The following is a 140,690-nucleotide window of genomic DNA, read 5'->3' as shown; positions in this document are numbered from 1 at the left end:
CACTGTGACTAACAATTGCTTCCTTCCAGAGCTGTAAGGAAAGAACAGGTAATTTAGGTCAAACGTTTCATCCATGGTCTACTGTGTTCTATGGGCTTTTTATACAGAGCCTTGATTTTTAGCTTTGCTTTCTGAGGGCAGGGTTATCTCACTGGCCCCCAGCACGCAGCACCTCTGTGCTGCATGGTGCCTGTTCCTGAGCTAAGCTGAGAAACCCCTCTCTGTTGTCCAACTCCTATCAGCCCTCCCAGAGGCTCTCCCTATGACATAGGGGACCTGGTGATAGGTGTGCGTTTGCTCCCGACTTCATGGCCCAGAGCCTCCACATTGTGTGGTGGGCACTGGAACAATATTCCTTCTGGCTCTTATCTCAGCCCTGCAAAGGACTCTGGTTCTCTTTTTCTGGGCTCCACTTGGCTTCCTGGAGGGTGCTTGCCTGACTCCATCTATGTCATACCTGTAGAAGGCTCACAAGTGGGAAGACTCCAACTTTGGACCCAGAAGCCCCTACGTCAAACTAGCCATAGTAGTTAGGAGGTGGGACATTGAGAGCTGTTAACTTAGGACTTCATCATGCTAAATGCTTAACAAGCTCTAGGAAAACAGGGTAAGGCAGGATGGGTTTCTCTCTCTCTCTCTCTCTCTCTCTCTCTCTCTCTCTCTCTCTCTCTCTCTCTCTCTCTCTCTCTCCTATCCTTTTTGTTGTTTTGTTTTTTTGTTTTTCAAGACAGGGTTTCTCTTGTAGCCTTGACTGTCCTAGACTCACTTTGTAGACCAGGCTGGCCTCAAACTCACAGTGATCCTCCTGCCTCTGCCTCCCGAGTGCTGGGATTAAAGGCGTGCACCACCACGCCTGGCCTCCATACCCATCTTTTACCCTAGAACTTTGCACTACAGCCCCAGATTGGCTTGGAGCTTGCTATGAACTACTGCTGCCTCAAACCTGCAGCACTCTTCTCGCCTCAGCCTCCCAGGTGCTGGAATTACAGATGTGTGCCACCACATCTGGCAGGATCTTTATTTCTACACTGATTGGTTAGAACTGCCAGGAGCCAGAGGCTTAAGCCTATGGATAATCATCTCAGGATGGACAGTTATGCCGAAGGTATCTGAAAATGATGGAGAGGAAGATGGGAGGCGGAGGAGGAGGCTGAAGAAATCATGTGAGCTCAATGGGGACCCCATAATAAATACACCGCCCTTGAAAGACGTCATGTAGGGTACTAAAGCGCTTTGTGGCAAGCAGGTGTTTCCCCACAAGGTTCTTTGTGTCATGAGATGCTCTTAGCCAGGAGATTCCTGAAGCCAGGTGCTGGGTCTTCTGACCCAAGCACAGCGCCTGGTCCCTCTACACACTAGTGTGTCCTTAACACACGTGCCTCTGAATATGGCTTCTTCCACATATGCTACTAAACAGCGGGTTCCCCAGGGCTTTCCCAGCCCTCTATTTTTTTTTTTTTTTCCCAGCCTGCACTGCCCCTGGAGTGGTCTGCTTTCTCATATATATAGATACTGCCTTGTAAACACTGCTACTAGCCAGTATTTATGGACACTCCCAGGCAGACTTCTCCCTGGACTTCTAGGCTCTTGAGTCTACTGCCTACTCAACATCTGCTGTGACAGCCTTGCTGGCTGTTTGTCCAACCCCAGCTTGGGCAAATGAGCTCGTGCTCTCCCTGAGCCTGGGCCAGTTTTTGCTCACAGTGTGAAGTGGCATCCCTAGACAGCTAGGGGCACGTGGGACACCTTTTTCTTGCTCATACCGTGTCATCAGCCCTTGCCAAGCCCTGCTTGGTTTCCCCTCTCAAGTCCTAGGGGCCTGTCTGTGCCTCACTTCCTTCTGTGATGCCTCTCTGTGTTGACTCTGTTTCTTAGCAATTAAACTTTATTATACAACCCAACTAGCTTATACAAGAAGGAAAAAGGTTAAAGGGACAAAAGAGTGAACCTTCCAGTAGCCGTTCCACGGCACGGGTCCTTAGGTGTCTCTCTGGCCCGCTTGCTGGTCCAGCTGTCCGCTGCTCTACAAGTCTCTCACGGCTCTCCCCGCCCCAGGCTGACTTTGTTGTTCTCTCTTCCCCAACTCCCAGAGTCACATGGGAAGGGCCGTCTCCTTCTCCTGGTGAGGGTCAATTAGAAAGACAATAGTTCAGGTGGGGTTCCCAGGTCTGCTTCCTGAATTCCAGACCCAGGATGGCTCCACTCAGTCTGTCACAAGGTATTCATGGGGTACCCCAAAGGTAAAGCCCACCAAGACTGCTCCCACCTGTGACAAGGTTTATTCTTTCCCACATCTCTGATCTGGGGTGTCAGCAGCGATGTGCTCTGGATGTCTCTAGAAGTCTACTGGCTGCTCTTTCTGTTGCTCCATAAGGCAGGAGCTTACCCTCTGCTGTGGGGGTCCCAAAACAAGTGTTTCTTCCAGCTTGGGCTCTTAGCATGTACTCTGACTCACATACTTTGCCTAGCGGTTGGGTACGCGCTTCCTCTGGTCCAGTGAATGCCACTCTCTCCGGCTCTACCTCCACTCACTGCCTTGTGTGCCTGGCCTCTAGTCATTTTCCAGTCTCTGTTTCATGGAGGAGCAGCCTCCAACAGCTCTGCTTATAACTGCTCCTCATCAGTCTTGTTTTTCTGGATCGTGGCCCCTCGACTGTTGCCTCCAAATCATCACATCCTGATTTCTGCTCTTCTGTTGCTCTGTTTATGCATTTTGGGATACCCTACCCTTGTGATTGGGAACCTTCAGTTCCCTGAAGGAATGGACTGAATCTCTCTTTGCCATCCTATGTAGGCAGTAGATATTGGATACACAGCCATATTCTAGATAAGGACACAGCCTCCCAGTGGGAATGGCTCCTGCCTCCACATGGTTAGGATTCAGAGTCTGTGATAGCAGCGGGGAGATGGGTACCAGAGGCAGATGGCTACACATCAATCATTGAACTCTTCTATGCTCTTGCTGCTGCTTTCCAAGAAGAGGCTCATCACAGGCTCGCCCCTCATGGTACTTGCTCTGGTCACTATCCATCCCGCATCCCTAGAGGCCTTGCAGAGACTGAAATCTTCAAAGCTCTGGCTTCCCTCAGCCAAATTAAGGTTACGGGATGAACATACCCTGAGGTCTCCTTCCATGTGCCTGGTGGGAACTGGGACTGCTTTCTTCCCCAGTCCCTGGCCCTCAGCCTCTAAGTGGCCCAGCGTCTCAGCATTTGTTAAAGCAATTAACAGGGCGGTCCAGACCTAGAGGCTGGGGCCAAAGTCTGACTCACACCTTCCCTTCCTCCCCTCCAGCCGCCAAACGGTAGAGGGCCCACTTGGCTTGCCAGACAGCGTCTGCTGAGAATGTGCAAGGGGCCAAAAATGGCATCTTTCTCTCATTAGAGGCTTTTATGTGAATACAACTGCTATTTTGGAGCCCAGCGCTTGGTGAGACTCTGGGCTCCAGTGCTGTTTGCAGCAGTCCTGAGAGAAGTGGCCCAGCACAGCTGTGGTGTGAGCAGCGGCAAGGCCCCAAAGTCTGGGGCCCTGACTTCTCTATAGCCTGGAAGCTCAGGCCCAAGCTTCTGGCTGGTCATCCTCTTCTTGTGGAGCTTAGGTGGAAAGGATGAGTCCACAGAGGGTTCTGAGTGTGTGGTCCAGAGGTTCTTAGGGTCTCTGACTTAGGACCAAGGTGTTATCACCCCCATAAACACATTCCAAAGGTGAGGTGCCCCAGGAGGGCCTGGGGCAAGTGTTATGGATGGTTGGAAACTATCAGATCTGTAAAGACTTCAGGATGAGAAAGAGCTCAACAGCATAAAGGACAGGTTGTAGTGTCCATGGAGGAAAAGCAAAGAGCTGGGTTGGGTTGAGGTGGGGTGTGTGTGTGTGTGTGTGTGTATGTATGTATGTATGTATGTGTGTGTGTGTATGAGAGAGAGAGAGACAGACAGACACACACACACACACACATACATAGACAGAGAGACAGAGACACAGAGAGAGAGAGAGAGAGCATTATCTTAAAGCCAGTGTCTCACCTCACAGGTTATAGAGAGGAAAGGAAAGCATCTCTGGGATCCAGAAGAAAAAAGTGGTGACAAAAACTTATCTGGGGAGGTGGGAGTATAAAGAAGGGGTTGTCTGTACTGTTGTACTTGTGTCTGTCTGCACATTAGCCTAGGCCTGGCTACTGGGACCAGGCCGTGGCTAAGAAGTTCAAAAGCCATCTTTGCCCCAACCCATTGCCGTTTCTTAGCTTTGTGTGTTGTCAGAAAATACTAGAAAGTTTGCGATGATGGAAATGTTCTATATTTGGCTGTCCAATGTGGTCACCATAAGCCACACGTGACTAGTAAACACTCGAAATGTGGGTAATGAGAATGAGAAACTGAGTTTTAAATTTTATTACATCTTAAATTCAACCCATTTACACTTAAATAACCACATACAACTCACAGCTACAGCACTGGATTAGGTTGAACAGGTTTTTGTTGTTGTTGTTTTTGTTTTGTTTTTTCAAGACAGGATTTCTCTGTGTAGCCCTGGCTGTCTTGGATTTGATTTGTAGACTAGGCTGGCCTCAAACTCACAGTGATCCGCCTGCCTCTGCTTCCCGAGTGCTAAGATTAAAGGTGTGCGCCACCATGCCTGGCTGGACAGGTACTTTTAGAGCGTACAGAAGGTGTCCTCTTCTGGGATCTGCAGAGAGGAGAATTAACAGCATGTTTCCTGAGCAAGGCTGAGTCTCAGAGAAGCGAGAAGTAGCCAAGGTCACACAGTCAGGGGTGGCTGAACTGGCTCAGACCATCTCTTTCCCACCCTCAACTTCCTGACATTTCCACTAACAAATAGCTGATTGCCAGGGATCTGAGCAGGGCAACATCAGTTTACACCATGAGAGCTGTTTCTAGAATCTTCCCCCAGGTCTGCCCATTCTGAGTTTGGTCTCCTCCTAAAAGTAGGTGTTTCGTGTGGAAAGTTGGAGTTTATCTTTGCCCAGCGTTTGGAGCAGAGCGGAGGTATCCGGGGCACAGCCAGGAAGGCGAGGGTGTCCAGGACAATGTTTCCAGCCCTTTCCTGCTTTCAAAGCAATTTCCAGGAGTTTTTGTTTCTTTCCCTCTTTTGGCATCCTGCTAACTCTGTAGGGCTGAACTCTCCACATTTCTAATGTTGAGTGAAGAAGGGAGTGCCAGGAGAGAGTGGAAAAGGCAGAGTTCCAGAAGACTCCAAATTATGAATGGCTGGAGAAGGCACAGCCTCTGGCTACACCAGGGTGCTGCCCTCCAGTGAGGAGAGGCTATGTGTACTCCTTCCAGTGAGTCAACCTCCTGAGGCCTGAAGGAGACACTGCGGCACTGAGCTGATAATTTTCCATCAGTAATTAACCAAAGAGCTGTAAGAGTCTTAGAACTCCCGTTGGATTAGTTTTCTCAAACGCAGAATGTAATCTCTCCTCACAAAAGAAAAATAAGATGTTTGAGGTGGGTATAAAAGTCTACCACCAGATGGTGGTGGAGCACGCCTTTAATCCCAGAAATCGGGAGGCAGAGGCAGGAAGGTCTTTGAGTTTGAGGCCAGCCTGGTCTACACAGTGAGTTCCAGGACACCCAGGGCTACACAGTGAAGCCCTGTCTCAAAAAACAAAAACGTCCACCAAGGTTGGCGCTTTCTCTCTTCAGATGTCATAGCCATGCCTGGGACTGCCTGTCTTCGGGTGCTTAACATTTTGCTTTTTGCTACTTGTAAAAAGCCCCCAAATCCCCAACCCTCTGTAAGAAATTCTGAGATGGCCAGTTTAGTTTTGATGCATTTTGAAATCTGTGCTTATCTGTTTTCCATCAGTCTCCTTTAAACAGCCGTTCTTGCCCCTGCCTCTCACAGCATCACTAAATTTTATACATCAGTACAATACCAAAAAGACACCTGCAAGATGGCTCAGCTGCTAAAGGCACTTGCCACACAACCTCCATGGCCTGAGTTTGACCTTCAGTATCCAAGTAAAGATAGGGGAGAACTGACTCTGCAAACCTGTCCTTTGACCTCCACACTTGCACCCCTGCCATACCATATACAGTAGACACTGAACATAAATAAAACTAAAGACAAAAGAGCCAATGTGTAGTGACCAGATTTTCATTTTTCCAAGTGGAAGGAATTAGGGGAGTTAAAAAGCAACTGCCATATGCCACCACCTTTACTTAAAAAACCATTTTGAGGGCTGGGGCAATGACTTGAGGATAAAGTGTTTGCTATGTATGTAATCCGAGGACCAGAGTTCAGTCCTCAGCACCCACATAAAGTGCAGATGGTTGTGACAGCCTGTACATAATTCCATGAGTCAGACACATGGGATTTCTGGAACAAGCTGGCTAGTTAGCCTAGCCAAATGGTGAACGACAGATTTTAGTGAAAAAACCCTGCTTCATTCTAAGGTGGACTGTTATCAAGAAAGACACACATTGTTAACCTCTGGCCTCCACATACACATGCACACATATGCATAGTACCAGTACATACATGTGCACCCACCCATATGGGAAAACATGTGTACATGCCAAAAGAAAAATTTAAAAATCATTTAACACTAGAAGAATCAGTAAAACAATCAAACAAACAAAAAACCCTCAAATTGTCATGATGTTTCTTTTCTTGGACAGGCTGTTGGAGTTACCATTGTGGGCCATTTAGGGATGCCTTTGTAGGGAGAAAAGAGGAGTTCATGATCCAGTCTCATAATACATGTGATTGGCTCAGAGCAAACTGGATACACTAGTGTGTTGACATGCCAACACTTATGGAACCCATACAAGACAGGCTGCCGGGAAGCTGGTGAGAGCTGGTTCAAAACCTTAAACATGGAGTCTGCCTCAGCCGACTGGGGAAGGTCACCTTCCCAGGAGAGTGTTTATCAATCAACACAGCTGGCTGGGCTGGAAGTCTTAAGAACTTTATTTATTTATGATGATATAATAGACAGAGAAAATAATATACCCAGTTTCCCTCCTGATCCCTCATTCCCCACAAGCCATTCATTGGACCAAATTCCTCCAGGAGAATGAGATTCCTGGTTGAGAAAGAATCTTCCAGAAGCGTCAGGACCCCCACAAAGGTAGGGCTTCCTCTGTGTGTAGCCTGCTTTCCCTTATCTCTGTGTCCTCAGTGCTGGTCAAGAGAGAGTGTTCGCTGAAGCTGGCAGCCAGCCTTGGCAAAGGAGGCAGAACAAGAACTGAGTGGCAGAAAGAGGCCCAGGGGCTTAGCCTGTAGGCCTAGGCGGCTCAAATTTCTAGAAAGTGAAAGGTGTTATTGTTTACATCAAGGGTGGGTCACCTTTGGGACTCAGGGGGGCGGTCGGTACAGCCTAGACCATCTTATATCAAAAGCCACCTTTGAGGCAAGGACCACTTGCTCAGAGGTGGGAACTGCATGGCTCTCCTCGAATGTGTGCCAGGCTTTGGGTCTCTGCTGGAGGAGAGGGGGGGGAGGAGTAGGGGGAAGTGGGGTGGAATGGGGGTGGGAAGGGTGGGGGAGGTCCACATGGCTTCTCCATTCCTAAATGAAGACCAGGCTCAAGATGCACCCAGGGCATATGTGTCTTCCTCAGTGTTTGCCTGCTGAGCTGTCGCTGGCAGACAGTGTATATGGCTGCGAATGGTGGTGACAGGGGCCTGGGCAAAAGCTCAGGTGGTAGCTAGTTATAGTTGTGCCAGATGGAACGATGGCTAGGGATTGACCAAAACCTTGTGGCAGCAGTTGGTGTTAGGGAAAGGTTTGACTTACGATGCTCTGGAATTATCTGCTTACATGGAGCCCAGGGACCAAATGGAAAGGGACATTGAGGCATCAAAGAAGATACTGTTGCCTAAAGATCAAGCTCATGGTCCTTCAGTTGACTCCCTGTTATTCCCCCTTACTACTGACCAGGCCCCCTGGCCTTTGGATGCCCCTGCTAGGCAGGATTTCCAATCTCATCTCATCATTTGAACTGATGCCCACCATCACTTCCTTCAGGAAATTTCCCCTAACAATCACCTGAACAGCCGGAGTTAATAGGCTCTGGCCAACATAACACTTGCCCTGTGGCCCTGTGTGTTCTTTCTGTGTAAGTGTAGAGAGACTTTCTCTGTCACGTCTCGGACCTTGTGAGCACTTTAAGAATATTTATCAAAGCCGGTGTGTGAGTTAGAACGCACCTTCTTTTATCATTTGAAATTTATCATGTGGCTTTAGAAGGGCAAACGGGGCTGGATCCTCCATTACGCACCAGGGCCAACCTGGGATCTGTAGCATCCTCAGGGCTGGGCTTCCAATGGTCCCTTTGGTGCATAATTTGAAGCCAGCAGATTCTTTTTGGTCTCATCATCAGCTCCAAGCCAGGGCTCAGAGGTGGTAGGAAAAAGAGCAATGCAAGTCATGCTGGGAGTTTGTGGGGAAGAGTAAAGATGGGCTGTTTAGTCAAAGATTTGAATGCTAGCCCCATTATCTAGCTAGGTGACCTTAGGCAAGTCCCTTAACCTCCCTGACTTTCAGAAGTATTATGGGTAAGACAGGAACCATAAGCATACCTGCCTTGAGGGTTTGTAGAGAGGATTAAGGTGGGATTGTGTATGCAAGGCACATTGTTGTCAGCACCCACTAGAGAGTAGCTGAAGATAATGGCTGTGCTATATTGTGTGCTAGAGGCTAAATTGGCTGCACCCCTAAGGGCTGACTGCATAAATGGGGGACACCAAGACACAACACAGAAAAACCCATCTACCGGATGAGCTCAGTCAGTGGTATGCTCAGCAGGTGCTTTCACTTTTGTTCAAAAGAGGAGGCAGCCACCAAAAGATGGGACATTAGGGGTGGGACAGTGACTTAAGGAAGAGTGACACTTAGGCACGTGGCCAGGCTAGGAAGCCAGAAAGCGAGTTTAGCCAGAGTGGGTTGGCTTAGAGGGTTGTTGGAGAGGTCAGAGGTCTTTGGTGCTAGTGTGTGCTTGTGTTCTAAAGACACTGAAGGTCCCCAACAGGGGGATGGCATGGACTAGAATTTTGGAGAGTGTATTGGCCAGAGTTCTTTAGAGCAACATTTTTTTTCCTTCTTTTCTTTCTTTTTTTTTTTTTTTTTTTTTTTTTTTTTTTTTTTTTGTTTTTTGTTTTTCGAGACAAGGTTTCTCTACGTTATCTCGGTTATCCTGGACTTGCTTTGTAGACCAGGCTGGCCTCGAACTCACAGTGATCCGCCTGCCTCTGCCTCCCGAGTGCTGGGATTAAAGGCGTGTGCCACCACGCCCGGCTAGAGCAACGGTTCTTAACTTGAGGCCCAAGACCCCATTGGGGGCCAGAAATTAGATATTTTGCATATCAGATACTTACATTATGATTTATAACAGTAGAAAAATTACAGTTATGAAGTAGCAACAAAACAATTTTATGGTTGGGAGTCACCACAGTATTAAGAACTGTATTAAACAGTCACAACACTAGGAAGGTTGATAACCACTGCCTTAGAAGAACAGACTCAATAGAATGAATATATATATATATAGTTTATTAAATTAGTCCAACAATGACTAGAGAGATTAACAGACCAGGAACTGCTCAGTCCATGAGACTGAGCACCTCACTGGTCCCCATCTGGCAGTGAGGGCTGGAGGATTCCTGGAGAACCACTGGTTTTCAGTCCACACTGGGTTCTGCTGTGGAAGCACCAGTGGAGTACAAGGGTTAAGACAGAAGCAGCGTAGACAAACCTGCCAGCAAGGAGAGACAGCAGGAAGGCAAGCAGGCAAGAGCCAAAACTAATGCCCTTGACCTCCTTATAGCCAGGTGCCACCGGAAGTTGCCACCCATTTTTAGGCTCCTCCCACTTCGAATAACTCCTCCAAGAAAATACCTTACAAATATAAGCCCAGGAGCTTATCTCCCTCTAACCCCAAGAGCAGACCCAGCAGGCAGCGCTGGACCTTCTTAGAGCTGGCCAGATCTAGTTAAGCTGACAACCAAGATTAACCATCGCAGAGTTTCATCTAAACTGGCCTGTGCTTACAATAGGTGATTCCTCTCAGAAAGATGTCTCACGAGCCCCTCCCGCCAGGCCTGTGGTCTGAGGCGGCGTGTGTGCGCGTGTCTGATGGTTTCAATATGTACTTAGAACGACTGAGGCAACCAGGTGTCTGTTTCCTCCATAGCCTTGAATGACCTTGCTTACTTCCTTATGGTCCACCAGCCAGAAGCCTCGATGGATCTCTCGTGCTCCCCTACTCCCAGCATGTCACATTCCTTCTAGCCTCCAGGACTCTGTGCTTGCCTCTAGAAGTCTGCTCAGATCTGTCCAGTCCACTCCCTCTAGACTACTCTCTTTCCAACAATGTGCTGGACTGCTTCATGGAGCACAGTGTCACCTACCCGTCTGCTTGATGCCATGCCATGCTTTCCCTCTCTTGCCTTCTGCTTGTGTCCCTCACGGCAGCGCAAACCTTGGGAGAGAGACGACTTAGTCTTCATGGCGGAGTCCTCGGGAGGGCTCAGCAACTACTTCCGGAGTGAATGAGAGGCGGGTGGGCCAGAGGGTCAGAACTTGTTTTAGAATGCCCAGAATGACCTAGACCACGGGTTCATACTGGTTCTCTGGGGACGTCCTGGGAAATAGAGACCTGGCTTTGCATCCAAACGTGGGCCTCTAAGGGCACTCTGGGTGGCTGCAGATTGCTGGGTTTGAGATTGTCTCTGGACTTTGTAAAGTGGTAAAGGCCAGTGAAGAGAGAAGTCATGTCCTTGGGGGCTGGTGGCTGCTCACAGTGAAGGCTTACAGCAGTGGTCCTCAGCCTTCCTACTGCTGCGACCCTTTTCTACAGTTCCTCATGTTGTGCGGATCCCCCCAACCATAAAACTGTTTCTGTTGCTACTTCATAACTGTAATTTTGCTTCTGTTATGAACTGTAATGTAGACATCTGTGTTTTCCAATGGTCTTAGGTGACCCCTGTGAAAGGGTTGTGTGTCCCCCGAGGGGTCGGGACCCACTGGTTGAGAACCCACTTAGAGGAAGCCAGCCAGTTTCTGCCTCCATCCTGTCTCCAGGCTGGATTAGGATCCAGTGCCCCAGCAGAATTCTGCCTTGCTGAACCAGGGTTAAGAGCGAGGGCTACCAGAGGATAAAGATGTGGGGTAGCATCCTGAGAGGCCTTTAGATTCTCCCAGCCTCCTCAGCCACCCTCATGACGCACCAAAAATAGGTCTAGGCTGAATAGTTCATGAGAGACAACAACAACAACAAAAAACTGGCTTTTAGGCTAATGTTGAACTTTTCCCACAAAATTCATTCATTCATTCATTCATTCATTCATTCATTCAATATTTATTGATAGTCTGCTCAATAACAATATTTATTTTAAATTCTGAAGCTACCTGAGGACATGAACTAAAATGTCTGTAATTGGTGTCTCTACAGCCCAATAGGAGCAGCCATTGAGGCATAGATAGGATGCCACATGGGCCCTTCTCCATTCAGACTGTCCTGGTGCTGTGGTAAGAGCCCACTCTACTAGTCGGACATGGTGGCCCACGCCTTTAATCCCAGCACTCAGGAGGCAGAGGCAGGTGGATTGCTGTGAGTTCGAGGCCAGCCTGGTCTACAAAGTGAGTCCAGGACAGCCAAGGCTACACAGAGGAACCCTGTCTTGAAACACCAAAAAAATAAAAATAAATAAAAATAAAAAAGCCCACTCCACAACTCTTGTTCAGAACTCAAAGGCATACTCACCCTGGAGATCTGTGGGTAGCAGGGAGAGAAATGGTCCAAGAAGTCTCCTAAGATGAGGTATTAGGTTTCCCATGGCCATGAGGGGTTTTGGCAAGGTCCTCTCCCTGGGGCAGAAGCCCCTAGGATGTAAGATTGGTGGGTGGCCTTATGGCCTCATGGTTCCTGGCCCCGCTGTCACCCTCTCTTCCTGTCTCCTCAGCTGTGTGCCAGCCTCCCTGTCAGAACCGGGGCTCCTGCAGCAGGCCCCAGCTCTGCATCTGCCGCTCTGGCTTCCGTGGGGCGCATTGTGAGGAGGTCATCCCCGAGGAGGAATTTGACCCCCAGAATGCCAAGCCTGTTCTCAGATGGTCAGCGGAGGGGGCACCCAGCCCTCACAGGAGCAGCGAGGCCAGAGGAAGTCTCATGACCAGAATACCGCCGGTGGCACCACCACTACCACCACCATCCAGGTAAGTCTCCTCTTGTAGGGGACTGTGGGACAATTGCTCATCAGTAGGGAGGCAAGAAAGCTAACACCTATGTCATGGGTCTGTGAGGATTACAGCACTGAGCGCATGCATCGGTTCTTTACAAATTTTCCCTTTCCCTCTTTATCCTTATCCATAGTTTGGGTGGACCCTTGCTCTGCCCTAACATCTGCAAACCTTGACCATAGATGCTTACTGGGTTGTGACTTTGGGCCTCCCTAAGCCTCAATCTGAGCTCAAGTATCCTCTCTCCCATATCCGGCTACCCTCAGAAAGCAATTTCAGACTCGTGGGGCAGCTGCCACCTTTGCTTCCTCCTCTTCCTGTTACTCAGCAGGTCTCTCTCAATCTTTCCTGCTGAGGACCTGACCTCAATGCCAGCCTTCCCCACCCTCTGGTTCCCTTCACTCAGAAAGGTTGCAACATTTCAGAGAGAATTCCCTATGTAGATGCAAATGGAAAAAAAACAAAACAAAACAAAACGTAAAAGTCTCAGAGGAGGCAGCCTCCTAGAAAGGGACCAGTTTACAAAGTTTAAATTTTCCCATCCTAATGTAGCAAAAGGTCTAGGCAGATTTGGGGTGCAGGGGTGAGGTGGGCCCCCTATGTAGATGCAAATGGAAAAAAACAAAACGTAAAAGTCTCAGAGGAGGCAGCCTCCTAGAAAGGGACCAGTTTACAAAGTTTAAATTTTCCCATCCTAATGTAGCGAAAGGTCTAGGCAGATTTGGGGTGCAGGGGTGGGGTGGGCCAGCAGAGCAGGGATTGCTGCTCGCAACTCCTGTTGCTCGTTTTAGTCTATTCACTTTTACCACACGTACACCTCCTCTTCGCTCTAGGAAGAGAAGCTTGGTGGTGAGTGGACAGAATGGGGTCTCGGGGGTGTGTGTGTGTCTGTGTGAAGGAACATATCAACACCCCAGAGAACACTGGGAAGGAAGGGAGACTGAGAGGCGGAGGAGGTGTGTTGGGATAAGGATAAAGGAAAGAGGAGATTAGCAAGGTTCCGGGGCCATGAACCCCCAGATGTGTGCTTTCCAAGGGCAGCCAGAAACGGGAGAAAGGATAGAAGCTGAGGCCTAGCGAGCTCCAAGATCAAAACCCAGTAAGCATCTATGGCGGAGGTTTGCTGATGTTAGGGCAGAACCAAGGGTCTGGCTGGAGGATACAGAGAGCCTGCGATTGGCTGTGAGCTGATGGGTGGGGCCTGACCCTTGCACTGATTGTTATAGGCTGTGAATTGCAAGCAGACAGGCCTAAGTGAAGGCATATGCTAGATGCCAGCTTGAGGACCCTGTTTCCCTCTAGAGAGCTTTTCACACTTCTCCAGATAGGCACTCATTGTCCTGGAACCAGGAACACTCTGAGAGTAAGGACCCTGCCCTGCCTATTGATGACTATACTCTGCCCTAACACTAACACCATGTGTGACACACTGTAGGTGCTCAATCAATCTGTGCATGAACGGCGAGGAGTCTAAGTTGGGAGTGTTTTGTATCCTAGGGATATTGTCCTTGACGCAGGAGCTGTCAGACACCAAGGTCCAGGGTGAGGTCTTTGGCCCACAGTGGGGACATCCTCCTTGACTTTCCCAGGCTTTCAGTGCAGAGGCTACTGTGATGTCCTTAATGTACTCCAGTCTCTAGGCCTGTCCCATCACTTTCTGCCCTGAGGCCTCAAGGCATGAAATCTGGGAAAGTCTAAGCACCCCACTGCCGGCTGCTGTCCACCCAGCTGTGTTTTGCTTTGAGAGGCCAAATCCTGCATGCCTGGTAGTGCTAAACATTTCCTGTGAGACTGGCCAGGTTTCCCAAGCAGCTGCTGGCCTCTGTCCTGATAGCAGTTTGGACAGGCCATGCCTGTCCAGACAGAGGAGTGACATGACACAGAGGACATTCTAGGAGTGGAAAAGAGGGTGAGATGTCTGGGGAGGGACAGCACTGCAGGAATCGTGATGGCATGGCCAAAGCCCTTTCAGAAGAGCACTAGGCGGAGGGTCAGAAGTGTGAACCAGAGGTAGATGGGAGGGAGGGGTGTGGGAAGACACAGCAGCAGGCAGAACGCTTATGGAGCCCAACATGCCTTGCTGCCCCAGTGGCAAGGCCTGGAGAACACCTACAGAGCAACTGGGCGAGGGCTTCGGGAGACACGGCTGGTTACAGGAGACAAGTGGGCTATGGGAAACTGCTTTCGACAAGGATCTAACCTTGAAACCAGTTTCTGGGAACTTGCCTATGCACAGCGTTTGATCCCACAGTCTGGAGTGAGCATCTCCTCTGTGGTCCCAGGTGATGTTAGTGACGTGTCTGGCCTATGGACAACAATTCAGTACCACTGCTTAGCGCCTGGGTTTTGGATTCAGTAAGCCTTGGCTCTCGTTGTGAGTTTACACTCAGCATCTGTGTGGCATTAGCACGCATCCTAATCTCCCGGAGCCAGTAGCCTCTATCTGATGGGATTACCAGAAGGATGTTGAGATCTGCTGAATGGAGAGCTTTGTGCAGCATCTGATTCTAGTGTTTAGTATTAGCCATCAGGGAGCAGGGTCTTTTTGCCACGAGGACTTGGGTAGAGAACACAAAAATGTGTGTGTGTGTGTGTGTGTGTGTGTGTGTGTGTGTGTGTGTGTGTGGTGTGCGCAAGCCCATAAGAGAGAGAGTGGGGTGGATTCACATAGGCTTGTTTTAGAAGGGCTCAGGTTCGGCCCAAGCGGGTGTGGCAAGCAGATCCACTAGGGATAGCTGTAGCTTACTTGGGGGTGTGGTTATTACACCGGGGTCATTGTCACCAATCGGTGGAAAGGTTTTGTTTCCATGGGGACAACTACTTACTGCTCTGGAGGAAATCTCTCTCTCCTCTTCCCCCCTTCCTTGTTGTTTGCCCGGGGCAGTTCTGGAAGTGTAGAAAGGCCACCTGAAGATTTAGAGAGATTCCTTTGCCCCCCCCCCCCCCCCCACCCCCCCCCCCGCCTCCCTTCACTCCCGCCTTAGCACATCTCTAGCCAACGCAGATACCTAGAGTGACTGGGCAGAGTTGTACAGCCTGGGGCCTACTGCAGCTGATGTGTGAGTCTAGATGTGGCTTCTTCCAGGGAGAGGTGAGAAGGGAAGATGTTGTCTCCCATGTCCCATACAGAGCACGCTGCTTCAAGGTCATCTTCTCCAGCTGGGCTTGACCACTGAGTTTCTCTCTAGGTTCCAGGAAAGTGGGTAGGATATCTGGGCCTTTCTAGGGTTGGTATCTATGCAACCAACAGAGTCATCTGAGACTTAGAGTTCAGGCTCTGGGCAGGGTAGGGCTGGCCTTGGGGCGCACTTGTATAAATTATAAAAGGACTGAGATTGTCAGGCGGCCCACACCTTTAAACCCAACACTAGAGAGGCAAAGACAGGTGGATCTCTGTGCGTTTCAGGCCAGCTTGGTCCACATAGGATGCTCCTGAACAGTGAGAACTACACAGAGAAACACAGATGTAGCCAGATGTAGCATGTAATCCAGCATTGAGCCTAGGGCTAGGGGTTCAGGGAGCGGTTCTGAGGAAGGTGGAGGCCAGTGTGTCTTCCCTCTCCTATGTGGCAGACTGCATGAATCTCCTCCGTCTGCTATGCTTGGCCCAAAGCAGACATGTCTGGGTTGCTGAGGCAAGCCTCAGCTTGCTCAGAAGAACACGGGCTGGGTCCCCTCAGAATCCCTCTGCTCCCTCCAGGGAGCAACCGGTCAGATTATATGTCCCATAATCCCCTCTTCCTTTCTCCACCTGTAAATCTGAGTGAAGCCCCTATATCTCTGATGAGATCTGGCTGTTTCTCTTTTCTAAAGACCTCTCAGAGCTGTGGCTGATCAGGCCTCAGCCATAGCTTTCGTTTTAGAACAGAGCTATTTTAGTTTTCTATCACTATAACAAAATAACTGAGGTGCTTAACTCATAAGAAGAAATGGTTTCTTTTTGACTCATAGTTTTGTAAGCTGTAGTCCAAGACTGAGCAGCCCCACTGCTTCAGACCTCTGGTTGCCATGCCAGAGAGAGAGAGTGTGTGTGTAGTGAAGTAAGATGCCCACTTAAAAAACAAACAAACAAACAACTCAACCGAGGCATGGTGGCGCACCCCTTTAATCCTAGCACTTGGGAGGCAGAGGCAGGTGGATCGCTGTGAGTTTGAGGCCAGCCTGGTCTACAAAGCAATTCCAGTATAGCCAAGGCTACACAGAGAAACCCTGTCTTGAAAAACCAAAAATGCTCACTTCATGGCTAGAGATGAAGAAGAAGATACCAGGGTCCCAAATCCCCTTTGAGGCTACAGCTTTTCCCACCTGTGACCAAAGGACATCCCCCTAGCTTCCTTGCCTCATCCCTTCCTAAAAATTCCACCAACCCCAAATAGCACCACCCTGGGAGTCAAGGCCATTGACAGGAGACGACAGTCCAACAAGGATGTTTGCAGCCCAGCCCCAGTGCTTTACAAATGCTAAGAGTTGAGCTATTGGCCTCCTACCTGCCCATAACCACCTACAGCTCAGTGGTGAAGGCTACAGATTACTACCATCACCACCACCACCACCACTACCACCATCACCACCACCACCATCACCACCACCTCCACCACCATCACCACCACTACTACCACCATCACCACCACCTCCACCACCATCACCATCACCACCACCATCATCATTACCACCACCATCACCACACCACCATCACCACCACCATCACCACCACCACCACCACCACCACCAAGACTCCCTGCCCCCTACCATGTTTCATGCATGGCGCTAGTTGACTCTCCTTGTGACCCCTACGTGAATGTCTCCAGCTTGATGATAAGTTGGAAATGGATGTTGTACAAATGTCTCTTGGTCAATCAAGCCCTTGCAGTATAAATGTGAACAAGGCAGGCGACTCCTAGTAGCAAAAAGTAGGGAAGGTCCCCAGAGCTCCTTGCACTTTAATCGTGGGTCTGTATTTCTGGTGATAGTGGTGGTGGATGTTCAGGATAAGCTTGGGAGGACCAGGGCTGTGGCTAGGGTGATGTTATTTCAGCTTAACAGTGGTGTGGCGGTTACAGTGAGCTTGGCATTATGTCTTCAGTGTGGCGTTAGGATAAGGGTTGAACCTTAGGTTTGTGGTAAAGCAGGATTTAGACTGTGGGTCTTCTGAATGTGGTGTGGCTGTTGTTTTAACCTACCCTTTGATGGAGTCTTAATGAGGAAGCTGGTTTCTTTATGGGCTCTACCTACCCCAATACTGGGGATGAGAAGACGTGGGGTTTGAGAATGAGGCTCATAAGGCAGGCAGACCACAGTTTCATAGGTTTCTGCTCACCAGCTGTGGGATGTGGTGGGGATTTTTTTTTTCCCTCCCAGAGGCTCAGTGTAATATATGGCTCCCACTACCGCTTGACCGCACAGGACGATGGGTTGACAGATGGCCGACCCAGGAGAAAATGCTGAGTCACACGGTTCCGCAAGGAGCAGAGTGTTTCTGGTTTGGATCTGAGGTCCAGCGGGAAAGCGGAGGGAGCTCTGTGGGGACAGTTTAATAAAAAAAAAATCTTTACAAGGTGTGGGCAGGGGAGGGGAAAATGAGAGTGGGTGAAAAACAGAAGCAATATCAAGTCTCCATTTAAGGGGCAAGAGGCAGTTGCTAGGATCCACAGTAGCATAGCTGCAGGACCAGGCCACCTTCTAGGCCAGCCTACCATGCTTCTCTTGAGGCCATGAGAGAATTCAGCCTGCATTCATTTTCCTCCTGCCTTCTGATCTCTTCCTGGGACTCCCCATTGGGTAGTATCCAGGGTGATAAAGCCTCCCGGGCCTACTATGATGTGAGAGGGATGTCAGCAGGCCATCAGGCAGGTAGAAGAGCCTCCAGCCCAGGAACAGCCTCACAGTGTCTTGTGAACAGGCTGTCTGACACTCCACAAGGAGGAAACTCAAAACACACTTGCACTTGGTGGACTTAAGTCCTCTACAATTTTCATTTGGAAGGAAGAGGTTAAGAAGCAAGGAGACAAGAGAAAAGGAAAGATGACCAAAGCCCTAGGGGTGTGCCTGTGACCAGGGCCTGGGTGGAGAGCAGCAGGGAGCTGGTGGAGGTTTCCCAGGCTCCTTTTGAGCTCACGGCTTTCACATCTATATCGGGTTTCATGCCTTGCCAGGCGTGTGGAGGAAGTTTCTGATTTATGGGCTCTGTAGTTTTTCCAGTTACTCAATCTGTAAATCTGCCATCAGTTAGTTCACTGGGCACTGCCAGAAAAGCCAACAAGAGCTTCCCAGGTGAAAATTGCTTCAGCAAAGTCCAGTGGTGTTAGGATAACACACACACACACAGAGGATTCTAAAATATACACTTGTTTCCATGTATAGTACTCATGGGTGGAATCAGTACTCTTTCCAGCTGACCCAACCACAGTACGCGCGCGCGCACACGCGCGCACGCACACACACACACACACACACACTCCACCTCAAGGGAATGCCTAAGACAAAGACCTAAACTGAGCAGGATAATTTCCTAGAAATGGATTGGAGAGAAGGGGCGGTATGCAAATCTTACTGTAAGACGCCTACGTTCAGGGCCTAGAGGCATGTCTGTGTGTATGTGTGTGTGTGTGTGTGTGTCCACCTGTCTGTCTGTCTGCAAATGACAGTGACGATTGCTAAATGATTCCCAGTGATGAACTATGAAAGTGCACAGTTCCCCCATGAGCCACAGAGCTGTGGTTTTGTGTTCGTGATTCATGGTGGAAGTGAGTAGCCGAGGCAAGCATTTGAGCATTTGGGGGAGGCTTTTCTTTTCATTTCTCCTAAGAAAATATTTGTGAAAGGTCTAAAATTCAAGGAAGTTGAGTGCTTCTTGAAGGGAAAAATCCCTGAGCCTTGCAAAACAAAGATTATAAATCAAAGCCCTTGGAGCCCTCAGCCGATTGCCCACACAACGCTTTCCTGCTGGCGCCTCAGCTCTGACCACTGCCTCACTTGTCCACCCATGTGCGCTGGGATTACATCACAGCTACTTGTAGGAATCTGGATCCCAGGGTGAGGTGGTGTCCTCTGGGTTGCCAGTGAGGCTGCACTCTTCCAAGGCCCCTTCCTTGGGGGAAAGATGGCGCTGTAATTTACAGTCTGAGACGTGACAGCAAAAACAGTGCTAATATTTTTCTCCTCTTTGTAATCTCATGGATAGATGTTTTTGTAGATCTTACCAACTTCAGCAAATACTTTATTTTCTCATTAAATCAAGAATGTTCACCTTTCACACAGTGGCAGCTATGGTTTCTCTTTTTCATATTTTTGTATATGTGGGGGGGGGGACGCGTACACGTGTTGTTGTTTCTGTGGAAGCCAGAGGACAGTCATGCCTGTGACATCCCAAAAGCTATCCTCTTTGTTTTGGAGGACACAGTCTCCCACTGGGACACAGGGCTCACCCCTTTGATCAGGCTGGCTGCCCAGTAAGCCCCAGGGATCTTCCTGTCTCTGCATCTTCAGTATTGGGGTTACAAGCGCCACACCTCACTTACCTGGCTCTTTTTTTTTTTTTTTTTTAACATGGGCTCTAGGGATTAAACTCAGGTGGCAAGCACTTCCTAGACTAAGCTATCTCCCTGTCCTTATGGCTTCTCTTTGGTACGTATGAGTTACCAGCACACACTCTTACAGTCCATGGCCAGGATTAAGAAAAAAGAAGGGAGGGAGTCATTTAAACACAAACACTGTGGTGCTGGGATGAGTAACCTGACAACCAAAACAGCTGTTAAATGGCTTCCTGGAAGGTAGCGTATGCAGTGTGTATACGCTGGACAGAAGGACAGCTCAAGTGTAGAACAGGCGGTAAGAGATTCATCATGTTCCTTGGAATGGTACACGATTTAAAAGTTATGAATTATTTCTGGAATTTTCCTCTTCATAGTTTCAGACTAGGGTTGCAGCTGACGGTCAGTGAAACTGCAGAAATCAAAGCTGCGTTAAAGGAAAATGACTGTATTTGATCAGGATGGATTCTGTAGGGAGAATGGTGGAGGCTCTCAGAGAGTACCACCTCACCTCGGGCCACCCAGCCTGGGAGAGCAGATGGCCAGAGAAAGAGATGCTCTCAGATGAATCTCATTATAGCCGGATCTCAGCTGGCTTCCTGTCCTGGGATCTGAGAGCAGTGACTTTCCTTAATAGTAAGCAAATGTCCTGTTCCAGTAGCCGAGGGAGACTCAGGCCTTGTCCAGGTCTCCAGCAACATGTCTGCCTATACCTTTGATCCTTGAGTCCCGTGTTTACACTTGTCCGCCCTACAACAACTGTCTTAAAAGGGAGTTGCTGTGTGTTGCTCCCACGTTTCACCTCCCAAAAGATAGCACCAACTAAATAAGCTCTAGTGTGAACTCGCTCTCTCTAGTCACCCCTCTGCCATGCATTCTGTGTGTCCTGAGTGGATTTTTCAAGCCATTTGGAGGAGAGGATGCTAAAAGCGGGAGGTGGTGAGCTTTGAGCAGAAACTGGCGAGGATCTTGTTCAGGCATAGCCTGCTTGCCTTCTGTCCTACCCTTCATCCTTCTGTTTCTCCTTTCTTTCTTTCTTTCTTTCTTTCTTTCTTTCTTTCTTTCTTTCTTTCTTTCTTTCTTTCTTTCTTTTTTCTTTTCTTTCTTTCTTTCTTCGTTTCTTTTCTTTCTTTCTTCTTTCTTTCTTTCTTTCTTTCTTTCTTTCTTTCTTTCTTTCTTTCTTTCTTTCTTTCTTTCTTTCTTTCTTTCTTGTAACAAGGAGTGCTGGATGGCTTGGACTCGTGCCTCTGTTCTAAGAGCTCCCAGCAACCTGGAAGCAGCCGGAGGGAAGAGGACAAGGAGGGAGCATCCTTGTGTAGTGTGAGTGACAGGGGCGCTCAGGGAAGCTTCTCATGACTATCTCCCTCTGAGACCGTCTTTAACCTTATTAGTTCCCGGAGTCGGGGAGTGTGTAGCATAACACTTCTTCAAGCTTTCTGTTTATACTGAGTTTTATAAGATGAGGTCCAGACAAGGTCTTTTACAGCTCAGACCCAAAGTAGGCTCACATAGCATTACATGTCCAGGAATCTGGATCCCAGGAGGATTCTCTGCTCCTCATTGGCTGTTGTGACCTTAGACGAGTCGCCTGGCTTCTCATGCCAGATCTGCAAACTAGACAGAAGATCTATGTCCTAACTTTAATGATGACTAAATGAATTAATATATGGGAAGTGCTTAGCCCAGCCTGGCAGAGCCCAGAAGGAGGCCAATGGTTCTTGGAGGGCTTCCCTGTACCAAGTAGAAGGACAGGCCTCTGGCTGGCTATTTGCATGGCTCCTCAAGTTTCCTCCCCTCCGGGTAGTTCCTGTTCCCCACTGAGCATCACCAGCTACAGCACAGTCTGCATTCGTCCCTGCACGTTCATTGTTTTCTCGGCCCTTCCCGTTCCCCATTCCCACTACATCCCACAGTTCTGGAAATCTGTCTCCAGCCTCAGGATCATGCCTGCTTAGGAAGCCTGGGACGTTTGGGTTGGACAACTTACTTGGCCGTGAGTTTCCTGGTCCCTGTCGCCTGTCCCCTGTGACATCCTGTTTTTCCTCTCTTGGGTCCCTCTGAAAGGCTCACATGTAGGACTGTGTCCCTTGGCTACTGTCTGGAGGTATTTTCTGTTGTTCACGGCACCAAAAGTTCTCGTTATGGGATGAGCAGGGCTAAAATCTAGCCTGCAGTCTGGTCGCCATATCCCAATGCAGTGCTATGGCCTAGTTGACTAGGTCTCCTGCCCCCTGCCTCCTCGTCTGGATTGTAAATTCTCAGTAGACAAGGCGTCCTTTCCATAGTAACTGATGGGACTGTGCACCTTTCAAGGGCATCCTAATTACACCTTGGGCAGGATGGATTATGAATTCATGAAATCTAGGTTCCCTCTAAGCTGACAAGTCTTCCAGATGACACGGGTCTTGGCTGGGAAACAGGGCCCTTCCAGGGATGACGAGATGGCTTCAGTGGAGAGAGAGCTGGAGGAACCAGGAAGAAGTTTGAACGTAATCAATGTAATAAATATCTGGGGGCAGCAACTGGGTGCCCAGTAGTGTGTTATGTCTGTATAGAACATAAAGGGTAAATCAGTCTCTTCTTTTCTGGGTAGTCTGTGTCCCTGGCTCAGCTCTGGGGTGGTTCTGCTGGGCCCAGAAGAAAGCTGAAAGCTCTTGGAGGGCCTTTCCTTGGGGGGGGGGTGTGTGATAGAATGCCTATTTCTCAAAAAGTTTGTCACTTGGACATGCTGGATAGAAAGGGAGGGACGTTTCCTGTGTGCTAATATAAGACAGTCCCTTGGCCTACCTTCTCCACCCAACTCTGCTCTGAAGCACCCCAAGAGTAAACCTGGTTTCCAGGCAGCAGACGAGAACAAAGGTGGTCAGCATTCTGAGGGCCTGACCTACAAGATGGACTGCAGTCAGTAGGGGGTGTGGAGGCCAGAGCAGGGGTCTGAGGCTCTCCAGCATCTCTGGAGCCCTCTGAAACGGAGGAGGCAGCACCTGCTTCAGGGATGTCCCTGGGGTAGGGATGTGGCCTCAGCCAGGGATTGGGTGTCCCCTTCCCCAATATTTCATAGGACACACAGAGCTGCCACCTCCCCTTAGCACTTATATACCTTCCTGGAGATGCTGTATTTTCCCCCAGCTGCCTGGGAAGCAAACCAGGGATGGTTCTAACCAGGAAAGCACCCTTAACCCAAATCTTGGCAATGGCAGCCCCTAGGGTCCGTATGCCAGACCTACAGTCCTTTTGGACTTAGGTGTGGCCATAAAAATAATTAGGGGCCCAGGACCTCAGAGCAGGGAGTGTGTCTCACAGGCAGCCATGTTGACTGAGTAGGGCTGACCAGTGAGTGGGGCTAACGGCTTGGGTGAATGGATGCGTCACGCAGCAACATGAGTGATCTTGAGACACCCTGGGGGTCACCTATGAAGGACAGGCTCTCAGTCTTTCAGGAGAGGTGACAGAAATGTATACCATGCAATAACAGGTGTTCGTTCCCACCCAGGGCCTGCCCACTGAGAAAACTGTCCCTGCGTGCCTATCATAGGTTTCAGGAGGCACGGCAAGGGGCCATCTGATCCTGGTGTGGGTGTGAGGCCTGCCTGGTCAGCCAGGAGACAGGGCAGTGATCTGCCAGACATCCCCTTTGGGCCTTGTGAGTACTCAGATCCTCTGGAAGCCGGAGTCACTGGGGAGGCTCCAGGGCGTGCTGACGTGCCAGGAACTGGGCCTGCAGTCGTGGAACGGAAGAATACTGTAACCATCTCCTCCCTGCGGCTTTCTCCTTGTCCCCTTCTCTGGCTGTCACCTCCTGGCCACCTGCATAGCCTCTTCTACACCTGATTTGCCTCTAAGCTAGGTCTTTGCTTTTTCTCTCCTCACTCTTACATTTCTCAACATGTTTAGGTGTCAGAGCACGTGGAAGTCTCAAGAAGTACCAGGGGCCATCAATACAGCTAATCTCGTGACTGGAATTAGCTGGAAACAGTTTTATTAGCAGAAACTATGACTATTGCCTGTGTGTCAGTGGGGGGTAGGGGGAGGGGCTGCCAAAAGAATCTCAAACCCACTCAGCTATAGGCACACACACACACACACACACACACACACACGAAAAAAACGAACTGTTGAGTGAAGTTTGACACTTCTCTTGCCACATTTTTCCATTAATATTAGCTTATTGCTTGTTCATTTGTTCAGTCGTGCACTGGCAGACAAGTGGTAGCAGGCGCCAATGGCTGGAGGATTTATGGAATGCAACTTCAACCTGAGACTGTCCTGTTCATGAGCAGATTCCCCCCCTTAAGTCAGGAGGTGTTAGAAGAGCTGTGCCTGAGCTCAGGAGCACCCCCAGCCCCCCTTCACCCCCACCTCCTGGTCTACATCCTCTTTCCTGGTGAGATCCGGCTCTCCCCCACCACCTCTTTTCCTAGGATGTGTTTCTACCATGCCTACAACACTGGCCTGTGTCTGGCCTCTTAGGCTCCTGTCTTGAGCTCCAGTTTAAGGCACTAAACACACATCTCATTGCAAAAATGGAGCCCCCTACCGGTTTCTCCTGTGTTGCAGTCTGGACCCTTAGTCTGTAATCCCAGCCATGTGAGAGCCGGAGACTGGAGAATCAGAAGTTCAAGATCATCCTCAGCAGCATAACACGTTCAAGGCCGGCCTAGGACGCATGCGTCTCTGCTTCAAAAGCAGAACAACAGAGGAAATCTGGGCTCCTGGACACTTCTATCCCAGACACCCATCTGCCCAGGCCTTTGTTGAGGGCTTTCTGTAGCTCCACTTCTGAACTATCTCTGGAATCCATACCTCCTTCTCAGTCCCATCCTTGGTCACTCCTAGCCAAAGCCTTCTACCTGGCCTCCAGCCCTCCCCTCTCCTATACTCCTACTAGTGCCTCCAGACTAAGGTTGACCCCTCCTGGGCCTCCTCATCTTTGCTACGTGCTGGTCACTTTGCCAGAAAGTGTTTGTCCCCTTGGGACCCAGTACGCAACTAGTAACAGACATACGTAAGTGCTTCTTTGAAAAAGGGGGTGGGAGCAGGAGCTGGAGAGATGACTCAGCGCTTAAGAGCACTGTCTGCTCTTCCAGAGGTTGTGAGTTCAATTCCCAGCAACCACGTGGTGGCTTACGACCATCTATAATGTGATCTGATGCCCTCTTCTGGCCTGCAGGTGTACATGCAGATGGAGCACTCATATACATAAAATAAATAAACAAATCTTTAAGAAGATTAGCTTGTATGTATATGTGGGCGTGTCTGTGTGTGGGTGAGACTGACTGGGTGTGTATATATGCACGTGTATGCGGGTGCCCAAGGAGGCCAGAAGAGTGTGTGGGATTTCCTGGAGCTGGAGTTGCGTGTGGGTGTGATCCGCCTGGTAAAGCTATTAGGACAGAGTGGGTCCTCTGGAAGAGCAGCACAGGCTTTTAATTACTGAGACATCGCGCCAACTCCATAAGTGCTTCCTGAATGCATAAAGGTAGTTGGCCGTGAGAGGCCCCCAGGATACGGGTTAGCCTCAGCGTCCTCATCTGTGAAATAGCAATTAGCAAAGGAGAGGACATTTAGGATGAAGCGAACCTGGCTTCTGTGCATCGAGAGTTCCGTAACCTTCTGCACGGTGCAGACTCTCCATACCTTCTGGTTTGTTTGTTTTCAGTTAAAGATAGGGATCATGTGTATAAATTGGGGATCAGGCCTGCATGAGAGGTTACATACTTTGTGTATTACAGAGTAAAGTGTTCATCAAACCTTCATACCAGGGGACCTGAGTTCCTGCTTCCTACTCCCTGCCCCTCCCCCACCAGCCACTGTCAGCATTTCCCTAAGTTTCCTTCCAATGTTGCTTTATGAATATGTACAACATGCATATGTATTTTCAGTAGTTTTACAACTTTGCGTGCCCTTTACACTAGGAGACAGCAAACTTCTTCCATAAAAGGTTACGTGGTAAATATTTTCAGCCTCCTGTGACATAAGACTTCTGCAACTACTCAGCTGAGCCGCCGAAGAGCAAAACCAGCCACAGACAGTGAGTGGCTATGCTCCAGGGAGGGCTTTATTTATGGAAACTTACATTTGAATTTTATATCATTTTCTCATGTCAAGAAACAGCCTTTTAACTATTTTTCCAGCCGTTAAAAAATGTAAAGACCATTGTTAGGTTACAGCTTGTATAAAAACAGCCAGGAGGTTGGATTCCGGCTGTTGTGTTTCCACATTTCAATAGGTCTTGGAGAGGGTTCCTTCCTGATACAGAAGAGCTGTGGGGACACCTGACTCCATCCTGCCGCCATCTCTGGTTTGTTTAACCACTCCTCTAACCGGAGGCCCACTCAGTTGCTTCTATTCTGCACGACATGTTTTGCTAATTCAAAACAGTGCTGCGTCAGTTTGGACAGGAACACATTTTGGGGCGCGGGGTGGGGGGTGGGGTGGGAGGACAGGTCCTTGAGAGGTGAAGAGGAGCTCCAAGGAGAGAGGAAAGCAGAGCAGAACAATAAAGGCCGCCAAGCAAGGACAGAGTCCTCAGAGAACTAAGCTTTAAGGCTGATCTAGAATGGAGTGTTCGCCAGGATGGAGGGGTGGGGTGGGGTGGGGTGGCGGTGGTGGTACATACCTTTAACCCCAACACTTGGGAGGCAAAGACAGGCGGATCTCTTTGAGTTCGAGGCCAGCCTGGTCTGCAAAGTGAGTCCAGGACAGTCAAGACTATACCACACAGAAACCCTGTTTCAAAAACAAAACTACAAAACTAAGGATGGAGAGTTCAAAATTGCCCTACCTTGAGAGAAGAGGGCTGCCTGTGGCCTTCCTCTGGGCATAGTCATCAGCTGTGTAGTCGCAGCAATGATGAGATCCTCTCGAGTAGTTCTCATTGGCCAAAAACAGGGCTCAGGAAGTCACAGGTTTAAGTGATTGACCACCACTTTTACACCTAAAGGGAAGCCTCTGCCCCCACAGGGGCAGGAGAGCAGCGGTGCCCCCAAAGCAGGTTTAGTTGCAGACCAGTCTCAGGGGTGGATCCTGCAGAGTGCAGAGAGCCAGCATCACCAGGTCGCTCTTTGGGAGTTCTGTCAGCTCAGCTCCCGCCAGCAACAGCTGAGAGGGACTGCTTCCGCAGTCTCAACAATACGTGTGCTATTAAACTGAGAGTTTTGCTAGTCTGGTGGACTAAAACACACTGCCGCAGGGTCAGTTTTCATTTGTGCATCTTCTAAGCATAAAGGCTGTGTGCTCTTGGACTTCTTGCTCCTCCTCTGAGCTTTTTATTTGTCTCTTTTTGCAGGGTTGTTCCTTCCTTTCTTTTTCCTTCCTTCCTTTCTTCTTTCCTTCTTTCAGAGCTGCGGGCCTGTCCTTTCTTTAGATGCTGCGATAATTTTTCCCTTTTGTCTGTGATATGATTGCACACATATGCCCTGTTTGCTCACCTGTCTTCTTACTTTGTTTAAGGTGGTGTGGGCCAGGCTGAGAGTTTTGATCACAGAGTTGTTTGATTGACTATGTGATAAATAGTGTTAAACACTTAGCGTGATGCCTGCCACATGCTAGGCACTAAATGACCTTTACTTCCTTTCCTCTTGTCTTCTCCGTTCTGTGCTTTTCACAACTGTTCTTCTTAACCATGACAGCCTGTGCGTTCCACCTCCAAGCATTTCTTACATTAGTTTTTCTAATCAGGAATTCAAGGCAGGAGCCTGGTGGTGGTGGCGGGAATGGAACCTGGCTGGCTTGCTGTCTGTGGTTTGCTCAGCCTGCTCATTCACCCCGGGACCCCAGGGGTGGCAGGCACCACCTACAGAGAAGCCAGGCCCTCTCCTACCAATCATTAATCAAGGAAAGGGCCACAGACTTGTCTAGAGGCCAGTCTGATGCAGGCATTTTCTCAATTGAGATTTCCTTTTCCCAGATGACTCTAGCTTGGGTCAAGCTGTCAAAAACAAAAACAAGGGAAAGATGGCTCAGAGGTTAAGAGCACTGGCTGCTCTTCCAGAGGTCCTGAGTTCAATTCCCAGCAACCGCATGGTGGCTCACAACCATCTATAATGAGATCTGGTGTCCTCTTCTGGCGGGCAGTCACACATGCAGACAGAACATTGTATACATAATAAATAAATAAATCTTTAAAAAAAAGAAAACAAAAACAAACAAACAAACAGCAGGAGTCCTGGCACGTAAATCATTATTCTTTGATCTTATTCAGCCTAGCGTTTCCTTTCCCTGTCGTTGCCCTCTGTCTCTCCTGCTTCCTTGTAGTGCCTTTGTGTTTTCACCCTCCCCATCCCTTTACACCTCCTCCTCTCCTCCCCTGGTTTTTCCACGTTCATGAAATCCTATGCCTTCTTCCTTCCTCTTGGCAATAAGTTCAAATATTACTCCCTCACCCCTGAGACTTTGGGGGCTCTTTTTACAAGATAAGGCCTTTTTTTTGCATCTGAACCCCTGTGACTCTGTCATCATCACAGTCTATTTTGGATTCTAGACATTTCCATACATTTACCACACCTTCGCTGAGCCTTGATTGGCCCATTTATAAAGTAGAGTTTCTGAAAAGAATAAGGATTTAGTTTTATTTAGAATATAATATGTATTTTATTAAAATATCGAATAAAATTATTTTTAAAAAATATATATATTTTAATCATTGTTACATACACACAGGTACTCGTATGACCACTGCTACAGATCCTTCCAGACCATCAGGGAGAAGTTTGCTTTTGTTTTTGAAATAGGGTCTTACTATGTAGACCAGGCTGGCCTAGAACTCACAGAGATCCACTGGCTCTGCACCTCCACCTCCCTCCACCCCCCAATGCTGGGATTAAAGGTATGCCTAATGAGAGCTTATTCTCACTGGACGCATAATACCCATGTTATTCTGCAATTTACTGTCCTCATTCTAAAATAGCAAGGCTAGGGCAAGGTCCATAAAGCACTTGGCTCAGGGCTGGGTGCACAGCATTAGCAACCACAGCTAGTCTGGGTGGCACGTGTTGATATTTAAATGGTTTCCTTTCGCAGCAAAGACTCTTTTCAAACAAAGCGGTAGCCAGAAGCCCAAAGTACTGCTATGCATAAGAACTAGATAGAGGAGAGTGAATGTGGGTGGGGTGGAACGTGGGCTGCTAACCGACCTCCACATCCTTGTTTGAAAGCCTTAGTGTCGGGGGCAGGGTGTGGAGACAGCCTGCACATTTAGCCGAATGGCTTCATGATAAGCCTGCAGGCGCCAGCTCTCTGATATGGGAACTTTTCTCTTTCTAAACTTGTTGAAAGAGTGCTGGTATGAGAAGTCAGCGGTTTCTCTCTCTGCGGATCCAGTGGTTCCCCCAGTCCCGGCCTGTGACAGACTTTTCATGGCCTGTGAAATGATAATGAAAATAAAGTATATGTGGTGAGATTTCCGTCAAGTTAAGCCTGTTCAAGTACTTATTTTTGGAATTGAAGGTCTTTTCTTTATGAAGCCATGGTAGTAATGATTAATACACGTTCATTCACGTGTGCGTTAGCATCGTATCCATCCACGTCAGCTGATTTTTGTTGTTGCTGTTACAAAATACTGGACAGAAGCAACATATAGGAGGAGCTGTTTATTTTGACTCACAGTTTCAGAGACTCGTCCTCCGTCACTGGTCTTTCTGCACTAGGTACTGGGCAGGGCATTATGTAGCAGGGGGGCTTGTATGTAGCTTCTTTTTGATGGACAGGAAGCAGAGGGAAAAGATTTAAGGGAAACGAGCCATGGCAAGATACAGCCCATGGGGATATCTCCCCACTGGCTTACTTCCCCTAACCAGCCTCCTGCCCCCCACCTTTCACCGCCTCCCAGAATGCTATCAGAACACTTACAGTCTAACCCTCTCTGGAGACGCCCTCACGGACACGCTCCGAGACCTGTGTCATTGATCCTCGAGGTGTTCTTAATCTAGTCAGGTGGACAGTAGAGACTAACCATCCCTGAGGCTAGAGGGAGATTACCCAGATGCTAAGAACACTTACTGATTTTGCAGAAGATCCAGGTTCAATTCCTGGGACCCACGTTAGGCTCACAGCTACCTATAACTCCAGTTCCAGGTGATCTAGTGACCTCAGGCCTTTGCAGGCAGGCACCTGAACACATGTGGTTCACATAAACTCACATAGGCTCACGTACCTACACATAAATTAAAAAAAAAAAATTATAGCCCAGCATTGTGGCACACACCTTTAATCCCAGCACTCAGGAGGCAGAGGCAGGTGGATCACCGTGAGTTCGAGGCCAGCCTGGTCTACAAAGTGAGTCCAGGACAGCGAAGGCTACATAGAGAAACCCTGTCTTGAAAAACAAACAAACAAACAACAACAACAACAAAACACCAAACAATATACATGTCAGTCACTACATCACTTAAATTTAAAACATTGGAAACTTTATGTGGGTCTCCCAAATTCATTCAAACTTCAGCCAACCCATGAAACCCTGAAGTCTGGAGATAGTTGTTTTGGTTCATTGTAGCAGCATTACAATTACTTCCTTGGCATGACCACCAGGAGATAGCAAATGTCGTCCTTGTGTCTAGGAAGTTTAGAAACTGTGGTCCTCGGCTGACACAGAGGCCATTCTTGTAAGGGTTAGCAGATCCCTTTTCCCCAGGGGCTGTTCTCTGTGTCACCTTCTTTTTTTTTTTTTTTTTTTTTTTGGTTTTTCGAGACAAGGTTTCTCTGTGATAGCTTTGGCTGTCCTAGATTCACTTTGTAGACCAGGCTGGCCTCGAGAGTCACCTTCTTAAAGAGGCTCTGCTTGCCTTTGTAGACACCATTCAGGTGTCCTTGAGGGTGACACTGGATCCAACATGGTGCCCGGCCTTGCCATAATGTCTCATATGCTGAGGTGAAGGGAAGGCACACCACCAGGACTCAAGCATAAACACATAGATAGCAAGGCTGGGGGACTGGGACAAATTCCCAGCTCCCAATCTCCATCTCTGCCCAGGTGCCTACGGTAATGGGAGCAGCACCTAAAAGGCCACGGGTGAGCCAAGAGGCTGCCCCCTCCATGCTGTCTCCTCTCCCGGCAACCGCTGAGGACCAGATAGTACAGGAGGGCACAGCAGCTCTCCTTGTCGAACGGCGTGGGTGGGTGGGTGGGGTTCGCCATTTACTTTGTAAGCCTCTCAGTAAGCAAGCCTTTTGAATTTTTGTCATTTAACGCCCCCTATCACATCAGTGGATGACAATGAATTGGGTTCAGGAGAGGGTCTTCGTTAAAAAGAAAAAAGTTACAAGAGATCAGGCACTTGGCCCATGAGGATGCTTGGACAATATGTGTTTTTCTCCTTCTTCCTTTTAGATGGAGAAGAATTGTAAATAACTCAGTCATATTCTCTCCTTGCACTGGGGGTGAGGGTGGAGGTGGAGCTGGGGTTTGGGGGTGGAGCTGGAGGTGCTATTTAACCCAAACTGTAGCTAATCCTGTTTCTGGCCCTTTGTTCTTGCTCTTTGGAAATCCTGACATACTCTTTGTCTTGTGAGCACTCACTTGTATTAGTAAGAATAGTTGCTCGGTCTCCCTGTTCTCTCCGTCCCCTCAACAGCCCAGTGGAGTAGACATTCCTAACCCTGTTTTGCTGGTGAGGACAATGGGGCTCAGAGGAGGTAGGCGGTATCTCACAGCTACGCTGCTGGACAGAGGCAAAAAATCAGTACCCTTCTGTTCAAAACCCCTTCCTTTCCCCTCTAAGCAGCCAGGTCCTCTTTACAACTGGGGGAGGCAGGCTTGCCTGCCCAGTGTTCTTCTCTGAGAAGGAATTTAACTGGCCCGGAAGGTATTTGAAGCTTCTAGTGATGCGCCCACCGGCTTGCACACAGCTCTCCTGGCCAGTCTCTTGGAAGCATTAGACAGATTTTGCTTTCGGTGTAGAGGATTACTCTGGCCTCCTCCTGGGCGGAGTGGGATTGAGGTTTGGGTCCTCAATTCTGGACCATTATTGCTCTTAGAACTTCTGCATGGTTAACAGGACCTTTCCTACTCCAAGCCCCAAACCCAGGAAACAGGAAGTGGATTTGCTGCTGGTGGTTCTAGAAGGAGCAGAATTGAGGTTCCCAGAGCCAGGCCTTGTGCCATAGGGCATGGGGCGGGGCCTGGGGTAGATGAGGTAACCAGGCTTTGACATTGTCCAAATCCAGCTCCCTGTTGGCTGAGTGTTCATGGCTTGAGCACATGAAGCCAACCACTCTGGAGTAGGAGGGCAAGGATCCCAGACCGTATCCTGTTAGGGCGCAGAATCCAATGGGGAGGTAAAGGGCAGGCCCTGGCCATCGCAGAGCACCCCTGAGGCATGAGCAGAGGCCTCCAGGCTGACACCCACCAGGGTCTGGGTTGACATAGAACACAGGCTTTGAGTCAGGGTGGCCTATCTGGAATCCCAGTGTGCTGGCTTAGCTGTTGTATAATGTTGGCCCCCTTTCAGCCTCCATGTCCACAGGTCCTTGCAGCCACCATGGTCCAGATGTTGTGTATACAGTGGCTCATACCACTGTCAGAATGCCAGAGTATTTACAATAGCGGCCGTCCAATAACAAACATGTAGAAGATCTGTTCAAGTTTATGAGATAAACAATTCAAACAGTTGTCAAAGGACAAGCAATTAAAAACATTCATGAACAGAATCCCAACCTCAAGTATTATTAAGAAGTGACGGTTGGGAAGGATAGCAGGCTACGAAGAAGAGACTTGATACGCTATGTGCATATACAGGGGGAAGAGATCCCCCTCAGTCACAGTCATAGGGGAGGGGAGTAAGGGGAAAATGAGAGGGAGGAAGGAATGGGAGGATACAAGGGATGGGATAACAATTGAGATGTAATATGAATAAATTAATAAAATATATTTGAAAAAAAAAAAAAAGAAGTGACGGTTGGAGAAATGGCTGAGCTGTTAAGAGCGCATCCTGTCCTTACAGGACCCACGTTCACTTCCCAGCACACACAGACAGCTCACAGTCACCTCCAAGTCCAGCTCCAGTGGATATGATGCCTCTGGTCTCAGCAGGCACCTGTGGTCATATGGACATATCCATACATAATCACAGACATGCACACACAAGGAGAGTCTTTTTAAAAATGAAAATTCAGCCGGGCGTGGTGGCGCACGCCTTTAATCCCAGCACTCGGGAGGCAGAGGCAGGCGGATCGCTGTGAGTTCGAGGCCAGCCTGGTCTACAAAGTGAGTCCAGGATGGCCAAGGCTACACAGAGAAACCCTGTCTCGAAAAAACCAAAAAAAAAAAAAAAAAAAAAAAAAATGAAAATTCAATGAGTAGAGAAAAGCATTATTATTATGCTTGTTCAATTAACGTGTTACAAAATCAGGCAATAAGGCCATGAGTAGTAGGGTAGTGCATGCCCGTAATCTCAGCCCCCAAAAGGAAAACTGCAATTATGAAGCCGGCCTGAGCTACATAGCAGACTCTTAATAATGATGAGGGTGACAACAATAATTACTATTATAAGCTATGTTAATGAGTGTGTGCTCTGTGTGGTGCATTTATGCACTTTATTAAATCTTAAACCCACTTTTTCAGATTGTATATATGAATGGGGTTCCATGTAATATCTGATACATGTAAACACTGTGATACTAACATGCCTTGATGTGACTCCTTCAGAAAACAAAACACCAACATATATTAAAGCTGAAGATGTTTGTAATCTTTGATACAGTCTTGGTAGCCTGAGGAAGTGAATTAGTCCTAATGTCACAACTGTTTTCAAAATGTTTATTATTAAAGAGCTTTTCAAATATATAAAGTACTCATTAAAAACCTTCAGTGCTGGGGAAATGGCTCATTTGCTGAAATGCTTACAATACAAGAGAAGCTGAGTTCAGTCCCAAGCATCATGTTAAGAAAGAAAGGAAAGAAAGAGAAGAAAAGAGAAAAGAGAAAGAAAGAAAAAAAAAAAAAAAAAAGCCAGGCATGAGGTCATACCCCTATAGTCTAGCTCTCAGGAGGTGGAGATGGAAGATTCCCATCTCAAGCCTCATCATCACCATCATCACCACCACCACCACCACCACCATCATCACCACCATAACCATCACCTGCACTGCTGAGCTTGTGCTCTGTATGCTACACTGGGCTTCCTGGCCAGCCATGCTAGTGCAACTGTTGTATGGGGGAAGTTTTTCCTCTCTTCTCCAAGATCCCAGAATAATGACTCATGAGACTCAATTATTATTTTAGAAATGCCTAGGCCATATAACTAGGCTCTTCTCTGACCAACTTAAAGTAACCCATCTACATTCCACCACATGGCTGGTTACCTGAGCTCAGGTACCATGCTCAGGTATCTTGCTGGCTGAATCTCACATGCCAGCCTGCTTCTATGCCAGAATCCCTTCTGCCTGTTGGATGTCCCACCTATTTCCTGCCTCAGCCATAGGCCGTAGGGTTTTTAATTGACAGGTGTTACATCCATACACTACACAGGAGATTCCTTCTACATCCAACTGGTAAGCTCTACAGTCAGCGAGAGAACTTATCTCAGAAAGTAAGCTGGAAAGTAGTTGAGGAACATGGTGTCAAACTCTGACCTCCACACATATTTGCACACTGTGCATATGCACCTGCACACAACTGTGCATATGCATGAACACACACAAAATGTCAAACATATAGAACGGAGCAATGAATCCCCCTAAAGGAATAGTTGTTCATTTATTTGTGTGGCGCGTGGCATTCATGGAGAACGGAGGACAGCAGGCAGGAGTCTGGTCTCTTGTTCCAGCACATGGGTCCCAGGGATCGAACTCAGGTCACCAGAGTTGGTAGCAAGTGCCTTTACCCTCTGAGCCATCTCATTGGCCCTAAAGGAATATTTTACAGGAGAAGATGTATCGCACGTGTGAGACTTTCCACAATGAAAAACAACAATGTAAAAATGCAATAGGAGCATGTCTCTGCATGGTGGTTCAGATCAGCTGCCGCAGGACAGGGGAATGATAAACCTGAGGGGGGAGGTCGCATTTGTATAAAGTTTTGGGTTTTTGCTTTTTGAGACAGGGTTTCTCTGTGTAGCCATGACTGTCCTGGAACCCACTCTGTTGACCAGGCTGGCCTTGAACTCACAACAATCTGCCTGCCTCTGCCTCCTGAGTGCTTTGATTAAAGGTGTGTGCCACCACCGCCTGCTAGTAGGGTGTAATGCTAAGTGAAAATAACTTAAATTACATCAATAGCTGGTGATAATCTTATAAAATCATAAATGTGAGCAAAGTTTAAAAAGAAAATAGGTAAAATTATCTGCTGTGTTGGAATGAAAGATGAATTTTCTCTTTGAATATTAATTAATTGGGAGATAGATTCTAGGCTCTGCCTCTGAATGATCTATGTGCATTTATTTGTTGTTCATCAACTCCATATAATAATTTACATAAAGGGTGATATGGAGAAGTGGCAGGGCCAGGTGTAGTGAGGCACACCTGTAATCCCAACACTGGGGAGGCTGAGGCAGGAGGACAGTAAATTTGAGGCCAGCCTGGGCCAAGCTTCAAAATAAAAAGAATTTCAAATAGAGCTGGGGATACAGCAGTGGTTGAGTGTTTGCCTAGCTTGTGCGTGTTCCTGGGACGTAACCTCAGGACTGGGGGATAAAAATGGCAGGGTTCTGGCACACACCATGGTTTCAGTGCTGGCCTAGCTAGCCCGTAAGTGGGCTCTCAAGGACTCCCAGAATGCCAGAGCTCCACAGGCCAATCTGATGCTTCATGTAGCAGTCAAAGGTCCTGAGGCCCAGAGAGGTTGGGTTTCCGGAATACTCCAATAGGGGCAGGTCTTCCCCCATACAAGACTGGCCACCCTTGGTCCATGTATCTGGGCACTTTCACATCCAGGAGTCAGCCATGCATGGGCGGAGAGAAGGCATCTTTATGGAGAGCTTCGTTCCAGTGCAAGAGGTGGCTTAAGTGCAGCCAGATGGCAGAGAACTGCTGCTTCTGGGAGGCAAACACCATGGTTATCTCTTCACAGGACCCTGAATAGCCTCAGCCAGACTCGCCCTCTGCAGCAGCACGCAGGGCTGTCGAGGACCGTCCGCCGTTATCCGGCCATGGGTACCAATGGCCAGCTGACTTCCAATGCTTTACCTTCGGGACCAGGACTTGAGCTGAGAGACAGCACCCAGCAGGGAGCCCATGTGAACCGCCTCTTACCCGCCTGGGGTAAGGTTGCCGTGCCTCTGGACCGAGGAGAGCAAAGCACCTAAACCTGGCCCATTCTTCCCCATCTTTGCTTCCCACTCCCCTCTCAGAGGACTCAGCTGTCACCCTGTCCTTCACTCTTTCAGCCCACCAACAAATAGTATTTGCGCATCTGGTTTGTGCCAAGTTCCAGGGTGACAAACTAGTCCATCTGGACATAGCTCCTATTGAGACCCTAGGACCTTGACTGTATTCTGCCACCTCCTGCTCTGTCATCTCTGCCTGCCTTTGCTTCCTTCATATCCAGCTGGGGGGCCTCAATTCCCTGACCCACATCCTTCCACCTTATCCTTTCTGCAAACCCCAATAGGAAACCCCCAGCCTTTCTGGGCACACACCACCATACATACTGCCGTTGCCCGCAGCAGCCCGCGCTTCCTCCTTGATGTTTTTTGCTGGCTTCCCCACTCCCTGCTAAATGGAGCTGGTAACCAGATCCTCCCAAGCCTGATTCTAGCAATCCCTCAGACCTTATCTTCCCCCACTTCCCCTAGGAAACTCCCTGTCTGCCAACTGGAGCTATGTTCCACTCTGGCCCTTGTGCTCTGAGCCCCGTTCTGCACTTTTTGGCTGTGTAATGACGGGTTCCCTGGATGTCTTGGGCCAGCTGTAAAATGAAATACTCGGTTACATACGTGAAAATTGCCAGTGCAGTTTTGAATGGCCCCTCTTGCAGCAGTACATACCAGTGTGCACAAAGCATGAGCTTACGGGGGCCCATCTGGGTGCTTCTTGAAGCCCTCGCCCTACCTTTATCACAGACCTGGTGTCCAGGTCTTAGAGGATGCTGCAGGATGTGTCCATCATCCTAAGGATCTTTTGTGCCCGGCCCTGGAGACCAGGGTTGTCTTGGCTCTGTCCAGTACCCAAGTCCTCTCTCTGCAGGGCTGAACCTCACTGAGAAAATCAAGAAGATCAAGGTCGTCTTCACCCCTACCATCTGCAAGCAGACCTGTGCCCGGGGGCGCTGTGCCAACAGCTGTGAGAAGGGTGACACCACCACCCTGTACAGCCAGGGCGGCCACGGGCATGACCCCAAGTCTGGCTTCCGTATTTGTGAGTCCCCTCTTTCTACAGATAGTCTTGGCATGGTGGGGGTTGGGGCTGGCCTCTCAGGGACCCCTTGTGGTGGAACCTCGGGTCCTGTGGCTATATCAGTTGTTATCAATCACACCAGGGAGCAAAGTCTAATTGTAGCTCTGTTCCATCCTGGCTGTGTGACTCCAAGGTAGTCACACAATGTTTCTGAGTCCAAGTTGCTTTGATAGAGAAGAGGCAATGCCCCTGCCTGTGTTCTAGGGCTTTGTGGTGGACTAGAGGGAGACACTGGGGGGGGGGTGTTTCTGCTTGCTTTTACTCCAGGGATTCAAATAAAGTTCCTGCATTCAAGGGGTGCTACACCCTCCAAGCCCCCCCCCCATCCCCTCCCAACCAAATTTGGTGTCCTACTCCCCTGCTTACTTGTCACCAATTAGAGGTCAGCTGCCAACCGCCTTGAGTGTCGTTGTAGATTTCTGCCAAATCCCCTGCCTGAATGGAGGCCGCTGCATTGGCCGGGATGAGTGCTGGTGTCCAGCCAACTCCACAGGGAAGTTCTGCCACCTGCCTGTCCCACAGCCAGACAGGGAGCCTCTGGGAAGAGGCTCTCAGCACAGAACCCTGCTGGGAGGGCCCTTGAAGCAGTCTACCTTCATGCTGCCTCTCTCCAACCAGCTCGGTGAGTGCCAGCAGTTGGAGCAGCCAGCCCAGGAGGTACACCAGGTGGGGGTGTGTACTGTCACCTTTTCTATGCTGGATGGGGACAGGCCTCCATTTCATTCCCCACATTTCTGTCTTGCATTCCATTGGGGTTCCTCCGTGTGTGTGCCCCTAACCTGTGCTGGGGAAGACAAAGCAGTTTATGGAGTGACCCCCTGCTCCCTGCCCCCCCAGCCTGGGCAATATAAGGGGGAACGGGCCGGGGCAGAGTTCAGCATGCATTTCATTTCCCTGCCTTCTGTTAGCAGATGGCAAATCAAAGATACAAACATACAGGATTCTTCAGGAGCTGGGATGGGGCCCCTGAGCCTGGAGTGCCTGGAAAGGCTATGTGCTGGCACACGGGGCTGCACAAGGTCACAGAGAAGGTAGAATCAGGAAGGAGTATCCAGCTTTCAATGCAGAGCTTTCCATGGAGCGGTTACCACTTCCTACTTGGGGTGGGGATTGGGGGGTGGCCATTGTTCTGTTTACACAAAGCAGGCAAAGAAATGGAAGGGGCTTTTGGAGAGATGTGAAGTCTGGAGTCTGCCCTAGAGTGCTGGGCATTCTTCCTGTGAGTGAAAAATGAGGTAGGAGCCTGCTTCTTGGCTCTGATCCCAGCCCTTCTGCCCAGCCTCTGTGAACCCCTCGCTGGTGAAGGTGCATATTCACCACCCGCCTGAGGCCTCTGTGCAGATCCACCAGGTGGCACGGGTGCGGGGTGAAGTGGACCCTGTGCTGGATGACAACAGCGTGGAGATCAGAGCCTCTCATCGACCCTCTGCCAGCCCAGGCCACAGCCACTGGGACAGCAACAGCATACCTGGTCAGGTGGGAGAGGCCCCTCGGCCACCAGCCCCAGTGCTGTCCAGGCATCAGGGACTTCTGGGCCGGTGTTACCTGAGCACAGTGAATGGACAGGTGAGAACAATGCTTCTGCCTCGGCCCTTCAGGCTTCTAGAATAGCCATGGTTCTCCATTTCCCATATGGGAAAGTCCACAGCATCAAAGTGCCTTAGTGGAGCCAGGCATGGTGGTGCACATCTGTAATCCCAGCACTTGGGGAGGCAGAGGCAGGTGGATCGCTGTGAGTTCCAGGTCAGCCTGGTCTACAAAGCGAGTCCAGGACAGCCAAGGCTACACAGAGAAAGCCTGTCTCTCAAAAAACAAAAACAAAAACAAACAAACAAACAACAACAAAAACAAAAAACAAAAACAAAACAGAAGTACCCGAGTGGTCTGGAGATGCAGTTCAGTTGGTAGAATGCTTGCCTTGAATGCATAGAGAGACCCCTCCCCTTTGATCCCTTAGCATGGTGGTGCACACCTGTAATCCCAGCACTTGGGAGTTAGAGGCAGGATTGGAAGCTTAAGGTAATCCTTGGCTATGTAGTAAATTAAGGCTAGCCTAAGCTACAGAGACCCAGACTGAAGGGGGGAGGGGTGCTGAATCTGGAGAGGCCAGGTCTCCTCCTTGAGCTGCATGTACTGCCTGCCAGTGCCAGGCATACACAAGGCAGTCCCCTTGTAGAAGAGCAGTTGCTAGTGCCTGCACTCAGAGGCATCCTGGAGTTTGGCCTCAGAAAAACATCAGCTCTCTGTGACTCGAGCCTAGGACCCTTGTTGCATGGACAGCAGGCGTCACAGGTGTCTGGGGTCTCTTTTCCAGTGTGCCAACCCCCTGGGGGAGCTGACTTCTCAGGAGGACTGCTGTGGCAGTGTGGGGACCTTCTGGGGGGTGACCTCATGTGCTCCATGCCCACCTAGACCAGGTGAGTACCGGTGCCTAGATGGAGGGTAGGGGAAAGCGCTCTGTCCTACCCCTCACCACCAAGGGCTCCCAAGGCCAAGCAATATTTCCAGATGTGCCACAAGGAGCCTCCCCAACAGCTTGGCCAGCTCAGCCCAGAGGCTCAGCTGCCTAGCTGCTGGGTCTCTGTTCACCCTGAGAGTCTATGTGGGGACCTCCCTTTTGCACTATACTTAAGTAATTCTAGCTGACGAGGGTCCCCCTCCACACTCTCATATATACCTATGCCTAGGCCCCAGGAACCCAGAATGTCTGAGGGTCTCAGGCCTCCCCGCCCCCCTTCTGAACCAGTTGAGTGCCCATTTCAAAATGCCCTCAACCTTGGAGAGCCCAGTTCCTTGTTCCTTTTTGGATAACTGTGTCAAACTCCATATTCATTCATTCATTCATTCATTCATTCAGCAGATATTGGCTGGATGCCTCATATGTGCCAGGCACTGAGGATTCAATGAGCAAAAAAAGCCATTCACACTACTCCCAGAGGCCTTAGCCTGACATCTGGGAAAGGTGACCAGGTGCTGTGCGTGGGTATGGGCTTCTGCCAACTCAGCCTGCCCCCCACAGCCCCATCTAGGCCTCATTCCTGGGCCTGGACCTGTCATATGTTCTTCTTGCCTGTCAGCAGTCAGCTCCATGAGCTGGTTTTGTGGGGGACTTGGAGCAGAGCCCAAAGGTAGGAGGGGCAAGGCTGTTGCCAGCATCAGACTCAACAGTGGAACTGTGACTACATGTTCCACACTGCAAGTAAGTGCAGATGGTTTCACAGCACAGAGTGTCTCTGCGAAACAGCCAAGGGTGGCATTCACCTCAAAGGCTTTAGCATCCGACGCACCCCAGGAGCCAGGCTCAGCTCTGCTTGCCTACCTCTCTCTGCCTTGGTCCCCTCTCCTGTGATGCCTGCCACTGAAGGGCAGTAGTGTCAGCCTTACAGGGTTGCTGTGGGGACTCCACGGTATGTGTTATAGCTGGACCCGTGTATCTGCAATTCTGTAATTGCAGATTCAACCAGTCTCAGGTCAAAAATATTAGAAAGAAGCTGGGCAGTGGTGGCGTACACCTTTAATCTCAGCACTCAGGAGGCAGAGGCAGGCAGATCTCTGAGTTCAAGACCAGCCTAGTCTACAGAGTGAATTCCAGGACAGCCAGGGCTACACAGAGAAACATTGCCTCAAAAAATACACACACACACACACACACACACACACACACACACACACATGAATGACAGGGCAGTAAGATGGTTCAGAAGGTAAAGGCATTTGCTGACAATTGAGCTCAATCTCTGGGACCCACGTGGTGGAAGAACTGACTTCACACATTGTCCTGTGACCTCCACATGTCCACTGTGACACCCTCACACTCACATACATGCATGCACACAAAAATAAGTAAAAATGATATTTGTTTAATGTTTGAAGTTGCAAAAAGTACGAGTTTGGGCTTCATGGAGCTTGATGCTGAACCCACACAAAATGAAGCGCTTGCTATGTTATCATGTGCTCTTATAGCCTCCCGCCATCCTGGGATCCTCAGTCTGTCTACAGTAGCCTTGTTTATCTCACACCTCGCTTACTGTACTGTTCTCTACTGAACACACACAAGACCTTTTTCTTGTCATTTTCCCTAAACACTATATAATGATAATTTGTTCATTATTTACATTGCATTAAGTATTCTAATCAATCTAGAAATGACTTAAAGTATACGAGAGGATATGCATAAGTTATATACCAAGCCATTTTGTATAAGAGGCTTGAGCAGCCATACATTTTGATATCTGTGGGAGTTCTGGAACCAATCTCCAATAGATACTGAGGGGAAGGGGTTGGCTGTGTGGTGGTGGTGGTGATGATGATGATGACGATGATGGTGACAATGATGATGATGACTCCTCAAGAAAGAGAAAAGGGACCAACTGACGTTGGGAAGAAACAGATCAGTCCACTTAGGGACTCCCCAAGAGGCCAAGCACGTTTGTATGTGTGTGTACCACTTCTTTTCCTACTTTCCCACCTCAAGCCAATTCTTGGAACTTCTGTATCCCAACAAATATTATCACATTGAGTGTGAGGCCCTGAATGGACCACAGAGGATGAGGTGGACACAGGGCGTCCCCTCTCTAAGTTTGTATTCTTGGGTGTGTGTGGATTGGCTTTAGAAATAAAGAACCAGGGGCTGGACAGATGGTTTAGTGGCTATTCTTCCAGAGGACCTGGGTTCAATTCCCAGCACCCACACAGAAGCTCAAAGCTGTCTGTAATACCCTCACATGCAGGCAAAACATCAATGCACATGAAATTTTAAAAATTTAAAAAGAAATAAAGAACCTAGCGCAGCCTCTGGACCAGTGTTTCATGTTGTGGGGACACACAGCGCCACCAGGTTACACACAAGTCCTGGGCCACTTTTGCCCAAGTTCGGAAACAGGGATCCTTCCTTATTACGATCAGAGCCATCTTCATAAATATGCAAATCTGTGACATCCTTAGATGTGGTGCTTTTCTGCTGTATGCAAATTGCCTGTCTGTACACCAAGTGGTAGGGGGCACTGGCTGAAGCTGGTCAATCAGGGAAAGCTTTATGGAGGAGGTAACATAAGCACACGATGTGAAGGGTGACTGGAGTGGGACAGTCAAAAGGCTGGGGAAGCATCTAGTAGTCCAGGAAGTTGTGTTTGTAGGTGAGACCAAGGAGGAAGCAATGGTTCTTGGAGTGAGGCGTGCAGGGGTTCTAAGTCTATTATACAGGGCAGCTCCTGTACACAGCATCAGTCCTTCCGGGGACACCTAATACCTGCTGCTGCTGCTGCTGCTGCTGCTGCTGCTGTACTGAGCTGCTGAGAGACCTCTGGCCTATTGTCTTAGGAGGAGCAGCAAGTGTTCAGCCAAGAGGCAGTTCCAGGGCTGCAGCCTCAGAGGCTCCTGCTTGTTTTGAGGCCTGGCTGGTGCCATGAGAGTCTGAGAGAAAGTGAAGAGGGAAAGTGGGCCCAGCTGCCAACCGATGTGGCAGGCGAACAGGATTCTAGAAGGGGCCTCTCCAGAATCCTGCCTTCTTAACAGCTGAGGTCCAGGCCCTTCTCAGAACTACCCTACGGGCAAGTCTGGACCCCAGGTACCTGAGGTTTGACTGTGGTGCATGACCCTGGACCCTTGACCTGCAGCTCTCTGATGGGGGCAGGGGCACATCTAGGGCCCCATGGGTTTTTGAGATCAGTTCCTGACTTGAGGGCGACATTATTGGAGGTGATCTGTCAGGTGATGTTAGTGGGAATGAAGTACAAGCCACCTTGGATTATTCACTTAAAATTTTTTAAACATGTATTTATTTAGTGTATGTATGTGCATACACATGCATGCATACCTGTGGAGGGCAGAGGGCAACTTACAGGAGTTGGTTCTCTCCTTCTACCAGGTGAATTCCAGAGACTGAACTCAGGTCTTCGAGCTTGCCAGCCAGCATGTACTGCTGAGCCATCTCTCTGGGCCCCAGACTCTTCACATGAATGCCACATCTCCTGGTTGTGGGATTTAAGCAGGAGCATAGGATGTTCAGGATGCAGAGATGCAGGCTGGGGGATTTCTGTGGTCAGTGAGGGACCCTCAGCCGACTCCTCTCAGCAGGGCTTAGTGTGCACAGTGCCCGTAGAACCAGTTGTAAAGACGCTCTCACTCGGAGAGCAGGAAGGGGTGAGAAAGCCAGCATTTCCACCATTGCCATCACTTGGGAGCTGTCTGTCTGGCTGTCTCCCTACCTGCCCCACTCATGGTGTGGTCTGTGTGACAGTCTTGTGAGCTTATTGCACTGATTAACTAGGAGCCTTGATCCCAACAGAGCTGGCCAGCTCTGACGAGGCAGGGCCTGGATCTCAGCCCCAGTGGGCATAGGAGAAGCTCTTTGGATCAGTTGCACTCCGTGAATATGGCAGTGTTGCATGTATGTGGGGGTGCAGAGCACTGAATGAACCTTCATATGCACACTCAGAACTCAGCTCTTTCCTTCTGTCTCTTAGGTGGTGCCCCAATCTTCTATCCCCAGTGTTTGGCACAGCTCAACAAGCTGGGCACCAGGGTGCAGACCCTGGCATGGCAAGCGTTCCAGCACACTGAGCAAAAAATAACAAAGACCCAGCGCAACATAAACATTTCAAACACATGAGAGTGCAGCTGAGCACTGTTTGGGGAAGGGGTGAGACATTAGGGAACCTTGTTTGTGTTGACAGTTTGCCAAGACATCTAGTTCCACACCTTACCCCAGGGCTGGCAGGGGTGTTTCTTTAAGTAGGCATGACAAACAAGCTACTGTGCAGGCATGGAAGGACAAAAGAAGCTGCTGAATGAGTTTGGGGCGGGGGGGCTGTGCTTGGCAAGACAAACAGAACTTCTGGATTCTAGAACATTCTCAGCCTTAGCTGATAAAACGGGACTGTGTCTCTCGGGGAAAGCTTTGTCTCCTTCAGTAGAATCAAGTCATGAGGGGAGCAAGAGACTGAATGGGCAGCTTAGGACCCACATGACTTCATGGCTCCCTGTAGATCATATGAGTCTGACAGTTGAAGTGAGCCACCATAGGATGCTACTATTTCTAATGCCTTTTATGGCAGTCTCAGCGCCAATGGCACAGACAGTTCTCTTTTCTTCCAGAAGAATTTCAGAGCCCCATTCCTCAAGGAGATGGCTCCAGAAGTCTCTCTAGACCCACCAGGAATCCCACCACTCCCTTCCCTCAGAGTGAGTGATACATGTCCCCCAGTGACTTCTTAGGTTTAGTCCAATCCCTGCCTTTCTGACCCCTTGGGAGTTAGTAAAGGTCCCAGCCCAGACTCTCTTCAGTGTCCTGCCAGAGCCTGGAAACACACCGCTCTCAAGAGCCACTTTGATTGAGGCCATATTTTTTGAGTTTCCATATAAGACAGACATCTGGGTTAACTGGAAAGTTGGCAGCTGCCTCATCAGGCTTGGCACTGGCTATGTCAACCCCAAGGCCCCTTTGCTGGAACGGGTGGAGCTGGCACTTGGCTCCAGACCTGCAGTGGTGGGCTCCAGCTGTTTGCCACGAGATTGTCTTTCCATCTGTCTGGCTCCAGATGAGTTTACCTCAGAACCCAGGCCCCCTCCCTGGTTCTCCAGGGACTGACGACTCTGTCCCTCTGTCCTACAAGAAAGACGGTGTCTCGTGAACAATAACGCCTGCCACTTGCTGAACTGTCACGATACCTGCTTTGTTTCATGTTAATTTGTACAAGCACAAGTTGAGGGTCTTGAAACCTAGTTAGCATGAAGAAACACAGCTCCGAGAAGGCTGAAGAACTTGTCTAAGATTGCAGAGTGAGGACAAACAAAGCTAGGACTTGAAGCCCAGTATGTTTGGTCCTCAGCTGCCCCAGATTTTATTATCCTGGCGAGACCTGGGCCTGCCTGAGAGAGACACACCTGGGGAAGTAAACTGGGAGGTCATCCTAAAAGTATGCACACCGTCCTCGTAGTTCATGAGTTACTTGTGCATGAACGACCATGCCCATCAAAACTGGCTGGCAGGCACATTGGCAACATGTAACCCGGGGCCTAAGAGTTAATGGAGGCATGCTTGAATAATTGTCCTATATAGAAGAAGGAAGGCGTGCCAGGCAGTGGTGGTGCACGCCTTTAATCCCAGCACTCGGAAGGCAGAGGCAGGCAGATCGCTGTGAGTTCGAGGCCAGCCTGGTCTTCAAAGCAAGTCCAGGACAGCCAGGGATGTTACATAGAGAAACTCTGTCTCGAAAAACCAAAGGGGGGAAAAGAAGAAGAAAGAAGGTTATTTCCAAGGGGCCCCAAAGAGAAAGAAAGGAAAAGAGTAGGTGTTTCTAGAAAGCAGAGCTCAACGCAAAACTGAGCTGCAGATGCCCAGCATTCAATATGCTGTGCTAGAGGAACCAAGCTCTTTCCTGCGAAAAGTAAACCTATCAAAAACAGGTGTTTTAGGGGTGGGGATGTAGCTTAATTTGGGAGAACGAGAGCACTTGCGCATGGCTGAAGACTTATTGGCAAGTCGCAAAATGAAAGCTTGGTCCCATGAGGAGCATATAAGGCAAGTTTTGTGATGATCAGTCCTGGGCAAGTTGGGTTTGTGAGGGTTCCATGGGAGGTTTTTCGGGCAGAGAGCCTTAGGGCATCTGTGATAGTCTTGTCACTGTCACCATTAGCAACAGTTTATTTCAAGCCTTTAGAAGGTGCTTGTGGTGCCGGGAATCCCAATGCTGCTTCTAGTTGTCATGGAATACCATAAGGGTAGTTCAGGAAGACCTGAGGCCCAGGTCCATCTTTCCCTGACACCTGCTTCCGGTGTTCTGTAATTCGCTGTCTGTGGGTGGGCCTCTGCAGCTCTGTCTCAGGCATTTGCTCCACTTTAGGCTATCAGCTTGGAGAACAGCTGTACTGGGGTTTGGTTTCCTTGTTCTCCAGGACCCGGATTGAGACACCAGTTCCCTGCCCTAGAGAAATGGGATTTACGGAATTCCTGTCAATCTGAGAAAGTATTTTCTCTGCCTGGGTGTGTTCTGAGAGATTCTTCCAAGGGATTTGAGGCCATCTGGGAATTGTGTCTTCATCTTAGCTAGCTCCCACCCTGCCTTGCAGGGATGGGACGTGATATGTGGCATCTCTGGCCTACTCTAGGATGGGCTGAAGCACGGGTGACTGACTCTGTGAGCCAAGGTCTGCCCAGAGCCCACTCTGCCTTGCTATTTGTAGTGACATTGGCCCTCCTGCCTTTCTGAGGAAACAACTGGGGGCCATCTTTGAGGGAAATGGCTATTCTCATCGAGGGGAGCCATGGCACTTGACCAAAGAGAAAGTCCAAATCCTGGACAGTGGGATCACTGCTAAGATGTGGTGGCTACGGTGCACAGAGCTGCACGGGCTCACTTAGAGGCTGCTGATACTCTGCAGGAAGAGCTTATCATCCTCTGTGTCGGCGACTTTTCTGTTGCTGTGATAAAACACAGTGATGGAAAGTTACTTAAGGGGAAAAGAAGGAAGGAGGAGGGAAGGGAAGGAGGGAAGGATAGGAGGGAAGGGAAGGAGGGAAGGGGAGAAGAGGAGGAAATGAGGTAAGGGGAAAAGGAAGGAAAGGAGAAAAAAAAGGCAGGGCAGGGGAGGGAAGAGAAGGGCAGGGGAGGCCAGGAAGGAAGGTCAGGAGAGGGGAGGGCAGGGCAGGGGAAGGAAGAGTGAACTAACTCCTAGGTTTGGGCCAGTTGTACGAGGTTCCATCTGACATTCATCGTTTCAGCGAAGCGAACCTTCATGGCATCCTTACAAATCCTCTGTCTCCACTTCCACGGGATAAAAGAGACTAGGAAATGTGCTCCAAGTGATAGTGAAAGGAGTTGTAGCATGCCTGTTTGTCCTGGCTGCTCTGGACTCCCACGCCATTTCTACCAAAGGAGTAGCATACCCACCTGATTGAGGTGTGCAAACCTGGGCCAAAGTTCCAGCAAGCTCAGAAGTCCAAGCTTGGCCTCCCGGGCCAAAGATGAGTCTGTTCTCTGGCAGAAGGGACCCTCCATATTTCCCTGCTGTGGGCACCTGTCATCAGAGGCAGAGAGTTCTGGTGTTGTGTGAACAGCCCTGTGGTCAGGCATGTCTTCACTGCCTCCTCCTAGCTCTGCCTGGGGAACCAGTGCCCAAACTGTCTCCAGTAATTAGTCTATCTTCGCTGACTCTTCTTTGGGAGTCCCAACAGCTGAGGGGTGGAATTAGCATGGCAAGACTGACTGCAGCCAGGGCCTCTCCATTCCTTTGCCCTTCCTGTGAGCAACAGGAAGCATCAGGGGATGGGCAAGGTTAGTGGCCAGAAACATCCAGAGACACACGGCCTTTTCTGCATAGCAGAAAAGTTACCCACGCCTGCCTTACATGCTGCAGATGTTTAGGGTTCAGGTTGATCCTGGCGTTGTCAGGTGCCAGGGTACCAACTGTAAGGGCACTGAAACTCCCCATGTCCCTGACAGCTCCACTGGTGTCGATCTTAGCCACCTTCTCTATTTATTTACTTTTATGCGTGCGTGTGTTTTGTTTGCTTCTATGTCTGTGCATGCAGTACCCGAGGAGACCAGAAGAGGGCATGGGATCCCCTAGGGCTGGAGTTAGAGATGGTTGTGGGTGCTGGAGATCAAAACCTAGGTTCTCTGTAAGAGCTTCCAGTGCTCTGAACCTCTGAGCTATGGCCCCAGCCACCTGTAGCCACCTTTGACTTCCAGATCTACAGATCATCGTTCCTCTCCTCCTCTGAGCAGCTCTTACAACCTTGACATGCTGTGGCCCTGAGGGTTGACACAGGCTCTTCACATTTCCTTTTGATGACTCTGAGTGATGGTTCAATGTTGTACACTTGGCAAACATCTGATGAGACTTTCTGGCCTCCTGCCCATCTTGACACTTTGTTTCCCATTTCTTTTCCTGATCCTTAAAAAAAAAAAAAAAAGTGGGCTTTGAAGGTCCCCTGGGAAAGGTGATAGCCTTCCTGCTGGCCTGATAGCTTCCCTTAGAGCCGAGAGTTGCCTGTGTACAGTCCCCCAAGGCTTGTCATGGGTTCACACATTTGTTTATCAGAAGCAGTAGATGCTCTGAACTTCAACTCTGTAGCCAGCCTTCCAGAGTTCATAATGCCATCACCATACACCCACTAGGTGACCTTAATCAGGCTTCTAGCTTCTATCCATTTCTAGTTAGCTATCCATGAAACGGAATGAATTTACAAAGTGCCCACAAGGTCTTTTGTGAGGTTGAGTAAGTTGCGCTGTAAAGCCTTTACAACAACAGGGCTTCTCCTGCGGCAAGTCTGTTTAGGAATTTGCTGTTGTTACTTGTTTCCATCTGATTGGAGTGTCCAGGCTGCTTCAGGGACAGGGCTTGGCACTAGAGATGAGGTCTCTGTCCTCCCTGAGCATGAGAGGGAGACAAACAAGCATGCTAGTGGCCACCACACATGTTAAGTGCTGTGAGCAGGGCAGGCTGGTACCTGGGAACACGCAGGAGGGACACCTGCCCACCCCCACCCCCCCATCCCTGTGATTCAGACAGTTGAGTGGCTGCTGAACTCTCACCCAGGCCTCCTGGCCATCTGAACTTCTGCCTCATCCCCCAAGGAGATTTAAGCTGTTTTTAGGACTGATGCTGGACTTGGTTTCACAGAAGTTAGGAACTCTCCCTATATTGGTTATTCAAGAAGGCTGAGAAAAGCTATGGAAATATGTCGTTTGACAGGGCGGGGGGCTGTTGGCCAAAATTGGGAGATCCACTAGAGACAGTAGCTTGGCAGGTGTTTTTCTCTAGAAGCTGGCCTTCAGGGAGTACAGCCACTCCAGTGTTTTCTCTTTAACCCAGTGAGAAAGGAGTCTCCTTATAGGGCAGGATAGCCATTGTAGAGGGAGCCTGCGCTTCTCCACTTCTGACTGTAGCCAGGTCCTCCCAGCTTATGTAGCCTAGGTTCCCATAGCTTTCTTTAGGTTCCAGAGGCTGCTTCTCCTCTTGTTCATAGCCAAGCTCTCTGCTCTCCTCTCCCAAATGCCCAGAAAACAAAGATCTGCTGAACTTCTCTTCTGCTCCCTCTTGACTTCCAGGAGGTGGTGCTGCCCTGGACTCTGGCAGATTGAAACCTGCCTGAGAAGGTGCCCCCCACCCCCTGCACCTCCTGCTCTTCTTCCTCCTCTGCCCTGCTCTGTCTCTGTCTGTTTCTCTGTCTCTGTCTGTCTGTCTGTCTCTGTGTCTCTCTGTTTCTCTCTGTGTCTGTGTGTCTGTATGTCTATGTGTCTGTGTATCTGTCTGTGTGTCTGTCTGTCTGTCTGTCTGTCTGTCTCTCTCTCTCTCTCTCTCTCTCTCTCTCTCTCTCTCTCTCTCTCTCTCCAGTGCAGCAGTGCAGAGTGGAAATGACCCACATGGCTTTGGTGACTGCAGCCTGCATTTCACTGTGACTCCCGCCAGACTCCACACCTCCCCAAGCTGTGCTTCCCTGCTTTGTAAAGTGGGGGATAAAAAGCCTTCCTGCCAGTTACTGTTGTGAGAAACAGACAGGACAGCGTGGCCCGGTGTCCTCGCTGCTCAAGCATCACACAAACACTAACTTGGCGTCACTCCTCAGTTCCGCCCCCCCCCCCCTCCCTATCCGCCCCCCCCCCCCACTCCACTTTATTCCTTCCCACCTTCCACTCTTCCTAATGCCTGCTGCCTGGATCCAATTAGCCAGTGGTCCAAGCTTCTCCTGACAATGTTCTCCCAGGCCCCCCTCCCTTCTGTCCTCAGCTCATACCACCAGGCTCCAGGCCAAGGACTTGTAGGTTCCCAAGCCTCACTGGCACCCCTCTGTCTCCACTCTCAGTGTCTCAGAACCCACGCTTATCAGCCTGAGTGATTTCCTAGACCAGAGAAGATGGGCCATGTCGTTGAAAATTAGAACTTGAACTTACATTTTTTTAGGAGCAAAGAAAACATTCATCTCTACTAGCTAGTTTATGTCCTTACTTGACTTGTCCATATGTCAGACTGTCACACATCTTGCTTGGCATGCAGCATGACCTGGGATGGAGTTTCCAGGCAACTGGCACCTCCGTGTGTTTGACTTTGTCATGTGACACCTACCGTGGTTCCCATTGCTCTGTTTCATGGACTTGTCTGTTGCCTGGCATTAACCAACTCAGCCCTGCTGAGAACTTATGGTCCCAAGAAACTACTAACAAGACATAATCAGAAGCAGTCCTGAAAAGCATAACACAGACACGTCTTATAATGACTTGTCACCAGCCAGGTAAAAGTAATGACCAGTCACATGTGTCATGTATGGTAAGAGCCAGCTGGCCAAGGAGGCTGTGTGAGATGCGGAGTTCTGGGTGCTACCACTGATAACAAGCATCGCCCTTAGTGCCTTGAGAAGTGGTTGTTGAATAAAAGCCACACTCTTAGAAAAACATTCGTAGGCCAGGCATGGTGGCACACACCTGGAATGCCACCATCTGGGAGAGGGAAGCAGGTGCAGATAGAGTGTTTGAGTCTGTCCTGCACTACACAGTGAGACCTTGTCTAAAAAAAATTTTTTAATTAAAAAAACAAAAATAAAAATAAAAAGTGGGAAAGCAAGAGGAGATGACAATTTAGTTTAATGGTAAGGCCCTGAGTTCTGTCTTCAACACTGAAAACAAAACATGTGTAAGCACCAAGACACTCAAACTTGGCTGTGCAACTGAATGAAAGTATCGATCCTCCTCCTCTTTGTTCTTCTTGAGAGAGAGGGTCTCGCTGTGTAGACCAGAGTGGCCTTAAACTCACAGAGATCTGCCTGCCTCTGTGTCCTGATTAAAGTGTGAAACACCATGCCCAGCAAAAATTGCATTAAAAATTTATTTTATTTTATTTTTAATTATACTTCTGTGTATCTATGTGTTGGTATGGGTCCTTGAGTAACCCATAGGGGCCTGTAGAGGGTGTTCGGTCCTATAGAGCAAGAGTACCCATTCTCTTCTCCCGTCCTGTGGCTCTTTGAGATTGAACTTAGGCTGCCAGGTTTGGTGGCAAGTGTGTTGGCCCGCTGAGCCATCTCATAGTCTCTCTTGGGTACTTCTTAGCTTAGGAATTATGAACTCAGTTCCTCCCTTCCTCCCTCTCTCCCTCTCCCTCTCTCCCTCTACCTCCCTCTCTCATCAATGCTGGGGACCAAACACAGGAGGTGGACACACACCCACTGGACTGCCACCCTAAAACAATGTAGATGTTCTTCCTTTTTTTATTTAGTATCAATAGGGGCTTTTTGTCTCTGTGACATAAGAGGGATGTTGTGAAATCAAGGCAGGATGTGTGTTAGCATCAAAACACTGATATCATTTCCTTGCTGGACAGTGTGCATTCAGAGCCCTCCTGTATATTTATAATCATTTCCAAATAAAAAGTTAATAAAATAAAAAAAGCATGTTTGAGCATATGTTTATTGCAAAATGTGAGTGCAGCGGACCATATACTGCATATAATAGTATATAGTTATATACATAGTATAAACTAAGATGAGAAATAACTTTTTATTTATTTACTTTTTATTGGTTTGTTTACTTATTTTGGGTTTTTTGTTTGTTTTAGTTTTGGTTTTTCAAGACAGGGTTTCTCTGTGTAGCCTTGGCTGTCCTGGACTCACTTTGTAGACCAGGCTGGCCTCGAACTCACAGGGATCCACCTTCCTCTGCCTCCCAAGTGCTGGGATTAAAGGCGTGTGCCACCACCACCTGGCTTATTTTGGTTTTTCAAGGCAGGGTTTCTCTGTGTAGCCCTGGCTACTCAGGACCTCACTCCGTAGACCAGGCTGGCCCTGAACTCAGAGATCTGCCTGCCTCTGAAACCCAAGTGCTGGGATTAAAGACATGTGCTACCACTGCCTGGTAAGAAATGACTAGCTTTTGTTATGTGAGATAGGGACTTGTGCTCCGTCTCTGGCTGGCCTTGAGCTTGAGGTGGTCCTGCTTCTTCAGCCTCCTAGGTGCTGTGATTATGGGTATAAAACATCACTTAAAAAATACTTTCTACCTGAGCATGGTGGCGCACGCCTTTAATCCCAGCACTCGGAAGGCGGAGGCAGGCGGATCTCTGTGAGTTCGAGGCCAGCCTGGTCTACAAAGCGAGTCCAGGTCAACCAAGGCTACAACAGAGAAACCCTGTCTCGAAAAACAAACTAACAAAAATTTTCTTTTCTTTTTAAAAAATATTGGTTTATTTATTTATACAGCATTCTGCCTGAATATGTGCCTACACACCAGAAAAAGGCACCAGACCTCATTATAGATGGTTGTGAACCACCATGTGGTTGCTGGGAATTGAACTCAGGACCTTTGGAAGAACTGACAGTGCGCTTAACCTCTGAGCCAGCTCTCCAGCCCAAACAAAAATTTCCTAATTGAAAAAAATACGTATGATGCACGTGATGATATTTTGAAATGAGTACCCATTGTGTCATAATTAACATAATGAATGTGTATTTGGGCTGAGGAGAGGACTCGGTTGGTAAAGGGCTCCCTGTCCAAGCACGAGGACCTGAGGTTCCATCCATGGTATGTCAAAAGAAAATACTGTGAGCTCCTGATCCCAGTGCTGGAAACAGGCAGATCCCTAGAGTTCACTGGCCAGTCAGCCTGGCTGAGCTACGAGTTCCCGGTTTAGTGAGACACTCTGTCTCAAAAAATAAGGTAGAAAGCAATCCAAGATGACAGTCAACATATGGACACACACACACACACACCCAGCATCATGTGAACATGTATATATACCACATACACAGAAGGCAGACACAAAATATGCGCATTGCTTTGCACAGATATGTGTGCTAATTGGCGCAGTTACTTTTGTGTTTATTCAGGAGGAGGGTGGTATTCTTAAAATCTCTTCTTAGTGAGTTTCAAGTATGGAAAAGCATAGTTATTAGTTATAGTCACCATGTTGGGCAGTGGATCTCTTGAGTTTTTCCTCCTTTTTGAAATTCATGCCCTTAGTTTTTTTCATTTACTTGTTCGTTTGTGTTGTATGTGTGCATGCTCATGTGTGGTGTGTCTGTGTGGTGTGTACATGCCACAGCATGCACCTGTGGAGGTCAGAGGACAAGTGTGGGAGTGGGCTCTCTCTTTCCACCACGTGGGTTCCAGGGTGTGAACTCAGGTTGTCAGGCTTGGTGGCAAGTGCTTTTTACCAATTCACACCCTCTGGCCACCAACTCCCAAACTACCCATGACTTCACCACAGCGCTCGATAACTGCCATTCCCTTCTTTGATTATGTAGGTTTGCCCTTTTCAGATTCCACACAGATCAGGCTGTGTTTGTCTTTCTGTGCCTGGATCATGTCCCTCAATTCCCAGCAACCACACGGTGGCTCCCAGCCATCTATAATGTGATCTGATGCCCTCTTCTAGCCCGCAGGTTTACATGTATACAATAATAATAATTAAATAAATATTTAAAAAATAAAAATAAAAAAGCAAGATGGGCCAGGAGGATCTTGGTGAAAGCGAGGAACAGGTGCCCAGGTCAACGTTCTGAGGAACTTAGCACTTGGGACAACTGGACTGTGACCACTTAGGAGATGAGCTCACAGGCCCTCCCATGAGATCTGTCTATATCTTCGTTCCTCAGCCTTCCCAGTGATTGAGAATGGCCAACTGGAGTGTCCCCAAGGCTACAGGAGACTGAACCTCAGCCACTGCCAAGGTAAGGATGGTGCAGACCAGGGTTGAGCTGGGTGGAGAAGGGAGGGAACCGTTGTCATGGCTGCAAATGCTGGGGCAGCACCCACCCCAGAAGAGGGGCGAGGCATCTGTTGCTGCCTGGGAGGCCTCTCTTGTACACCTTTTTTTGTCTTGTCTTATTTTGTTTTGTTTTTAGAGAGTGTTTCTTTGTATAACAGAAGCCTGTCTGTCTTGGATTCACTCTGTAGACCAGGCTGGCCTCAAACTCACAGAGATCTGCCTGCTTCCGCCTCCCCAGTGCTGGGATCAAAGGCGTGCATCACCACACCTGGCAATCTGTTGTACACCTTTTTAAAAAAAAAAAGACTTATTTATTTATTATGTACACAATGTGCGTTAGATCACATTATAGATGATTGTGAACCACCATGTGTTTGCTGGGAATTGAAGTCAGGACCTCTGGCAGAGCAGCCAGTGCTCCCAACTGCTGAGCCATCTCTCCAGGCCCTGTTGTACAACAGTTTCTGGGAGCTGTGGGAGGGGCTGGTTCTAGGGAATCTTAGAGCATCAGTACCTACTTGAGGATGCTGAGAGACCCAGCGTGTTGGGGTCACCGATCCTTACCCAAATCTACTTACATCATGGCTGGATTTAACCCTACATATTCACTTGCTCTCGGGCTGGTCTCCCAGGAACAGGACTTTCCAACCAAAGTGAAGCTAAAATCCCGATGAGTTGGTGGGAACCTCTGTAGCTCCTCCCTACGGAACACAGTTAGGTAGTTTGGTCTACTTTTCATCTATCTCAGCCCATAGCCAGGGACATGGGGAGGGACACAGGTGGCAGGGAGAGGTGGATCTTGAAGCCTAATCCTGCCTGGTCTTGACGGTCTCACTGACAGACCTGTGGACCAAGGGTGTCCTGCAACTAGAGCCCACAGAGGGGCCAGGCCTTGGGAAAGAGAGAATAGCTGAGTGATGGCTTTGTTGATTTTGGAGCTGTCATGAACTCTGACCTCCTGTTGGTGAGACTCTAGTTGGCAATGTCAGCAGGACTTGGGGCCACTTCCCTTCAGAGGACTTCAACAACTAGGTGGAGAGCTGTTTTTATGGTTTTAGAGAAAACTAGACTGAGGATAAATTTGGTCCTAAATGGCCCTGAGGACTCTTATGGACATTTTCTCGCAGAGAGAGGAACCTGCAGAAGCCTCAGTTGCTGGCTGGCTGTCTGGCTGTCTGGCCATAGTATACCTGGCCCCAGAAGGGATTTTTGGCTAAAGGATAAGAAAGGTGCTTGGAGCCAGATGTGTTGGTGGGAGGGAGGGAGAGAAGAAGGGAGGAAAGGAGGAAGGAAGGGTGCTTGGTCCAGGCCTCATCGCAGTCTGCTGGCCATGCCTAATGCAGGGTTAAACTCCTTTGGGTACAGTGGATATAAGGAGAACTCTTTGCCTTTCATTCTTAAAATTTCAACAAGTCCCGTGCCTGTCCTCCACAGAGCTCCCGGGAAGGTTCCCAAGTGCCAACCCCAGAGTTCCCTTCCTGCTCCTGCTTCTGTACCCACATGTGCTCTCTCTCTCTCTCTCTCTCTCTCTCTCTCTCTCTCTCTCTCTCTGTCTCTGCCTCTGTCTCTTTCTCTCTCTCTGTCTCTCTCCCTCTCTCTCTCTCCCTGAAGTGGTGGAGAGTAAGAGGACAGGACCAGAGTGTGATTTGTAAACACAAGCTGAGTGTTACAACCAATCTGTGCTTGTTGCTAACAACGGGTGAGACGCAGTCCATGAGCCAGGAGAACAGACACCCAGTTAAATACAACCAGAGAAGGTTTTTGATGAGTGGCATGAGGGATCCCCTGGTAGAATTGAGTCCAGGCTGGGAGGACCAAGGAAGGCTTCCTGGGAGAGGAAGTACTGGGCCAGGGAACATAAAGTTGTCCAGCTGAAGGAGATGCAGATCTCCCAGGCCAAAGGATAAGCAAAGGGATAGTCTGGGCACGCTGAAGCGTGGGAATACAGGAAGTGACAGGGTCGTGAGAACCACCTGCTTACCCACAGGCTGGGGAGGGCCTTGGATACCATGTCATGCCTTTAGGGCTCCCTGGAGAAGGCTGAAGCTTCTGAAGTGTGAGAGGGAACGGGCAAATCAGACTTGTGTTTAGATATGCCTGGCTATGATCCGGAGGTGCATCTCTCAGGTGCCTCTGCTCTTATGGTGCACCCTACCAAGGACATCCTCTCGGTGTGCATCTTTTGGGGCCTCATCTTCTGCTAATGTCCTCGAAGCCTGAGGAGGAGCATGTGGTACTGATGGCACGGGCTACCTAAATCACACCCTGCTCTGGCACTTGCCAAGCGCTTCCTGCAGAGTCACCCACAGAGGAACTGTCACCCACATGACTCCAACTTGGAGCCCAGAGTATGAGGGTTTGAGCTCCCATTTTGCAGCATAAGAAATTTGAGCACCAAGAAGAAACCATTGTCCTTTCTTATATGAGGATGGACAGGACCCTCTGTTGGTCTCAGGGGCGGGGAGCAGGGGGTCAATCAGCCTGCTTGCGGCAGCGGGTGCCTGACATGTGTCTTCCTAACCTGCTGACCCTATCTCTTCTCCCCAGCCCTTCAGCACTGTCCCCAGACTCCCCATCCCAGCTCCTGCAGATAGGTACACCCAGCAGAACAGCTCAGGACCTCTTGAGGAAAGCTAACTGGGAGGAACTTAGCTGCTCATCCGCCACCCTCCAATTCAGAAGGTGTCTGCCCATTTGCCTGATTCCCGTGCCAATTGCCAGAGTTACCAAGAGCTGAATTACTCTGGGAAAGTTACTCCTGGAGCTTTTCTTCATCTATAAAATGAGGGCATGAGAACCAGATAAAGAGGGCTAGAGAGATGGCTCAGAGCTTAAGAGCACTGACTGCTCTTCCAGAGTTCAATTCCCAGCAACCACATGGTGGCTCACAACCATCTATAGTGAGATCTGGTACCCTCTTCTGGCTGCAGACACACATGAGGGCAGAATACTGTATAAGTAGTAAATAAATAAAAAATCCTAAAAAAGAAGAAGAAGAAGAAGAAGAAGAAGAAGAAGAAGAAGAAGAAGAAGAAGAAAGAAAGAAAGAAAGAAAGAAAGAAAGAAAAAGCCGGGGTGGTGGCGCACACCTTTAATTCCAGCACTTGGGAGGCAGAGGCAGGCAGATCTCTGTGAGTTCGAGGCCAGCCTGGTCTACAAAGTGAGTCCAGGACAGCCAGGACTACACAGAGAAACCCTGTCTCAAAAAAAAAAAAAAAAAAAAAGAAAAGAAAAGAAAAGAAAAAGAAAAAGAAAGAAAAGAACCAGATAAAACTGCCTAGCCAGGTGGTGGTGGCTCACATCTTTAATCCCAGCACTTGGGAGGCAGAGGCAGGCGGGTCGCTGTGAGTTCAAGGCCAGCCTGGTCTACAAAGTGAGTCCAGGAAAGCCAAGGCTACACAAAGAAACCCTGTCTCGAGAAACCAAAACCAAAAAAAACCAACCAAACAAACAACAACAAAATAAAAAACAAAAAACAAAACTGCCTATAAAGTTAAGTGGGGTGTCATATTTAAATATCAAAAGAGTATGAAGCATACAGTAGGCACCTTATAAATGTTAGCTTTCCAACTAAGAGGGTTAGCATGTGCCAGTCAGTGAAGTAGTATATAATTTTTTTATTTAGTTATTCATGATCCATGTTTTGCAAGTGAGAAAACCAGTGCACAGAGAGAGATCTCACACTGAATCTGTGCAGCTCCCTCCCAACCATCTGGCCCTCATTTGTGTTCCTTCACCCTCTGCAGATATCAATGAGTGCCTGACCCTGGGCCTCTGCAAGGACTCGGACTGCGTGAACACCAGGGGCAGCTACCTGTGCACCTGCAGGCCTGGCCTCATGCTGGATCCATCGAGGAGCCGCTGTGTATGTGAGTGACAGTGGGGCCAGGGGTGAGAGACACCCTCCAAGGCACAGTCCAGACCCAGAGTGGCCTCATGCTGGGAGCCATTGTCTCTTATCAACATGGACTTTGGCCAGTACAAAACTGATCTGTGTGTCCCGTGGACGTGGCAGCCTCCCTTTCCACTCCCGACCTTTCTTCTAAAGTGTTTTTTAGGAGTCACAATTTCTGGCTTTTGTTTTGTTTTTCTCTCTGATCATTTCTGTCCTGTTTGCTGTATCATTGTCTTTCAAGGTGTGTATCGCCTCTTTGAAGTGTCTGAGTGACCCACAGCCACTAGTCTACTGTCCAAGCTTAGCAACGTGGCTGGTCACATGGCTACTAAGTGATTTTTTTTTCCTTTTTAGCTATGTGTATGAGTGCTTTGCTTGCATGTATGCCTGTGCACTGTGTGCCTAGTGTCCACAGAGGCCAGAAGAGGGCATTAGGTCCCCTGAAACTAGAGTTACAGATGGTCGCCAATGCCATGTGGGTGCTGGGATTCAGATCCTGGTCCTCTGGAAAGGCAGCCACTTAGCCATCTCTCCAGCCCCCAAATGATATTTTTAAAGGAGCATCCATTTGTCTGTGGTAGAATGACGTCACTGCCCCATCCCAGTGGTGTCACTGCCCTATCCCAGTGACGTCACTGCCTCATCCCAGCACTGTTACATTACTCCATGGTTGTGTGTGTGTGTGTGTGTTTCTGTGTGTGTGCGCGCGCATCTCCACAACCATGAACACATACATTTCATGAACTGTGACCTTGCGTGTGAACTCTGGCAGCTCTATTTCCAGTGACCTCTTGTGGTTTCCAGCTGAGAGAGGCTCAGCTACTAGGCCCTTCGTTACCCTCTCTCCCAAGACATTAGAGCTGACACCACAGCCTATGTAGGGCTTTTCTTGGGAAGGAAGGCCTGGCCAGAGCAGAATAAGATCAGTCCCCAAAGACCTCTACGAAGGCGGCCTCTAGCTCACAGAGCACTCTGGCTGGCTACAAAGTACCTGCTACTGGGTCTGAAAGGGCCATAGGAGAACCAGACTCTGCTGCCACCCAGAGGTCATGCATGGCCTGTAGAGAGGGTGGCTGGACCAGACATCTCTAGGGACAGGAGACAGTGAAAGCCCAGAGAGTGAGAGAGCCCGGATGGGAAGAACACATAATCAAGCTGTGCTCCCTCCGGGACCTCTCTTTTATTAGACTGGGCATGAGGGCACACACCTTTAACCCCAGCACTCTGGAGACTGAGGCCAGCCTGGTCTACAGAGTGATTTCCAGGCCAGCTAAGGCTACAAAGCAAAACCTTGTCTTAAAACAAAACAAAGAGTTTCTTTATCAGGGAATTTTCTTTTATTATTATTATTAATTTATTCTTGTTACATCTCAATGGTTATCCCATCCCTTGTGTCCTCCCATTCTTCCCTCCCTCCCCTTTTCCCCTTACTCCCCTCCCCTATGACTGTTCCTGAGGGGGATTACCTCCCCCTGTATATGCTCATAGGGTATCAAGTCTCTTCTTGGTAACCTGCTGTCCTTCCTCTGAGTGCCACCAGGTCTCCCCCTCCAGGGGACATGGTCAAATGTGAGGCACCAGAGTACGTGAGAAAGTCATATCCCACTCTCCACTCAAGTGTGGAGACTGTTCTGACCATTGGCTAGATCTGGGTAGGGGTTTAAAGTTTACCGCCTGTATTGTCCTTGGCTGGTGCCTATCATAATGTTCTACTTGTAGGTTTCTAGGACCCTCTGGATAGTTGAGCAAATTTTCTTGTTGTGTGCTGGAGCATCTTCTGGGTATATTCCAAGGAGTGGAATAGCTGGGTCTTGAGGAAGCCCTATTCCCATTTTTCTGAGATAGCACCAGATAGATTTCCAAAGTGGCTGTACTAGTTTGCATTCCCACCAGCAATGAAGGAGTGTTCCTCTCTCCCCACATCCTCGCCAGCATGTGGTGTCACTTGAGTTTTTGATCTTAGCCATTCTGATGAGTGTAAGATGGAATCTCAGAGTTGTTTTGATTTGCATTTCCCTGATGACTAAGGAGGTTGAGCATTTCTTTAAGTGTTTCTCAGCCATTTGATATTCCTCTGTTGAGAATTCTCTGTTTAGTTCCAAGCCCCATTTCTCAATTGGGTTATTTGGTTTGGTGGTGTTTAATTTCTTGAGTTCTTTCTATATTTTGGATATTAGACCTTTGTCAGATGTAGGGTTGGTGAAGATCTTTTCCCAGGCTGTAGGCTGTCGCTTTGTTCTCTTGACAGTGTCTCCAGCCTTACAGAAGCTTCTCAGCCTCATGAGGTCCCATTTATTAATTGTTGACATTAAGGCCTGGGCTGTTGGTGTTCTGTTCAGGAAGTTGTCTCCTGTGCCAATATGTTTCAGGGAATTTTCTTAACACCCAGCATTAGAGTGCCAGGAAGACACCCTGGAACAGTACTATGGAGAAGCAAGGGGACTCTTTCTTTACTTTCTCTCTCTCCCCAGGGCTCCTCTCTCCAGCTTCCTCCAACCACTCATTCTCCCGCAGGTGGAGAAGACAAGTTGGTGACTTCCTGCCACCTGACTAGGGCTATAGAGAAGTCTTCTCCAGCTTCCTGATAGTCCAGTCTGGGATTAAAGGCATAAAGACCGTTCCCACAGTAGCCAAGGGAAGTGCCCACTGCAGGCAGAAGTCCATCAGGGATTGATGGATGTGTACATAGTACCTGACCTTTGCTGGGGTATGCTTGCATGCCTTGCTTGATTTCATTTCCATGACCCTGTGAAGAGGGTGTCTGTCTTAGTTAATGTTTCTAGTGCTGTGAAAAGATACCATGACCTTAGCAACTCTTTTAATTTAATTTTTATTTTTTTAGATTTATTTATCTATTATGTATACAGTGTTATACCTGCATGTACAACTGCAGGCCAGAAGAGGGCACCAGATCACATTATAGATGGTTGTGAGCCACCATGTGGTTGCTGGGAATTGAACTCAGGACCTCTGGAAGAACAGTCGGTGCGCCTAACCTCTTAGCCGTCTCTCCAGCACCCCCGACCTCGACAACTTTTACAAAGGAAAAGACTTGCCATATTTTCCGGTGTATAAGAGGACTTTTTAACATCCCTCCCTGAAAAATCAGTGCCAAAGTTGGTTGTTGTCTTATATGCCGGGCACTTACCTGCAGCTTGCTTCATATGCCTGGTGCATATAGTGTGTGTGTGTGGGAGGCGGGTTGCCATGGCTGGTTCCCTGCTCTGTTAAGGGAGTATGAAGCAGGGAGAAGCAAGCTGCACACATCTTCCTGTACCTTGAGGAGAAGAACATGAGCATGGATTAGCTTTCCAACAGAACTAGCCCATTCAACTCAGAGGGCCGTTCATCTTCGAGTTGAGTGTGGAGTGCACCTTAAAGGGGCAGTGTAGCCTGGAACTGACTGTCTGCTGGCATTTAATAAAGCACCTGGCTGGCTGTGCCCTGCCTGCGAGTAGACACATGCCTGAGTCTGCTGCACAGGGTGTGCATTGGAAGAGAGGTAGTCTTATACAGTGAATATATTCCAAACTCTATATTTTAACTGGAAAAGCTGGGGGCCATCTTATATGCCCAGTTGTCTCATATGCTAGAAAACATGGTAATTAGGGCTTGCTACAACTTCAGGGGTTTAGTCCATTATTGTCATGGCAAGGAAACATGGCAACATGCAGGCAGATGTGGTGCTGCAGAGGACCCGAGAGTTCTATATCTTGATTGGCAGGCAGGAGGGAGAGACTGCCACACTGGGTGAGGCTTGAACATATATGAGACCTCAAAGCCCACCTCCACAATGACACACTTCCTCCAACAAGGCCACACCTACTAATAGTGCCACTCCCTATGGGCCAAGCATTCAAACACAGGAGTCTGTGAGGGTCATTCCTGTTCAAACCTTCATAGCTTCTTAGCCAGGAATCACACAAAGCCAACTCATGCTGCCTTAACCTAAACGAATCAACTGATGAGCACATTTAGGAAGTGAGAAAAGGGGCAAATGTGACCTTGCCGGTCCCCAACAATGCCCTCAGGAGTCTCTTGCTGTTTCCTGTGTTGATTTCATAGCTCGTTCAGAGGTGGCCGCCACATGCCCTAAGCTCTTTGCCTTGGAGTCACCTCAGTCTGGACATGGGCACCTATTTTCTAACAATCCACAGAAGGGCCCAAGCTGAGCAGCATGGGGCTTACTTTCTCAAGTGCCTACTCTTGTCCCAGTCACTGAGGCCAGGGATATGAACTTTTGTCCTTCAGTCAGGAAGTGGCCCAAGGGAGGGACATGGGTATGGGTAAGCAGTGACTTTAGAGAACCACAATGCTTTTCTATGGCTTTGGCACACATGCCAGGCAAACCCAAGTGCCCACAGTCCATGGTATACCTCCATCTTTACTCGTAAAGGAGCTCAGGCCCAGGGAGACATGTAGCTCAGCAGGAAGCAGATAACTGAACTGACCAGGACTCCTCGGAATCATTAATTCTCAACGTTGACTGTTGCTCCCTTCCCCTGACTTTGTCCTCTGACAGTATGTGGGGTTTTCTCTCTAAAGATTTAAGTTTTGTTCAAACTGGTTGGCCATATCTCCTCCCATTGAGATAATAAGCACGAGACTGTTTTTTTTTTTTTTTTCTTCTTTTTAAAATATTCACTAGCTTTTGGATCCATAGGATGTGCAGATCCGGTGGGGTTTTTATTTTTGTCTCATGTATGTGGTGAGGGCAATGGAATCCAGGCCTTTAGGCATGCCGGGCAAGGACCCTATCACTGAGCTACACATCCAGCCCCAGACTCAGAACTCAGTTGTTCAATTAAGTGAGCCATCCATGCATCAGTTCAACACACACTATTAAGCAGCCATATACACCTAGACACACAAACGGCTCCAAGTGACAAAGATGACCCAGACAAGGTCCTGGTCCTCAAAGCTCTCTGGCAAGCCTGTGGTTCTCACCTCATCTCATCTTCCCAGGGAGGCATTCATGGATCTGAGAACACACTGCCCTCTATACACAGATCCTTCAGGAAACACTTTAAAGGCAGCAGGTCAAGACAAACAACTCCATTCCCTACATGAGGGTAGGAACGAGGGCCTCGCAGGGTAGACTCCGTGAGACGTAGGGGCACCGCACTGCATCATTCCTCCTATAGTCCTTACAGTCCTTGTCTCAGTGCCTGTGGCTGACCACACCTCTGCCCATTGCCTTCTGTGCTTGTTTTTTTTTTTTTTTTTTTGGCTCCCACTGGCTACATGCCCATTCCCACATGCCCTATCTGTTGCAGCTGACAAGGCGGTCTCCATGCAACAGGGACTATGCTACCGGTCACTGGGGTCTGACACATGCACCCTGCCTTTGGTACAACGGATCACCAAGCAGATATGCTGCTGTAGCCGTGTGGGCAAAGCCTGGGGCAGCAAGTGTGAAAAGTGCCCCCTACCTGGCACAGGTAACCCCATCCTGAACCCAGCCCTGGCCAGCGGGATACTTCCTCAATGCCAATGGCCACTTAACCCCACATGAGTAGGCCCTTTCAAGCCAAGAGGGTCAGTCTACCTTCCATATTGCAGACCTGGGACTCTCCTTGCAACCACAACTGTCTTGTCCCCTTGAGGGAAGTAAGGGGGCCTCGGCTTCTTACAGGAACCATATGGCTCAGTTCATCCTCTGTTGGATTTTTAGAGGCCTTCAGGGAGATCTGCCCAGCTGGCCATGGTTATACCTACTCGAGCTCAGACATCCGCCTGTCAATGAGGAAAGCCGAGGAGGAAGAACTGGCTAGCCCCTTAAGGGAACACACACAGCAGAGTGGTGGACCCCCACCTGGGACAGCAGAGAGGCAACCACTCCGGGCAGCCACCGACACCTGGATTGAGGCTGAGACCCTCCCTGACAAAGGTATCTGAGCTGAGGTAGATCCCTAAGGACTCCCCTCTTCTTTATAAGTCCCTGCTCAGGCCTTAGGTTCAGAACAGTAACTCTAACTCATTTGCCTGAGGCTCAGGGTGTGGGGATTAGGAAGAGCTTGTATTTGGGCTCTCTGCACCTGAAAATAATGGGGCCATGCCCAGGTCACCCAGAACAGGAGACTAGGAAAAGAATAGGACCAAGCAAACTAGGAAAATGCCAGAATTAGTCCAAGAATCTGGGGCAGAGAAGTGAGGACAGAACTCAGTGGCCATGGATGCAGGACATTAGCTCAGTCACAACAACTCATTGCCTTTCTATGTCTTCTCCCTTAGTCCATGGCCCAGGACAGGGAGGATGGTGGATAACCCACATGATGGGAGAGGGGGGAGCACAGGAGGAGGTCTGTTATGGGTCTGATGGGATTGCTGGGTAGGGGTGGGAAGCCCTGTCACTGGACACCTGGAAGGGATGCAGGAGACTTCCTTTTTCTAGCCAAGAGGTGAGCAGACCTACCCGTATGCTCTCTAGCCTTGGATTTCTGGGGTGGTCAGGCCCCAAAGAGGAGTTGACAGGCTGAGGCAGGTAAAGAGAGTTGCCCTCTGTGCATTGCTCTTCTTGCTGGGGATGCAGGGAGGAGTGCAGACTGTGAAGCAACCAGGCCGTGAGTGGAGAGCTGCTGCCTCCCCTCCCAGAGCTCACGTTGTCATCTTCCTTTCCCAGGTGACTCTCGGACTATTCAGGTGAGTGCGTCTTCCTGTGAAGGAGGAGCTGGATTAAGGTGGCAGAGAGAATGGCATAGATCCCGAGCATAATCTCATGACAGCAGAGAAGGAGGAGGATGGACTGTTTGTTGGCTTTTACTTGGAGAGACCACAAAGTTGAATCAATGACCCATTTGACTGTATGTAGTCTTGGCTGCCATTCCAGCTGGAGCGCTGGACATGAAACCTAGAGCTGGTCCTGAATCTGGCATGTTTTCTGAGCTTGTTTAACATATATCCTCTACGAGGAGCTCACGGGAAAGCAGAAGCACGGCTGTGAATGCCTCAAACCGTTTCCTTGAGTAGAAGGCATCTGGCCCCCTTCCCTGGGCCCAGAATGCCCTAGTGCACCCAAGACTGAGCATCTCTGAGAGCCTCCAGAAGAGTGAATCTGCTTTATCCTTCTCTCCAGTGCTTTACTAATCTGCTGGTTCCTGCTCAACTCCAGCTAACCTGTCTCCATGCACCGTTTCTCCAGCAACCTTGCTTTGCTGCTTAAGAATCACATGCTGAAACCAGCACTCTGGAGGCAGAGGCAGGTGGATCTCTGTGAGTTTGAGGCCAGCCTGGCCTACAAAGTGAGTTCCAGGACAGCCAGGGCTACATAGAGAAATCCTGTGTCAAAGCAAAACAAAGACCAAACAAACAAACAAAAGAAGCACACGCTGTCCTTGCTGATCAAAGCTGCCCTCCCATGCCCTCCCTCATAGTCCCAGCAATGCCGCAGTGTCCCTCCATGCCCAGCTAATTCTTCCTTGCTTCCCTGTGCCCCATCTGTCTCTGCTCATAGCTGTGGAGAGGTGAGCACCAAGTGTGGCTGTGGCTCCTGGCTTCACCGCACTGGTCTTGTGGCCCTGGATGAGCTGGTTAATCTGTGTTGTCACTCCATCTGCGACTTGAGGATCGTATCCTTGATAAGTGCTAGTGTTCCACTGTGCAGCCACCACAGGGCTGGGACAGGACATACAAAATGGCTACAGCGTATAAGGAAGTGACACTTGTTAGCTAACACCGTGGATAGAAAATGCCTAGAGAACCCGCACCAGCAGTAAAAGCATGCTCACTGAGAGCGCTGGACAGGAAGGAGGCGGGGTAAGCGATAGAGAAGCGAGAGAGGTGTATCAGAGGATAAGCCCTCAAAATGGCCTTCATTTCTGCGCAGGTCACAACCGGTGTTCCCCACCTACCTGCCTCAGTACCCGGTGAGTTCCTCCTAGATGCTCCCAAGGTGAAGAGAACAGCCAGATACCTTAGTTTAGTCATGGGGTTCAGATCAGAGGTGGTGAGTGATATGACGCGTGAGCACTCTTTCCGGGAACCCTAAGTCCCTAAGGGGCTGTGCCATTAGTAAGAGATCCCATGATGCTTTGCAAACTCTTTCTTACTCTCACCATGTCTGGCCACTCAGCACATAAATCAAGTCAAAGAGGAGGTGCTAGCTGAAGTAGCAGCGTGGCAGGGGCCCCAGAGCTCTTTCCTCCAGGGGCCTCATCTTACCTCATAACCCTAACCCTGACCTCTCGCGAGAGCTGAGCTCTGAGTCAAGGATGCTGAGCTATCCCTGCCATAGTGTGGACGGGACACCTGCTGCCTCCCACGGCAACAGGGTGCTTGTGCTTGCGGCAACATCTGGTAAACTGCAAGCTGAATTACATGTGAAAGCAAGAGAATGTTAAGTTGAGCATCTGGGAGATGAGGCTGCAGCTATGCCCCAGCAAGCTGGCTGGCCCTAGACAAGTAGCCATTTCGACATTCCTCAGGTTCTTTTACTAGGAGGGGAGGAGGAATATGTCAAGAGAGAGGTAGATGGCGGGAACCCTAGGTGACACTTTTGGGTTTTGGGAGTCTGGACATCAGGGAACACAGAAGCGTCACTGCCAGCCAATAGGCTATGCTTCCTCTCCTCTGTCCTCCCTAGGGGGTGCCACCGGAAGACCTGCGCCACTGTTGCCTGGACAGGACATTCCAGAGAGTCCCGAAGAAGAGCAAGTGACTCTTTCCAGTGGTGGCCTGGTGACACACCGTCCCCCAGGTAGTTGCAGCAGCCCTTGGAGGCTCTCATCCCCCTACTCTGAGTGATGTGGCTGTCCAGAACCAAACTCCAGGGCAGGGCCACGAGTGGAAGTTCTCTCTTGCTCTTCAACCCAATGAATAGACTCCAGCAACTCCGACATAGACAGGAGCCCTGCCTGGGCACTAAAGGGGTGGTCCTACTCAGAGGACTTCAGGAAAGCCATGGGACTTCCTGGAGCATCTTGGGGAATGGGTACTTCTTGAAGAATGGGAGCTCATAGAGTAGGGCGTGAGGTGAGAGGAAGATGAGGCAGTGAGGGCTCTGGCAGTGTCAGCCACCTGCCCACAGGAGGGGTGTTTTGGGGGGGGGGGAAAGGACAGGGTTGTATTGCACAAGGTTTTGTAAGTCTCCAGAGCTTGTATCTAGCTCCCTCCGGTCAGCCACACTGATGAGCGGTGGTGCGGGGGAGAAGCCTGGCAAACCCACCTGGCTGTGGAATGTGCCTTCCACAAAGGCTCATTGTCTGAGGCTCAAGAGAAGCAAGGCTAACACTGTAGGATTGTCATCACTGCTCTCAATGCACGTGTGTGCCCTCTCACGTGCCCTCCCTGTGCCCTTAGCTAGAGGGTCACCTTGAGTAGGAGTTGAGGGTGCCGAGAGTTCTGGATTTCCTCCAGGGAAAGGAGAATGCTGGCAGCCTGATGCAGAGGAGGTAGCAGGTGGGATGGGGGCCTGGCTTTCCTGGGAGTTCTCAGCCGACCTCTCCCAGGATTCAGAGTGAGTCCCCCGAGACTCTGGGGAGCTTCCCTTCCAAGTAGGCAGGAAGGGCTGAGTGCATGGGGAAGTGCTGAGACTGACAGCTTAATTATTCCTGGAGGAAGGGCCATGGGACAGTGAAGACAGGCTGGGCCCAGCAGTGACCCTCAGCTGTGTGTGCAGGTGACAGGGCCACCAGCAACAGCTTCAGTCCTTTGTCTGATCCAGCTTCTGCCCTCTCATCTTCCAACCTCACTCTGAGACGACATTTGGAATCTGTCTGGGGACTGGCTAGGGAGAAGGTGACCTTGCACACAGGCCTCTGTGGGCATCCAGCTTAGTGCAAATTGGCCATGCTGCGAAGGCCCTCTGGGTACCAACTTGGGATACTTCTGACCTACTCTGCTGAAGCTTCTGAATCCTCTCAGGGTAGTGGGACAAGGAAAGAAGTTCTAAGTATGTGGGATATAGAATAAAACAACAGGGTGGACACAGATGAACGCAGTGTTCCCTTATTCGTTTATTGGTTCATTCATTCATTCAAGTATTCATTCATTCACCCACTCATCGTAAGTATCAAGTACTTCCCTAATATTGGAGGTACAAAATAAATAAGCTAGTGTCTTCAATCTGTGTAACCTAGTCGCTAGATCTGTCTGTCAGTCTATGGGAAGATGAGCAGGAGCTTCCAGAGGTGGGTGGCACTGGTTCTCTGGGTAAGATCTGTGCCCACATTTAGTGATGGTAAGGAGGTCATCTATAGAGAATATGGGCTACTAGAGGGCATTGGGTCTGTGTCAGGAGGATGTACTTAAGCTTCTTTATATTGTGCTTCTAATATTGGGGAGCAAGTAGATGTTAATGGCAGAGTGAAGCGTGTACTACAGCAGGGTGAGGAGAGAGCAGGGCATGTTGAGGGGCCTCAGAAGACCACTAGAAATCCACCCACCCTCTCACATGCTAATATATAACATGGCCTCACCCTGAAGGGACCTCACACTCCACTCAGCCATAACCTCTACTTGCTCCATCTCCACAGTCTTCGACCCATGCTTTGCTGGAGCCTCCAACATCTGTGGCCCTGGGACCTGTGTGAGCCTCCCAAATGGATACAGATGTGTCTGCAGCCCTGGCTACCGGCTACATCCCAGCCGCGACTACTGTACCGGTATCTACAGGGTATCCCGTGGCTGCCAAATGGTGGAGACAAATAGGAACAGGGTGTGGGGACTCAAGAGTCCAGGCCGTACAAGATCCAAGTAGTGTGCTCTGGTTGATAGCTTAGGAGGAGAGTCTCTGGGGACACAACCAGCTAGATGTTAATTTAGGATAGGGTTGGGCTGTGGGGGCCACCAGACTCTAGAAGAAAGGGTCCTCAGCCAGAATTAGCATCCTACCCCTCAAAGTGGCCATGTTTCTGCCTGCAAAGCAGACCAAGGTCTTAGCTGGGCTGTCCCCCATGGACATGTTTGAAGCCAAGATACATCATCGGATATCATTCCTGTCTGTCATTTTTGTGTAAAGGAGAAACTCTACTGTGGGCTTGAAGGAGAAAGATAATGACTGTGGGGCCACTGAGGGAAAGGGGCAGTGGGCAGGGAGGAGGCACTGCTCATCACCCAAGGGACTCCTAGTGCCTAAGAGGCCCCAACCGGTTGGCCTATGGCTTTCGGCCTTGGAGACTTTCATCTCTGCCTCTGCCTCCTCTGTGTTCCCTCACCCCTTCCGTGCCACACAGCACCATTCTCTGTGTGAGCAGTTTGCTGGCAGATGTCCAAAGAAAAGCACACTGGCCTCCATGACCTTCTTCCCTGCCTCCTTCCGGTCAGATGACAACGAGTGTCTGAGGGACCCCTGTGCGGGAAGAGGGCGCTGTGTCAACAGTGTGGGCTCCTACTCCTGCCTCTGCTACCCCGGCTACACACTGGCCATCCTGGGAGACACACAGGAGTGCCAAGGTGAGCCAGACCTGCCTCAGGCCTGGGATAGGCCTTACAGTGGGTGGAAGAGAAACCAGGCTTGCGCAGGGTTACCATTGGGAGTGGCAGAGCCTTGGGAAAAGAGACAGAACTCCAGCCTTTATCTGGGAGGAAGCTGAGCTGATGCTCAGACCACAAGGAGGAAAAGGAACCCTAGAACATGGCCAAGTTTGCAAAGGTCACAAGGAATGGTGGCTAGAGCAAAGAGGAGGCCAGAGGCTTGGCTGATGATGGGGAACAAAAGCCGGGGTTCAAGTGACAAGGATGCTTTCCCTTTGGGGAATGAGGGTGACCCATGGGGATAGGTTCTCAGCAGACCAGGGGACCTTTGGGCATTTGGAAGAAGAGTTCTGGTCCCCAGCACTGGGGATACTTGAGCTTCAACCTTCCCTAGGAAGGCCTGGCCACAGATAGGCAACTTTTTGTCAACCAACATCCTGTATGTCTTAGAGTTACTGCTATTGCTGTAACGAAACATCATGACCAAAAGTAATTTGGGGGGTTGGGGAGGAGAGAAGAGTTTGTTTAGTTTACATATCCTGAATCACAGTCCACTGAGGAAAGCCAAGGCAGGAACCCAGAGGCAGGAGCTGATGCAGTGGCCATGGAGGGGTGCTGCTTACTGCCTTGCTCTCCATGGTTTGCTTGATCAGCTTTCTTATAGAACCCAGGACCACCAGCCCAGGGGTATCCCCATCCACAATGGGCTAGACTCTCCCACATCAATCACCAATTAAGAATATGCCCCACAGGCCAATTCTGGAGGAGGTTTCTCAACCGAGGCTTCCTCTTTTCTGGTGACTTTAGCTTATGTCAAATTTAAAACTGTGAAACCCCTTTTAGAACATAAAATATTCCTGTACATTTTTTAAAAACAAATAAATTCAGGGAGAAATAAGGAAGTATCTTCCACACAGTGCCTGGAGATCCAGAAGTAGTTGGGAAGTTTTCACCCTAAGTGTGACACTAACTACCTGTGCTTGGGGCTCACATGCCTGGTGCTAGTCAGCAGGTTGGCAGTGGCCACAGGCTCCCCCTGAGTAACCATGGAGTAAGGAACCCTTCCACCGGCAGTCTCCTCGACATCCATTTCTACCAATCTGGCCTTTAGAATCCAAAGCCATCTCAGTCCTCTCCCTGGAACGTGAGAGAACCAGGTCAATGAATCCTTAGGGAGAACTCTTGTTCGGACTGAGTGGCCAGGTCCCAGGCCTTGTCCTGAGCTCTGAGGACAACCAAACAAGTGATCAAGAATGGTGACTCTATGGAGTCTAGGTGATCAAGCATCTGACTGTAGCGGGGAATTTGGGAAGGTTTCCATGAGCAGGCTGGGTAGAATAGTGACAGTCCCCATTGAACGAGCACTCATTAGACCCAGTGCCATTCTAAGCACCTTATTATCCAAAGGCTACTACTCCACCCCTGGCAGTCCTCAGTCCCACTGCCTGCTTTAGTAACTGAAGCTTCGAAAGGTGTGTTGAGACACCCACTGGCGTTACAACCTGTCACAGCAGCTTTGAACATAGAGGCAAAGTCACGCCCTCTCCAAAGCACGGTTTGCTTCCCATGAGCCACTCCTTCACATGCAGCCACCTGAGGAGCAGCAGCAGGAGTGGGGGGTGAGCAGGAGGTCCAGGGAAAGGCAGCCATTTCTGAACAGGCCTGGCATGCCCTGGGAATAATGGGGTGAAGTCAGGGAGACTAGAGTATGGGCTTGTTAGCAGAAATGGCAGTAGATGAGGCCAACCTGCGAAGTGACTTGAGTGCCGAGCTAAAGTACTTGGCCATTGTCCTGTGGGCAGTGGCTGCCAAGGGAGTTTGTTAAGGGTAGATAGTTTTGTCATGTGGCTGTTGGGGTGCTCAGGGGAGGTGACTCAGATAGCAGGTGACAGAGCCAGGGGAAGGGCAGGGGACAGGGGTTTTCCAGGCTTCAGCAACCTGGATAGGTGCTGCTGCCAGAGGCTTTTTTTTTTTTTTTTTTTTTTTTTTTTTTTTTTTTTTTTTTTACAGGTCCAGCCTAGGAGCTAGCCCTGGGTAAATTATGGCTGCTACAAGGAATGATATTGCCAGAACTGGCCCAGACAAGAGGCTCTGTCCTGTGCCAGCCTGGTGTTCAGATGTTTTTGCTAGCCCTGACAGCTGTGGGAGCGGGGGTGGGGGGGGGTGGGGGGGGGGGGGGAGAGCAGCCTGAGGTCAGCCGAAGTGCTTCTACTCCTGGAGATTAGCTGCTGCTTGAAGGACCTAATCTAACTCAGCATCCACTTAGTGAGTGTTGCCAGTCGCACGAAGCAGTGTTTCATTGTTTTAATCTAGCACTGGTTCATAGGTATAAATTATTCTAAACCATTACATTTTAAGCTCATTTAAATATAAATATATAGAAATTATTTAGCTATTAAGGATTTAAGCAAGAGTTTGCATAATAACTTGCCTTCTAATAAGTATTATCTCTCTTTGTACTTTGGCCCCCAGGTTTCCTCATCTGTGAATTGCTTATTCCTGCCTTTCACTCGTTTTCCAAGTTGTTGCTTTTTCTTGGAGCATTCTAGGTGGACCTTGTGTGGTCTGTTCCGTCTTGTCTGTTTTGTCTGTGTAAGAGTGCTTATGTGGAGGTCGGAGGGCAGCTTTGTTGAGTTTTCCCTCTCCTCCATCTTCATGTGGGTTCTGGGAATCCAACCCAGGTTGGCAGGATTGGGTGGCAAACTCTTGCCCACTGAGCCACTGCTGGCTGGCTCCCTTTCGCTCTATTTTTCATGTGTTGTGGTTTTATTATGTCACGAAGACATTGTGCACTGTCATTACATTTATCCTTATCCTTTTCTGGATGCTTTATCCAGCTGGGGTCTGTCTTTGCATGGCTATTAGGAACCCGTTTCTCCGTGCCCGTTTCTCTCCACAAACTAGTCTCTCCAACACTGTCTGTCTATTAGGCAGGGGTTTTGGCGTCAACAGTTTTATTTCCATCAGGTTTCCAGTTTCCTCTCTGCCTTCCCCTTTTCTTCTTGGCAGTAGAGCTCCTCAGAGTTCGGACCGCTGTTTCTGTTTTCCCTGGGGAGTTGTTGCCAGGAAGGTTCTTGGGTCTGCTCTATCCTGAAGGTCAGGATCTCCATGGGGCCCAAGGAGGCTGTATGTGGCAGCTCTGCTGGGGGCTCCACTGTGAACTGGAGTGATGCAGGAAGGCTTGCCGCCCTGGAAGCACACTGGGTTTTAGGGGAAGGCTTATGCCTGAGCTATGCCTGGTGGCGTTCCTTCTGTGCTCACTGCCAGCCAGGCACTTCGCTCATCTCTTTGGTTCTCATCCGGTCTGTACAAGGTCTCTGTGACGTGTTTGAACCTGGACTAGAGAGGGGGCAAAGGTGAGGCATGATGGCTTTGGCAGTGGAGCCAGGGAGTTGTCACAGGACATAGATGGTACACTGAGCCAGGGTTGGAAACGCAAATAGGACTCTGCTGATAGTCAGGAGGGAAAGGCACTCCCAGCAGAGGCATGTGTGTAAACAGGGTAGGGTAGTGGTCTATGTTTATAATCCCAGGGAGGCAGAGGTAGGTGGGTCTCTGTGAGTTTGAGGCCAGCCTGATCTACAGAGCTGAATTCCAGGACAGCCAGGGCCACACAGAGAAGCCCTGTCTTGAAAAACAAACAAACATATATTTCAAGGAGCATTGGCAAATATATAAGGGTTGGGGCCAGGTTTGTGAACCAAGCTGCAAGTAGGACTAGAAACAGCAAGAAGCCAAGGTAGGGATGAATCAGGTGGGCAGCTTGACCAAGATTGGGCTTTAGAACTATGATGGGGTGTCAGTGTGCTTTGTAGAATGATATAAACCATGCTTTACAGATCCTTGGCTGCCTAAAACACCCCCTGTCCTTCTAGGAAGATCCAGCCTTAAGAAGAATCCTAGTGATAGACCCCATGCCTACCCTACTAGCACTGGGGCAGGCGGAACTTTGTTGGCCCCCTCGGATCATACCATATAGATTGATACCTGACCTCAAGCCCAGCCTTTAAGTCAGGAGGAGAAAACTTCAAGGGCTCCCTTGGGCCCTAGATGTAGCCATCCCTTGGAGAAAAGAGCTCAAGGGGCAACAGGGTCCGACCAGTCTAAGAGATGAACTAGGAATCCCGTCAAACAGTCCTCCTGCAGCAAACGTGCCTTCCTTACCTAGAAGCCTGGTCCATGGCCTTGGGAAAGGATGCTCCAGGGCTGCCTTTGACTCAGGACCATCCTGTGTGTTTGCAGATATTAATGAGTGTGAGCAGCCTGGGGTGTGCCATGGTGGACGATGCAGCAACACTGAGGGCTCGTACCACTGTGAGTGTGACCAGGGCTACATCATGGTCAGAAAAGGACAGTGCCAAGGTAAGGAGTGAGGATAGGGGTCAGCCTGCTGTCCCACACACTACCCACCACCAGCTCCCCTTCTAGCTCTCTTCCACTGAGTCCCTTTAATACTAAGCCAGTTCCTATGGGCAAAGACATATCTATGGACCCCTGAGCCCTCTGTCTTTTGGGTGATATGTTGGCATACAAATCTATACAACACCACAGGAATGGACATCTTCGCACACCTCTGCTCTCTCACCTTAAAAACCGTGTTCTCTTTGTGAATCAGAGGAAGCATTGATCTCTCTGGCAGCTTTAGTACTCTTGCATGTTAATATATAAGCTCCCAGAGGGTGGACCACATCTTTAAACAACCTGCACAGTCCAGCAAAGACTGGTCAACGAATGAGTGAATCAACAAAAAGATCTCTCCTTTCCCACATACTAACCTAAAGGATGGGCTAGGAAGTTGCTAACTTGTCTCCTCACAGACAGGTTTGGACCTGCCACTAGCCTGTCAGCTCTGACACCTATCTTACTTGGTTCTAGAGGGTTCTGGAAGTAAGGGGTGAGTTCATGGACCTTGTGAAGGGGAGGCCTTTCTTTCCACAGTCTACTGCCATGGAAGCAAAGTATGGGTCCCCAGGAGGTCTAAGGAAAGGGAAAATGTGGGTATGGGACAAACTGTCTTCACTCTCAGCATTTCACCCTCTCTCAGTGCCCAAAACTCAGGCCTATGCACGGTGAAGGCTGGGACACATCTCCTTGTCCTTATTAGATCAGTAGAAACAGGACATTTCCAAGAGAACGCAGAGTGAAAAGGTACCTTTCTATGTGCCAGCTGGCCGCTCGGTGCACTTGGTAAGGGAGCCTCATCAGGCACCACAGCGCTACCCATTTGACATTAGGACTTACTAAAAAAGAAAAGCAAAACTAAAGGAAACGAAGCAGGAAATGCCAGAACATTGGAAAGATCAGATGTACGCTAACCCGTCTGTGCTGAGGGCACAGGCTCCAGTGCAGACAGGCCTGGGTTGTATTAATGTCTCATGTTTGGACATGGAAATTGCCATGCTCATCTCAGAGGGCTCATGTGCTAACATACACAAGATGCTTAGGGCCACCTCGAGCACACTGTACGGCCCTCTGTTTATCATGTCCCGATGCCCCCACATCCGTGTCCTACGTTCCCTGGCTCTGTCCCATCGGGAGGATAGGTTCTAGACAGAATCTGGGAGGTCAGGCTGAGTTCTTGGCCCTGGGCAGCCACTCTGGGGCTGTTGAAAGAATGATGTAGTTTGTGCACTTCTCCAACTTTCCGTCGGTAGCCACAGGCCCTGCCCATCACCCTGGGAGCCCAGTCAATTTCCTCTCCCTTTCTTCTTCCTCCAAAGATGAAACGACTCCCTCCGCTGAAACCTGAAGTCTCTGGAGGGACTGTGAGGTCTGGACAGCGGCCTATGCAGCAGCCTTGATGGCATTTCCACAGTGCCCAGTTTCTCCTTAACACTCCAGGGCCTTGGCTGTCTTCAACCCTCACCCAAGGTCCCCTGAACTTCTGGCTCCTGCCTCCTACTCCCACTTTGTACTCTTGCCGGGGAACACAGATGGGTGCCCTCGCAGCTCCCCATGCAGAGACTGATCCCTGGAGAGAGAGAGAGGCTCAGGGATCCTCCCAGGGTACAGACGGCAGACTCACAAATCAGTCCCCGGTGTGACCACCCCGTGGATCCCTTTAGCAGTCTCTTTTAGTGGCCTTCTACTAATAACGTGCATTATTTTAGGCACGTCGTCTCATGTGTTGGTTAGCAAACATTTTTTGAGTGCCAGCTGTATACCAGCCATGGCCTGGGAATGAAGCCATAAAATATTCCCCAGACCAACCGGCATACTGGACTCTACCAAAACATATCACCATATCATTAAATTAAAACTCAAGCTCTTGACTAGACAGAAGAATCTCCAGCCGGCGGGAGGCTCCAGTTTAGCTACCATGAGTTACAGGGAGCAGCCTCGGGCTATCTGGTGATGGAGATCACTCCATCCAGAATTTTCCTCTACATCTATTGATCTGCTTGTCTGGTGGCCCTGCCCTATCCACTCCCATTCAGGAGAGGCCGTCCCTAGCTCAGGTAAAGACTGAGGGCCTACTCTGGTCTTCTGACCTCTCTGTCTTCCTGGCTGGCAGATGTTTCACACTGTGGCATCACCGTCATGCCCTGGGGGCTCTGATCTGAGAGGAAAGTTGGGAGTGGCATAGCGGCTCACCCTGGGCTGAGCTTCACAACCCCCAAAATTAGTTAAAGAGAGCAGAGTGGAGCTTGTGTCTCAGTGGCATCTCGTGTCTCTCAGGAATCAGTGGAGAAGTCTAACCCCTGCTGCCTTACTCCAGTATTTAGACTAACAGAATAGTCAGTGTCTGGTATATTCCCAGTCCCCATGAAAGAAAGAAGACATTTGGAGGTTGCATCCAATGATGTGCTTTGGTTCCTAAGTTATGCACATCATATCCACTCATACCTTGTTAGCTGTCACTAAACTTTTAGTGCCATAAGGGACCAGGAAGTGAAAACATACCATGACCCAAAAATAGAAAGGAAGGCTATTTTTGGAACATTAGTGAGTCCCACATCTCCTAAATGCCCAGGCTCCAGCGCTTCATACACCTCCTCAAATGTACCTGACACATTGCAGATAGGACAAGACTTGGGGGTCCTTTCCTCTCGACAAATGCCATCTTCCTACCTTGCTGATGTCTGAAAGAATGGTTCTAAAACTATTTTTGAAAAATCAGCATGGCCTTATAGGGATCCTTGCTGCAACACACACACACACACACACACACACACACACACACACACACACACACAAACCCTTTCATCTCCAACAATCTCATATCCCTGGGAAAAGGGCCACTTCTCCTTCCCAATGGCTTTATCCACCTTCCTTCAGATACTTCAGCCAGGAGCAGCAGGCTCGGTGCTGATTCTGTCTCCTGGGCAGCCAAAGTTGGAGGTCCTGAGTCCATTATGTCCCCCCATTTACCTTTACAGAGCCCCGTAGGATAGTTCCGCTTAGTGTCCTGACAACCCAGCTAGAGGCTTATGGCGGCCCTCTTTCCAGAGATGAGCCTTGTTACCTAGAAATTGTAGGTGTCTTTGCAGAGGATGTGTCCTCCTCTTCTAGTCCCTCAGGGACAAACTCTGGGCTTGCAAAGCCCAGGTCCCCTGGGACAGACAGCTATGATGGCTCCTGATTTGTGCAGGCTAGAGGACTTCTCTTCCTCCTTTCACCCTGTGCCCTGCTCTGGTCTTCTCTGCACTGTCACCAGCAGCCGTTAGTTCCTTTGCAGGAAGCCTGCCTTCTCTCCCCTGGCCCGTCTTCTGTGTTGCCCCTTCTGTGCAGCAGGACCCTTTGGTTTGCCTAAGCTGCTGGATTTTCCTCCCAAAGCAACATTGCTAATTTAGGAGGATAAATCCTCCTGTTTCCTTTGAAGCTTGGCCAACCTGCTGGCCGGGCATTTTAATATTTGGGCAAGAAGAGCGCATTGTTCTTATGTGGTTATGGCCCAGACCTCTCCCCCTCACTTCATCCTCTGGCTACCTCAGATGCTGGAGCCCTGACAGGCAGGTCACTAATGAAGAATGCTGCACTTGCATCCTTGGGGCAAAGCTTCTCTTTTTACTGTCACACTCTCTCCTTTGTCCCCTCTCCCCTCGCTTGCCCTGCTGGTACTCAGACTTCAGCCTTGCTGCCTGAGGTCTCTGGATCTTGGCAGAATGAGCACTAAGAGCCTATTGGCTAGAAGAAAAGCAGAGGAGATTTGCCAGCCTCCACCCTGTAGTCTGCACCCTGCCTCAAGACAGGTCCTGGCCATACCCAAGAATGAAGTTCAATTCAGCCTTCACTTCCTGGCTTTCACTGCCCTTTGGTGTTGCCATTGTCCAGGGTCCTGTGGTAGCAGTCCGGCTATCTGCTGCCCCACTGATGGCCACCCCTTGTAAAAGCTTAAGCATTCACCAGGGGTGAGATGAAGGACTGTCCCAAATAAGCCAGTGTGAAGCTTATAGCTCTTAAACTTCCTACAGCTAACAGTACCCAGAGCCTACTGCAGCCACCTAGGGCGTTTTTCCATTTTTAAGTCCTTTCATTCAGCTTTGCTCTGGGATAGTGAGGAAGGGAGGTGGGGTTGGAAACACAGGGCATCTCATTCTTTCCTAGTGTTCATCTATACAGAAATGGACATCCGTTTCCCCACACAGGGCAGGGTCAAGGATTTACAGACACGATGAACCCATGGGTTGTGGCTCTCAGAGATGACCAAAGGATGGACTGTTGTTTTATAGATATCAATGAATGCCATCACCCTGGTACCTGCCCTGATGGGAGATGCGTCAATTCCCCTGGTTCCTACACTTGTTTGGCCTGTGAAGAGGGCTACACAGGCCAGAGTGGGAACTGTGTAGGTAAGGGCTGACTGCCAAGGCACTGGCGGGGGAGGGGGACATCATTTGGTGTTGGGATGGCTGGTTGAGCCCACACACAGGGAGGGGAAGAGACAGGCAGACAGAAGTGGCTTAGATCATATTGTCCCCCCATCATCCAGTTAGAATCTTAGATGACGGCGAGCATGCTGTGGGTGTGCTTCAGTTACGGGACTCTGCCCTCTGAATCAGCTAGGGTGGGGCCCTCCTCTGCTGCCTAGCCACATCCGTTCTGATGCTCTATCCCAAATTCCCAGAAGCTCCTGTGGTTGTCTTCTGTGGAGTGGGATGAGAAGGGCTCGGGGGGTCTTAGACTGGATGGTGACCAGGGCCAGACACCAGGCCCTCGGCTTTCCTACAGTAAAGTACTGCGTAAGGAGCAGAGTGCCATGCACTGGAGAGCAGTGGAGCATCTTGTTCCCAGAAGAACTCCGTGTTGGTGGGAAGAGGGTTGCTCTTTCCCCTCAGCCCCCGCAGGAAAAAGGCCCAAGGCTCTGGTGCCAGGAGGGGCCGTGTTTTGAATAGATGCTTTGAGGCTCTGGGGAGAGCAGATGGTTCCCAGGCCCTCAAGACAGCCACGGCCACCCAGGCCTGGCCTTTCTCCACACTGCCCGCCCACAGACTGAGACTGTTTGTTGAGGGGTAGAACAAGGGTTTTTGGGTGGCAGGTAAGAGACTTGACTGGGTGAGACTCACAGCAGAGTAGGTCAAGGGTCTTGGACTCCTTATTTCTAGCATTCTAGGCGGCTTTTCCAGGACTAGGCAGGGTGTTCTATATTACTATAGGAGGCTGAGGAGCACCCAGCACAGTATGACCCTGCTCTACCTGCATGAAATAAAGGAATGTGGCTTTGCAGCTGTCCAAGGGTGGTCCACACGCCCTCTGAAGGCTGGTTCCATGATGAGCTCATGGATATCTAGGCTTGCTAGAGTAGGGAGTAGTGCAAGGGGGAGAAGAGGCCAGTGCGCCATCTTGGACTTTATCCACAGATGTGAATGAGTGTCTGACCCCGGGGATCTGTGCCCATGGAAGGTGCATCAACATGGAAGGCTCCTTTAGATGCTCTTGTGAGCCAGGCTATGAGGTCACCCCGGACAAGAAAGGTTGCCGAGGTACAAAGATGTACCCTTCTCGCACAGGCAAACCAAGCCTGCAGCATCTTTCCCCACCCCACATGGCAACCCCTGCAGCCATCCCTGAATTATCCCATCAGGCCCAAGGCCTATTTTACCATTTGCCAAAACCTGTCCTTTACACCCTCCCTGCCCACCTGTGAGTCTTCGGCATGTCTGCCCTGTAGGATCCCATACAGAACTCAATGTCTTGTTTCAGATGTGGACGAGTGTGCAAGCCGAGCCTCGTGCCCCACCGGCTTGTGCCACAACACCCAGGGTTCCTTCAGATGCTCAGCCTGTCAGAGTGGGTACTGGGTGAATGAAGATGGCACTGCCTGTGAAGGTAACGCAGGAGAGACAGTGACAGAATATAGGCCTTCCTCCCTCTTAAATAACATCTATTTGTCCTCCAGCCTAAGTCTGACCCTGGGGCTCTGTGGGTTAGGTTAAAGGGAACTTTGGGGGACTTGGCCACAAGAGAGCTTCAGTTGTTCTAACTTCCAAATTAAGAAATGAGACAAATGGTCACAGAGACAAGAGGGAAACTGAAGTGACAAATGATGGGGCGGGCCTATAATCCTGGCACTTCGGGGGGTGGAAGCTAAGGATCAGGAGTTTGAGGCCAACCTGAGCTACATAGTGAGTTGGAGGCCAACCTGAGCTACATGACACTGTCTCAAAGAGGTAAGCTGGATGTAGGGCTCCCCTTGGAGCTTTCTAGGAAGGAAGTATCAAGTCACCTTATAGAACATATAGCCAAGGCTTGCCCTTCTTTAGAGGCCCAGAGTGTTCTCTAAACCCAGAGATGGGCAAGAGGTGTTGTGAGGCAAGGCCTCGTTGGTGGGAGTGGCCTTCTGGGTCCGTGGCCACAACTGTCTATCTGCCTAGACCTCGATGAATGTGCCTTCCCTGGAGTCTGCCCCACAGGAGTCTGCACCAACACTGTGGGCTCCTTCTCCTGCAAGGGCTGCAACAAGGGTTATAGGCCCAGCCCTCTGGGCAACAGCTGTGAAGGTAAGAGACCCCCGCCCTGTGGGAGAGCACAGATGGGATACAGTAGACTAACAAGATCTCCCCTTAAACCTGAGATAGTGGGCAAGGGACACCCATAAGTACCCCTTCCCTGGAACAAGTCATGAGAGCGGTTGATGTCGGGTCTCACTGCCATGAAGGCGCTGGTGTGCAGGCTGCAATGTCTCAGGAGCACAGAGGGACAAAAAGAGTGTTGGCCTAGACTTTCAAGCTTCCTTGTTATAACCAGCTTCTAGAGCAGGGGGTTCTCAACCTTTGGGTCTCGACCCTTCTGGGCAGTCAATGAGACCCTTTTGGAATGGCCAGATATCCTGGATATAAGATATTGACATGATTCATAACAGTAGCAAAATTATAGTCATAAAGTAGCAAGGAAACCATCTTATGGTTGTGTGGGGGGGCCAGTCACCACAACACAAGACGCTGAATTAAAGGGTCACGGTATTGGGAAGGTTGAGGACCACCGCTCTAGAGCACCCAGTGTGCTTTGCAATGTGTTAATAATGTCTATAATCCTAACAATCAAGAGGCCTAGTCAGGGCGATGGAGTTCAAGGCCAACCAGGGCTACATAGTGAGAGAGTCAGGGTGGGGACAGCAAGATGTGATGGTCCAAGCTGGTAGTCCTAGCATCTGGAAGATGGAAATAAGAGGATCCAAGGTCATCCTCGGCTATCTAGCAAGTTGGAGGCAAAGCCAGTGTTAGCTACCTAAGATCCTATCTCAAAACAAACAAGAGAAAAAAAAAAAAGAGTTTCTGTTATCTTTCTTAGGCTCCCTGCATCTGTTTCCTTGATTTATTTCTCATTGCTTCTCAGCCAAGACAGGGGAAGGAGGCTTTGGTTTCCTTGGGCCGGGACAACTGGGCACGAAGGAAGCCAGCCAGGGCTGGACCAAATGGAAAGATCTATTGTCACCTTTCTCCCCATGGCTCTCTCATTAGCTTCACCTGCTGTGCTGCTCTGGGGAGGGAGATAAATATCACTGTGGGTCCAGCCCCTCAGGCAGGTGATAGGTCCTTCCCCTGTGTGGCCCTACAGATGTGGACGAGTGTGAAGGTCCCCAGAACAGCTGCCTGGGAGGAGAGTGCAAGAACACAGAGGGCTCCTACCAGTGCCTCTGTCCCCAGGGCTTCCAGCTGGCCAATGGCACCTCGTGTGAGGGTGAGTACCCCAAGTCTCCCCACCAGGAACAGGGGACACTGAGTGTCTGCAGAGGCGAGGGCATCCCTGGAGACACTCCCTTCTCATCTTGCCTCTGCAGACGTGGACGAGTGTCTTGGGGAGGAGCACTGTGCTCCTCATGGCGAGTGCCTCAACAGCCAGGGGTCTTTCTTCTGTGTCTGTGCGCCCGGCTTTGCCAGTGCTGAGAGGGGCACCAGATGCCAGGGTAAGAAGTCAGCACGGTCGCGTCTGAAGTCCCCCAGCAGGGCTGTTAGAGGCCGGGTCTATAGCAGAGTCCCATCTGAATACCATTACTGGTGTAGATAGTGTGCCCACAGCCTGCGGGGTGGGTGGGGGTGGGGAGGACAGGGGAAGGACAGAGGGTGGAGATGATGGGAAGGCTGGGGGGGAGGGGTGGCGTGTGAGATATCCAGGCTTGTAAAGAAGGACTCAGAGTGTGTCAGAGGGCCTCTCTGTGATGTCTGTGGCAGACAAGCATGCTCTCCAGAGTCTCAGTGTCACCTTTCTACTGTGGACAGAGCCCCAGCATGGCCTCGGGTTCCCAGCTCTGGATGGTCCCTTGATCTTCCTACCCCAAGCTTCTCCCTGGCTTTCCTACGGGCTTCCTCAAGTCCAAAGGAAACTGCTTGGGGCTTCCAGAGCATTCTAAAGAGACCCATAGCTACATCTGCTGACTGCTATCTCTATCGTAGATGTGGATGAATGTGCAGCCGCAGACCCATGTCTGGGAGGGAACTGTGTCAACACGGAAGGCTCCTACAACTGTCTGTGTGAGACTGGCTTCCAGCCCTCCCCAGAGAACGGAGAGTGTGTAGGTAAGGACTCTAAGGATGGGACAAGGCTCTGCCTCACTTCTGCCCATTTCTATCCCTGGGAGCTCCTTGGCTCCCTGGAACAATGAACATAGCTTCTCAGGAAGTAAAGCATTTTCTACAAAATCCAAAGTAGAATGCTTTTTATTGAGATTCTGATGACCTGGGAAAATGTCCGAGGCTGGCACGATAAAGACAGCCATCATCTTTATACCAGCAGAGCCTAGTTTTAAAGGCCAAGTACGTTCAGTAGATACTAAACACCTGCTATGGTCAATGTCTTTTGGTGGGACAGATGGTTACTGACTATCTTGAAAACTGGATAAAGGAGATAGATGTTGAAGAAAGCTCCCTGAACCCCACCGGGATGAACATGGCACAGAGTGCTCTACCAGGGATGGGAGGCAAAGTACTCACTCAGAGCTTCCCAAGTGGCGTATAGTTCTCTTTCTAGATGCTCAGCCTGAAAAGTCTGCTGAGTTAATCTGCTGGGGGGGAGGGGGTGAGATGAGCCAGTGATTTGAGATGGACCAAGGAGCTCAGCAGTTGTGGGATATGAGCTTGTAATGTCAGCAAAGTGGGGCCAGAACAGTGACCTTAGCCACACATCTGCCCCCTTCTCATGGCTCTGGGGACAGATATTGATGAGTGTGAGGGTGACGCAGACCCAGTATGCGGAGCCTGGAGGTGCGAGAACAGCCCTGGTTCCTACCGCTGCATCCTAGGCTGCCAGCCTGGCTTCTACATGGCCCCAACTGGAGACTGCATTGGTGAGAGGGAAGGAGGAGGTGGAGGTGGGAGGGCCGAGGAGGGCTGAGCATGTCTGGCTTGCCCTGCATTGAACTAGAAACAGTTTCTCCCAAGGATATTGTTTGGGCAGTTGTTTGAAGTTTGTATATTTTCCATACAGTGAATTTTACACAAAAATTGAGGAGGAATGTTACAATTAAGGCTATCTTGTGCTGTGTCCAAGGGTTTTTTTTTTTTCTTTTTTCCTTTCAAATCTTGAGCATGCACACCCTCTATCCTGGTCCCCATTATCCCCCAGACATAGATGAATGTGCCAACGACACTGTGTGTGGGAGTCACAGCTTCTGTGACAATACGGACGGCTCCTTCCGCTGCCTGTGTGACCAGGGCTTTGAGACCTCACCCTCTGGCTGGGAGTGTGTTGGTGAGAAGCAGCCCGCGGGCTACCCAAGGTCTGGGCTAGGAAAGGCCCTTGGGCCCATCTCATTGCCACTAAGTTTTGTCTTTCTTGAAAGGAAGTGCTAGGGCATGAAACATCAATGCTTACATGGTTCTATCATAGGACCCCCAAAGGGGAATCAAGAAAAGCTCAAGGGAGAGAGATTACCCCTCCAGTTAGCATTACTGCTGGGAAGGTGGGAGAAAATGGCTAATCCTGTCATAGAAGAAGCAAGCAAAGGAGAGACTTCCTGTCCCACTCACTTCCCTAGAGAACTTTTATAACCGTTTTCAGCCCTACCATGCCCTCTGCCCACCAGCCCCGCTTCCTGCTAATTCATATCCATGTTTGCCTCCTCCAAGCACAGTTCTCTCGTGGGGGGGGGGGGAAGGAGGTGGAGGGCGAGGGGGAGAGCCTGCCTAGCTGGCCTGGAATCAGAGGCAGGGTGCATTTGTTTCCTCTTCTCTGTACACGAGTCTGTCCTCGTGCCTGGCAGACGTGAACGAGTGTGAGCTCATGCTGGCGGTATGTGGCGAAGCACTCTGTGAGAACGTGGAAGGCTCCTTCCTGTGCCTTTGTGCCAGCGACCTCGAGGAGTATGACACCCAAGAAGGACACTGCCGTCCTCGGGCGACTGGAGGTGAGACCTGGAAGACTCATGGGCCCCTTCCCTCCTGCCGCTTTCCGTGAGGACTCTGGCTTATAAAAGTTGTCCATTCATCCAGCTCCCGCCACTTAGTGAGAGTTCGTTGGGCTGGTGTTGGGGGTGTGGGCTAGGAATGGATTATCGAGGGGGCAGGAGCCTAAGTGCCACACGTAGCCAGCGCATGCTAGGCAGCATTCCCCCTGAAGGACTAGGATGATGTTGGGAAACTCAGGGTGCTCTGGCAAATTTAGAATAGGCCCTCAGGAACCTCAGACTGAGTTTTTTAGAAAGCCTGAATTCTCCCAATCTTAGGGTGGGTCTTTTGGATGAAGGAGGCCTTGAAGTTGAGCCTAGCTGGACCCTACCCTTCCCACTGCCACTCTGCCCCACGCTGGACCAGGACTCAGTTGGCTTCAGTGACCTGGGCAGTGGAGGGGAATCAAGGGGAACTCTGTAAGGAATAATGGAGGGGCAAAGGGTTTGGGGTTCCCTGAGAAGCAGAAGGGAATGACAGAGATGGGAATTGGCCATGCACATTGTGGGCAAGTAGTATTCTGGAAATACCAGAAGCTTTGGGGTCAGAGCCCCATGTCACCCCTTAATAACTTCTTAAATGTAATGTTTGAGATTCAATGTCTTTGAGGTAGGGGAATGCTAACATGAGGTAATGTACACCATATGTTCTCTATAGACACCAAGTTTAAAGGACAACTTGAGGGTCAGGATGATTCAAAGGGTCATGAACAAACAGTAATAAGGGGCTTCTGTCACATACAGCTCAGAGTATCCCAGAGGTCCCAACAGGAGACCAGCATTCAGGCCTCATCCGCATGGAATGCTACTCTGGGCACAATGGTGGTCCTCTCTGCTCTCACATCCTGGGCCACAACACCACGCGAGCTGAGTGCTGCTGTACTCAGGGTGCCAGATGGGGGAAAGCCTGTGACCTCTGCCCATCGGAGGACTCAGGTAAGGCCTGAAGGGCTACAGACTCCTAGGGCCAGTTTGCAGTGTGACACTTACAGAGAAAAGGAGCCAGGGGTCATGGCACATGCCTGTAATTCCAGCTTCCTGCACTCAGGAGGCTGACGCAGTAAAAGCGTGAGTTTGGGGGGGAAGTCGAGCTACTTGACAAGGTCCCAGGCCAGCCTCTGTTATATAATCAACCTTAAAAGTGGGACGGGGGAGCCATAACATTCTGTCTCTGAGCTCGGATGCCTTCCTATGCAGTTGGATTCAGTGAGCTCTGCCCCAGTGGTCAAGGCTACATCCCAGTGGAAGGAGCCTGGACATTTGGACAGACCATGTACACAGGTAACCATCCTCAGCACCCGTCCCCTCACACCTGTTGGAGTGATCCCTGGCCTAATTCTATATGAGGTCCCAGGAAGTTCTACACCTAGCTCTCAGGTAGTATCTGTCTTTTGGGCTCTGGGGTTTTTTAGTTTTGTTTTGGTTTGGTTTGGTTTTTGGTTTCTCTGAGACAGGGTTTCTCTGGGTAGCCTTGGCTGCTTTGGACTCAGGCTGGCCTTGAACTCACAGTGATCTGCCTGCTTCTGCCTCCTGAGTGCTGGGATTAAAGGCGTGTACCACCATGCCCCAGCTTGTCCCTGATATTTTAAGCTTGAAAGTTTTAATCAAGATCCTCCTGGAGTGTTCACATGGCCTCAAGCTCAGTGTTCTCATGTCCTCAAGTCTGGGGGCAGGCCTACTGTGGTGTTTAACCTCACCTCCACTATACCTGGACACAAGGACGGACTGTGAGGTCCTACACTGCCACCCAGGTTGGGACAGTAGCTAGCTCTCTGGCTCCACCCATCAAAGCAGAAACTTTGGGAAGCTTGTACTCTTGTTGGAGGGTTTCGTAAGCTAGTCCTTGGAAGGAAATGATGGAAACAGAAAGCGAGTGTGTGCATGCATGTGTGTGTACGTGCATGCGTGTGTGCGTTCCTCTCTCTCTCTCCCTCTCTCTCTCTCTCTCTCTCTCTGTGTGTGTGTGTGTGTGTGTGTGTATACATGTATGAGCTGTGTTGATGGGAATAAAACCAATGCCTTCATGCAGACACTACCACTGAACATTCAGCCCAAAAAGTAGCTTTTCTTGAGTGCTTGCTATGCACCAGCACCAAGCACTACCTAACCGGTGCCTTATGGGTGTTAGCATTTCTTAATCCTCATTACAATTACAAGAGGCTGAGCAGTATTTTAGAGGAGAAATTGGGGCAAGAAGAACCAATGACTTTCCCAACTCACTCAGGCAGCTGGATGCAGAGCCTCTGGTTATAAATACCCGGCTCCTGTGGCTCCTGCTGTTTCTTCCCCTTTCGCCTCCCTCTGCCCTCCTTCAGATGCCGACGAGTGTGTGCTGTTCGGGCCTGCTCTCTGCCAGAATGGCCGATGCCTCAACACAGTGCCTGGCTACATTTGCCTGTGCAACCCTGGCTACCACTATGATGGCTCCAGCAGGAAGTGCCAGGGTGAGGACTCACATGGGCGCCCCCTCCCCACCCCCACTAACCCTAAGTCCCACTCTTGCTGGAAGTCTCCTTTCTGGGAAAGATGTCCACTGCGGCAGGCGGGTCTGAAGTGAGAGGAGATGTAGGCTGTCAGAGAGAGCCCTTCCAGGATAGGCATCTGCATGGCCTCCTTAGGCAAATTCTTCTGTGAGCATTAGCTGTCAAAAGGCCACTCTGGCCCTGTTCCACCTTTTCCTGACACCACAGATCACAATGAATGCCAGGACGTGGCCTGTGAGAATGGCGAGTGTGTAAACACGGACGGCTCCTTCCATTGCTTCTGCAATCCCCCCCTCACCCTAGACCTCAGTGGGCAGCGCTGTGTGAACAATACGAGCAGCACAGGTGAGCAGATGGGAGGGTGGTGCGGGCAACAGTGGGGCACAGACCTGGCCTGGAACTCACATTCTTCTGGGGTCTGTGCCAGCAGAGGACTTCCCTGACCATGACATCCACATGGACATCTGCTGGAAGAAAGTCACCAATGATGTGTGCAGCCAACCCTTGCGTGGGCACCGCACTACCTATACAGAATGCTGCTGCCAAGATGGAGAGGCCTGGAGCCAGCAGTGTGCTCTGTGCCCCCCCAGGAGCTCTGGTAAAAGGGTACCTGCAGGTCTGGGTGTAGTTCTGTGTGGAGGAGCACTGTCACCCTGGAAGGAGGAGAGTAGTCAGAGTAGCATTGCTCTCCATCCTGGCTGTGCAGGAATTGTCAGGGATCCCACATGTTCTCCTCAGTCCCGAGCTGATGAGCCAGCTCACAGAGCTTTCACTAGCTGGAGCTGAAGCCCAGCTCTATTTCTGCTTCCTCCCTGACAGAGGTCTATGCTCAGCTGTGCAATGTGGCTCGGATCGAGGCAGAGCGGGAAGCAGGGATCCACTTCCGGCCAGGCTATGAGTATGGCCCCGGCCCAGATGATCTCCCTTACAACCTCTATGGCCCAGACGGGGCCCCTTTCTACAACTACCTGGGCCCTGAGGACACCGTACCAGAGCCTCCTTTCTCCAACACGGCCAGTCAGCAGGGAGACAACACACCAGTCCTTGAGCCTCCTCTGCAACCCTCTGACCTTCGGCCCCGCTATGTGGCCAGCCATTCAGGTATGTGTAGCAAAACTGCACCCTCTCCACCTGCCTGCCAGTTATATTGCTGGTGAGGTGAAGAGAGGGGACAGGAAAGACAGGGTCACGGTCAGCCAAGACATAACTCCAAAAGGTCAGACACTACCATACGTGGCTATGACCCTAAACCTTCAGAAGAGTGTGACCTTTTGTTTTAGGTGTCTTTCTGTAGGACTCTTAGAATCTCCAAGCACAATTCCATCCACAGCACTCAGCAGCCACAGCCTTTGCACTGCAAGACTGGGGTCTAAGCTCAGGCCTCAGCCTTACTCTTTCTGACCCTTAGAACCCCCGGCCTCCTTCGAAGGACTTCAGGCTGAGGAATGTGGCATCCTGAATGGCTGTGACAATGGCCGCTGCGTACGTGTCCGGGAGGGCTACACTTGTGACTGCTTTGAAGGCTTCCAGCTGGATGCGGCCCACATGGCCTGTGTGGGTAAGTTTGGAGCAGTGAGAAGGACTCCCCGACCATAGGACTTAGGATAGCTTGGAAATACACTGCTGCCCCCTAGTGGGTGTGTCAAGCTAGTGATTGCGGAAGCATCAAAGGAAGGTTTTCATGCTGGATTGGATGGTCCTCCATGGAAGAGATGCAAGGCCAAAAGGCATGCTGAGAGGCCACTGCTTCTTGGCTTTTGTCCCTAAGTTGTCTGGTTTGGGGAGGTGAGGCAGTCTTTGGGTGTCCTATCCAGGGTAAGGCAGTAGGGGCTGGTGGCTAGAGGGGCAGAGAGACCCTTACAGCTTTCTTGTTTGCTTCCACAGATGTGAATGAATGTGAAGATTTGAACGGGCCTGCAGCACTTTGTGCACATGGTCACTGTGAGAATACAGAGGGCTCCTATCGCTGCCACTGTTCCCCAGGTTATGTGGCAGAGCCAGGTCCCCCACACTGTGCTGCCCAGGAGTAGAAGTGAGAGAACACCATGGGCAGCTATCTGGAAATGGCTTCAGCTATAGGCTGGGGACTTAAGATTGCTTCCCTAGCTGGGAAGACTTCATGGCTGGGAAGATAACGTGATGGCATCAGGCCAGGGCTCTATAGCCCAGTTCTGCCAGCCTTGCCTACATTTTTTTTTTTTTTTTTAATCTTTTCCAGCTTAACTCTGGTGAGCTTCCATCACTGCCTCTATGCCATTGCTTGGCTCAGACACAACAAATATTTTAATGCTTCAGCCACTGGCCATGGGACGCAGCCCACCAGTCTGTCCTTAGGGCCTCACTGTAGGGTGTTCCTCAGAAGAGCCCTCAGCCACTCCTCTCAGGCTGTGCAATGCAGGTACCCCTTTCCGGCTATGATCCACACCTGATCCTGATGATTCGTGCCTGGGACAGCAGCCACACCTCCCCTGCGATAGCCCTTTGCAACCTGTGGGTTTGCAAGAGAGGATTTGGAAAAGGTTGGGGAGTATTTGCAATGCCACCTCTCAGAACCACCACCACTACTCAGCCAAGCTGGCAGGAGCTTTTTTCGCCACATCTCCACCCTGTAGACAGTTTTGTGGCCCCCAAGAAGGGACCAGCTTCCCTCATCACAGAGGACAAAGACTTAATACTTGCTGAACGTAAGAAACACAAATGAAGAGGAATAATGAGACCGAGAAAGCACGGCAAGAGGGTGACATAAAAACCGTGGGGAGTTGATATGAAAGGAGGAGCCAAGATTTATACAAATCTAAAAACACTGAGTAGGTCTGGGCAAATCAGTACTCCAAGCCACCTTAGGATCTCGGTATACCAGCAGGTAAGCTTGCCGTAGGCTCCAGTGCCCATCTCCACAGACCTTTATTGGGTACATGTGTTCCCTACAGAAAACAAATCTCTTCTGGGCTTTTTGTGAAACCCAAATTGATCGACTAACAATTCAAAGGTCTCTTTTTCAGTTGTTCTTGTCAGAAGAGGCCAGATTTTCAATGTTGGCTATCTCCTCCACTCAGAAACCCTTGCTCTTGTTCCCTTCAGGGGGAAAAAAAAAAGAGGTCTGGAATCTCTCTGAGAGATGCACTTCCATACAAGCTAGCCGGGAGTTTTAGGCGTATGGTGGAATAAAGAAACACTCATCTGGACCCTCCTGTGCTTTGTTTTTATTTCCTATTAAACCAACTCCACCACGCTGGTTAAGTCTGAAGGTTAGACTAGAGATGAACCTGCATGTGCTCCATATCCGGTCCCACTGGCCCATGTGACTGGGCTCCAGCGGGGAAGTTTCTGTGCTATCCTAAGACAAGGCAGACTGGCTGTGTTCCCTGGCTGGTGGCGATGTGACAGGCTGCATGTGACAGAAGAGATGGTGATGACTGCCCTGCCTGCTGCTCCGATTGTCAGCTGTCATATAACTTACTGAATGCCTGCTCTAGCTGAGCATTGTAATGACTGCTGTGTGTAAGTTACATGTAGTCATATGACAATCTCATTTACTACTTTGCTCCTATGCACAACTGAGACATGGGAATCTTAGATGACTTTCTTTAGGCCTCTCTCCCAGTTGTAGCATCCTCAGCAGTTCCTAAACCAGTAAAAAAAAAATATTCCTTTGCTCCAAATAGAAATGCCACTTACAGTACAGTGAAGGTGGGAGATTTAGCTCAGTTCGTAGAATACTTAACACAGTGGGAGATGAGGAAGGATAGTGAAGACACTTTTGTTTGCTTGTTTGTTTGTTTGTTTGAGACAGGGTTTCTCGGTGTAGCCTTGGCTGTCCTGGACTGGTATTGTAGACCAGGCTAGGCTTGAACTAACAGGAATCCACCTGCCTCTGCCTCCTGAGTGCTGGGATTAGTGTGCGCCACCACTGCCCAGCATGCAGACACTTTTAAAGACTTGCTAAGATCAAAGTTTGCTCAGAATGGAAGGTGGCAAGCCTGCATGGACAACATCATAGAAGTGTATGCTGGTGCAACATCTGAAGGGCACAACATGGCAATGTCTTTCCCAGTTATAACAGGCACAAAACTAACTCCTTGACCCGTAGTTCCACTGGGCCTTTAACCTTCAGCTATATTCTTGCTAAATATGAAATCATGTACGTGAGAGGTTATTTATTAAAGAGCTGTTTTTAATAGCAGAAGACTAGAAACAACTGCTATGGAGTGCTCAGAGAAGATGGCTGTCTAAACACATGTCAAGACAACCCAACAAGACTCGGGGGAGAAGACTGCATGGACAGTGTGGAAGACGTGCTGCTATGTGTCTAAAGAGGAGAGTGGATTGCTGGTAACCTCATCCCCACCACTCTGCCTTACACCTATCCTCAGAGAATGTCCCACTATTGCCCAAGACTGCCATGCTGGCACTGTGCGACTGCCCTCAGAGCCCTCTGCCCTTGCCTTCCTGTTCAGCCTTTAGCTGCTTGCACATACACATACTGCCTCTTATTAAAATCTCTCTATGTCTATCTCTCTCCCCCACCCGCTCTCTGAGGCAGTCTTACTAAGTAGGCCAGGCTGGCCTAGAACCAATGATCCTCTGCCACCTTTAAGCTGGGACTACAGGTGTGGAACATGACAGCCAACTGCATCTTTTTCACTCTATGTTTGCTCATAAAGAAGTATCTCATGTTGCCTAGTGTTGTAGCACAAACCTATAAAACCAACGTGCAGAAGGCAAGAGGATTGTGAGAGTTAGGACAGCCTGAGCTACAAAACAAGGGCCTGTTTCAAAATAAAATAAACAGTGGTCTCCCTCTGTGTTATAGCCGTATATTAGTTAATGGAATGGACAAACCATAACTTACTCAGCCAGGGGCTGTAGGCAGACAGTTCTATTGCCTACCTTTGTTCACAATGCTGCGATGAGTACCCCATACATGTGTTATTTCATGTGATATCTATGGGATTAAGCTCTTGAAAACAATATGATTCATGGGGAAGAGTGACAGGGTGGATAAATAAAACACTGAGGTTTTTTCACTGTATTCCCCCCTTTTTAAATTTGTAGATGGATTACCTACTCAAAATATAAATAAAATATTTTTTAAAATACAGCTCTTGGCTAAGCATGGCATTATAAACCCTCTTTAAAATAATGGGAAGAGCTGGGTATGGAAACACATGCCTGTAATTCTCAGCAGCCAAGAGGCTGTGGTGGAGGATGGAGAATTTGAAGCCAGTGTTAGCCGACATAGTGTAACAAGATCAGGCCCAGCTACACAGTAAAACTCTGGTCTCAAAAAGATAAGAAGAGATTAGTGTGGATGGAGTGGCACTGGAGAGATGGCTCAGTAGTTAAAGCGCTTTACTGCTCTTCCAGAGAACTGGAGTTTGGTTCCCAGCACCCATGTTGGGCAGCTGTTACAAATGTCTCTAACTCCAGCTACAGGAGATCCAACATCCTCTCTGGCCTCTTCAGGTATCCTCACATACATGGCATTGACACAGACACACATACACACATACAAATAATAAAATACAAATCTCAGCCGGGCCCAATGGCACATGACTGTAATCCTATCACCTAAGGATGTAGAGGCAAGCAGATCTCTGTGAATTCAAGGCCAACCTGGTCTACAAAGCAAGTCCAGGACAGCCAAAGCTACACAAGAAAAACCCTGTCTTGAAAAATAAATAATTTTAAAAACTTAAAAAAAAAAAAAAGTAATGGTAAATTGGGCCTGGTGGTACACAGCTGTAATCACATCTACTTCTAAAAGGATTACAAATTCAAGGCCTGCAGGAGCTATAGTTCAAGGCCAGCCTGGGTGACCTATCAGAACTCTATCTCAAGAAATGAAGAAAGCCAGGCATGGTGGTGTGCGCCTTTAATCCTAGCACTTGGGGAGGCAGAGGCAGGCAGATCGCTGTGAGTTCGAGGCCAGCCTGGTCTACAAAGTGAGTCCAGGACAGCCAAGGCTACACAGAGAAACCCTGTTTCAAAAAACAAAACAACAACAATAAATGCAGGGGTGGAGAGGGAGTGACAGTGTCCTTAAATGAATTAGCAGCTAGTAAAACTTGCAAAACATTTGTCTGCTGGCCTTCATGGGTTGTCAGGAAGAGGGTGTTTGGTCAGAAACGGCTTATAAAAACCCTAAAATGGTTCCAGGACAGAAAAAGCGATTACACACAGAAACCCCATCTAGAAAACAAACAGAACAGAATAGAAAAGAAAGAAAAATAGTCCAAGCAAATATCCTAGTGCTCCTTTGCTATTGTCCCTTCATGCCATGGGTATAATTCACTCCAGAGACTTCTAGACACTGCGGTTGCCTCATGAGCTGCCTCCACCTCCATGTTGTCAGTCCCCTGACAACATTCTTCTACAAATACAATCCTCACATGGCAAGAAGCGCTGCTGTTTTCGCTTGGTTTTAAACTCTATTTTAGTTGAGCTATTGACGCCTCTACCTCTCTTCCACCAACCCCTTAACCCAGGGCAAGAGAGAAAGGAGGTTGGTGAGGATAGGGGGCGCAGACCCCGTTACTTCTCCCAGCTGTTTAGGGTCAGTAGGTTCTTTTGGGGCAATACCAGTCTCCGAGCCGCTGTGTGGAAGCGTTTCTCCCTTTCTATCTCTAAGCTGCCACACGGTTTCTGGTCTCCAAACTGCTAAGCCAGCACCGCACACCACACTCTCTCTCTCCAGGCTCTATCTTCCTCGAGTTCTAGACTACGCCCTTTGCTGTGCTGCTCAAGGCGGGCCCTTACCAGCTGGCAAAGACCACACCCCGCAGGAGGCAATTATCAGCTATGGACATACTAAAGCCCAAACAAACTAAAATCTCACACTTGGGATTCAGACAAAAACATATTTACATAACAGCACTGAGTTTACAAAGAAACCAAAACTTCCATTACAGCTCTTGGTTTTTTCCAACCTGCCGTTTTCTAAACACAGAACCCAACTCTCATTACCAGAAGGTGACTGACATAGGCTTCTGTGTTCTAGGGGACCTTTTTCTGCCTCCTTGGCCACTTCAATGTAGTGGAGAACATATTTAGCAGCACAAGCTATTCTGCTCATGCTTGGGGACTTTAAAATCACTCCATTGGTAACCCACAGATGATGTTCTGAAAGAGGAGGTTCTAGGGACTGGCGAGATGCACAGCTCGGTGGTTAGAGGACCAGAGTCTGATTCCCAGAGCCCACATGATGGCTCACAGCTGCCTGTGACTTCAGTCTCAGGACATCTTATACCCTTTTCTGGCCTTCATGGACACTACACACATGTACACAGACATAAACAAACACCCATACACAGGATATTTGTTTGTTTCTTTGCTTGCTTATGGGTGGCCCCGGCTGTTCTGGAACTCGATCTGTAGACCAGGCTGGCCTCAAACTCGCAGAGATCCTCTTGCCTCTGGCCTCTGAGTTCTGGGATTATAGGCATGTGCCATCACTGCCCAGCAGCAGTAATAGATTGTAACACTTAAAATATACTAAAATCTCTTTTTGAGAACAATTAAAGGGGCTGGAGAGATGGCTCAGAGGTTAAGAGCACTGGCTGCTCTTCCAGAGGTCTGAGTTCAATTCCCAGCAGTTACATGGTTGCTCACGATCATCTATGAGATCTGGAGCCCTCTTCTGGCATGCAGGCACACATGCAGGAAGAACACTGTACACATAATAAATAAATAAAATATTAAAAAAAAAAAAAAAAAAGAATGAGAGGCTGTTAATAGTCTGAAATGAAAATCTTATTAGGTTCAGCTGTTGTCACCGAATTCGAGCCTTAGCAATACGTATGCACAAGTGCTTCCATGCAGCACCCATGGGCAGGCGAGGGATCCACCCACCATATCCCTTCTGTCCTCTAAGCACGTGATACGAGAAGCTTCTTCTCGTGTCCTAGATTTCTCCACAATGAAAATGTTTCTGTTATAACTTCTGATTCCAAACTCAATTTCCATTTTCTTTGGCAAATTATCTTACCAGATGACCTTAATTTTTATCTAGTGCCTAAATGCTAGGTTTTTGCTGTAACAAGCTTTAAGCCTTTTTGTTTGGTTTGAGACAAGGTCTCAGCCTATATAACCTTGGCTGGCCTGGAATTTGTTGTGTAGACCAGGCTGGCCTTGAACTCATAAAGGTCCACCTGCTCATGCCTCCCAAATGCTGGGATTAAAGATGTGTGCACCACGCTCAACTACAGATTTTTAATTTTTGCCTGTAGGTGAGCGGGGTTTGCACATGAGTGCAATGTGAGGTTGGAGGCCAGAAAAGGGTGTCTGGTCCCCTGGAGGTGGAGGGACAGGTTAGGAGCCTCCCGACATGAGTGCTAAGAGCAGAATGTAGTCTCTCTGAAGACAATATATACTCTTGACCCTGAGCCATCTCTCCAGTTCTTTGCTAAAGATGCCAAGAATGTCAAGCAAAAGATATATTTAGCTAGTAACTCTTATAGAGCCCACTTGTCTGTGGTTTTCCCTATTGATATTAACAGTTATCTTTTGTGACTGTGGAGTTGGTTCTTTTTCTAGTATCTGTCTAAACAATTCTTGGCTCCACAGCACTGCCATATCATTGTTTCAAGTTCTGTAGCCCATTTAAGGGTCACACTTAGGTACCTTAAAAATTATTAGAATTTAGTTGGGTGTGGTGGCGCACATCTTTAATCCTAGCACTCGGGAGGCAGAGGCAGGTGAATCGCTGTGAGTTCGAGGCCAGCCTGGTCTACAAAGTGACTCCAGGACAGCCAAGGCTAACACAGAGAGATTCTGTCTCAAAAAACAAAACAAAACAAAACAATAATAGTAATAATTAATTAAATTTTAAAAAATCGAATTTGTGGTTTTAAAAATTATTTATTTTATGTATATGAGTGCTCTACCTGCATGTATACCTGAAGGCCAGAAGAGACCATCAGATCACATTATAGATGGTTTTGAGTCACCATGTAATTGCTGAGAATTGAACTCTGGGCCCCTGAAACAGCAGACAGTGCTTTTAACTGCTGAGCTATCTCTCTGGCCCCTAAAATTTATGTGTTAAAAAGCTTTTCTTATGTGGAGTGAGGTTCATGCCAGGAAATGTAGTCAACATGGCATCTGAGTATAACACCAAGTTATCCAAAAGTCTACAGTGCACGACGTTCATGCAAAGGGGACTGGGCTTGAACCCAGGAAACAAGAAACATCATTAGTGAAGTGCATTGGTGCTCCGGGCTTGCCATAGCTTGGAGAGAGAGTGAGTTTCACTGGAGAGTGGAATTTCTTGTTAGAAGGAGACCAGGCCTATGGATGAGTGTCATTTAGGGATTTAATCCCGAGGCTGAAAGGTTAAAATGAGGCAGAAGATTATCAAGATGCCACAGTGGAACTTGATGTGTCGTCTATGAGACTTTTCTGGGAACAAGTGGGAGCTTGCCAAGAGGGAAAATGGAAATAGGAAACCAATTAAAGCAAAGATGTTCTTAGTGGCCCAAGATTAAAATGGAAGACTTAAAATAACTCTGGAGTGCTCATGAGCACAGTACAATTTAGAGCACAGCATAATTTGGAACTCATCTTGATGGTTTCTGTAGTTGTTATTACTCTCATGTTGACTGTTAAAAGAAATGCAGTTTTGGAAACATGCTGCTCCTGAGACAGATGTGTGTGGATGTTAATACATCCTTTTTCTAGTGGCATTCTTTGGTTTCAAACCCAGGGCTACCTATAAGACCCTGTAGGAAGAAAGGAAGGAAGGAAGGAAGGGCGGGCAGATGGACAATATTTGATTTGCCTTTCTAATTGATTCTGGCTTGTTGCTGGTAGTCAAGCTACCCAAACTATGACCCTGATTGAAAACACAAAAGGACTTAGTTTATAATGATGCTTTATACACAGCTATACACATATATACAAACAATTCTGAAGGCTAGAGAAGTTAACTCCAAATCTCGGAGTCTTGGAGGTGCTGCAAATTATACTGGGTTCCAGCCAGTGATTAAAGTTGAGGTAACAGCCTTTGGACTTGGCCTTAAGCCGGGGGAAGGCAGAGTATTTAGGCCAAGAACAAAAACTTCACATTCCATCATTAACAGTGGTAAAAGGAAGCACTCCTGAATTAAATTAAATAAAACGAGAGAGGGACACGATAAGAAAGAAACCTCTAGAATTATACTACTCCCAGGTTTTTCACACTGGTAGAACATCGGGTGGCGATCCCGTCATTGCGTCAGATTTTGATAGAGAAGGAAGACCCACAGGAACAGCCTTGCTGGGCTTGGGGATTATTCACCACTTGAAATGAGCTTCGGATTAGTTCTTGGCTGAAGTCCACCTGGGCCCCCTTCACGAAAGCCAAACTATCACAATCAACCACCACTCTCGCCCCGCCCTGTTCAAATATCCTGAAAAGACAAGAGGAAAGCATTATTGATGGCTATCACAGGCACCAAGAACACAACACCCCAAGGCCACAGGGGTACACTCTATTCTCCAATAGATGGTCCAGTTGTTTAGGACCTACAGCAGGTGCTAACTATCTGAAGGAAAAAGAGTCGGCGTAATAAATAGAGGAAACACTGAGGGACTTGGTCTCAAACTAGTCCGCCCTTTCTAAATTGACTACCCACACAGGACCCACCCTAAGTAAGCCAGTTTTCTTCCTTATTTTAAAACAAGAGGACAAATCTTTTGCTGTGTCCTCACAGTGTGGTGAGGGTGGCGGCGGCAAGCATACTTAGACGCTTTTAAGTTTGGAATAAAAGTGCATCTTAAACTGGGGTCACTTTTACCCCTCTGATACGGCCTCTAGCGACCCATTCGTCCTCCTTGCCTGTCGTCGGGGTTAATAACTGTATCCAGTGAAAATTTGTATTGGAATCCGGAGCATCCACCTCCCTCCACTTGCAGCCTGAGGAATTCTGACCCTTCGGTGATTTCCAGAAGCCTCTGAAATGTAGGAAAGAGGATCAAGAACGCCAAGCAAGCGGAGATAACGGGGTGGATGAAAGGGAAACCTTCTAGAGCCCTCCGGGGCACCGCCGCCCCGCGTCGGGCCTCCTACCTGGACGCAGCTGTCTGTGAGGCGGATCTGTCCCTCGCCAGCTTCTGGAACGGAGGAGGACGTCGCTTCCCAGCGGGTCAAATGCCCGGGAGAGGCTGCGAAGAGCCTGCAATGTAAAAGAGGAGGATGAGCCGGGGGCCCGAAGTGGCATCGGATAACACTCTATGGTAGCCTCGTACCCAAAACTGGAGACACCTCAGCTGAACTGCCCAGCCTTCATCTCCGTAAGCTTTAGTCTCCCATCTATCCTGAAGGCGCAGAACCCAACACCCTTCCTAAGTGACCTTCCACCCTTGGTACCTGCCCCGGCGCCGAGCAACGACCGCCCTGAACGCCGCGGCAGTTAAGCACAAGGACCTGGCGGCCGCCATCTTGTCCCACAAGCTCCGCCCCTAGCATAGTCCAAGTCCCCGCCTTCTCCTGGGCTTCGGGAAGCGGGGGAGATGGGGCGGGGGCGGGGTTTCACCGAATCCCCGCCTCTAGGCATACCTATTGGATATAACAAGACAAGAAGGATTTGATTGGCTGCAACCGCTTCCAATTACCGTAGCAGGGCGGTACCAATGAGCGTGATGGACGCAAAGAAGAGCGGGAGCGGAAAAGATGGGCGGAGATAAAGGGAAGGCCAGCGCCCGGGAGCGCCGGGCGGGGCGCGGGCGGATCTTCGCTGGTCTCTGAGTGGCCTGACCCGGCTCCTCCCTCGGTCCCAGACAAGTTTATCTTGTGACTGCCGCAGCTGCTTTTTCCTTCCTAGATTGCCGAGCCTTCTAGCCCACGATGTGTTTCCTGGCCGCCACGATCCTACTGCTGTCGCTTGTCTCCACCACCCAGGCCGAGCCCCTGCACTTCAAGGACTGCGGTGAGCTCTTGATCCCACTCCAGGAGATCCGCCGGGCTAGATTAGGCGGGTACCTGGAACGTGGACCCCCGGGTGGAACGGGCTAGGGGCTGAAGGTACCAGCCTTGATGAAACTTAACTCCCCCCGCTCAACGCTGTCTCCTCTTGCAAGTCGTGTTTTGGGGTAATCTCTACACTCTCAAAGCGAACCTTGTGCTGAAGTTCTCCAAAGTTTCGTGGGTGGATATCAAGCGAGCTTGTATTCGCAGCACACGAAGGTGTGGAGGCAAGAGGATTGCGATTTCAAGGCTAGCCTGGGCTATATAGTGAGACCTGTCTGGAAAAATAGATAAAAGAAAAGTAAAACATCAGGGTAGACCGCGAGCCTGCATCCAACACGGATTGAGAGGATGAGCATAGAACTTTTGATTTACGCCTTGTATCTTCACTAAACCCTTTCCCCTTTGTTCGTTTGAAGTTTTCTCTTTGGTTGAGGAGTTGCTGAGATTGAGAGATTGAGGCAATCTGACTCTCCAGCCCAGTTTGGCCTTCCAAATCCGTCAGTCCTGCCCCAGCCTTACAAGTGCCAGCCGCCCCCACAGCACCCCTGCACTTTTCCCATGCTGACAAGACAAAGCCAATTATCCTTCTAAGTTACTCTTTTACAAAGTAGGGGTTCGTGATTCTTGATCCGTGTCTCATATAAAACTTGTATTTCTAGTGATACTTTGTGACACCTCCCTCCCTCCCAATGCTGCCGCTGGACTCTGTTGGAAAAATGTAATAGAGGGTAGAAATTTTGAGTTCATCCAGTCAAGCCTATACAATTAATTGCGGGAGTGGGCCGGCTGGGGTTGGGGGGGGGAGAAATCGTGGTGAAAAGGCGCACTGATGGGTGAAAGACACAAACTGACTTTTGTAAACTATGTAGGAAGGAGGAAAGCACAGTGACCATAGTAACTCATTGAATTAAAGAGTTATTAGGTAGGATTGGAGAGATGGCTCAGTGATTTTAAGAGTACCCACTGTTCAGGAGGACTAGAGTTCAATTTTAGCACCTGGGTCAGGTGGATCTCAGCTGCTTATACCTCCAACTCCAATGCCTCTGGCCTCCTCACCTGCACTCACAGGTACTGACACACAGATATCTCTTTGGGAAGGTGGCGGTGGGGTGAAATAAGTAAGCCTTCATAAGGCCACACAGACGAAAGAGGAACCAGGTTAAGTTGGCTTCTTTGTATCCAGGTAACTACTCAATAAGTAAACTGAAAAGGTGAATGAGGGAATAAATAGTTTCTAATATGTTCTTTAAAATTCTGGAGCAGGATGTGGTGGTACAGGTCTGTAATCCCAGCACTTGGGAGACAGAGGCAGGCGTATCTCTGTAAGTTTGAGGCCAGCCTGGTCTACAAATCCAGCCCACACCAACCACGGCTACACAGAGAAACCCTGTCTTGGAAAAAGCAAAAGAGAAAGAAAAAAAATCCGTTAAGGCAAAAGCAAAGGTGGGTGTGTGGAACTGGATTGATTAATGAAGACCACTGCCCCCCGCCCCCCAGCCAGACAAGGTTTCTCTGTATATCCTTGGCTGTCCTGGACTCACTTTGTAGACCAGGCTGGCCTTGAACTGACAGTGATCTGCCTGCCTCTGCCTCCCAAGTACTGGGATTAAAGGCATGCGCCACCATGTCTGGCCCTTGTTTAGTTTTGCGACAGTTTCCTTATGCAACAGAACCCTGACTGCCCTGGAACTCAGATATCCATCTGCCTCTGCCTCCTGAGTGCCAGGATTAAAGGCATGTACCACCACTGCTTGGCTGTACTTTAATATTTTTTTTTCTTGGTTTTTGTTTGTTTTGAGACAGTTTTGTAGACCAGGCTGAACTCACAAAGATCTGCATGGCTCTACATTGTGAGTGCTGGGATCAAAGTTGTGTACCACCTTGCCTGACTAAATTTTTTTTTTTTTTTTTAAGGCAGGTTACACCTCTGAGAACTTGTTTTTTCATATTTCGTTTATTTGTGTGTATGTGCATAAGGAGGGCCCGCACATGCGCGGCATACATGAGGCAGTCAGAGGACAATTATCAGGAGTTGGTTCTCTCCTCTTTGTAAGGGGGCTATCCAAGAACTGAACTCAGGTATTCAGCTTGGTAGTGAACACCTTTCCTTGCTCAGCCATCTCTCAGACCTAGAGGGAACTTAAAGAAAAGGAGCGTGGGAGTGGGAATGGGATTCCCATGACAGATTTTGAATTTACTTTTTTTTTCCCCTCTGCCTCCCAGTGCTGGGATTAAAAGGCGTGCGCCACCACACCCAGCCTTGAATTTACTTTTAAATTAGAAAATAAAATGTAACCGTCTCAGCACCCAAGTAAAAAGATTTTGCATTCCATTCTATGCCCACCTTCTCCTGGGGTGGGGTTTCCTCAAGTAAGAACCGGAACCAACTAAAGTACTTCTGCAATACTTGCAGTGGGGCCTGAGGACTTTGTTCTGTTGACATTTGAAGTCCGGGGAAACTCTCGTCAGGGGACAGGAAAAAAGGGGCGAGGGCACAAAAGAACTGTAAGTGCCCTTTCCTTTGATCCTGTGAGGTCATATGACCCTGCTCTGAAGCAGGTGGAGCTGGGCACTTGAAGTATTAACATGAGCACAGGTTGTCCGCTTTAGTTTTCCTGCCCACCGATCACGGTATGGCCTCAGGCTTGCTTGCAGAAGGTGCCAAAAGCGTGTCCAGCGTCCAACTTTACAGACCTCGGGAGACTGACTAATCAATCATTGTGACGGTAGGGGGGATTTTAGGAGACCCTTGCAGCCTGAGGGTGAGCCCAGGTAGAGAAGGTCAAGTGCGTTCGCTATGTCATTTCCTGTTTGGCGGGAGCAGTTCTGAGCTAACCCTGGTAACAGCATGGGCGGCATACTTTCTCCCTTCTACCTTCAAGACAACAAGAGTCCGTACTATAGGCTGCAAACATTTCTGTCCACGAAGTATATTTTAAGGGGAGAGGCTTTGTCTTGGTGCCAGAGGAGGCCTTGCTCACCCACCCAGGAGCAACTGGTTTCTCATGGACTGAATCCAGAAGTGAGTAGTCCTAAGCAATAATCTCAATGGCACCGCTGTGTTCTGGATAAGTATCCAAAACCTGCAGGTTTGCTGGCTCACTACCCTTAGCACAGCCTCGGGTGTTAAGTCTCTTGCCCTAAAGCTACACAGTAGGAAGTTGAGCTGGTAAGTCTGTCCCCTCAACTGTGGTAGCTTAAAAGTATCACTGACCTACTCTGTCATGGGCGCTGTTACCAGGCTGTTTGCTCATTCTCGCCCACGCTGCTGTCTAGTGTCAGGGGCTTGAGTTCCCTTTCTTTTTCTGACCATTAGTTTATAAACATAAGTAGTATTTACAAGTATGCGATTTCTAGCACCTGAGCAGCCCTTAGCTTAGGAACTCTACTGGAGAGGAAAAGAAATCTAGGGTCAAGTACCCATAACGATATGGTTACAGGAGGGTGTGGGGTGAAAGCCTGGGCCCTGGCCACCCCTACAAGCTAGGCTTGTTCATGCTTCTCAAATGCCAGTTAAAGAGAGAAGGAAAGGGGGCCAGAGTTATGGCTCAGTAGTTTGGGGCACTTGGTGGTTTGAGGACTCAGGTTCGGTTCCCGGCACCCTTGTGGTGGTTCACAACCATCCAGAACTCGAGTTCCAGGGGCCAGTGCCTTCTTTTGACCTCCATGGGCACCATGTGTATATACATATGTGTAAGGCAATGCAGTCTGTCTGTGTCTTGTTTCCTCCCATTCTTCCCTCCCTCCCATTTCTCCCCTTCTCCCCGCCCCTATGTCTGTGACTGAGGGAGACCTCCTCCCCCTATATATGCTCTCAGAATAACAAGTCTCTTCTTGGTAACTAGCTATCCTTCCTCTGAGTGCCACCAGGTCTCCCCATCCGGGGGACATGGTCAGAAAAGGGGCACCAGAGTTCGTGTGAGAGTCAGATCTCACTCTCCACTCAACGGTGGAGAATATCATGTTCATCGGCTAGGTCTTGGTAGGGGTTCGAAGCTTACTGCCTATATTCTCCTTGGCTGGTGCCTTAGTTTGAGGAGGACCCCAGGATCCAGATCTGCGCCTTCTCTTCAGTTTCTGAACCGGTTAGCGTAGCTGGTATTGCTTCCATCTTGACTGTGTGAGTCAGCCCTGCTTGGGGCCTCAGTTTTGTTTTTTATTTATTTGTCTCTTTGTTTGAAACAAGGCTGGTCTCAAATTGTGCCTCTCCTGCCTCAGTGGCCCAAGCACTGCAGGTACCAACTGACCTGTAGTGCCTCACCCAACCAAGGCCCTAGGTGTTTCTTGGAACTATAAAGATCTTGGCCTCTGTCTTTCCCCTTCCTCTGTTTGGTTCTGGGAAAAGTCAAAGTTTAATGACTCTGTCGAGATTTAGCTTAGAGCCAGAGTGCTTTAGGGCATTGTGAGCAAGCCTCTTGGCTTCCACACCCTTGGAGAACATGACTCAAAAACAGGAAGGCAGAAGTGCTGTGGAGGGCTCCAGCTTTAAAGGGGGGCCCTCCCACTTCAGAGGGAGCTGTTTCCTCTTTGTAGGGCTGTTCCTCTATTGAGGGTAGAGATGGTGGTTCCTCTTAAATTCCATAAACCGCTTACTCATAAGTTGGGTTTTAGATACCACTAACTTAAAAACTAAGTTGGACTAACTAACCCAGCCCACTAAGACAACTGCTTATTTCTTTGGGAAGGCAGACAAGGGCAAAGGCAAAAGCTCGAGAAGACAGAATACTAGGTAAAGGGTTTTCGGGGCTGTACGGAGAAGGATAAAATATGGGCAGTGAAGCTATGCAGGTGAGATCTGTGAGCTGGCTCAGGTGCTCCAGGTACCTCCACCAAGACAGATCATCCGGAGTTTAATCCCCAGGCCTTCATGGTTGAAGGTGAGAACTGACTCCTGCAGATCGTTCTCCAACCTCCACATGTGCGCGCGCGCACACACACACTAAATATTTTCAAAACACATTATAGCTGGGTGTGGTGGTTCATACCTTTAATCCTATCACTCAAAAGGCAGAGACAGGTAGGTAGTCTCTGTGAGTTTTAGGACAACCAGAGCTACAGAAAGAGACCCTGCCTCAGTGAATGAATGAATGAATATCACGTTATAAAAGAAGAAAAGAAAGGAGCCTCTTTGATTGAGCCTGGATCTTTACCCAAGTCTCTAATACTAGTCAGACACCCCTGGGGCCTCCTTCCTGCTAGCTCTGTGCTTGGGTGGCTACTCTTCCTTTGAGAGGCCGAGGCAGGAGGATCCAGAGTTCAAAGTTATCTTGCGGCAAGCTAACGAGCAGAAATTATGGCGACATAAGAAAGGAAAGGAGCCCCTTACCCAGGGAGGCCAGCAGTGGCCCACTGCAGTCAGGCAATCGCCCCGCCCAGCTCTAAGCCTGCTGTGTCCTAGGTCTCTCACCAGGGACTCCTGTGTAGCTCTTAGCCACTCCTGCTTTTATTTCCTCAGGTAGTGATCTCACTCAAGCCAGAGCTACCCTATTCTCTCACTTATCAAAAAGAGGGAATGGAAAGGAATAGAACCAAGGTTCTACTTTTTCCAGGAACATGACCTCACTTTCCCTCATCCTTGCTACCAAGGAACAGTTTCCTAAAGATCTAAAAATGAATGGCTCTGGAGCTCAAAATTCCTGGTGCTATTTTTTTTTTTTTAATGTATGGGTATTTTGCCTGCATGCAGGCATATGCACCACATACATGCCTGATGCTTTCAGAGACCAGAAGAGGAAGTTGGTTCCACCGGATCTGAAGTAACTCATTGTTGTGAGCCGTCATGTCAGTGCTGAGAACGGATCGCTCTGGAAGGGCAGCCAGTGCTCTTAACCTCTGAGCCAGCTCTCCAGCCCAGGCCTTCTGTCTTCTGAGGTCTGGTAGGCTTTCTAACAAATAGGTGCTTAAACCATGCTTGCATTTTGCAGACCTTGGCAGACAGATGACCTTCTCTTTGGCATTTTAGGTACCAGGCTTCTAGATGGTTTTTGTATACGATGTGGATTTTCCCATAGTCTCCAACTTTCATCAGATCTACAGGCTTATCTCTTTGCTAGAAAATGGATGGGAGAACAGGGATATTTAATTAAAAGGAAGATCTAGACAAGTATTTTCAAGGCTTAAATATAAACTGTGATTCTCCCTTTAAGAATGCAAGACAGGCCGGGCGTGGTGGTGCACGCCTTTAATCCCAGCACTCAGGAGGCAGAGGCAGGTGGATTGCTATGAGTTTGAGGCCAGACTAGTCTACATAGTGAGTTCAGGACAGCCAAGGCTACACAGAGAGACCCTATCTCAAAAAAGTGGATAGAGGTGCTTGTCACCAAGACTAAAGATACAAGTTTGGTCCTCAGGACATGGCTTGGTAGAAAAAGAGAACTCCCCCGCCCCTCACTTTTTCTTTTTTTAAAAAATAGAAGCCTTTTAGTCCAATGTTGTGTGAATACGGTCTCACTATATTTCTTAATTTGACAAATATTAGTATTCTCTTTGCCAAGGAATCAACTGCATTTATTCCATTTATAGGATTGGTTTTAGCAGTACAAAAATTCTCACCTCTTGTGCATTAGAGAGAAAGAGAGAGACAGACAGAGACAGGGAGGGACAGAGGGAGTGTACGTGTGGGTGTACATCATGCAGAGATCAGAGGACAGTCTCAGGCGTGAATCTTTGCCTTCTGCCTTGTTTGAAATGGGGTCTCTTTGTCCCTATACTGGCCTCATCCTGCAGCTGCCTTACAGGCTCTTCCTTTCTTTACCTCCATCCCTCTGTGAGAACACTGGGATTACAAGTGCACGCTACCACATCCAGCTGCACATAAGCTCTGGGGGTTCACACTCAGGTGTGTGAGTGTGTGTGTGTGTGTGCAGCAGGTGCTTTACCTATGCAGCCATCTACCTCCCAGTTCCTCCCTGTCTTAAAGAGCTCATGTCAGGAAAGCAGCCAGAAAGAGAACAAGTTTGCTGAGAGAGGAGCTCATCTCCACATGAGGCACCAGGCAGCCTCAGCAAGGTAGTTTTCCTCCTATTCAAACACTTTGCTTTTCCTTTGCAGGCTCTCAGGTTGGAGTCATAAAGGAGGTGAATGTGAGCCCGTGTCCCACGCAGCCCTGCGAGCTACACAAAGGCCAGTCTTACAGCGTCAATGTTACCTTCACTAGCGGTGAGTAAACGTGGCTCTTGCTCCAGTTCACGCTGCACTGTGATGTAAGTGTGAGGTGTTGGAATGAGTGGGAGAGTGCAGGGGACCTCAGCTCGGCTGTCAGGGATTTGTCTGCTTCCTTTCTACTAGCACAAAGCTGGAATTCACTATGTTCCTGGACATGACAGAATCTGGACCCATAGCTCTCCGTTACCCGTCACGTTCTGAAAGGAAACCCGGAGCCTTGCTAACAGGAGGCACATTCAACTTACAGCTCGGGCTAGAAGTAGGGGAGGCAAAAAGAACCCTGTAGTAATTTCACAACATATAAAAAAGATGATGAAAAAGCTAGGAGATTGCACACTTAGCTGTGAGTCAGATCTATGTGAGAGCTCCTCTTTGATGCCAGGGTAGCTGTGTGATGTCTCACAGCAGAAAACCCTCCAGGGCCACCACTGTGTCCTCAGACTCCTTCTCATACTGGGCTCCTGCTGTGTCCAGAACAGCCTGGTCCCAGAAACCTGAGAAAGACAGCGTGGGAGTGAAGAAAGGACAGCCCCGCACGCGCGTATGCACTCACACACACACACAAACACAAACTGAAGGGAGACAGCATGGGAGTGAAGAAAGGACAGGCACACACACACACACACATATACACACACACACAAACTGAAGGGAGACAGCATGGGAGTGAAGAAAGGACAGGCACGCGCACACACAACACACACACTGGAATAGTACCTCCCTGGAGGGGTGAGGTTAGTCTATGTAGGCGGTCTCTGCAGGGGAGTAGCCTCAAGCTGGAACCATCTAGGAGGGGGAAGCTGCAGTTGCTAGCCCTTGCGCACACTGTCAGCACCCTAACCAGAGGGGAGGCTTTGGCTTTCCCGTGGGTCTGAGGCATTGGTGCTTGACATGGCTGTGGCTATATCAGTAATACACATCCCCTGAAGATGCCATCTACTCTTTACACATGCCCTGAAGATGCCATCTACTGTTCACACATTCCCTCAAGGCTTCCCGGCTCCCTGCAGGCTCCCATATGTCTCACCGGTGACTGCCAGACTCCTTTAAAGCATGCAGTGTGATTCTGCTGTGGCCTTAGGTTACAGAAACTGGCTTGCCTCTTTGTCTGTCTTGGCCCGTAAAGCACAGCAGACTCTTACAGGAACTCTGGTGGTGGAACAGAAGTATTAGTGCGAGCCTAGCTCTACAACCCTCAGAACTCCTGCATAGTGTTCATTCAAGCCAGGCAGTCAGGGAGAATTGTGAGCCCAGGAGCAGCTGCTAGTTCTAGGAAATTCCAGGCTAACCAAGGCTACATAGAGAGACCTCCTCCCTGAGGCTCTCACCCTTCCTAACACTGCTACTCTTCAATACAGGTCCTTACGTTATGCTGACCCTGGCCATGAAATTGTTTTTGTTGTGACTTCATAACTGTAATTGTGATGAATCATAATGTAAATAGCCGATATGCAGGATAGCTGATATGTGATCCCTGTGAAAGTGTCGTTCGACCCCCCTAAAGGGGTCAAGACCCACAGGTTAAGAGCTGCTGCCTTATCTCAAAAGAAAAAGGGCGTTGTAAAATAGCTCTGTGGGTAAAGCACTTGTCACCAAGCTGGATGACTCTAAGTTCAATCCATACTTTGACCAAATCTACTTTGATCAATCTACTTTGACCAGTAGGGTCTCCCATCGGGCCGTGGTGGGCCACATCTTTAATCCTAGCACTAGGGAGACAGGCACGAGGATGTACAGAGGCCTGGTCTAAATAGTGAGTTCCAGGATAGCCAGGGATATGTAGGGAAAAAACAGTGGGATGGGAGTCGGGAAGTCTGGCGCACGCCTTTACCCCCCACTTGGGAGGCAGAGGAAGGCAGATCTCTGAGTTCAAGGGCCAGCCTGGTCTACAGAGAGGGTTCCACGAGGGGGGCGGGGAATCTAAGGAGCCCATACAGCTCCAGGAGCCCCTTTTTTTCTAGCACGGAGTTTCAGTACAACTGATAAGAGTCTGAGGAACCACTCTGAGCAATAGGAGGCGCTTGCCCAGACACCAAGCACTGGGAGGTCTTTGTTTTTATCACTACACCATTGTGGAGGACATGGGTACAGCCATGACTACCGGCCACAAAAGGTGTCTGCAAGAGATGTAGAACCCAAGAGCTGTGGCAAGAGAGGATTCCCCAGAGACCAGGTCCTACTCACCCGTGAAAAGTTCTTTGTTGATGTTGAAAAAAACACTGCAGAGCATCACCTCAGAGATGATTTGAGTGGATGATGGAGTGACTGATACCATGACGGACAGGCAGTGAGAAAGAGAGGGGCTTTGCTTTTGTCACCTTTAGCAACCCCCACCCCATGAATAAGAGAAGGCTAATTTTCTGAAATGCCATCCTGTGAATACTCACGGCTGTGAAGTAAGAAAAGCCCCGTGGGCGCAAGAAATGGCCAGGGCTTCATCCAGCCAAAGAAGTCAGAGCGGCACCAACTTTGGTGGTAGTCGGGACGGTGGTTTTGGTAGCAATGACAGTTTTAGGTATGGAGGAAACTTTGGTGGACATGGTGGCTTCAGTGGTGAATATAATGGCTGTAATGGGTTTGGTAACGACAGAAGTTACTTTGGAGGCAGTGGACGCGGCAGTGATTTTGACAGTTAGTACAATCCATCTTCAGATATTGGCCCTGTGACGGAAGGAAGCTTTGGAAGGCAGAAGCTTTGGCCCCTGTGGTGGTAAAAAGGTACTTAGGTAAACCACGAAACCAAGCTGACCCTGCTGGTCTCAGCAGCAGCAGCTGTCTGTGCCAGAAGGTTTTAGTCACTGACAGGAAACAGCTCAGCAGGAGAGGAAAGCCAGAGAAGTGACAGGGAAGCCACAGGTCACAACTCAGTGAAGCCCAGCGGTAGTGGCAGGGCCCACTACGAAGAGGACATATCCTAGACACTTCTCATGTGAATGAGCCGTGTCTGTGACTAATTGTGAAACAAGTTATTTTAGTTTCTGTTCTGTGGAAAGTATAAAGCGCCCTAGCAATGGGGGTTTTGTTTTGTTCTGTTTTATAATTGTTATGTTTTTACTTTTAGACGTATCTTATGTTTTTGGCCAGCATTAATTCAGCACATGAGTGCCCGGGGCTCACAGGGGTCAGGAAAGAGTGTTGGGTCCCCTAGAATTGGGGTTATGGATGGCTGTAAGCCACCATTTAGGTGCTGAGAACCGAACCCGAGTCCTCCAGACAAGCAACAAGTGTCCTTACCTGCCAGGCTCACTTCCCAGCTCTCCCTCCGCAGTGAAGGCTTTTAATGTACACTTTCTTCAGCTGTGCTGTTGATTATGAAAGAGAAATCAGCTGATCATGATGCTGAATAAATGTGTCTTTTGTTTTGTTTTTGTTTTTTCAAGACAGGGTCTCTCTGTGTAGCCTTGGCTGTCTTGGACTCACTTTGTAGACCAGGCTGGCCTGGAACTCACAGATCTACCTGCCTCTGTCTCCCTGAGTTCTGGGACTACAGGTGAATCAGCATGTCTTTAAAAAAATAATAAAATTAAGGGCCTGGGGAGATGGCTCAGCGGTTAAGATCTCTGCTCTTTCAAAAGTCCTAGTTCAATTCCCAGCAACTACATGGTGTCTCACAACCATCTATATTGGAATCTGATGCCCACTTCTGGCGTGCAGGTGTATATGCAGATAAAGTGCTCGTATACATAAGTAAATAAGTCTTTTTAAAATATAATTAGTTTAGCCAGGTGTGGTGGCGCACGCCTTTAATCCCAGCACTCGGGAGGCAGAGGCAGGCGGATCACTGTGAGTTCGAGGCCAGCCTGGTCTACAAAGTGAGTCCAGGATGGCCAAGACTACACAGAGAAACCCTGTCTCGAAAAACCAAAAAACAAAAAAAATTAATAAAACATATAATTAGTTTAAAAGCCCGTGAGATGACTTATCAGGTAATGGCGTCTATTGTCAAACCTGACAGCGTGAAACTGAACCTCAGAAGCCACATGGTGGAAGGAAAAAGCTGACTCCTGAATATTGTACCCTGACCACACCCCTCCCACTAACCAAGTGTAATTTAGGCCATGATTTTACTATTTAAAGAGTAAAAGAATGGCTGAGCGGTGGTGGCACACGCCTTTAATCCCAGCACTTGGGAGGCAGAAGCAGGCAGATCTCTGTTAAGTTCGAAGCCAGCCTGATCTACAAAGTGAGTCCAAGACAGCCAAGGCTACACAGAGAGACCCTGCCTCAAAAAAAAAAAAAAAAAAGGTAAAAGAATGAAAGGCCCTAACAATGTACAGTGTTAGTGGAGGTCTGGGCCCTGGCGGCCTGACAGTGGAGGCTGGGCCTCACCCTCAGTGTGCCAATTAAAAAGACAGGTAAGAGTGAAAAACAGAGAAAGGAAACTCAGTGTGGCCACTGGGAAGAGGAACAAATCACCAGAGGGTTGGTGAGCGCTTCTGGGTTACCTTCCCGACAGGGTTTGGGTTTAACTAGAAGATAAGAGGTCGAGATGTTAGTGTGTTATTAGCTCAACTCTTGGCCTGTCTCCACGTTGTCAGAACCTTGTGACCTGCCTGCATGACGCGGTCCTCTGTTTGCTCACACCAGGGCTCCAGCTTTTCCCTTTCTCTAAGAGGGGAATTCCGGGGGGGGGGGGGGGGGGGACGACTTCCAATTCCTTGGGGCGGCCTGATAGTCAGAGGGAGGAGCACAGTGGTCTCTTTAGGATCCCTTTCCATCTGCCTACAAATCGTAATACCTGGTTGCTCTAATCTAACGATAGTTTTATCCCTCCTGAGTAGCTTACAGTGTGGAGGTTGGAGGGTGCCAGGAGATGAACGTCTTTTTTGAATCTTACACAGCATCTAAAGGATTGCCTGTCACTGCCATGCTAGACCATGATATTAAAACACTGACAGAAGTCTGGTCCTGGGAGATGAGGTTATTTGTCCAGGTAGCCTGATTGCCTTGATGGAGAGCGAAGAAAAGAAACCAGCTTCTTTTTTCAGCATGTGCACGGGGCTAGGTGCTAATCGTGGCCCCTGAAGTTGTAGGCGCTATAATTACGGGGCTCTCCGGTATGCGGGTATAGCCATTTCAGCATTGGGGAATGTATTTGATGGCTTAGACTTCCCAAGCACACAGCTGCCTTCACTGTCTCCCTAGGCACCCAGTCCCAGAACAGCACGGCCCAAGTCCACGGCATCCTGGCAGGGCTCCCCGTCTTCTTCCCGATTCCTGAGCCTGACGGTTGTAAGTGTGGGATCAGCTGCCCCATCCAGAAAGACAAGACCTACAGCTACCTGAACAAGCTGCCGGTGAAGAGCGAATACCCTTCTGTAAGTGACACCATCGCTGGTAAAAACCAGACGCCCTGGGACCAAGTCAGGCATCTGGAGCCTGGGTGTGAGAAGCAGGGACCACTGGGGCAGTGGTCCCCCTTATTCCGGGGGAGCTGAGAAGGTCTGAGAGAGGGGAGATAGGTTTGAGGGACACAGGGGTGCCATTTATACAGACCTAGTCCTCACGACCTCCCTATACAGTGGTGATACTATTTCTAACTTACAAGCAAAGAATTTTAGGCCTCTGAGGGCACATGATACAGAGTCCAACTCCACCTTACCAGTCTTAGGGCCTAGGTTTAGAGGTGGGTCTCATGAGTCCAAAGCCTGTGCCATGTTATTAAAATATTTCAGCCAAGTAACAAATAGTTAAAGGTCTAAGTTATCTTGGCAGCATCCTCATAGTCTTGTCAAAAGAGCAGGGGCCCACTGCAGGGTTTCAGGGAGTGGTGCCCCTCTCCACCCACAGCCCTGCTTTACCTGCTTCCTTTTCCACAGGTGGTACTGGAGCAGCCTCCCCTAGGTAGGAATCGATATGGAGGTCATAAAGCAATTGCTTTTTCCCCATAAATAAAGAGCTACTTTACTAGAATTAGAAGTACGGGGTTTGGAGAGATGGCTCAGTGGTTAGAGCACTTGCTGCTCTTCAAGAGGACCCAAGTTAGTGCCATACAGCATCTCAGAACTGTAACTTTAGTTCTAGGGGATGCATCGCCCTCTTCTGGTCTCTTACGGTACTGCATGCACATGCACATGGTGCTCTTAAATACTTGCTAATGAAACACTCTTATTATACCTCAGGTCCTGGTGGCTCGTTAAATCTTTGAAAACAAAAGCTTTTGGTGCACATTTTTAATCCCACAACTCATCAGGAAGATGCAGGAGGGTCTCTGAGTTCAAGGCCAGCCGGGGCTACGTAGTGATACGTCTTTAAAAAAAACAACAAAATTAGAAGGGACAATGGCTCACACTTCCAACACACAGAAGGCTTAGGCAGGAGGGTTTCTGTGGGTCGAAGGCCAGCTTAGACTATCTAGTGAATTCCAGAGGTCCAGGATAGCCTGGCATGAAGAAGTAAGACTGTCTCAAACAACAACACAGCTCGTAGCTTAAATATAGCAGGTCAAGGTCTCGACAGAGACATATGATCAGAAATCAGCTTAAGACCTGTGCGTGGCCACACTGTGGCCTTAGCACTTGGAAAGGCGGGGCGGGAGCATTCACAGCAGCCTGGGCTGTACGGTGAGCTCCCCGCCTGTCTGGGCCATGGTGTAAAAACTTGTTTTAGAAGAAACAAAGCAAGACAAGAAGAGGAGAGAGGGATGGTTGTGGGCGATGATGCAGTTCAAGGAAGTTAAACTCTGTTGCCTTGCAGGGTGGTTATTCTTGAAATTACCCAGTTACACATGTCTTTGGGCCAGTGGTTCTCAGCTTCCTAATGCTGTAACCCTTTAATACAGTTCCTCATGTTGTGGTGACCCCAGCCATAAATCATTTTCATTGCTACTCCATAACTGCAATTTTGCTACTGTATGAATCATAACATAAATATCTGTGTTTTCTGATGGCCTTAGGCAGCCCCTGTGAAAGGGTCGTTTGACCCCCAAAGGGGTCACGACTCAGAGGCTGAGAACTGCTGCTTTGGACCATCCTTATGCTTCATTATTTCCATTTCTAGCTAGCAAAAGAGTTTCTTTATACTGAGGAATCTAAACTTTTACTGGGCTGGAATGATGGCTCAGAGGTTAAGAGCACTGGCTGCTCTTCCAAAGGTCATGAGTTCAAGTCCCAGCAGCCACATGGTGGCTCACACCCATCTATCTATAATACGATCTGGTGCCCTCTGCTGGAGTGCAGGTGTACATACAGACAGAACACTGTAAACATAAATAAATCTTAAAAAAAGAAAAAAACCTTTTACTTTCTGTTCTCACAGTTCAAGTGGAAAAGGCAACAGCAGTTTGACAAATAAGTGAGAAGCTAATTAAATTAAAAATTTTTATTCTTGCAAGACTCTGTTTACATGGTTCTGACCTAAGTGTGAAACCAGTAAGGTATACCTGTAATACCAACACTCAGGAGGCAGCGACAGAAAGACCAGAAATTTGAGGCCAGCCTGAGTTACATAGCAAGTTCTAGGTCAGTTAAAGCTATGTAATGAAAATTGCATTTCAACCAAGGGGGAGGGGGAGGGAAGAAAAAAGGAAAGAGGAGCGAAGGATTTTAGAATTATATTTGATAACCAGATGTGGTGTTCCACCTATAATCCTAGGATTTAGGAGGATGAAGTAGAAAGCCACAGACACTACATAGTAAGTTCAGAGCTAGTCTGAGTTAGCTATCAAGTCTGTATAGGGAGGGAATGGAGAGATGGCTCAGCAGTTAAGAGCACTAGCTGCTCCTGCAGAGGACCTGGGTTCAGTTCCCAGCACCAAGAGGCAGCTCACAACCATCTCTAGCTCCAGTACCAGGTAATCCAATGCCCTCTCCTACCCTCTGGGTACCAGAGTCACAAGTAATACATATGCATATACATTCAGGCAAATGTTCATATACACACAATAAAAAATTTTAAAACTTGGACTGGAGAGATGGCTCAGTGGTTAAGGGCACTGACTGCTGTTCCAGAGGTGCTGGGTTCAATTCCCAGCAACCACATGGTGGCTCACAACCATCTGTAATGTGATCTGATGCCCTCTTCTGGCCTGTAGGGGTACAAGCAGGCAGAACACTGTATACATAATAAATAAACCTTTTTTTTTTTTTTTTAAGTTTTTTTTTTTTTTTAAACTTTAAGCAGGAAAGAAGGGAGGGGGAAGAAATATTATACTTGAAAGTTACATTGGTGAGCTGGATCCAGGGGATGACACCATTGGCTACAGTGGTTGGTTCACTCTTCTGAGCTTAAGTCCACAGATAGCAGCCATGTCCTAATCAAGCTTCATGATAACAGGATGTAAAAAGAAATACTTGGGGTTTAAGGTGCACACTTAAGGCAATTGTGGATAAAAATCAAGTCCTGGTTCCATTTTGCCCAATTCTTTTTCTTTTTCCAGATAAAGCTGGTGGTGGAATGGAAACTTCAAGATGACAAAACCCAAAACCTCTTCTGCTGGCAGATCCCAGTAGCGATCAAATCCTAAGCTCTTTGGCGCCTGTGCCTGTGTGGGGTGAGAGGCTGTGGACGGAGGGAGGGGAAGAAATAGAAGAGAGACCAGACCCGACATTGAATCAGTGCCCTAAGATGAACAGAATTTCAGCCAGGCAGTGGTGGAACATGCCTTTAATCCCAGCTCTCTGGAGGCAGAGGCAGGTGGATCGCTGTGAGTTCAAGGCCAGCCTGGTCTACAAAGTGAGTCCAGGACAGCCAGGGCTACACAGAGAAACCCTGCCTCAAAAACAAACAAACAAGAAACAAAAAACTAAACAGAAAAAGAACAGAATTTCAAGACTGTTGTTTTATACCTCTCAACCTCCATAAAAGTATCTGCGACCCTACTCCTGTTGAGAGCTCAGAGCCGTTGTCCTGAGACAGCCTTTGTTGTGGCTGCAGAGGTGGAGGGAGACTGGGGAGATTAGCTTAGTCTCCATGGCTGCTTGCTGTTGGGTTAGGGTTGGCAGGTACCACCTGACAGGATGCGGATGAGGTTGCTTAGGAATGTCAGATAACTTGACCCAGAGCACTATCGATCCACTGTGAAGGATGGCTTCCAAGAGAAATCCCTCTTGTCTCTTAAGTGCCTCCTGAGTCCCATGTACCTGGCTAACCAGTCTACAGAGCCTAGATGGTACCTTCAGCCCTGACTTTCTAACAGTAGTGACTAACTTGCCACTGTATCTAGAGACTGCTGCAGAAATTTCACTCTGAGTGGCTGTTGCTTTGTGATTATGCTCTTGTTTCTTGTTCATTAAAGAAAATACTTGGTTGCAGGAGCTTGGTGTTTTGTTTTGTTTTAACAGTATTAACTTGTATCATCTCTTTGCACTTGAGGTTGAGCCTTTCCATAAACACTGATGTGCTATTCTCACATTTGTGTTCCGGCCACTGTCACCCGCTTCTTCCGGTCAGCAGGTCTTAGGTCCGTAGAGGATGGCAACCAGTTCCGAGGCTCCAGAGAAGATGGGGCTTTCAGAAACTGCCATTTTCCTCATTCTTTCCCCCACCAGCTAGACCTTATCCACAGAAAGTAACCTATTCTGCTTTGTGGCACAGTCTTACGCTGTCAAACGTGCTTGGAGCAGCAAGCGCTACATAGTGAATAGCAACACCTGAGGAGGCGCGAAGGGGTGTGCTGACTGCAACATTGTGTGCCCTGATGGGGAAGCCTAGGGACAGAAAGGCAGAAAGAGAGGCGCTGGCTCTGAGGAGGCGGGAGGTCGGGAGTTTCAAGCCAGCCTGAGCTGCGTAGTGAGGTCCTGTTTCAACAGACAAACAAACAAATAGGCATATCCCACATGAGGCAGGAAGGTCATGAGAACTGTGTGCTTAGCCCCTCTGTCATCACACCCCTACTCCACCTGAAAACACACTTACACACTCACACGCAGAGGCTTGGTGGCTCACACCCATAACTTCAGCACTGGAAGGCAGAGGCAGGAGGATCACTGCAAGTTTTGAAATCAGCCCTATCTATATGAATTCAAGGCCAGCCTGGGCTAAATGAGACCCAGTCTCAGAGACAGAGAGAAAGAAGGAGTTCGTTGATTAAATCTTTTTTTTTTTTTTTTAAGATTTAATTTTTATTATGTACACAGTGCTCTGCCTGCCTGTACACCTGCAGGCCAGAAGAGGGCATCAGACACATTATAGATGGCTATGAGGCGCCATGTGGTTGCTGGGAATTGAACTCAGGACCTCTGGAGGAGGAGACAATGCTCTTAACCTCTGAGCCATCTCTCCAGCCCCTCATTGATGAAATCTTGAAGTGACAAGAATGGTCATGGGTCAAAAGTTGCTGAATGGAATATATATATCCCTTAGGCTGGCCTTGAACTTGCCATGTATCAGAGAACCTTGACTTTTCTCATCTTCTTGCTTCTACCTCAGTGCTGGGATCGCAGGTGTATGCCCCCATATATAGAATCAGAATAGCACTAGATCCTTGCGTTTCTTCACCTGTGAGTTTCCCAGGCAAACCACCAGGGGACAGCAATGGGTCAGCAATGAAGTTCTCAAGGGCGAGCCGTTCCCGCACTGAGGCCCTTTGTGTCTCCTTTCACACTGAGCCCGCCCTATCTTCCCATGTAGACCCTATGTGAGTCAGAATCATATGAACTCCCAAGAGGAGCTGCCTGCTGAGGTCATTGCCACCAACTGCTATGAACGTGAGCTGTAAGTGATTTCGTGTCTCCATGCTTTGGTGTGATTTTCCTAATTCATTGACAATTCAGGGACAATGACAAGGCAGTGAGTACAAAGTGAAATGAAGCATGTAAAACGCTTACACGAGTCAGGTCCTGTACCATGTACTCTGTCCATGTGAGCCACTGTGCTAGGCTACTCTTTTGTCTAGAAATAGGAAAATCAGGAGGTGCAGTCTGATGCAGTAAAGCTAGCTATCTTTGTGTGGGAACTCACTGAGGGGCCAGGAAACTCCTGTGTTTGCTAACTCCCTATTCCCAAAAAATTGTTCTCGCCTTTTTAGCTCTGTAGCAGCTAATAACTTCCAACCCCCAAATTTCATACTCCTCTTTTCTCATGAGAAAAAAAAATTAGGGGGGGAAAAAGCCCCATTAGTGTATGTCCTTGTGCCCTAATCAGAGCAGGAGGTGACCAAACAGTTTAGGACTGTTTGTCTTCCGGCCACTGGAAGGCTCCGTGCAGCCTGTGGGTGTGAGGTAGGTGGGGCTCCCATGGGAGGTTAGTGTGAAAGGTCATCTTTACAGAAAGTTCACAGTCACTAACAGAGAAGCATTGAATCCTAGGTATACAAGGCGTCCCACACTTTCCAGGGCTAGTGTCTGACTTCCTGAGCAAGCCTTGAGCCTTAGACCCCAACTCTGCTCTTAACGTGAATCCAAGGCAGGTAAATCTCAAGACTCCAGTTGTTATAATCTGATCTTCATGCTAGTAAACACCAACAAAGGTGAAACCTGTGTGTGTGTGTGTGTGTGTGTGTGTGTGTGTTCTAAGAAACAGGGCTAGGGATATGGCCTAATATGTAAAATACTTGCCAAACAAGTGTAAGAACCTCAACTTTGATTCCCAGACCCCATTTAAAAAGCTAGATGCGCCTCAGTGGTTAAGACCATTGGATTGGCTGCTCTTCCAGAGACTCGGGGTTCAGTTTCCAGCACCCACGTGGTGGCTCATAGCTCTCTGTGACTCTCCGTAACTCAGTACCAGCATGCCTGCACCGGCGAGCCTGCTGTCTGCAGTGGCAATCCGGGCATCAAGGTTGCCATCGCCATAGAAGGAAAATGACAAGCTGATGCCCTCACCAAATGCACACTAAAAAGCAAGACCCTGAGCATGGCAGCACATGCCCCTAGTCCTAGCATTAGGCAATTGAGGCCAGAGTATAAATTTAAGCTCATCCTTGCCTATGTAGCAAGTTCAAGGCCAGCCTAGGCTATGTGAGAAAATAGGATTATGATTCACAGAGGTAGAGCATTCCCTGAGAACACACACCCCAGGTATAGGAAAGGTCAACTGAGGGAAGATGACCTAGGATTACCATTTCCCTCAGATAATCCAAGAACAGTCAGTTTGGAGACAAAGTTTTGGCACCTAGGAACAATGCTGGCACGGAGTCAGTAGGGTGAGCGTCATTTGAAGTAAGTTTTTCCCTCAGTGGCCCTTGGAGGGGAAACAGAACCAGGAATGGAGATTAGTGGGCGCCATGTTGAAAGACCTGGAATGTTCAGGTGTGTGTGTGTGTGTGTGTGTGTGTGTGTGTGTGTGTGTGTGTGTGTTGGGGGGGTGCGGGAAGGGTTTGGAAATGTGAACAGATACTGCTGTGTGGTTCCCCGTGTGATTAGCGCCTGTGAGTCCCCTAAATGTTGATTAAGTCATGAGAGGAGTTGAGCCATTTAGGGTGGTTGTATCTTTTCCTCTCTAGAGGATCCGTGAGCCTAACCCTAGGCTTGTAAACTGAATCCAATTCACTTACAGCTGTCAGTTGACTAGCAACTAGATGGTCTGAGTGTTGGTCGCCATGGAAACAGCTAAAAGGCCCATTGCCATAGGAACCTACCATGTTCTCCAGGCCAGGGGTTTGGTTGCTGAAAAGACCCAGAGGACCTGAGTAGCAGAGTTGTGTGAGGGTCCCACCAAAGAGTGATATGTGTAAGAGGGCATGGTCAGATCCTCCAGTGTCATCTGTCCACCCCCCCCATAGCCCCCCTTCCCCCCTCCCCATCTGCTCATTGCTCTCCATGGCCACAGAGCACAGGTGCTTGTCCCTATGGACAGTACAGGCATAGATTCTGGAACAGCGTTGGCATGCCAGCACTACCACCACCCTCTCCAGAGGCTCTGAGAGGGAAAATATGTCTGTCTGTCTCTCTCTCTCTCTCTCTCTCTCTCTCTCTCTCTCTCTCTCTCTCTCTCTCTCTCTCTCTCTCTCAGGCCCCTCTCCACAAGCCATACCCAAAAAAAGTAGCCAGCAGGTGAAGGGATCAGCCTTACCCTGACTGCCAGTGGGTCAGGCCACTGAGGAGCTTGGCAGGCAACACAGATGGCGCTGCTGGCCTTGAACGTGGCAGAGATGCTGGGTGTGCCAAATCAGAAAGCAGAGGGGCAGGCCAGCGGCAGCAACCCATCCTCAGCGTGAGAGAAACACATCACGCATCCCTCTGCACTCCCACGTGCCCTCATGCCTCTGCCAGGTGGATCCAAGTATAAAAGCCACAAGTTGATTGCGGTCCTCAATGTATCTGAGCAACGGTCATAAGAGTCTTGCATTTCTGAGTCAAGGGAAGTGACTCTTAACTCACTGTTTCCTGGTGGCTGTGTCATTAACCACAGTCGCCATTAAGTAGAGACCCAGGGGATCCGGCTAGGTCATCTGGTCTCTGTGAGCATGGCCCATTTGTGGTTCCCTGGTGTCCTAAAGTGATGTTTGAACATGGTAGACAGACCGACAGAGTTCATGTACCTATGAGAGTGACAAAACCCTTAGGGCTCCAGAGAGGCTTGGGACTGAGACTAAGGCCAAGATGATGTTTGAGAGACCACCTCCCAGATGTTTAGTTCCGGGACCCTTCACCTCACTCTTCAGATTCTTGAGCTGTGTGACATTGCTTCTTCCTCCCATCCTGGACTCCGGTGCTGGAGACTGTTGGTCTCAGCGTCTTCCAAGCAGCTTTACAGCCTAGAAGCCTGGCACCAGGAGTTCAAATGACATCAGTATCGTTATGGTTATCATCCTCAGAGCCGAAGGAAGGTTCCAGCTGTGAAAGCTGCCCAGAGGCCTGGAGTCTCAGATATGAGCTGTGCATTTGTCTTTTAGATTTAACTCCAGGCACCTTTCAGGTCACATGCTCTCCCAGGTAGCCGTTCCACTTTGCCTTCATTAAACCAGACTCTAATCCTCTCTGTGACACTTAGCCACACTCTTTTTTTTTTTTTTTTTTTTTTTTTTTTTGAGGTACAGTGTGTGTGAGCTTACTTTCCTACTGGATTATAAATAGTTTGAGAATAGGGACTGCCTTTCAGTCTTTGAGTAAATGCCTAGAACGCAGTGCTCAGCATTTTTTTTTTCCTGTTTATTTTTTGAGATTGTGTCTCTGACTATCCTTGCACTCTGAGGCTGACCCAGAATTTCTGATCCTCCTGTCTTCACTTCCACAGATTCTGGGATTACAGGTGTGCACCACTATGCCCGGCACTCACCCGTCATTTATGTAAATAGGGGACAAGTGCCGCTTCCTTTGGGGGTTTGGATGGACCATTTAACGCTATAATAGCCTGGTCTCCACAGGTCATAGGAAGAGCAATGGCTGCCTCAGATTCATTCTCATAAAGAAGGGTGCTGAAGTGCCCTGTCCCAGGTAGGCAGCCCTAAAGCAAGGTCGGAACTCACGTCTGTCATCAGCCTCTGGGACAAGGCAGCCTTGTGTCCAGCTGGCTGTAGCTTCCCTCCCCTCTGGCTGTCACCTTCACTGCACAAAGCCTCGTGCCCCTGTGGCTTCTGTCTAGGGCACTAGGGCATCTCTGGCTCCTTAGCTCTAAGTCATATCACCACACCTCTGGCCTCTGAGCAGATGACAGGAAGCACATCTGGCTCGTGCAGCTGTGAATTGAATGTCTGCAGCCTGCCATGGCCCCTGCAGCTTCCCACCAGGCTTGCCAACGTACGACTGTACGACTCGGGGAAGCCCAAAGAGCTCCAGAGCATCTCCTGGACCCTCAGTTCTCAGTCTTCCTAATACTGCGACCCTTTAATAGAGTTCCTCATGTTATGGTGACCCCAACCATAAAATTATTTTCATTGTCACGTCTTAACTGTAATTTCGCTACTGTCAATGAATTAGTAATTTAAATACCTGATTATGCAACCCCCTGTGAAAGGGTCATTTGGATCCCAAAGGAGTCTCGACCTACAGGTTGAGGAGCACTGTCTGAGATTCTTGCCACCCAGGACTAATCTCCTTTCTAAGTGGCTGGTGGGGAAAGCCTGGGCCTAGGGAATACACCAGAGGAAGGTAAGAGGGAAGCCTCTGGGCCTGGCCCCATTTGCTGTGAGAGCTTGTGCCAATCATTCAGCCTTTTATCTAAATGCCTCACAGACGTATTGTAAGGACAAAAAGGGTGCTTATACACATGTAGCTCGGCAGCCAGAGTGCTGAGGACTCGGTCCCTTGGGCTCTCCTACTTGGGTGTTGTTGGCTAGAGGAGAAATCTGAAAACCGCACCAGAAGAACAGTGACCTAGATTTGACCACATCAGAAATGAAGAGATTGGAGGGCTGGAGAGGTGGGTAAGAAGAGTGTGTACTGCTCTTGAAGAGGACTTGAGTACAGCTCAGAACCGGAGCTGATCTGCCACCTGTCCCCTCAGAGGGCACCAGTACTCACATGGGTGTGCCCGTGTGCGCACGCACGCGCGCGCGCACACACACACACACACACACACACACCATTAAAAGTAAATTTAAAACAAAATTTTTTGAGCCAAGCATGGTGGCGCACACCTTTAATCCTATCACTCGGGAGGCAGAGGCAGGTGGATCTCTGTGGGGTCAAGGCCAACCTAGTCTACAAAGCAAATCCAGGACAGCCAGGGCTGTTACACAGAAAAACCTTGTCTCAGAAAATTAAAAAAAAAAAAAAAAAAAAAAAAAAAAAAAAAAAAAAAAAAAAAAAAATATATATATATATATATATATATATATATATATATATATATATATATATATATATTTGGTTGGTGGTGCTGAAGACTGAAGCCAGGATCTTGGATATGCCAGGCAGGTATTCTATCAGGGAGTTACATCTCTTTTAGAGTCAGAATCTTGCTAAGTTGCCCAGGCTGCCCTAGAACTTGCTTCCACCTCAGCCTCTCCTGTTAGAAATTACAATCTTGGGCCACCAAGCCTCACTAGATACTTTGTTGTAAAACAGACCTGTGAGGATACAGAAGTCATAGGCAATTGTAACCTTTAGCCATCTTGATCACCATGCAGTCTAGTGAGTTTGTATGGACAGAGCAGTGTGAGGTTTTCAAGCCAGCACTTACTGGGCACCTCCCCCCCCCCTTCTTTGGTTTTTCAAGACAGGGTTTCTCTGGCTGTCTTGGACTAGCTTTGTAGACCACGCTGGCCTCAAACTCACAGTGATCCACCTGCCTTTGCCTCCCGAGTGCTGGGATTAAAGGTGTGCACCACCACCGCTGGGCTATGGGGCACCTTTGATGTGCCATGAACTATGTTAGGTATTAGAAATGGTTTCTGCCTTCAAGGAGATCAGAGTCCAGGGTGAGAGGTACACATGTACATAGGGATGCAAATGTGTGTGCATATAGGTAAAGCCAAAAGTCAACATTTGATGTCTTTCTCCATCATTTTCCACCCTATTTATTTGTTTATTTTTGAGACAAGGACTCTCACTGAGCCTAGATCTAGGAAGGCTGGCCAATGAGCTTCAGGGGACCACCTGTCTTCCTGATCCCCAGCCCTGGGGTTACAAGTTACAGATACTTTTGTTTGTTTGTTGAGACAAGCTTTCTCTCTGTAGCCTTGGATATCTTGGATTGGCTCTGTAGACCAGGCTGGCCTCGAACTCACAGAGATCTGACTGCCTCTGCCTCCCAAGTGCTGGGATTAAAGGCATGCGACACCACACCCAGCACAAATACTTTTTTATGTAAGTGCTAGTTCCAAACTGAGGCCCCCCCATGCTTGCCCAGCAGCCCTCCTCAGCCCCAGCTGTGGTTTTGTTTGTTCAGTCAGGGCCTTACTAGGTGGCTCAGTCTAGTCTCAAACTCCTGGCAGTCCTCCTGCCTCAGCCCCTTGAGTACTGGTATTATAGACATATGCTGACATATCTAACCACTCCTGGCTAGAGTATTTATAAGAATGGCTTTACCTCCTGCAGAGCTCCTGGTCTTGGCTAATTTATTTTTACTTAAAGTTCTTCTACTTAATTAACTCTGGGGGGAAAAAAATCAGCGTGTTTGGTTCTCTCCTGGCTTGGCAATTCAGTTTACACCCAGTGATGATTCTCTATTTGAACTCTAGAATCCAGGCCTCCACCCTCTGTGCAGCCTGTCTCACATCGCTTCTCCTTTATCTGTGCTCCGACTGGATTGGTCCCCTGGATTGGTTCCACATGTTGACTCTTCTCCTTTTTCTCCGCCATGAGACTCTTACACAGTGTTTGTTGTGCCAGGGGACCCTTGCCCTCACTCCTGCTCCTTTGCCTTTTGCCAGCTCCAGCTGTGTTTTTGCTGAAATGTCTCTCCCTCGGGGAAGCCTTTCCTGACCATTTCCCCCTGACCCGGCTAAGCACGTGGCTATAATTCTCAGAGCACTGTATTCTCTCTGCTTCATAGCACAGTTCAGAACTATATAATGCCATATCTTCCCCCAGCAACTTATGAGCATCACTGGGGTACAAAAGGGGGGTTCCCCCCATTGTTTTGTTTGAGATGGGGGGGGGTTTCTTATTCTACCAGTGTTTGGCTGGGTCTCAAATGGTTCTGTGTTCTCCAACCCCAAAACAGCACCAAACATAAAAACAAGGGCCAGAGCCAAGCTGGGAACCTTGTCTGAGGAAGGTAAAGGGAGGGAGGGATTCCCAGACCAGAGAGAGAGAGAGAGAGAGGGAGAGAGAGAGAGCGCGCTTGGAGAGACTGGACGGTCCTGGAAGAAAAAGGCTGGAACTGCTGGGCAAGGTTCGGGCTAGCGGGTACCTGAGGAGCAGGGATAATGCAGACCTCTGCCATCTTACCCCTCCCTGGGCTTAGACTCGAAAAACAGGCAGTAAGTGTAATTCTCATGTGTGGAACACATGTGTCTCTTGGGTGTAAATTAATGTGCCAAGAAGACCGAGTAGAAAGAGACAGCATGGACCCACTTTCCTGCTGCTCCAGTGTGAAAGCTGGACTTTGAGGAGCAGAGGGTTACAGAAGGGGAGGCTCATTTGCATTTAAAGCTATGGTGATAGAGAACATGGTGTACATTTCTTAGGATGATCAAAACCCAAATGAGAGGGTCGTAGCTGTACTCTCCGCCCTTGGGAAGTACCGGCAGGGAGGCAGGAGTTCAAGCCTAGCTTGGCCTACTTGTCTACTTCAGGGTCACCCTGTCTTATCCCATCTACAACCCCAAAAGTTCAGATGAGCTCTGCAAAGACATTAGTGCAATGACTCCAGCAGGTAATTTAGGGTACACGCGTCTTCTGGGTGGGTGCGCCTATGATGCATACGTGTGCCATGTGTACGTAAACATCTATGCTTGCTAGCAGACAGGCGTCAGTTTTCATCTTCCACCTTATTTCTATTAGCGCCTCGGGTAACTGTATTCCCAAGGACTCTGTACAGCCTGAAGGTTTGGAGATCAAGTCATACCGGAGCCGCATAGAAAACAGGCACTTTGAAGGCAAGGTTGGCGCTCCCACTAAAGCCCAGCACAGTGCCCGGTGTGCGTGGTGGTCTCGCATTCGTAACCGAGCCCACAGCAAACAGAACCGCTGGTCTAGCCTGCAAGTTGTTCATCTAGATCCCTGCCTCTCTGCCTAGACACACTCCAGAGACACTCGAGGCCACTTCTTTGTCTCTCCGGGAGGGATCTAGATAAAGAGGCTCCTTGAGGTGTTGTGTCCGAACTATTCCAGGATAAATCAGAAGGGGGGAGGGGAGACGTAGGGGTAACAAGAGTGAGAAGAAAGCAGAACAAAGAGAATGAAATTTCCTGAGTTGTCTATAAGGAAATGATTCTCTTCGTGTTTCCAGTGTTATCTTTGTTTTCCTTGACCCCCCCCCCCCCAGGAGCAACCGTGAGCCCCTGGAAGCTCTAACTTGCCTGTTTTAACACGAGGCACCTTAAAACCATGCACAATGCTGGCTCTCTGTCTGGCTTAGGGAATCCCTGGGATCCAAGTAGATAAAATACCTGGAGATAAAAGCCCGTGAAAGATACCCAAGTGACGAAGCAGGCAGAGAGAGCAGGGAGTTGGGAGAGGTGTATGAGGAGACAGGGGGAGGGGACACTAGCCAGGGAGGGATCTAGGTCTAAGAGGCTCCTGGAGATAGGAGTGTGGTCATAGAGCCTGGTCCCCTGCAGGGGCCGGGAGGAAAGAGACAGTCTTCTCTTAACTCCCCCAACATCTATGCTCATGGTCCCTGGCTGCTGTCACTCTGCCTGCCACCAGGTCCTCCATTTTGTGAGCTGTCTACCTCAGCACAGCCATGCCAGCGTTCAGCAGCTCTGCACTGTAGACCCACAGCCCTGCCTCCTGTTCCAATGTGTGGTCTCTGTTGGTTCCCAGTGTCCTGGGAAGGAGAGTAAACCTTCAACCTAGGTGTCATTTATAGCTTGTACCAGCCCCATAAGCAAAATGTAGCAAGCCAAGGATCCTGGATGGCAAAAAAAAAAAAAAAAAGAAAAAGAAAAAGAAAAAGAAAAAAAAGCCTACAAAACACCAACCGACAAAATAAGTAAATTATTAAAAGGAATTAAAAAGGAAGATGTGGATGTGGTGAGATATGCCTGTAATGCCAGGACTTGGGAGGTAAAATCAGGAGGATCAGGAATTCAAAGTCATCCTTGCCTACACAGCAAGTTTGGAACCAGCCTGGGCTGCATGAGACTTGGTCTCAAAAAACGAAAGGCTAGCCAGGTGCTGGTGGTGCACACCTTTAGTCCCAGCACTCAGGAGGCAGAGCCAGACAGATCTCTTGAGTGAGTGCCAGGTCAGCCAAGGCACACACACAGAGAAACCCTGAAAAACAAAACAAAATCAAAAATCAAACAAATACAAAAAACCCAAAAGGCTGGAGAGATGGCTCAACAGCTAAGGGCACTTGCCACTCTCATAGAGGTTCTGAGTTCTGTGTCCAGTGCCCATATAATGCCCACACCACTCACTGCCTGTAACTCCAGCTCCAGCGTACCCAACACTGTCTTCTAGTTTCCTCAGGCACCCACACACACTTGGCACACACTCACACAAATGCATATACATATAAATAAAAAAATAAATCTTATTTAAAAACAAAAAGCTGGGGGTGGTGGCACCTGCCTGTAATCCCAACTCTCAGGGAGGCAGAGAGATCGCTATAAGTTCAAGGCCAGCCTGGTCTACAACGTGAGTCTAGGACAGGCAGAGCTACACAGAGAAGCCTTGTCTCCAAAAACCAAAAACCAAAAACCAAAATCCAACCCTTCCACCCCTCCAAAAAAAAAAAAAAAAAGAAAGAAAGAAAGAAAGAAAGAAAGAAAGAAAAAGCCTCTTTGCCTTCTACATGTGAATCAAAGGTAAGCGCTCAGCTACTGCTCCAGCACCCACTTCCAGCCTGCTGTCATGCCCCACTGCCAAGATGGTCATGGACTTATCCTCTATAACTGTAAGTATAGTTAGGAAACTTCTCTTTCCAATAGATGGAGGCCACTACAGAAAATCACAACCAATAAAAATGTGGAGTGTGAAGCCCTGTCCTAAGGGACACATCTAGCAAACACACCTGCGCATAAGGCCCAGGGAACATTGAGGAAGAGGAGACGGAAAGAGCCAGAAGATCAGGGAGTTTGCTGTGAGAGTGTGTCTCCTACTAATGTCGGAAGCTACACACATAAAATCCTCACCAAAATGACACCCGAATGTGAGCTGAACAAGGACGACACTGAGAAGCAAGAGAAATGGGATGGGGAAAAGCCCGGAAGAACAGCAGCTAAGAAATGCTGAAAACAGGAGAAACAGTCCTCCCCAGGGAAGAGCGCACTGACCGACTGTCCAATGCCAGATGACCAGCCCTGAAAACATACAGCAAGTAACATTATACAGACCGAGCAAGTTACGTTTAGGAGCGTATATGTATATACATACACGTGTGCGTTCAACAACCAACAAATGACACCATGAATCTGAGAGAGAGCAGGGAGGAGTATATGGAAGGTTTTGGAGGGAGAAGATGAATGAGAGAAAGGTTCTTATTATATTACAACTTCAAATGTAAAAAAATAGATACACAGGAAAAAAAAAGGGAGGGGGGAGGCTGTAACAATGGCTCAGCACTTAAGGAGTACTTGCTGGTTTTGCAGGGGGCCTGGGTTTGGTTCCCAGCATCCATATGGCCGCTCACAACCCTCTGTACGTCTAGTTCCAGGGGATCTGATGCCCTCTTCTGGCCTCCATGGCCACCAGATCCTCATGTGTTGCACAGACACATGTAGGTGAAGCACTTATGCACATAAAATAAGTCTTTTTTTTTTTGGAAAAAAAAAATAAGGTAAAGAAAAGAAGGGAGGGAGGAGTGCAAGCAGGCAGACAATATGCCAGCCCAAATTTTGTTAAACCAGGTACGGTGGCTCATACCTGTAATCTCAGCAGTTAGGATCTTAGGCAAGAGATTTGCCATGAGTCTGAGGCCAGCCAGGACTACAGAGTGAATTCTACTCCACTTTGACCTATGGAATAAGACCTTGTGTCAAAAATAAATAAACAAACTGGAGAAATGGCTCAATGATTAAGAGCAGTCTTAACAGCACCTAAATTCTGTTCCCAGCACTCTACAATCACCTGTAACTCCAGGTCTGGGGAATCTGACACCTTCTTCTGGCCTTTGTGGGTGCTGTGCACACAGAGTGCACAGACATGCACACAGCCAAACACCTATACGCATTAAATAAATAATTAAACGTAATACTTAAACAAAGATTAGAAATAGTAAACAAGCCCCTGGGCATCAGTATACTTGGAAGCAGAGTCCGACCACAGTACTTCAGGAGAGGGCTGTAAAAAAACAAAATGAAACAGAGGGAAAACTAGAGTCGCTTGCAGTGAATAAAACGGAAGCCCGGCGCCAAGGGCACGGAGCCTTGTTGGCAGAGAAGTCCAGGGTGAAGCAGGAACATCCGGGAGACACTTTGTCCCACCTCATCTTGGCTGAGTTTTCTTCATCCCTCTGCAATCAGTCACCTGAAAGTTGCAAGTCCCCTGCCTGTACCCACTTGGAACTGCAATCTGGCAGCCCAAAGTTGGCATTCAGGAACAGTCTTTGTCATGAAAAAGCAGAAATCTTGTTTATTTTGGTAAATGGGTTGCTGCCAGGAGGGATTTTCATTTTCCAGCCCCGAATAATAACAAACAAAGAAATTGCTGGGCCAGGAGGCACCTAAAGGTTACTCCAGGCCTAATGGCCAGACTGAGCAGCAAATGTGCAGCTAGCTTGGCAGCTCTGAGTGAAAAGCTACAAAACAGCCCAGGAACGGCTGAACCAAATATGAACACCTAAGTAGTCCAGCCTCATGTCTCAGCAGAGCAGAGAGCCTGGGCCCTCCAAGCTATCTTGTAGATGACAGCGACCACGTCTGTAGTTTCATCTACACACCCTGTTCCAGACTGATAAGCTGTGTAGCATGTGGATAGGAGGGGCTGTGCATCCATGGCAAGGCTCTGAAGGGGCCGTGCATTCATGGCAAGGATCTGAGAAGCCATCCTGCATCAAGTCACAGCAGCCTCCACACACAACACTGTCCCAACTTCTTCCTATAACCAAGCCTGACCTGATCATCTGCCTCACAATAAGACTGCCCACTGGTCAAGAGCCTGTCCTAAACTCACTATTGGGAACTTTACAGCAATAGACAGGCTGGCAGGATGGCTCAGCTGGTAAAGGCACTTGCTGCCCTGCCTGATAACCTGAGTTGCACATGGCAGAGGGAGAGAACCAACTCCCATAAATTGGCCTCTGACCTCCATGTGTGCTGTGTGGCACACAAAACACACACACACACACACACACACACACACACACACACCCCTCATACATGCTCATGCAAGAGAAAGGCCCATCCCATTATAGTCTGCAAGGTGTTATGAGCGAAGGGAGAAAACTGCTGACAGGTTATTTGGGGAAGGTTTCCCAGAAGAGGGGAGATAGTTAACACATTGTTCAAAGGGCATTTACTTGATTTAGCAGAGAGAAAGGGAAGACATTGCAGGTGTTGGGCCGGAGATGGATTGCAGACAGGAGGAAGCAGAAAGCTGTTGTCTATAGAGGGGGCCACTCTTACAGCAGAGTGAGCTGAGGCAACTCTCCGAAGAGTAGGTCAGACATAATATGGGATGTACACCACAACACACACCGTTTCCACATAGCAGGTAATGATCTCAGATAGCTTATAAGACTAGTCTGGGGCACAGGGCCCAAACAGGGACTATCACCTTAGGGGAGCAGAGAGGGAAGGTAGGATGACAGTGTCCTTGTCCTCTTCCGGAGGCAGCAGAGAAGACCACAGGAAAAGGAGAGGCACGGCATGGGCCTTATTGGACAAAGTTTTTAAAAGCAGGAGGAAGAAGAGCCTAGAAGAAGCAGCTGGCTGTCAACTAGAGCTCCCTGCCCATTGAATAATTCCTGTGGAGTTTTTTTGTTTTGTAATAGGATTTTGCTATACAGCCCAGGCTGTCCTGGATCTCCTGATCTTCCCACTGGAGATCACTGGCGCTGGGATTTACAGGTGTATATCAACATTCCCATCTCAGGAAGATGTTTCAGTGTCTGAAAAGAGATATCTTAGCTGGGTAGTGGCACACGCCTTTAGTCCCAGCACTGGGGAGGCAAAGGCAGGCAGATATCTAAATCTGAGTCCAGCCTGGGCTACACACTGAGTTCCAGGACAGCCAGGGCTACACAAAGAAACCCTGTCTTGAGGAGGAGGAGGAGGAGGAGGAGGAGGAGGAGGAGGAGGAGGAGGGGAAGGAGAGAAGAGAAGAGAAAAAGAAAGTCTAGTAGCACATGCTTATATCCCCAGCACTTGGGAGGCAGGAAGATCAGGAGTTCAAGGCCAGTTCCTGTCTCATAGATAGGTAGATAGATGCCAAGTGTCATGGTGCATATCTATAACCGCAGTATCGGAGAGGTAGAGGCAGGAGGAACAACCAGGGTCACTCTTGGCTATGCTCTGAGTTCAAGTCAAGCCTGTACTCCAGAAGACCCTGACTCAAAACAAAGCTCAGTAAGTAAATAATTAAATACCTTATATGCTAAAACAAACAAACAAACAAACAAAAAACCCAAACCATATGCCAATGTAATTAAATTTTCTTTAAAAAAAAAAAAAAAAGAAATACCTTCACATCTGCTACCCTTCTGATCAGGGCACACTAGCAAAGTGAGCAGGGAGAAATGGAGGCACAGAGTGGACAAAGTAACTGGTCCAAGCTCCCCTGTGTCTCCCTCTCCCCGGATTGCCTAAGGAGGAGGAGAAGCGTGATGAGCAGGTTCCCTTACACAGCCTTTCTGACTTGCCAGTGACCTTGTTCTTTGGGTACCTGCTAAAGTGGCATACAATTTCCAGCCTCTGAACTGTCCTGGCCACAGGTCTCCTCATGGCTCCCCACCAGGATAGTTGCCTCAGTAGGTCTGGCTGGAGGCTCAAGTCATCTACCATCAACCCTTGTGTACCTCCCTTCCCAATCCCTGCCACTGAAATCCCTTCAGCCCTTTCTTATCTCTCCTCAGGAGATGTTCTCTCATTGGCTGGGTGGGGGCACGCTGTGTTCTATTGTTCAGAGAAAGGATTTTCATATCAGTTCTGGTGAAGGCGGTTGACGACTGTTCTTGACACCTGCTGTGAGAGGCAATTTCATCCTCCTAGTCTGAATACACTTTGGGAACTGCTTTCCCTTAGAGACCAAAGGGTGACAGTTTTATGGGCTGAACTGTCCCTCACATGGGGCTGTAAAGGTCCTGGATTCTTTCGTTGTTCAGCAGATATTTTTTTAAAGATTTATTTTATTTTTAATTTATGTGCATATGGGGGTGCAGGGGATGGTTATTGGTAAGCGTGAATGCAGATTCCTGGAGAATCCATAAGAGAGTGTCAGAGCCTCTAGAGCTGTTGTGAGCCGCCCAGCGCAGGTGCTCAGATCCTCTGTAAAATGTAAGTGTTCTTAATTACAGAGCTACCCTTCTAGCCCCCAAGTCCTTGGCTTCAGACAGAGATAACCCAGTGGGGACAGTGGCCAACTTCAGCCGGCCCATGTTATAGGACCTGACTGCATCCCTCGGAAAGCCAAGACTCTTAGGGTGGAGAGCACAGGGCAGGAGACACTCAAACTTCTAACAGGAAAGAGCACGCATAAGCAAAGTGGGAGATTAACTATAATGAGCCTCTATGCCCACCACTGGTCACTGGAGGTGTTGTTCTGGTTGTGTGGCTCAAGGGTTGTTCCCTGATTTGAGGAGACTTCAGGAGAAAAGAATGATAATCCAGGGATCTCTGCTACTCCTGTCTCCATTAAAACTTACAGTAATTCTGCAGTTGCCAGCAGAGAGAGCCACATAACCGAAACATTTCCACAGACATCAAGTCCCTTTGAAGTCCCACACGGTGACCACAGGACCCTCGTCTAGTGGCATTCTCTGTGAAAAGCTCAACATTGGATTGGTGTCAGGTGTAGTGGCTGAGGCTGAAGACCGCCATAAGTTCAAAGCCAGTGACAGCTAAATAGTAGATTTGAAAGTAGTCTGGGTTAAGAGATTCTGTCTCAAAAAATAATTCATTAAACCCCAGAGTTGCTAACAGCTCAGCAGGAGGGCAGGGGTAGGAGAGCCCTACAAGACCAATACTTTGCTGTCTTCCACTTCAAACCCAGCAGAGCTGCCTGTTTGTGGGGTAATGTGGGAGGATGTGGGAATGGAGGTCTGTGGAGGTAGACCTAGAGATGCTTCATTGGTCCTCTTTTGCAAATGAAGAAACTGAGGCTGAGATGAGCATCGCGTGCCCAAGATCCGGCAGCGTTTCTTCAGGGTTCATACCTTGGTCTATGGACCAGTCGGTTTTGCCTTCATCCTCTCCTCAAGGCTTCTACTCCATCCCTGCACAGTTGCGTATTCTGCATCCACCCACCTACCCAGCATCCTTGCAGCACTGGACCTCGCACTGGACAGACCACAGATGCAGTGATGAATATTACATAGGCCTTGATCCTTGCCATCAGTACTACCTTCCCAACAAACCTGGGAACCAAACAGTTTTCCCACCCCAGTACAAACCCTGTCACTCAGGCTCCCAACAGCCAGAGCTAAAGATAGAATTGAGGGCAGCGTTTTTGAGTCAGCAGCAGCAGACCTGTCTGGCCGAGTGGGGATGGGGAGCTAAGCCAAACTGGCAGATCATGGCGCTGGGGAGTCAGAGGACCCCCCCTCCCCTCAGAGCAGCTACTCTGCTTCTCTATGATGGGCCATTCTCAGGAGACAGGCACTAGCAGCTGCCGCTTTTCCTCCTGTGGGTAGAGATCTGGGCGGGGCTGGTGGCGCCTGGGTATGACACCTCATTGCACATTCTAGTCTTCCCTGGGCCTCAGAGATTTTCCTCCTGGCTTTGTTTCCTCTGTCTCCACAGTTTCTTTGACCCTCGGCTTTGGTTATTTCCACAGACAATGAGAAACCCACATCTTTAGCTTTACTGTGCCCTCAGGCCAATGTTCACGGGCTCCCTTAGGGGCAGGGAAGGCTGGAAGATGAGGCCCAGAGCTGGAGCACTCGGGCCCTCTCTGATGGGAGCCTGCAGTACTCAGACCTTGGGGGCAGAGGAGGGGTTCTCTATTGGCTCACAGAATCCGGATGTCACCTGTAGCCCTTGAGGCAGCATGGGTATCACCATCAGACCTTACCCACCTGGGTTCCTCTCCCAGCTCTGGGCTACCTGCTTCCCTTTGCCGCTCCTTGGATGGGCCAGCTGATACCAGCATCACAGTTTAATGGCAACAATGTAAGAGGCGTGAGAGAGGAGAAACGCGAGTTCGGCTTCCTCTTCTGGCTGTGGCTCCTCATCTCCAGGTGTGTGTAGCTTCCAGTGATGATGGAGCTGCAGGTCGGGGAGGAGGGAGAGGAGCTACCCTGAGCTGCTCACTTTCCCTCAGAAATGCAGAAGACCTGAAAAGCAGCTTCCTTGTGTATCTGACGAAATCTGAACCCAGGGAATCTAAAGAAGGTAGGGCAGAGGTTCCCAGGGAGATGGGTTGAGGTTGTCTCAGTAAGAGATTTGTCCAAGCCTTCCTGGGGAGGGTCCACCTCCTTATCTCACTGGCACCAAATGGTGTGGCTGACAGGATACCGCCCCCAATCTTGCAGATAGCTGAAGTCCCCCTGCCAGATTACACAAGGGTTTGGGAGAGCCCCCAAGAAGGCCCATCTCCCCAGAACTCACTCTCTTCCCCCCACACTGGCACAACATGGAAGAACACTCCAAGAACCTGCTTTCCAGGTACAGAAATAGTATGGAAGGGTGGGGTGCGGGGGCTGGGGCTGCCACATGCTGCTTTTCCCTGGGCATTCTGGGTAAGAATAATAATGAGGCTATTAATAACTTCTTACCTCTGTATAAGTCTTAGAGACCTTTCTCAAGATGTTTTCACCGCCTGCGCACTCAAGAGCTCAATTGATTTTCCAAGACAACCCTGTGTGTCTGTAGGGTCATCGCCTCCATTTGGTAGGTGAGGAAACTGAGGCACGGGGAGAGGGTTGTTAGGTACTACCCATGCAAATCACACGGCTAACCCATGGCTGAGGAGAGCCAGGCTGAGGTTTCCTTGGGTCAGCACTCCAGTTGACTTGTTGAAAAGTAGTTACCAAAAAGCCAAGGCTTTGCTAGGCTATTCCGAAGTTACTTGTGGGAATGGTATAAGCATAAAGTTTCCCAAAGCAGGGCATCTCCCCTCGCCCCAGGTGAGTTGGTAAACACCCACTTGGGCAGTATGTCCTGAGATACACACCCTGTGCCAGGGCCTAAAGACAGCAATCAGTGAGTTTATGTTTTAAGAGACAGGGTTTCAACTGAGCGTGGTGAAGTGCGCCAGTAAGATCAGCATTCAGGAAACAGAGGCAGGAGAATTACGCAACTTTCATGGCAGCTTGGGCTATGTAGTAAGACTATGTCTCAGAAAAACAAGGACTGGGGACATAACTCAGTGGCAGAATGCCTTGGGTTTAATCCCTAGCCCATGTACGGGGTCACAGAGGTGGGGGCGGAAAGTTGCCCAGGGTGACCTCAAACTCCAGGGCTCAAGCAATCCCTCTGCCTCAGCCTCCTGAGTAGTGGCTAAGACTAAAGGTGTGCAGTAAAACATTTCTTACCACCAGAGAGCTCACAGTGAAGACAGATGGAACCCCCTCAGATCATCTTGAACTCAGCTTAGGGAATAAGATAACACAGAATGTCATGGAAACACAGAGGGGAACCTTAAGCAAGCCAGGGGTACCAGAGGGGGCTTCCTTAAGGACGAAATACACCAACTAACTCACCCTTTACCAAGATTATTCTCCCCGATTCTGCCTCTTTTCAACACCCACCTGTGCCCGTCCTTGCACTTCTAACATTACCCCGACTCCTGTTTCTTTCCAGTCTGACACAATCAAGGAGCAGTAGCCAGATTGCCACACCGATGAGCACATGCCAAGTATTGTCAGGGTCAGACTCCACTTCTGGATGTGTACAAGAAGATGGGTTCTGAGCCATCTTGGATCTATGCTATTGAGGCAGTGGCCCATGGAGACCCCAGAGCATTGTGAGTTACCCCTTCCACCCACTCAGGAATCTTCTCATGTATGCTGTAGCTAATTCCTAGCATTTAACACTTCTCTACCTAACCTGGATCCGTCATTACTAAATTTAACCCTTGTCTTGGTCTTTGGTGGAATCGGGGCTTTTGGTCATAGTTTTCCCAACAAGGGGTTTCCTTAGACTTGAAATGTGTAGAGAAGCTCCAGCTTCTCTACCTGACGCTGGTAAATCTGAGTAGTCGGTTCCCCATCTAACTCACCGCCTCAGCCTTCTTTGCTCTAAGGGCCTCTCCACTTCTTTGTGCTACAATCCAGGCTAGCCTGGAACTCACTATAATAGCCCAGGCTGGCTTTGAACTGTCTGCAATCCTCCTGCCTCGGCATCCCAGGAGCTGCGGTTCCAAGTGTGGGCCTCCACAATCAGCTTTCTCCTCCTCTAATTAAGAGGTCTAAAGAGAAAGGTAAAGAGTCCCTCAAGGGGGTTGGAAGGAGGCAACCGCCTAGCGCCTAGTGGTCGGCAGAACCAGATCAAGGGTGAGGAGAGCGTGAGAAACTCGGATTTTTTTTTTTTTTTCCTGTCAAAGATAGCTCGACAGCCAAGGAATGTTGTTTCATAAAGCTGCCGCACCTTGTAAAGCTTTGATGCAAATCGCTCCCTCTCCCCTACCTGGCATAAAGGTTTACGGAAAGTTCTGCCGTGTTCCCTGGATCCTGATGACCCACAGCGCCTGACCTCTTCTCGCCTTCCTTCATTTCTTTCTTTGTGCTGGTTGTCAATTAGCCAATGGCATCAGATAAAGAAATAAAGTTCCTGCCAATGAGAGACACAGTCACCTCCTGCTTTACAATAAAAATACTAAGTCAACTTGCTGTCCAGGTGTGCTCGCTGGTCCAGTTTGGGTCATACACACACACACTTTTTTTTTCTTTCAAAAAGAAATTGCCTTGCCAGGTTATTTTCATTTTGCTTAGGTGTTTCTTTGTTTAACATTATGAATATTCTTTTCCAGCTGGGCGTGGTGGCTCACGACTGCAAACTCAGCACTTGGGAGGCAGAAGCAGTAGGATCTCTGTGAGTTTGAGGCCAGCCTAGTCTATGGAGCGAGCTCCAGGACTGCCAAAGCTAAACAGGAAAACCCTGCCTTAAAAAACAAACAAAAAGGGGCTGGAGAGATGGCTGAGTGGTTAAGTGCACTGGCTGCTCTCCCAGAGGCCCCATGTTTAATTCCCAGCACCCACATGGCAGCTCACAACTGTGATTTTAAAGTCAGTGTGGGCCATGTAACAAGTTCAAGGCTAACCTGAGTTACATACTGGAATTCTGTCCCCAGCAACAGAGCAGCCAGGCAGGCTGGAGACACTCAGCAGTGAGAAGGCTTACTGCACCGATCTCGTGGAGTTTGATTCCTAGCAGTATGTCAGGTGGATGAAACCCACTCATAACTCCACCTCCAGGGGATCTGATCCCCTCCTCTGGTCTGTATACACACAGACATGCACATGGGCACAGGATCTAAAATAAAATCTTTAAAAATAAAATAAAAAAAAAAAAGCATCCAGACATGGCGTGCACCTGCAATCTCAGCACTTGCGGGGGAGCTGAGGCAGGAGGATTGAGGGTGCTAGGCCAGCTGGAGCTCCACAGCGTAACCCTGTCTCAAAAAAGCTAACAAAAATATCCATGGGAAAGGTTTGTTGACAAAACAGTTCAAAAGTGCCCGTTTAATTATTTTCTGGGCGCAGAGGAGAGCCAAGGAGATGCAGTCGTAGCTGTCTGGGCTTGTCTGTACAGCTAGCATTTGCCTAGCACAAAGCATGTTAACTTGCTTAAATGACTTGTATTTGGAAACCGCTAGGCAAGGACCCTGACATATAGCCAGTCCTCGGGAAATGATGGCGGGGCGGGGGGTGGGGTGGGGGGGGGGGGGTGGGGCGCTTCCTCCCTCAGTCTTCCCAGCTCCGTTTTTATAAACAAGTGTGGCATAGAGAGGTTAATGAGCCTTTTCAAGGTTCCCACAGAATCAATTACAGCACCTTGGACCCTGGAGTGACCCCCGACTGTGGCCTCCGGGATGGAAACTCTTAGAGAGAATGAAGTGTTCTTTGTGCGGGAGGGGCGGGGGCGGATTTGGGGGGCTGGGGGGCGGGCGTTCTGTCTAGGGGGATCTTTTCTGCCTCCTGCAGGACAACGCTGGTTAACAGCCTGGGAGAATGGGAGTCTTGGAGCAAGTGGAGAAAGGGAGCAGGAAGCAGGGAGAAAAAAAACATAAACGAGCAAACCAAAGGCAGCCCGGGAAGTGAATGTGAGCGGTGAGGCAGAGAGCTGATGGATGGTGGGTGTCTCCGGAGGAGGAGAGGCGGCTTGGGGAAGGGAGGGTGCTCGCAGGCAGCCCAGGGAGGGTGCTCGCAGGCAGCCCAGGGAGGGTGGGAGAGCAGCTTTTGGGGAGCCAGGCATGCAAGGAGCCGCAGTTCCTTCTCAGGGCAGGGTGTTGGTGGTTTATTGACCCAAGGCATGGGCTCTCCAGCTCTCAGCTGAGAGGGAGAGAAAGAAAGGTCTTGTAAGCCAGAGCGGGTAAGAGGGGCGCCACATAGTTAAGGCCGGATGGATGGATGGTAAAGGGAGCAGGAAAGATGGGGATGACTAAAAAACAGGGCAAGACACTGACCCAGAGCTTGACTTACTTGTGTGAGGTCACCTAGAGTCTCTTTGGCACTATGCCTTCCTTGCCCTTCTGATGATGTCACGTCTCACTGAAAGGCCCAGGGTACCCTGCATTTACTCACAAGACCACTCAAGCCCTAGATGCTTAACATTCATTGGACAACGCTCAGACAGTTGCGACAAAATTAGGCAATTTCCAAAGCCATCAAATACGCCTCTGATAACATCTCTCTCAGGGCCATTTTCAAAACTGTGAACCACTGCAAGAAGCGTCATGGTGTATGCTTCTGGGCTGTCCTCCCTCCTTCAGTCTGGCCTTGTGGCGTAGACAGAACGACTTCTCCCAAGGACCTCCAGCAGGGGCCCGACCCTGCTTCCTGGAATACCATTGCCCAGACCCACAGTAGCCCGTTACTCTCGGCGGACCCTGACTGATTTGCCAGGAGCCACAATGTGCCAAGCTGCAAGACCATAGGTTCCGGCTCCCGCTCGGCAAGGAATGAGCTACGTGACACCCCACCCACCCACTTCTAAGCTCTAGTGGCTCTTCTTGTAAGATTGCAGCGGCGGGGGCGGGGTGTGTGTGTATAACTGGAAAAATGGATTTCTTAAAAAGTCATACTGGGTATGTGTTGCATAGTAATCCCAGAACTTGGAATATGTAGGTGAGGGATTAGGGAATCAAATCATCTTCAGCTACATAGTGAGTTCAAGGCCAGCCTGAGCTAGATGAGATGGTTGAGTATCACATTCCTATGAGGAACGCTGACATCGGAGTCTGAAGACCCTGCCTCAAATCCTATTTTTTTTTCCCACTACAGAGTTATGTGAGCTTCAGCAAGTGATTAAACCTTGTTTGTATCATTGTCATCTGCATGGTGGGGGTAGAATTTTCCATATGGAGTTTAGTCATCATCTCAAATCATCTTTGAAAAGATGGCATCTTTGCCTGGCACATGATCGGTATTAACAGTATGAGGGGCTTCCCCGCCTCACCATCCCATCTTTTTCTTTCCTCCTCAACTACCTTTAAGGCAAGAAGTGGACCTTGATGGGAAATTCTAAAATACTAGGAAAATGTCACTGAGCAAGTCTTTGTCCCCGTGATTGTTGCGGTCTGCTCATTGGGGATTTTCTCAAAGTGCGGAGAGGAAAGAAGGGAACATCACCTGTATCATAGGGGGGAGGCTGCCTCCTCCCTGTCTAGGGACCATGAGACTACATGATGGACAGGACCCCAGCAGGAGATGCTCTTCTGGGGAGCTGTCTGTGATGCTTTCATGAAAGAAGTCTCATTGTCATGATGTTTTTCAGAAAGGACAGGTCCATAGAGAGCTCCAGCAGCAGCAGCCTGGAGGGAGACCAGCAGAGCCAGAGGAAAGGACATTAGGGATGGAGCTCAGAGCTTCCACTAAAGGACTGAGGGAGGAAGAGAAACGAAGAGAATCTGGCCAGGCTGAGGAGGGAGAAGGGTATATGTGTGTATGTGGCCATGAGTGTGGAGGCCAGAGGGCCACCTCAGCTGCTGTTTCTCTGGTGCTATTGACCTTGACTTTAGAGACAAGGTCTCTCACTGGGAGCTGGGGCTCATCTGTTGAGGTCTAGGGATTACCCTGTCTCTGCTTCCCCAGTGCTAGGATTGTAAGCATGCGCCAGATGGATGGATGGTAAAGGAAGCAGGAAAGATAGGGATGACCTATGTGGGATCTAGGGACCAAACTCCTCCCCTCAAGCTTGCATGGCAAGGATTTTTTCAATTGGGCTATTTCTTTAGCCCTGGGTCCTGGCATTTTTGCATCCCATTGGACAGTTTCTCTAGAGGAGATGGTAAGGTGCCAGATTCCTGGGGCAGTGCTGGGAGGTAAGTGGGTTTTTTGTTTGTTTGTTTGTTTGTTTGTTTGTTTTAGACAGGGTTTTCTTCCTGTGTAGCTTTGGCTGTCCTAGACTCACTTTGTAGGCCAGGCTGGCCTTGAACTCCCAGAGATCCTCCTGCCTCTGCCTCCCAAGTGCTGGGAGGTAAGTGTTCTTAACAGGCTGCCCTCTTCACGGTCTTCTCAGCCCCATCTAGGCGCCGGGTGAGGATAATGAGAATGAATAGTGGAGTGAGATATGGAAGCAGGCTGTGGGTGAAGTGACATGCGACCACAGGCCAATCTGGCTCCCACTTGACCAGCGTTGCTCGGCCCAGCCACAGGCCAAAGCCACCTGGGAAGAGTCTCAAAAATACTGACATTTGGGACTGTGAGATTGGTTCAGAGTAAAAGTGTCTGGTGCCAAGCCTAATGACCTGAGTTTGATCTCCCCAGGATCCACAAGGTGGAAGGACAGAATTAAGTCCTGCAAGTTGTATTCTGGCTTACACACACCCACACCCACACGCAAAGACACACACTACATACACAGACACACAGGCACACACAAAGCCACATGCTACACTACACAAATAAGTAATAATAATAATAAATATTTGTGCTCCGTCCTGCAGAAATTCTATGTACATCTCTAGGACCCACAACAGTTCACAGGGAACACCCTGACTGGGGAGCAAGGCTGGAACTTGTTGCTGTCCCCCCTCCCCTTTCTGCAGGTTCTGGGGTAAGTGCTTTTACTCAGGGTTGTCTATGGAAGGAGGTAGCATGCTGGGGACGTGATGTCCAGTGGTTGGCTCTTGGACTGTTGGTGCTGGCAATGACTGCCTTCTGAGAACTGTTCTACTCCTCTTGTTCCACTCCTCCAAGTTGATGACAGGCTCATTTCACAGCAGAGAGGCTTGTTTTTGCTGCCTCTTCCATTTCCATTTCTGACGTCACAGAGGGAGGGGCTTTGGACCGCCTTTTACCTTCAGTTAGTTTCATGTGTGCGTGTGTGTGTTTGTGCATGCATGCATGTGTGTTTGTGTGCGCGCACACGTAACGCGCATTGAAGATAGACTCCAGAGCTTCACATGTGCAAGACAAGTGTTCTAAGTGACCCATCGCTGAGCTCCGCCCCTTCTTACCCTACTTTAAAGTGAATGGAAGAAATAGGCAATGAGTAGGTGCCAGTAAGGGTTCTCCAGGGGAGCAGAGCCATAAATACAAACATGTTAAGAGATCAGTTCCGGGGCTGGAGAGATGGCTCAATGGTTAAGAGCACTGTCTGCTCTTCCAGAGGTCCTGAGTTCAATTCCCAGCAACCACATGGTGGCTCACAACCATTGATAATGTGATCTGATGCCCTCTTCTGGCCTGCAGGTGTACATGCATGCAGAGCACTGTATAAATATTAATACTAATAATAAATAAATAAATCTTTTTTAAAAAGAGAGAGAGAGAGAGAGATCAGTTCCATGGAGCTGGCTCACACAGCTGTAGGAGCTGGCCGCCTGCAGGACACACCCAGGCTGGGCTCCCTCAGACAGGAGCCTGTGTTTTCAGTCTTGAGGCAGAATTTGTTTCTCTGGGATTCAAATCAAGGGACTGTGGATGCTAATCTCATCTTTAAAACCGCTTCACAAAGCCTGGGGGTGGTGGCGCATGTCTGTAAACCCAGCACTCGGGAGACAGAGACAGTCAAATCTATGTGAGTTTAAGGCCAGCCTGGTCTACAGAGCAGGACAGACAGGGCTACCCAGAGAAACCTTGTCTTGAAAAAACAAAAACAAAACAGTAACAGCAACAAATTCACACTAAAACCCCAATGAATAACAGAGCACTGTAATCTGACCAAACTGGCACATAAAATTAGCCCCGAAAGGCAGGCTTAGTGGCTCACACCTGTGATTTCAGCGCTCAGGAGGCTGAGATAGGAAAGTGCTGCAGTGGTCAGTGATACACAGCAAGAACCTAGCTCAAAAAATAAAGCAAAGCAAATCAAAACAACAGCAAAAACAATAGTAGGTTGTACTTGAGAGGGCAAAATTCATGAAAGTGGCACCTCATGCTTAGAACTGAGAAAATTATGGTGGCACTTCACTTTAAGTAGGGAACACAGGTATGGGAGTCAGACAGGTTTGGGTGTGGGCCAGCTCTGCTATTCGATGATGATGCCTGGGACAATCTCTTCAACTTACTT

At 49.1% G+C, this 140,690-nt stretch overlaps 5 protein-coding genes across 5 annotated transcripts; 4 read left to right on the top strand and 1 right to left on the bottom strand.

The window, feature by feature from the left end:
* Positions 1-36,384: 36,384 nt before the first annotated feature.
* LOC127191311 (latent-transforming growth factor beta-binding protein 2-like) lies at positions 36,385-65,644 on the top strand. Its single transcript, XM_051148421.1, has 11 exons — positions 36,385-36,393; positions 36,809-37,022; positions 37,477-37,683; positions 38,341-38,627; positions 39,376-39,478; positions 53,650-53,724; positions 57,509-57,631; positions 62,934-63,098; positions 63,332-63,547; positions 64,280-64,299; positions 65,483-65,644. The coding sequence occupies exons 1-11, from the start codon at positions 36,385-36,387 to the stop codon at positions 65,642-65,644; spliced, it is 1,581 nt and encodes a 526-aa protein (XP_051004378.1).
* A 223-nt stretch (positions 65,645-65,867) lies between these two features.
* Positions 65,868-83,901, top strand: Ltbp2 (latent transforming growth factor beta binding protein 2). Its single transcript, XM_051148395.1, has 15 exons — positions 65,868-65,952; positions 66,239-66,352; positions 68,130-68,258; positions 68,920-69,048; positions 73,312-73,431; positions 77,742-77,861; positions 78,870-78,992; positions 79,213-79,338; positions 79,884-80,009; positions 81,067-81,189; positions 81,290-81,415; positions 81,903-82,025; positions 82,661-82,792; positions 83,071-83,196; positions 83,708-83,901. The coding sequence occupies exons 1-15, from the start codon at positions 65,868-65,870 to the stop codon at positions 83,899-83,901; spliced, it is 1,896 nt and encodes a 631-aa protein (XP_051004352.1).
* A 725-nt stretch (positions 83,902-84,626) lies between these two features.
* Positions 84,627-88,976, top strand: LOC127191913 (latent-transforming growth factor beta-binding protein 2-like). The gene is made up of 8 exons (XM_051149289.1): positions 84,627-84,826; positions 85,088-85,171; positions 86,206-86,334; positions 86,581-86,718; positions 86,801-86,971; positions 87,193-87,474; positions 87,782-87,931; positions 88,258-88,976. The coding sequence occupies exons 1-8, from the start codon at positions 84,688-84,690 to the stop codon at positions 88,401-88,403; spliced, it is 1,239 nt and encodes a 412-aa protein (XP_051005246.1). The 5' UTR covers positions 84,627-84,687; the 3' UTR covers positions 88,404-88,976.
* A 7,600-nt stretch (positions 88,977-96,576) lies between these two features.
* Isca2 (iron-sulfur cluster assembly 2) lies at positions 96,577-97,806 on the bottom strand. Its single transcript, XM_051149274.1, has 4 exons — positions 97,721-97,806; positions 97,421-97,526; positions 97,190-97,305; positions 96,577-96,761 (listed from the first exon to the last, which is right to left on the bottom strand). The coding sequence occupies exons 1-4, from the start codon at positions 97,789-97,791 to the stop codon at positions 96,587-96,589; spliced, it is 468 nt and encodes a 155-aa protein (XP_051005231.1). The 5' UTR covers positions 97,792-97,806; the 3' UTR covers positions 96,577-96,586.
* A 263-nt stretch (positions 97,807-98,069) lies between these two features.
* On the top strand, positions 98,070-114,198 carry Npc2 (NPC intracellular cholesterol transporter 2). The gene is made up of 4 exons (XM_051149261.1): positions 98,070-98,279; positions 105,371-105,478; positions 110,630-110,802; positions 113,862-114,198. Exons 1-4 carry the CDS (start codon positions 98,198-98,200, stop codon positions 113,946-113,948), a joined length of 450 nt encoding a protein of 149 aa, XP_051005218.1. The 5' UTR covers positions 98,070-98,197; the 3' UTR covers positions 113,949-114,198.
* Positions 114,199-140,690: the final 26,492 nt, after the last annotated feature.

This window comes from Acomys russatus, chromosome 1, assembly GCF_903995435.1.
Source record: "Acomys russatus chromosome 1, mAcoRus1.1, whole genome shotgun sequence".
NCBI lineage: Eukaryota > Metazoa > Chordata > Mammalia > Rodentia > Muridae > Acomys > Acomys russatus.
The sequence above is the reverse complement of the archived record's forward strand: the minus strand, read 5'-3'. Positions and strand labels throughout refer to the sequence as shown.

Excerpts from the sequence above, each read along its gene's own strand:
- LOC127191311 (XM_051148421.1), top strand. Across the intron at positions 37,023-37,476 it reads CAAGTCTGGCTTCCGTATTT|ATTTCTGCCAAATCCCCTGC; the intron begins GTGAGTCCCCTC and ends GTGTCGTTGTAG. Across the intron at positions 63,548-64,279 it reads TGAGACCCTCCCTGACAAAG|GTGACTCTCGGACTATTCAG; the intron begins GTATCTGAGCTG and ends TTCCTTTCCCAG.
- Ltbp2 (XM_051148395.1), top strand. The coding sequence starts at position 65,868 with ATGCTGAGCTATCCCTGCCATAGTGTGGACGGGACACCTGCTGCCTCC. Across the intron at positions 66,353-68,129 it reads GGTGACACACCGTCCCCCAG|TCTTCGACCCATGCTTTGCT; the intron begins GTAGTTGCAGCA and ends CCATCTCCACAG. Across the intron at positions 82,793-83,070 it reads CCCAACTGGAGACTGCATTG|ACATAGATGAATGTGCCAAC; the intron begins GTGAGAGGGAAG and ends ATTATCCCCCAG.
- LOC127191913 (XM_051149289.1), top strand. The coding sequence starts at position 84,688 with ATGGAATGCTACTCTGGGCACAATGGTGGTCCTCTCTGCTCTCACATC. Across the intron at positions 86,335-86,580 it reads CTCCAGCAGGAAGTGCCAGG|ATCACAATGAATGCCAGGAC; the intron begins GTGAGGACTCAC and ends CTGACACCACAG. Across the intron at positions 87,932-88,257 it reads GGCCCACATGGCCTGTGTGG|ATGTGAATGAATGTGAAGAT; the intron begins GTAAGTTTGGAG and ends TTGCTTCCACAG.
- Isca2 (XM_051149274.1), bottom strand. The coding sequence starts at position 97,791 with ATGGCGGCCGCCAGGTCCTTGTGCTTAACTGCCGCGGCGTTCAGGGCG. Across the intron at positions 97,306-97,420 it reads TCACAGACAGCTGCGTCCAG|AGGCTTCTGGAAATCACCGA; the intron begins GTAGGAGGCCCG and ends CCTACATTTCAG. Across the intron at positions 96,762-97,189 it reads GTTATTAACCCCGACGACAG|GATATTTGAACAGGGCGGGG; the intron begins GCAAGGAGGACG and ends TTGTCTTTTCAG.
- Npc2 (XM_051149261.1), top strand. The coding sequence starts at position 98,198 with ATGTGTTTCCTGGCCGCCACGATCCTACTGCTGTCGCTTGTCTCCACC. Across the intron at positions 98,280-105,370 it reads CCTGCACTTCAAGGACTGCG|GCTCTCAGGTTGGAGTCATA; the intron begins GTGAGCTCTTGA and ends TTTCCTTTGCAG. Across the intron at positions 105,479-110,629 it reads CAATGTTACCTTCACTAGCG|GCACCCAGTCCCAGAACAGC; the intron begins GTGAGTAAACGT and ends CTGTCTCCCTAG.